At 33.1% G+C, this 144,179-nt stretch overlaps 1 protein-coding gene across 1 annotated transcript; it reads right to left on the reverse strand.

The window, feature by feature from the left end:
* Window positions 1–4,443: 4,443 nt before the first annotated feature.
* On the reverse strand, window positions 4,444–78,203 carry LOC149786542 (uncharacterized). The gene is made up of 9 exons (XM_089975946.1): window positions 78,101–78,203; window positions 47,439–47,837; window positions 45,955–46,061; window positions 31,428–31,676; window positions 22,076–22,197; window positions 18,518–18,681; window positions 16,760–16,872; window positions 8,479–9,051; window positions 4,444–4,506 (listed from the first exon to the last, which is right to left on the reverse strand). The coding sequence occupies exons 1-9, from the start codon at window positions 78,201–78,203 to the stop codon at window positions 4,444–4,446; spliced, it is 1,893 nt and encodes a 630-aa protein (XP_089832072.1).
* Window positions 78,204–144,179: the final 65,976 nt, after the last annotated feature.

The raw sequence follows: 144,179 nt of genomic DNA on the forward strand, positions 1-144,179 counted from the left end.
GGTCAAAGCCTTCTACCCTCTGATGACTTTGTCCATAAAATCACACATGCACACATGCGATCCCGTAAATGAACCCGCAACAGCAATGTAACCATGAGGTGCCCATAGCAGACAATAGTCATGTAAGGTAGAAATTCATCATTCTAGATAGTAACCAAGCAAAGCCTCTATTTTGGTACCAGTAGTGTCAATCACTCTATTACAAAACCATACGAGCGATGATTATATTTTTAAATGCTAGATGGAACCATATGAGTGAAGGTCACATGACACTGGTGAACAGTTAGTAAATTTTCACTCACTGTAAATCAATTAATTGTTAAGAGTAACCAATGCCTCACTTATGAATCTCTGCTCTAACTTGTCGAACTCTGTCATGAACAATATGTCATCCTCGATAGCTATCAAGTAGAGTTTATTAACTGTATTAACTGTATTGAGAGTGATTTGTGACAACGCGAGAAGTTCTAAACAGACACTTATTCATGACTGCAGTATTAACAATATTTTAACAGTGTCACCGGTCACACTGGTTAATAAAGAAATGGCTCCAACAACAACTCCAACTTGTGTGCCTATAAACAATGCAGTGGTTGCGACTTGTGCCATATCCAGACCAATGTCTGAACTTTGTGGGTCTATCATAATTCTTCTATTAATATTTGTCATCAATAATGAAAACACGCTGTTAATATCATTAAGTCAAAAGAAGATTCCTTGGGAATTGTTCTGTACATTCCTTATTCATAGAAACTATCGACGTTTGGGTATAGTGAAAAGCACTCTAGCACGTACCACCAGAAAAACCTTACAGCGGTATACCGGTATTTTGGTAATAACACGCACATCTGAGAAATATACTATTTTCTTGATTTATTACATCTTTATGCAAGATTTGGGATTCTCACTATCACAAAACACAGAGCTATAATGGGTCTTTACCAATATTTGGAAAGAATTTTAGAAGTATATCTAATGCGGGAATCATATTACCCATACAATGGAGTGTTTTTAACATTACAGAAAAGCAGCATAGTCTGGTATGTACTAATATGTTGGTAAAAGGGGAACATGTCGAGTGAGGAAATAACTCCCTAGGAATGACTACCTGGCTCCTTACTGACAGGGAAGAGACCATAAGCTTCCTCTTCTGATTCTTCAGACCACGCCTTTTAGTGAATGAAGGGGTCGACAGAGTATAGAACATACTATGCTGGTTGTGCTAGAATTCCATCTTAAAATGATTAGGCAGGTGATGCATGGGCCTCTCAAACTGCAAACAGTTAACAGCTGGCTATGACATTCCTTGAACCATGGTCAATGATAGATTAAAGCAATACCTTAGAACATGGTAAACTACGGTATCATTAAACTGCTGAATTATGACTCTGAATCCTGCAGAAATATACACAACAGGCCCTTCCTCGGACCCTGCAGGGCCCTTTAAGTATCCAAGCTGACATTTGTACATAAATGAAGAATCTCAACGACAATGCCACTGACAGTAAGGATAAGTAGCTATCTTAGCAACAGCTTACAGACGTCTCTGCAATTACATAGAGGAAAACAGTGGTGTGCAAAGATAAGGTAACTAATACTCGCGCTTTAAGTTACAAAGTTTGGAGTGACTTGGGATCTATGATTAACTCGTATTATCGTACGAAAAATAGTGTATATTTTCAATGAAGCTAAAAATAGATACCATTCCATAGCGTGATGGGCAATGACTACTTAACTTTCGACCTTATCACAAGGCCTTAATCAAAGGAATGAGTTCGGAACTGGAATCATGTGATCTGCTAAATGTTGACCATGTGACGAAACCCTTCTGTACAACGGCAGAGGTTCGAATCCACAATCACGGTTCAAAACTGGCTTCCCCTCCATGATTTCAATGGCCTCTCTTATTTTCTTCCTCAGGGTCTTGTCATAAAGTTGAAAGCTAAGGAATCATAACCTATTATGATACAGAAAGTTATATAGTCTAAACTGTAAGCATACATCGCAATTATCTAGACCAAATGAAATCATTTTCATTAAACGTTCAAAAGTACAACCTTTCATCTCCAACAGCAGCACATTATATTGATAATCTGGAGTCACAAATGCAGAAATTTCCTTTGCCCTTTCTGTCCGTGCAATTTACAAAATCTTTCAAAAGGTTTAATTTGATGACATATATTGCATTTCCAATTTTGTCAATGTCGTTACTGATTCTTGGCAATGGAAATGAATCAGTTTAGTCACATGCGGAAAGTATTATCGGGTTTCGGCACAAGAATACACTGTCAAATACAGTCACTTTTACTCGGTTCTATGAAATCAATCTCCAGCATATACTGATTTCTTTTTTATTCAAACATTTCTGTATGAGAGTGTTCATCCTGTGCAGATGCCTTCACAGGTGTGGTTTCTAAAATTTCGACATCAAGTTAGATTTAATAATTTCGTGTACGAACATCTGGAAACAAATGCTCATATTCAAGAAATAGTAATACACGAATATCCTCAATGGCTAATGCCAACACTGCTCGGACTGTCACGGGTCCACATACTGTCTGATAACAACTTTACACAACGAAGAGGAAAATTAACAAAGCCACTTAATAATAACACCCTCATCAGAAGACTTCTAAAAAAATTTAATGTACCTGTTAATAAAAGACTCTGAGAAGCTCCCATGTCCCTTAAAGTTTTAATAGGGATAGGATTGGCAGAATCCTTAATGAGGGATATAGAACCTTGCAACAGGAATGGTTCATAATTCTCCATACAAAAATCTGTATTGTTGTCAATACATGGCTGAGACCTTGATCTCTTAGAAATATGAGCATATAGAATAGGTCTATGTTGATTGGCTCCTTATGTTTCAATTTGTAACAGTCAGAAATAACGTGCCATTTCTTCTTACAATAGGTACACATAGGAAGAGATAAGGATTTCTGAACAATCTTGTCAGACACTTTTGATTTCTAAAAGTTGTGTCAGATTTAGATTTGCAAGTGCTCGTATTAGACGAAGAAAATTTTATTTACCAGAAAACTGCCGAGTGAAAGACTTCTTGACAAAAGAAACTTTATGTGATAAGGAATACTCGTCAGCTATATAAGCAGCAGATTCTAAAGAGTCAACCTTTTGCTCATCAAGGTAAATGTTAATGTCACTATGGACACAACTCTTGAATTATTCAACTAAAATGAGTTTTCTGAGAATTTCATAATCTTTACCAACTTCTTGGCTAAGCACCACCTATCAAATAAAAACTCATTCACTCCTACAAATTTGACATGGATTAGCCCAGTATATTATAGTTCCAATACTTTTGTCGATACGCCTCATGTACCAACTCATAACCCTTCAAGATACATACCTTAACCAGACCATAATCAGAACTTTGATGTAGTGACAGGGAAGTGTAGATGTCACGAGCTTTGCCGAAAAAGTACACTTTGTAATAACAGTTCATTGTTCCCTTGGCCATTTAACATTTTCAGCAATTGTTTTCTTTAAAAATATTGAAAATATTTATTTACTTCTTTTTCCTTAAAAGGGGTGCTAACCTAATATTGTTTGCAACATAAAAACCTGAATTTGTTGTAAAGTTCGGAAGTATGTTCCATTGCCAACTCTATTAATTTTAATCTCAAATGAAATTCACTTTCTGTTGTTTTTTTCTCTCTAGATTTCGCTTTATTTTTTTTATATTGCATTTGCATTAGCCTATCTTCTCTTTCTGTCTCTCTCTTTTCCTCTTTCTGTAACTACAGTTGTATTTGTCTGTCTCTTCCCTCGTTCTGTAATTGTCTTGTTTTAAGCTTGAGCTTTCTTAACTCTATTTCATTATTATATTGTAGTTTCTATTCAGTAACTTATAAAGCTAGAGCCAGATGGAAACTAACTAATGAATTCCAAAGCACCTTAATTAAAAATATATTTTTCCTCCAAATGTTGGACCAAATTATGTTTTATTTCGTGCTTCGTTAAGATGCCTTTGCCTCAGAAAAAATCGTATTTTATGGCAAGCTAGAGTAATCTATCCTTTTTTCAAGGAGTTTAATTGTTACTGACTATGATTTGAAATAAAGTTATCTGCTTCAGTTGACATTGTAAAATATTGTTGGTTGCAATGAAGATTTCTAAAATGTGAAACAATATCTGGGACAAGGTTAATATAAATTTCAAAAACATTTTTTTTTCTGAATTATTTTACAGAATTCCTACCCAATGGACGAGCACTGAATATTCTGCTACGAATCTATAGACTTGAAATAAGTAATAGAAAAGAGAGAGAAGCAACAAGCTTTGTAAAATTCAACAAATAATTTATTTCCTTGGAATGCAAAATGAAAATGTAAAAAAGGAACTTACGGAATCGCGAATTACATCCCTTATAATCATAGAATTACAGACACAAGTCCTAATAATTAAAGTTTTGAATAAACTTTACTGGAAAACCAATGCTGGAAGTGATGATGTGCCTGTGATGGCCATGTAGTGGTTATGTATCTTAAATTACAATAATATAATCCAGTAATGCATCTTATTTGAAAGTTTACTATCAATTCCAGTCTCTGTTGTCAAAAATGTTACTTTTGATGAGTCTTCCATCTATATAACGACTACGTAATTGACAAATCATTTTCATATCATTAGGTTTTTATGATGATTAAAAGTTTGTTCTTATATTCTTAGTTACAAGAAAGAATAAATAATATGACACACATAGACACAGCTAAGAAGAATGCCTTGAAATTTTAAAATAACTAAAATTAGAGAATTTATCATGTTATTATTCATTTGAACAATACAGTGAGGTTATACTAATAATAGGAATAATCACCAAACTTATGTTACTGCGCGCACAAGTTCTCATTAACATACTGTACAATATGTGGCGACATCCACACAGAGTACCATACATTTATTGGAAATTAAAATCTCTAAACATCTACGATTTGACAATTTTCCACATTATTATTCATTTCTACTATACACTGAGGTCAAATTAATATGGAACAACTACCAGAAGTTCCGTTGTTAATGATGAAACCATAATTTCAACTGTTAAGTACAACATGAGAAGTCAGAGGGCTTTGTGTTATAAATACACATTTCCCAAGCGGAAATTGACATCCTTTGATGCTAACATTTTATGACAGTGTTTCACAATGACCAATGCCTTTATTCCTGCAGAACATCTGCTAAAGTTAAGTCCTTACTAGAGACAGGTCATTTATGATTCTAACTGGGTGGGGTGGTCGGTATATGCCTGAAAACAATTGTCTTGTTCTGATTTGCCATTCCTCATTTTATTTGAAACAAAGTCATGTGATGAATGAAAGAATAACAAATATACAACAATCGTAAAGAACAATACTGTCACATCAGTTAAATGACCTGTCCCTTACAGAATAAATGCAGTCAGAATCATAGCTGTGTACATGTATATTCAAACTCGTGACTGTGATTACCTTGTAATGACTAAACACATGGTTTGCAGTACAGTGTAAATTCATTCAGTTTTATCTTTTGTTCCTTTTTTTAAGCAGCTTTCATCAGGAATTTAATTGTGGATAGCTCAAATAATTACCTTTTTATGTTTACACAGTAGGATAAATTTACACTGTTCAAGACAAGCTTAAAAAGATCTTGTCAAGTCCGTGCCTAAGTTTGTTCAGATTTATTTGAATAAAGAAAAGCTAAAACTTACTGCAAAAGGTGTTGATCAGCATTTTCTAAATGAGAAAATGAACTGTAGTATTAGTACAGTTTTGAAGCACTGCGACTATGTTAATATTATCTAAAATTTGATTTGTCATTTTATATCTTACATTATCTAAATTAGAAGTAGGAAATGTGTAGAATCATATGATAATGTAGATAAATCGGCGCCTCTCTCTCCCTGAACCTCTAAGGAGCATGCTATACGAACCATATTTATCGATATGTTGGAACACCGTATTTGCTGGGACACCATAAATTAATTCTGAGACACATCATTTTTTTCTAATCGTAAATTGTGAGACACCTTTTAAGTCATTCTAAAATTACATTTGGAAAAATGTACTCAAACTTAAATTTTATTTTATTTGCAAGATACTGTCATGCAATAGACCTGGATATAATTCCGTCTTGGTTATTTTGCATCTAACACCGTGTCATGCGTAATTGGCAGATGTCTTTAATATATCGGTTGATTATTTAACTCTTGTTTGCAAAATTATTTGATTCTCTTCTAGCCTTCACAAATTCATCACATGGTTTTATTTTCTCTAAATATTCTGGGCGACGCTGGGTCATTGAAGTTCGTGCACAAGACACTATAATGTGTCACTTTTAAATTTGTTCAATTGTTTCAATTTATTTTCAAAATTTCCATGAATACCGGTGAAAAGGAACCAAAGTTTGCTTCCATATCTCAGCCAACTTTGTATATTCAATAAACAAATTGACTCACTTAAAAGAATCCATAGTCGGCTTCTGATGTCAAACAAAAAGCAATTATAAAAGGTATCTGAGGTCGGCTTGCTTTGTAATAAAAATAACTTTTGTCTTTGATGTCCTTTCGGTAGGATCAAATATGGAGTTTGCTGCTCGCTGCCAGTTGTGCTTATTCACCACTCGGGCTTATATGTGCTTTGCGTCTATAGTTACAATTAATACAAAGGAGAATTGATGTCTGCGGGTAAATAGTAATGATACTTTTGTAACCTGTGTGGGAAAAATGATTGTCACGTACAAATAAGTAATGTGTTTTCAAATAATGATTTTAATTTGTGAGATACTGTTAGACAGTAGACATGGAAATAATTCAATCTTGACTAGTTTGCACCTAACATTGTGTCATGCATGAATAACAATTGTTTTCAAGATATCTGTTGATTATTTCCCTCTTTTTGGTGATTTTGTTTGATCCAGTTTTCAGTTGGATAACATTCAAACCTTTGAGACAGCCACACACAATTTTATGGCTCAATGTTCATGGAAATTAACAATGCGGTGTGTGTTATCGGACATAAGTGAAACACTACAGTATCGAAGCCTATGCTCCAAATATAGATTTTGTGGATATATTTTATTATTTAATGCTCATGTTGAAAAAAAAAAGGAATAAATGATAAAAATAAAGGTTAGTTTCTTTCTTTATTATAAAATAAGCATTTTATTTATCTATTGTATTGTAATGTGCAGTGGAGGTGGAGCACAAATGCAATACAAATTTATTTCATTTCTTAAGTCTTAGGATATATAACCTAGGTGGAAAATAATTCACCATAAGTTCTGTGACAGGAATAGAAATTATTATTTTACCGTGCACCACCATATATATATATATATATATATATATATATATATATATATATATATATATATATATATATATATATATATATATATATATATATATATATATATATATATATATATATATATATATATATATATATATATATATACATATATATATATACATATATATATATATATATATATATATATATATATATATATATATATATATATATATATATATATATATATATATATATATATATATATATATATATATATATATATATATATATATATATATATATATATATATATATACACACACACATACATATACATGTACACATCACTCCCTCATTAACTGGTGTCCTGATAATACATTAACCTGCTTATAATGCAGGGTCAGATCCCATTTTTTTACAATAGAAAATAGACAAAAGTTGACACCTATTTGTTGAACATCAGGAACATCGGGAACCAAATTTGTAACTGAAACATTGACATATCGCTTGTTATATCATCAACGGCGGTTGATATGACATGGAAATTTCAATCAGCATTATAAAATTATCAACTTCAAATAAGTCATGTATTTTGTTAAAATATTTCCAAACAACATTCCTGGCATACTGTAAATAACAGTATGTAATGAAATTTAGATCAATAAAATTCTCACTAATGCGTACTTATGCAACACTTTGATAAGTAAATCCCAATTAAATGAGTTTTATTTTATCAAATGCAAATTAGGTAGCACATGGACCAGGGAACCAGACTACTTAACAACAAGATAAAGAAGTGATGCAATACATGATGTTTATGCATGCAGGGGATAGTTGTTGAAACCAGTTGGAATAATGTTAACAATCTATCTGCAGTTGGATATCTTGAAAACAAAGGTCATTTTACATAAAAATGAATAACTTCATTAGAAAAGTGTTTTATTAACAATTATTCCCAATCATAGAACGAGTATTCAGCCATTTTACAAACCAGTTCGCTCCCGCCCCCCGCAGTTTTCTCCATGTCCAGCGAGGATGGTATCATTTCATATTCTTATGAAGGTTCCTCGATAACTCAAATCCTCACTTATAGTGCAGTACATACTTTAAGACCCCATCATACATGAGTTATCAAGAGAGAGGTATATATATACATGTATGCAAGTATACATTATTTTTTTACCTTATTTTGAAACCAGTATTTCAGAAGGGATTGGGACTCGACACTGTGCTCATCATGATAACGGCAAGTCAAGTTGGCAACGTTACGTAGCTCTTCTACAGAAAAGAGACTGTCCAAACTGTCAGCAACAGATTGAGGGCATTGACACTGTATGAAGAATTCAAACTTCAAGTTCTGGCTCAGGTTTCCAAGAATTTTGGAAAGACTGTCATTTATGAATTTTCTGACAGGAATGCAAACTTTTTGATCCAATGTCTGGCGCTTTGCTGCCACTAGTGTGATCCTTGCGAAAATAACATAGCTCTTGATATGAAGAGTCAGTCTGTAATGATGGTCGATTTCAAATATGCCACAGCTACAGAAAATCTGATTCGTTCCCCTCCTCTTCAGTATTGGCCATTCTGCAACACAGACAGCAAGGAGCCTGTGGAAAATTGGGGAAGGTAAAACTTTCCTCGTGAAGACAAAGCAAAGTACTGATGAGCTTTCCATCCCAGGTTTAATCACAGGGGAAATAACTTCTGGTGGAACTGTTTGACGAAGCATAAATGGGGCAAGAAAGAATTCATCTGCCTGAAAATACAAATTAAATCATTTCTTTAAATATAAAAGCAGGGATATCGAATCATTGCTATGTAACTTGATTTGAATTGTTATTAATATAATGAACAGATTAGTGCGGTTCAGATACCAGATACCAAAAAATTACACCTGTTAGCAAACTGGAAAACTACCATAATAAAGCTTACAAATGGTGTGAAGAATACTCTTACAAACTCCAATCTGATCTCAGATTCTCCAAATAATGATAAGACATAGGAGCAGAAACTGATGTATTTACATGCATATTTCAATATACAACAATTTATGCACATTAAAAGCAAAGATACAACTTACATGTATATGACTCACTCAGACAATATAGAAAAGGAAACTAAGAATCATAAACGTGAATAATGTCAAAGAGAGAAATAAAATAGAGAGAACCTACCCAAACAAAATATGATCAAGGCACAGGAAAGGTAGTGTGCTACATTTTATAATCTGATTAAAATATGAAAAGCAAGTATATTTTGTGCACCTGCCTACATGGATACAACATTTCATGTTCTTGGCACGTGCTAGCAAGTTATTTTACATCTATTGAGCCTCATAATAAAGTAGTTACATACCTGTTTATTAATTACTGGTACATGATATGTTTATTTGCTTTGTTGTACAACCACTAAAACAATTCATGCACTACAGGTTGATCTGTCTATATTTCAGGTAACAGTTTTTAATTATGCATAGTATGTATGTACCAGGAGCCATGGTACCTCAATGAATAGCATGTTGGAATCATGACCAGAAGGGTGCAGGTTCAAATCCTACCAATGAATTACATCTGAGTCAGCTACTGCACTGTTTCCTAGGGCAAGGCAGTTTACTCTAAGTGCGTTGTTACTAAATAACCTTCTGTCTTTCTGTGCCATAAAACACCGAACCAGACCAATCATGAATATGATAGTGTTCATAACTACTTTCTTTAGAAATGACACTTGTTGCTGGACTAATAATAGGTGGATGAATTTTGGTTGAGATTTACTTGGATTTGAAATTAAATCCTTAGATACAGTATCTAATCATGAGATTGTGTAACTAATTACATTTATACGTGTTCATAATTTTTAATTTTATGCATAATACATACTGCTGTCTGAAATTATCATTCCTTTTGTGAACACAACAAACTATAATTAGTTTAAAATGTAGAGCACTTTGTTGAAAAATTTAATAAAAATATCTTTTTTTATATTTCATATTATGAAAACAATTTAAAGCTGATTTTGGAGGACTTGATTCATTTAAGTCTTCACTAAAGTCTGGAACATTAATTCTGTACATTGTTTTACAAAGTCCTCATTGTCCATTGCAATATTTCATATTTGTAGTGAATTATCCTTTATTATGATACTGAGTTTATGAAGAGGTAATTCATGATCTGAGTTCACAAAATTCCTTTAAATTTTACTTCCTTAAATACATTAAGTTTATGTTTATTTTTTTTTTGAAGCTTTTGTGGAAAGATCTTAAGGAAACTATAAGTTACTTAAGATGAAATATGATGTTCAGCTGAAAAAGAATCTTTAAATCGAAACTGTGATGAATGAATTTTATTGTATTTTTCAATTCTGAACTTCATCATTGTCCACTGGGAAGACAAAAAAGTCCTATTGATTTCAATGAACGAACTCTAAAAGGATCAGGTATCATAGTTTATATTGATTATATAATCTATGTAATGCAGACATTAGTTCCATATAATTAGTTGTTGAGTTTAAATTTATCATGGTACTTTGTGCTAGGAAACTCTATATACCTGCCAAACTTATTCAAGGACAATATCTTAATCAAAATATGGATAGTTTCTAATTTAATAATTTTATCTAATCAGAAGAAACACGAGTAAAGAATTTCAATACCGCAGCCAAGATTACGTTAACTGTATTTCCCTATCACTTCTTCACTATCTCAATCATCAATTTTAAGTAGATGAAGTAATATTTATATTTCAGAATTGTGGAAATGTAAAAAAAGAAGAATTATTTTATAAATTTTATCTGTATCTTAATATCCTTCTTTATTCACTTGTTCATTTTTTTGGATAACAAAACAGCTCATTATATTGAGTCATGTTTTGTTTTTGTATTTTTCACATGTCATCATCCATCAGATTCTTTTAGTTACTTCAAAGCTTCATTATATATGGTTCTGTATAATTTTGCAAAAATATTGACCATCTGAACTCAAACATATACAAATCTATTTTGTATATAAGCATCTTTATTCAACATCATGCTAACTAATTTTTTCAAGAAGATACACTTCTGTTATATTCATGCTAAAACATCACAGTTGGAAACTTTCTGTAGTAAATTTCTGCAGAATAAATAAGTCACAAAACTCCCCACTAATACCAATACATGTAAATGGGGAAACAGAGTTAAATAAAGCTCTTGTTGTAAAATTTGTTGTATGGAAAACAAACAAAACTAGAGAGATAAAAGTATGGACTATTTTTATAAACTGATCTATAGACAACAGGAATCACAAATGATTAGAGAACCCAAACTATATTAACTTTAGGATAGCTATTTTAACAGTCGCATTAATCATGCTTCACTTGATTTATCCAAACATAAACAGTGAAAAAGGTGTCCTCACCAGTTGATCATCAGATGCATGAAGGCTTAGATAATACGTTTAATGGTGGTAAAATGCCATGTATAAAGAAGATACACAACGAAATGGAAATATTGATACTTTCAAATCTTTTCATTTTATCACTGAGTAGATTTTGTTTAACATTTTTAGGTCTCCATTTTCGCTTACCTCAATGAATATCTGTGTAATATACAGGCATTCAAGTAATAACAACTGTTGTTACAACCATGGTCAAAGGAAATATTCCACTGATTACAAAGTGTCCCTTACACATTCATTTGGCATTAATTTCAGCATTGACTTTAACTTGCTTGCTTTACTCTGAGTTTTCAGCACCATTGTTATTTTGTCTCTAAGTTGAATCTTTTAAATTAATTTTCAAATGTTATTGACAAGAATCTAATATATACAGATGTAACTCCAAAGCTAACTGAGATACTTGTCACCAGCAAAGCATATGTCATTAATGCCACATTCATGTAATCTTTGAAATCTGTAATTCATTTACATCATCAATGGGTAGATTTACACCAAACATAGATGTTACTGCTATAATAACCACATCTGACAAGGATTTGCATATTTTGCCCGGTTTCACATTTACAAAGCTCTCAAGGGGTTAAATCATTTACTTTTGATACAGTGTTCCAACTCTTTTATTGTTAGTGTTTCCAATTATATTTCATGTCTAATTTACTATACTAATTTGTAACCAAAGTTTACGTTCTTCCGCTATTTGCACTTTGTTTTGTCTTCTTTGAAGCCATCATCTTTATTAACTTCTTTTATTTAAATAGTGAAAAACATGGCATAAGTTAGTGGAGAATTTAATTATTTTGATAATCCTGCTTATGATGCATAGTACACTGAACATGAATTCAGCAGAAAATTAAACTGATGAAGATTCTATCATATATAATTTACTCATAAGAAGATGCCAGAATCGTTGTGTAAATTAAATTGGTAAATTTTCTCAGAACAGACTGTCATTCGTTAAGAACATAATTTTGAAAATATATGTACATGAGAATCAGGTAATATAAAACACTACATAATTGAACTGTTTGTTTTTTTAAAAAGAAAGGTTATATACAGGTAGAATGTTAAACTGCATACAAATTAACACAAAGAGCATGGAAAAGCAGATATATTTAACTGACCTAAAAGTTCAAGACTGACTGGTGTCTTCGAGTGGTATAGAAAATCCAAGTAGACAAGAAGCAAAAGGTTTTCAGTCACTGTGCATCAAAATAAAGGAAGTATAAAAAGGGCACAAACACTGCGAACAGATGAAACAGCCTAAACTTTAACTAAAGACACCATTTTCTAATTCCTTCAATATTGTTTTTACATTAGTGATGATGACTGACATATAATGATATGTACTTTTCTGGCGGTATTACAAATACAGAAACTCTCTGTATGAGGTACTAACCATTGCAGCTTTAGCAAACCAATGGTTCCTTGATACTATACACCCCGTCTGACATTGCTTTGAATAAAACAATCAAGTGATAGTAAACAATACACAGTAAAAGTACTTTGCGCACCCTCATGCTTGAGCTATGTGTAAACATGGATGAATCATGTAGTCTGCAGTCTATCATGTCTCTATTTTGTTAATAAAAAAGAAAGTAGGGAAATGAAAATATAGATTATTCATCAATAAGATATTTAAATGATTTCAGCATAAATCATTTCTTCCCCAATTTCTATAATTTTTTGTCCTCGTCCTTCAAAACAAGCTCAACTACATCAATATCAAATGGAGCTATGACAAAGATTTGAAAGAATGAATTTATGTACACATGCTCCGCTGATGTTCCTAAAGATTAGTCAGATAATTAAAATGCTATTACTTATTCAACAAGTTATACAGCTGAATGCTCATCCTTATGTAATAAAAAGATCATTACAACTTTTCACAAGGGACTTTGATTCTTTTAATTTATTTTTGAAACATTATTATGTATGCCCCACACCAGTTCTAAGTGAAATTATTATTATTGTTATAATTGGCAAAAAAAGCATAATTTGGGCATAAAAAGTGTAATCTATATTATACGTGTTAGAATTATAAAACATGATTTATTTTTGCCATTAACATGGTTCTGCTGCTAGTCAAAATTCTTGTCACAAAGGGCAAAATCCATTCGGATTAGAACCAAAATACAAAACACAAAATATAATGAAAAATTATTTATATTCAGCGCTCACTTTTATCAGTCTAGATGTGAAACTTTTGCTGAATGATCAGGAACTGGAATTCTGCAGTGGGCATAAAGGCTGTATTATATTACTCTCATATTTTTCTTTCTAAATTTGAAAAAAGCATTGCTGATTAGTCCTTTTTTTCTGATCTGATATGTTTTTAAGTTGAAAACATCCATCTGCTCTAATATTTTTCTGCCCAATGACACCCACAACTCACACCATAAAGCATCTTGCTAAACACCTGGTACCATTTTATTTGAAAGTATCAACTGGTCTCGTAACTAAATTGCTTATCAATCTAATGAATTTGTGAGGTAAAGTTCGTATTTGAAGAACCCATATGTTTTCTTGGAAATGGGTAATATACAGTTGCTTCAAAAAGCAAAATAAGGAAAGTACTCTTAGATTATTCTTATGCAGCGGTCATCTTTTTTAGAATATTCTCAAACTTACATTAAAGAGATGATATTAAAAATGACAAAAGCAACTTTTTATTAACTTCTGGTTTTATTTTTTAATTAACCAAAACAGCATAATCCTTATGCAGTCATGCGTACAACATAATTTGGTGAAAAAAGAATAATGATTATGCCAAAAGTGTAATGGTTGGCATGTATGCTTTATAACCCCAAAACACATTACATCAAAATTCATCATTTAGTTTTCAAAATGTTTATGTACTTAAGCATGCTGATGATAGGATGACGCTGTGCATAAATGTAGTAAACAGTTTATATTGGCATGATTATTATCAGAACTCTGCAATTAGTCCTTCAGTTATATGTATGGAAATAAATTGTCAATAGTCATGTGCTTTTTTATTACAACGTGACTTCTTTTTTCTTGCTGTTTTAATGACATGCAGTTGCTTCTTTAGCATATACAGTGTTTCCCACTGAACTTGTTGGTGTAGTGTAATGTCCATTATTTTATCAAGAACTTTGATGACCCAAGGTAAAACTGTTGGTACGGAATCACTGTCATAGATGTGTCATGAAGAACTGTTGGTACTAAATCATTGTTATAGGTGTGCTAAGTAAAACTGTTCATACAAAATCACTGTCATAGGTGTGTCATGTAGAACTGTTGGTACTGAATCACTGTCATAGATGTGTCATGTAGAACTGTTGGTACTAAATCATTATTATAGGTGTGTCAGGTACAACTGTTCATACAACTGCTGGTACTGAAGCATTGTCAAAAGTGTGTCAGGTGTAATTCTTGGTCCTGAATCATTGTCATACATGTATTAAGTTAATTGTTGGTACAGAATCATTGTCATCGGTGTGTCAGGTACAACGGTCAGTACTGAATAAGTGTCATGGGTGTGTAAGGTGTAACTCTTGGTACTGAATGATTGTCACAGATGTGTCAAGCGTTACGGCTGTGTCAGGTACAACTGTTGGTACTGAATGATTGTCACAGGTGTGTCAGGTGTAACTCTTGGTACTGAATCATTGTCACAGATGTGTCAAGTGTAAATGTTGGCACAGAATCATTGTCACAGGTGTGTCAGGTACAAATATTGGTAGTGAATCAGTGTCATAGGTGTGTGATGTGTAACTATTAGTACTGAAACATTGTCACAGATGTGCCAAATGTAACTGTTGGTACATAATCATTGTAACAGGAGTGTCAGGTACAACTGTTGGTACTGAATCAGTGTCATAGGTGTGTCAGGTGTAACTCTTGGTACTGAATCACTGTCATTGATGTGTCAAGTGTCACAGGTGTGTCAGGTACAACTGTTAGTACTGAATCATTGTCAAAGGTGTCAGGTGTAACCCTTGTTACTGAATCATTGTCACAGATGTTTCATGTGTAACTGTTGCTACAGAATTATTGTCACAGATTTGTCAGGTACAAGTGTTGGTACAATGGCTGATACTAAATAATTGTCATACTTGTCACTTCCAGCAATCGAAACGTCGGTTGCTTCTTGGCAATCACTAATTTCACAAATAATATCCTCAATTGTTGGAATTACAAATATGGCAGTGTCAAAATGAGACGTAACGTGATCCAAAAACTCAATATCCTTTATACCAGACCCAAATAAGCAGAATGCATCATGCACCATAGCAAGGGGAACATCAGCAGCATCATCACTATCACTGGTAATGACATCTGTTTGCACACCAAACCCTGCCTTAATAAAACAGTTCGCAACAGTATTTGGAAATGTCATTCAAATTTTCATGAATGCCTGAATTTATTCCTCATATTAATTGTAAAACTGTGTCAAATAGAGACATATTTTATTCTTTCTTACTGGCAATTTATTTTCAACTATCTTCACAACAATTAGAATTCAAAATAAACAAGAGAGGATTACTTCAAGCTGTACTTAATAAGTCAGCATAAAGATATAGAACAATAGGTAAAAGATATTTCAAACAGTATGTAATAAAAACGTTTCTTTTAATTATTTAATTGTGTATTGAACCTACGACCCATGATTTTAGAATATCAATTATGAATTAGGTGTGATTATCACACCTTTGTTACTTTGTACCTTTATTGTTATGTGTTATGATTTTGTATTTACACAGCTGCCATTTAAAAAGCTTGAGCATATCAGCTGATCAAATTTTCTTCAGCAGATCACACAAATCAAAACATACACTCACTTTATGTTATAACAAAGGAAGATTATTAAAAAAGCCTTTTAGAATACAGGAAGGAATTTGGCATGGGAAATTAGACTCAAATATTCTAACACAGTAAATGGTCACTGATGAATTTCCCATAACTTTGCACAGAATAAAACATTTGCATGAAGTGTTTTGTTTATAGCAATGTTGCATTGTAATATGAAGCTTCAATAAAGAACAAAAATCGCTGAGAAATTAATGCTAACCTTGTCTCCATCCTCCATGGGTCTGGCAATGTTGTTTAATTGCTCCAACAGCAACAGAATGAGCTCCTTGTGGTCATGTAGGTCTGGCTCATGCTCCTTGCTCCGAATGATATCTGCAAAAACAAATTTCCATTTACTGTCAGAAATAGTTGATCAAATATTGTATTGATCTAAAATGTCAATGAAAACAGCTAATGCCATCAAGAAACAAATATATTCTACGAAGAGAAATACGTTCAGAAAAATTGTTCAGAAAGGCTGGAAAGGAGATGTCCTATTTCTATATTTAAGAGCAATATCATTCTGAAATAGATTGTTAAAACTAGTTGTACAATTCATATACTAGACAATTTATGTTAATGTCTATAAAAAATGTCTATAAAAAATGTTAAAGGGAAATTCCATTACAATTTTAACTTTTATTTGATATATATAAAAGTCATAAATACAAACAATATAAATGAAGTTGAATGAACGCTTGCTTATGAAACTAGTTTAGTTTATACTGTATCTACCATGAGTCTGTCATCACCATCTTGCTTATGTATGCATGTATGATATAAAAAAATCAGAAACACTCCAACTGATTGAATGCATACAATGCTAATTTTCGGTTCACTATCATGCAATAGATACACTACAGATATATATAATATATGAAGCGAATATTTTCTTCCAAAGAAATATTCAGACACATTGAACTTCAACTTGTGTTTGCTTTGATTTAAGTCTCATTATTTGCCTAAAAAGGTTTAAATTTGTGGGAATTTACAAACAGATTAAAAGTTAAAGGATAATTCTGCAATCATTGAACCATATCAGTTGAAAGCGAAAATTAAAATCGTGCATTATATGGGCAGAACTTTAAAAACGCTTCTTCCAATTTCAGTGGCATCCTGAGGAATGACTATGTAAGTAAATTGTTTGCTAAATTCAGCATTGCAGTATTGTTATCACATGTTTCCAATGAGTAGGACTGGTGGCCATTATAAACATAAACCCATTTCGGTACATCACAAATGGTCTCTAAAAGCAAGCTGCAGTTACCATAATATGGTACTTTCATGCAAATTATTTGTGTAAATGTAAAATGTTTTCCATTCTCGTGTTGAGAATATATATATATATATATATATATATATATATATATATATATATATATATATATATATATATATATATATATATATATATATATATATATATATATATATATATATATGTATATATATAGCAAATCTTCAGCATACAATATGTAAAACATAAAATCCAACTTTACATTGTCATATGTATACATGATACTCGTACTACACCCTATCGATGACATACTTTAAACTGTTGACAAATGAATCTATTTGGTATGCAGCTATGAAATGGCATAACAATAATATATCAATAACATATAATCAGGACCATCATATCAATACTATATATATTCAGCCGTTTGTATGGATACATATAAAACTAAAAACCACTATTGCACATTTAAAAAACATGGAATTACTACTATTACCAATGGTAATACAAACACTAGTTCTTTCAAAATAACCAGAAATATCATTTTTCTTTGAGATTTACAACAGCTTTTCTTGAAGGAATATATTTAATTTTAAATATACTTTGCTCAACACTACTAGACATTTTAATAATATTTATTACCCAAAAGTAAAACAATGAGCTTGTAATGAAGAAAACTCTTGAATTAGAATTGCAACTACGATGAGAGAAACTGTCAAGTTGTTTTAGAAATTAACAAACCTAATAGTTCCCGTGTGAGTTTTCCCTCTTCTTTAAACTGGTGCCACTCTTTTTCAGCTTCGGGATGCTTTCTCAGAACGATTATCTCAGCAGTGATGAGGGACTTCATGGCATTGATCAACCATTGCGTTTGAAGCACAATACATTCCTTCAGTTTTTCTGTACTAGAATTAATAATAGCATACACATAGTACATTCTCTGCATTTCAGAAGAAATTATCCTTTTTTCTCCTAACATATATAAATTAAAATTCAGTACCAATTATTCAAAAGTTTTAAACAGTTTACAGCACACAATATACCTTCAAAATGACCTTATTCTAATTATTTTCTTGTACTTTCAAAGTGTATTATATGCTATGGCATTAGTTTGATTAAAGTGTGGGAGTGAAGCTTACCCACCCAGTCTGGTTGTTAATATATTATATTTGTCTTATTAATTTCCACAAAATATTTTTCCTCTTTTGATATACAACACATAGAAAACAAATCATGACCCTCTACCAGGCAATTTATAATAAATTGATCACTAGCGAAAATCAACATTTTCTACATGACTTATATTAACGTATACAATATCTAAAGCAGGGCTCCAGCTGGCCAAGTGGTCTACAATGCTGCCTTTACCAATCAGTGACATCTCACCTCTGGCTGCATGGGTTAAAATTTTGGGCACGGCCAATGTGGTGTTATGCATATTCAAGTTTTATTATGTGACTATGTGACTGACCTTTGTCCAAAACTGAGTGTCGGAGTTTGGTGGGCCTAATTGACTAATGTCATTTTTTAAAAGTATGTTTACTTGGATTTAAGTACAGGACAATGGTTTTCCACTTGGAAATTCCTGGTGTATCTGATCTCTGTCATGTTATTAATTAGACGTTTAGTAGAAGACCTCACCGCATTTACAACTTAGAATCTTCCTGAAATGAACTTTTGACACGCATCCTGGTCCTTTAATTTTGTTTTAGGCATTAGATTACGGTTGTTTTCATCAGAAGTGTTGATTCCTATCTTAACATCAGGAAAAGAATCAGTATTTTACATTCATTTATAATTTGGGAGTATTTGAATTCATTTCAAGACATTCAGGATTTTATCATTGTGATACATCAAGGCTGCTATCATCATCACATTCCTGGTTAATAATATATGAGCACATCCAAGACTGGATTTTATTCGGAACACCACTATTATTCATTTGGAACACAATACATCTGAACTTGTGATAGAACATTTAGGACTATTTGGGATTTTATTCACATTACTGTAGTTCTTTTCAAATTTTCGCATTGTATTTTAGAGAAATAAATTATCTCTTGAAATTTATAAGACTTGTTGGTTTTTTCTCTTTCTGTTACTTAGATTAAGACCATAGAGTTGTAACAGTGGGTACATGAGAAAGCTTGCCAGCAGCTTCCCATGGGGCAGTGATTCTTATCAGGTTTTCCCAGGTACTTCCTCTGCCATTTATAACCTATTGTGTGCTGAAACATGGTGTTAAATCCATAACAACAACAATATCTAGGCATCTATTTTATGATCTGGGGATGCATGTACTGTATGCAAATATCTGCTGAAACAATATAAACATGATAAAACAGATACTTCATATTTAGATTAATTCAACAATGGAGCTTCAGAAATCAAAAATGACAAAACAATACAATGTTACAGACGTTCATGTCTGGAACAAATGCACCTCTAGCACATTATTAACACCGGCACAGCTATATTCAAAACAACTGTAAGGATCGACAGTTGTTATTCAAACCTTGCTAAACAGGTAACTACTGTACCCTGAGAGGTTGTAAAAAAATACTAGAATGAAAAACATATATTTTCTCCCTATTTTATTTATAATGTTATCACCTACAAATCTTTACTCCTTGCAATAGTTAAAATAGTACAAATCAAACATTCAGCTTTGTATCTGAGTAGTTTTCAATCAAACAACAAGAAGCAATTTGTAATCATTAGTTTTAATAGCAAAGTGAAAACAAACATGATAAGATTTTGAAACTGTGCATGAAGTGCACTGTTCACATTGATAATCATTACCATAGATAATGTGTTCCTTTGAAACATCATCACACCATCTATAAAGGAGCATTGTCTGTAATTTTATGCATTTCAGTGTGTTATGTATGAATAGTTGTGGCAATGTTTAATCCGCAACAAAAAATTAGGATGAACACTATGATCTGAAGACACGTGTGCCTTTGCACTCATGTACAAGGTACAGCGGTTATTTCAAACCTGTTTAGAAATCTTTCAAGTGCCATTATTGTGAACTTTTAGAAAGTAAAAAAAATCTTGGCTAAGGGTTGTAGATAATGCATTATTACAATAATGTAATATGGTTAATCAGTTAAAATTCGTTACAATGTAGTTTGTATTATTTTCTTTAAAGTTTTATGACCAAAATAACTCAAAAAATTTAGTATTGCTCAAATCCAATGTTAAGTGCAAACATGAATACTGGGAAATAGAGGGCACAATTCAAATAAGAGAGCACACACGAACGATAGATAGATAGATAGATAGATAGATAGATAGATAGATAAAGACATACATAAATACATACATATATATATATATATATATATATATATATATATATATATATATATATATATATATATATATATATATATATATATATATATATATATATATACATATTATGTTGTTTTTTTGCTTCCACTTCTCCCTGTTGAGCTCTCACTGCTCCCTGTTCTGCCTATAAAAGAAGTCACTTATCCCTAAAATATAAGTCTAGCTTGACCCCTGCTCTTATACATGTCAGATGGTCACATGCCATTTGAACACGAGGCTTACAGAGATTGATTTGATTTCATGAAGCATACATGGTCTTTTAAATGATGTTATCCATCAGAATGATATCCCACAGCCAGCACACTCTTTACATTAATAATACCTATTAAAATTACTCTAAGAAGTTCTTATGAGTCTAACTTAGCCTGCAGTAGTGTTATTTTAGTTATAGCCATATTTTCTGTCTGTTACCATAAGATAAGAATCCTTCATCATGGTCTGCTGTCAAAGATGGTCTCTTTATTTTCTAGAAAGAAATTACATCAATAAGCCTTCTTGTACCTGGCACAATAGAGACTAAACATAATTAAAACTAAATTATATACATTGCAATGATTATGAAATAGTTATCTTATCCTTCTGTTACTATTGGGGCCCAGGGTGGCAAAGTGGTCTAAAGCACTTGCCTTTACCGATCACTGCCATCTTGACCTGTCTGGGTGGGTTAGAATCTTGGGCATGGACACAGTGATACATAAGAAAGCTGCCAGTAGCTTGCAGTGGGTTGTTTGTTCTTACCAGGGTTTTCATAGGTTCTTCATCCACCAGTTATACTGACCACCATGCATAGCCTATCAAATAATGAGAAATAGTGCAAAACATAGAATAAAACAACAACTTAAAATACTGTATATGTTCTTCACTATCATCTAAAGGTAGCTTCTGGTTCAATGCCTGTTTATCTTGAGAAATTTACAATCAGTATTAACCTAATCTTACCTAAAGAAGAGGATGTTTCTAATATCATGCTGATATTTCAGAAACAGATCCAATTCCTCCTTTGACTCAATTTTTACATCCCCCTCTTGGTTCATCTTTTCTATCAAATGGTAACGAATCACCTATAAGAGACCAGAAAAACAAACATACTTTACAAACAAGAATTTCATATGGTCTGGACAACATCGGATAAAAGACTGTACAGTTTGAAAATTATTATTAGATATGAAAAACATGATGCATGGATTACTTTGTATTAATAGTGACTTCAGTAATTTTAATTTATTTTATTTAAAAAATTTAGACCCTGAACATTCTGTTTGTGTATTTTTTGTGGAAGAATGCTTGTTAGTATTAGCTTGTTCAATCTGACAATGCTTCTGTTGCCTTTTCGTCAACCCATTTCACAGGCATGAAAGTGATATAGATATCTATATCTATATAGATATCTATATCACTTTCATGCCTGTGAAATGGGTTGACGAAAAGGCAACAGAAGCATTGTCAGATTGATATATAATGGATATATTTCATCAAGTGGATAAAAAAAACTCAGTTTTTCACGAGTGGCGAAGCCACGAGTTAAAATGTTAGAGTTTTTCACCCACGAGATGAAATGTATCCGTTATTCACTCGTTTCAAGCAAATATTCTTTTCATTTTATGCTCACATACGTTGGCTATCTAAAGTTTGTGACACACTGAATTAGCAGATTTCTTACGGTAATGTCAGCAGTTTACCGTACATGTTCTGCTGTGCTATGTGTACCTGCGCACAAAATTAGTTCCACATCAGATTGATAAAAATTAACTGATATTTCCAGAATAACAAGCTACAAGTTTCAAGGATACCCGATAGGGATTATTAATCTGCTAATAATTAATTATTAATTGTTAATTTGCTCAGGTACAAAATCAAAGGGAGGTAAGTATGTTCTGACCCAAAATGTAGTTCCTGTAGTGAATAAATATTGATATTGTGTCACTACAATGAAATATCAATATTAGTTTAATTAGAAAATCAAATAATTCACCGCTTAGCATAATATATATATATATATATATATATATATATATATATATATATATATATATATATATATATATATATATATATATATATATATATATATATATATATATATATATATATATATATATATATATATACATATATATATATACATATATATATATACATATATATATATACATATATATATATACATATATATATATATATATATATATATATATATATATATATATATATATATATATATATATATATATATACATATATATATACAAATATACATCTATATATCTATATCTATATATATATATATATATATGCATATATATATATATATGCATATATATATATATATATATATATATATATATATATATATATATATATATATATATATATATATATATATATATATATATATATATATATATATAGATGTATATTTGTATATATATATGTATATATATATATGTATATATATATATATATATATATATATATATATATATATATATATATATATATATATATATATATATATATATATATATATATGTATATATATATATGTATTTATGTATATATATATATATATATATATATATATATATATATATATATATATATATATATATATATATATATATATATATATATATATATATATATATATATATATGTATATATATATATATATGTCTGTGGTTTTTTTGTGCGTGCCCAAATGAATTACTGAACACAAAAAGAACAACTGATTCTGCCTCAAGACCAAGATAGCACAACTAATTAATTTCTAGAAAACCAAGATTATATAGTCCTCTACATGACCTCAGGTCACAATTAGCATTTTCTAAAATAAACTATTAACTAATGAAAAGTTTCCTTCTGGAAGGTTCATAATGTTTACAAAATAAAATCTTAGTTATAATAATAATAATAATAATAATAATAATAATAATAATAATAATAATAATAATAATAATAATAATAATAATTATAATAATAATAATAACAATAATAATAATAATAATAGTAATAATAATAATTACCTTATTTAAAGAGGGTAACACAATTATCTAAAACCTAATCTACATTGACGCCCTCATAGAAAGGAATTCATTTACTTAAGCTGCATATCTGAAGCCACTGGATATATTGTGCTTGGAAGAAGGAAATAGAGTGGGCATTTCTAACCTCACCTGGAATACTATTCCAGGGCAGAGTTCCAGTGTATTGGAACCTTTTTTTAAATAACTCCTTATTTGGTTTTGGGAATTTTATACTGTTTGGTAGACATGGATCGCAGGTGGGGAGTATTACCAGGTAGCCATAACTGGAATAGTGATTGTAAATATTCAGGAGCACTATTATGTGATATCATGTACATTAATTTGGCTTTTCTCAAACAGATTCGGTCTTTAATAGGTAATATTTTTAATCTACCAGCTAAACCTTTCTTGCTTTCTTTCTGGATTGATATTAGCCCAAATGCTCTTTTTTGAAGATGTGCCAGCTTTGCTATTTTTTTATCATTTGAATTACCCCATACTGCACTACGGTAGTCCAAATATGGTTGCATGTAACTGTTATAAAACAGTTTTCTGTGCCTTTCAGGGAGAAAATGTCTTATCCTACTGAGAAGCAATAAACTTGAATTGACTTTTTTACTGATATGTTTGGTATGTTCAGTCCATGATAGGTTATTATCTACCACAACACCAAGTAGTCTATCATGACAGACCATTTGCAGATTTGTATCCTTCCATGTCAGACATAGTTCATCACCATCAAGATTTGTCCTTCTTTTACCGTGTTGAGATAAGTAATATTTTAGTTTTACCAGTATTTACCACCATGCCGTTACATGTGCACCAGTTTTCCAGTTTGTTTAGTGCATTCTGTAAAGAAATTTCGAGCTCATGCTTTGTGTTTTGGATGTCTGACAATGTTGTGTCATCTGCATAGAGATCTGTAGATGATATTGAGTCTCTTAGTAAAAGTGGTAGGTCATTAATAAATAAAATGAATAGTAATGGACATAGAATTGAGCCTTTTGGTATTCCATATCTAATTGTTCTAGGTTCAGACACAACATTATTTATGTAAACATGTTGTGTTCTCTCATTTAAGTACGAAGTAAACCATCTAATTGTTCTTTCATCGCACTGGTAGATTTTCAGTTTCTTCAAAAGGATTTCATGATCCACCATTTCAAAAGCTTTCCTGAAATCTACAAATACAGTTCCTATTATTCTACCTTGGTCAAGTGCTTGAAGCCATTTATCAGTTAGGGAGATCAAGGCAGTCTCACAGGAATGGTTCTGTCTAAAGCCAGATTAATTAGGGTGTAACAGCAAGTATTTGGTTAAATATGATATGAATGAGTCATGGACATGTTTTTCAATCAATTTTGACAAGTTTGGTAGTATTGAGATTGATCGGTAGTTATCAGCATCATCCTTAAAACCAGATTTGTGAATAGGAGTTACTTTTGCAGTTTTCCATATTTTGGGGACAGATGAGGTTGCAATACTTAAATTAATTATGAATGTTATGCTATCTACGATAGCAAAGGCAGAAGATTTAATCAGTCGTGGACCAATCTGATCAAGTCATGTAGCTTTCTTGGTATCAAGTTCACTGAGACATTTTTAACAAAGTTTTTTGACACTGGTGGGGTAGAGAAACATACCCCCTTAGAGATTTTGCTGCTGCAGAACTTTTTCAGTTCATTAAAGTTGTTTTCTATCACTGGTTCTTTTAACTTTGTGGTAATGTTGATGAAAAAATCATTGAAAACATTTGCAATGTCAGTTCCATCAGTGACTATGGTGTCATTTACCAGAAGTGAGTGAATTTTATTTGTCTGTTTTTTGTGCATTCCTCCAGTGGGTTCATTGAAGACTTTCCAAATGGAGTTTGTGTTGCTCTTTTTGTTTTCAAGCAATGATTGATAGCTTTTTTAATATTACTTGTTATTTTATTTCTCCATACTTTATATTGTGCATGGTTTTCCATAGCCTTGAATTTGTCTCGTGTTTTCATAGCATCTAGGATTTCAGTAGTAAGCCAATTAGATTGAATTTCAGTCTTTACTCAATGTACTTTCAGTGGTGCATGCTTAGATACTACATCCATGAATAAGTCAGTCCACACTCTCATGGCTTCATCTATGTCATCCAAATTTTGGATCATATTCCATGGAATTTTATATAGGTCATTGAGAAATTGTTCTTCATTAAAATGTTTGAACGATCTGTAAGTGATCGTTTTATGTGAAATTTTCTTATTTTTCTTGCATTTATCCTTTCTTGTCAAAAAAGTAGGATAGTGGTCACGAAGACCAACATTCGGTACATTAACACAAGCCACATTGTCTGGTAGGTTGGTATAAATGTGATCAATAATAAGAGTGCTCGATTTTTCTGTTACCCTTGTAGGATCATTTACCAGCTGGTCTAGGCCTAATGATTTAATAAATTCCATCCAGTTGTTCTTTATTTGAGTATTGAGAAAGTCCTTATTTCTATCTCCGAGTATATATGTTTTTTTCTCCTGTGCTAGAACATTTTCCATTTGTTTCAAAAATTTATCATTCCAAAATGCTTTGGAGGGAGGTGGCCTATGAATGAAAAGCTAGGAAAGATTTTGCATTATTTTGAAAAATTTCTTCCCTAATGTATACAACAAGACCCCCCTGCTGTCTGTCTGTCCCTTCGTAATCTTTTATTGTAGCCTTGACAGTGAAACAGATCATCATTGTGGTTAGCATTTAATTTGGTTTCAGTGAGTCCTATAACACGTATGTTATTTTCCTTGGAAGACAACATTAACTTAATCTTGTCTATCTTTCCCACTATACCTTGTACTAAGAAGTATATTAACAAAATTATAAAATAAAATGTAGAAAACAAGTGGTAGATCTTTCCTTTCCCGGGGAATTTCGAAAGTTCAAAACTCAGATTGACATAAACATGTGTTTACAAAACTAAAATCAATGATATAAGTCAGGAAGAAAATGAACTTGATTTTGACAAGGTCAAGTCCAACATACAATATTACCTTATCAATAGCATACAATGAAAAATAATTTAAAAAACAACGCAAATTAAATATACATAACGATGTGAATAATCATATCTTAATCAGGCACAAAGCCTATTTGAATTTTTTAATGCATTCAAAGAATGAAAAGGTTCTCTGAATATTCATCTGTTTTACTGAGTTTCATTTACAGAATGTATATGCTCATAAAAAAGATTTTAATTTAGAGGAAAACTTTAACTGGAAATATAGATATTTAACCTTATAATGCTCTTTAAATGATACTAATTTAAAATGGCTAAATTTTAGAATCCTCCATAGAATTCATAAATGGATGTGTGTGTGTGTGATTAGGAATTTTAATGTAGCGTTAAAAAATTTTCAGTCATATTTCTATGATGTGACTGCCGGCATAAAAAAGAAAGAAGAATAGAATTCCAGTTATCTCCTTTATTTCGGCTCAACAATTTAAAAAAAAAATTGACTGTTAATTTAGGTAACTTAATTCAAATCCCTATCAATTCGCCAACCTTTGTGTCAACTATCCAAGAAATACCTCTGCGCATTGCATTGTTCGATGCCCAGTCAATAAGACCACCGGAAAAGCGCACATAAATAGTTAATTGTATCAATGACCAGAATATTGACGTATTTTTCCTGACAGAAACATGGCTAAAAACATCAAGCGGTGAGCCCAATTGTGCGGATCTAACACCCACTGGTTACTCCATCAAGTCGTTCCCCCATAATTCTTGCAGAGGTGAAATTGCTGTCACCACAAAGAAGTCCATGAAAAAAAAGTCTTAACTACACCACAACATTCAATTTGGACCACACATCTTTTGAACTAGTCCAAACCACACTCACACTGGAGCAAAGGTCAGTCCATTTGTTTTGCCTATACCGCCTTCCTCCTAGTAGAAAATCAAGCTGGCTGACTCTCTCTTTTTGGAGCAGTTTCCTAATCCCCTGTACTATGGAAATTCGATAGGTGGCAACCTGATTATTCTTGGAGATTTCAACTTTCATTGTTGACTGTCCCGGAAACTCAAATACATCAAAACTCATAGATTCCATTAATGTTTTCAACCTCAAACAGTCAGTTAACCAACCCACCCATAAACATGGTCACATTTTAGACTGGATTCTTCATAAACCTGATTACAACATTCTACAGTCCTCCCTGGTATCCCATGACCTTGCATCAGATCACCTCTCCATTATATGCCATCTTGACATATCAGTCCCTAATCTTCCAACTTTATCTGCTACTAAGAGAAACCTCCGTATGATAAATACAACCAAACTAATGCAGGACATCCAAGCTAACCTTACAACTTGCTTACCTCCTACCGCAGAACAACTCGATAACTGCCTGCATTCATTGCTTGACAAACATGCCCGAGCTACCAAGTGCAGAGTATCAATTAAAAAGTGTTCTCCATGGTATAGCAGTGTTAGGGACCAGCTTCACGCTGCTAAAAGAGACCGCCGTAAAGCTGAGAGGTTTTGGCTTTCCACCAGACTCACTATTCATAAGCAAATCTATGAAGCCTCTAACAAGAATATCACAAATATAGTCCATGCAGCGAAATCAGCCAACTACACTACTAAGATCATGGAATGTTTCAGCTGCAAAGAGCTCTTCGAGATTATTAACACGCTAATGTCAAGGAACAAATCTACACCACTTCCAACTACCTTCTCTCCAGTCGACCTAACGAACATGTTTGCACATTTCTACCGTGACAGAGTACAAACCAATAGAGATAAGCTTGACACAATAATTTCATTTGACTCGTCGTCACCATACAGTTGGGATACAGAATTTGAGCGACAACTATTATCAGCATTTGAACCTGTCTCTATGGATTTCGTACGTACAATCCTGAGGAAGAGTGCACCAAAGTCATGTAAACTTGATCCAATTCCAACATTATTGCTGCTTGAGTGCTTCGATCCAGTATTGCCTTCACTAACTGATGTTATTAATACCTCTCTCTCATCCGGGGAATTCCCATTATTTTCCAAAACTGCCATTGTAAAGCCTCTGCTGAAGAAACAAACACTAGACCATAACGATTTAAAGCACTACTGCCCAGTTTCTAATCTCCCATTCATTTAAAAAATCTTAGAAAAGGTTGTTCTATCCCAGTTTGTTTCTCATCTAAATTCAAACAGTCTTTTTAACAATGTACAATTTGCATATCGCCCTTGCCACAGCACTGAAACTACTCTTTGAAAAGTAGTTAAGGATATTCTCTCTGCGTTGGATAGCGGAAAGATTACAGTCCTCACCCTCCTTGATTTGTCTCCAGCATTTGACACAATAGACCATGATATATTATTTCACCATCTCCAGCATGTATTTGGCATTCATGATACAGCCTTACTGTGGTTCAAGTCCTACTTGGTCAACAAGACACAAATTATATCTACAAATGGAATACACTCCAGCCCAGTTGATCTATGTTGTGGTGTTCTACAAGGGTCTGTTCTATGACCTGTTCTCTTCATTCTGTACACTCAGCCGCTCTCAAGTGTCATAGATCATCATCCAGTGTCTCACCAACTGTACGCTGATGACACCCAAATATACAAATCTAGCCACCCAACTGAAGTTGATGCTACCATCCAAGCTGTAGAGAGGTGCATTTCTGATGTGAAATCATGGATGACATGTAACAAGCTGCAGATGAATGATGATAAAACTGAGGTCATTCTGATCATAACACAAAGACTTTCTCATTCACATCCTTTACCTCAAACAATATATATCAGCAACACCAACATTAAATTCACACAATCAGTACAAAATCTTGGTGTTACTCAGGACAGTACTCTCACATTGCACCAACATGTCATGAACATATGCAAGGCTGCATATCTTGAGCTGAAACTCATCAGCTCAGTTCGCAAATATCTTTCACTGTTGATGCCTCTAAAACACTTGTGTGTTCATTAATAACTTCAAGATTGGACTATTGTAACTATATCTGGTTCATCTCAATATCTGCTCCAGAAACTTCAAAAAGTTCAAAACACAGCTGTTTGGATCATACTTAGAGTACCACGATCAGAGCACACCTCCCCGCTGTTCTGTACCCTACATTGGCTATCCATTCGATCCAGAATGAAACACAAAATTTGTTCTCTGTGCTACGTTTCACTGTCTGACTATAGTCCAACATACCTATCCGACCTCACCCATGTGTACACACCAGCAAGATTCTTACACTCTTTTTCTGACAATCGTATAGTCATTATTCCCACTATGAAAACAAAGTCATATGGATAGCGTTATTTTGCATACCAGGGCCCAGCAACGTGGAATGAATTGCCAACTGAAATTAGACACAAAGACACAGTGATCCCATTCAAGAGGGCTCACAAAACTCACTTATTTCAACTGCAAGAACAAACTTAAAGACCTAATAATGTATCCTAGCTTAAATATTCTCAGCATGTTTTTTTAAATGTTTTCTAATTTCATTGTGTTTTTATTTTTTAATCATATCATTATATGCTTTTTTATCTTATAGGTGCTATCTAATGTTGTAAAGTGCTTAGAGCTTCTAAAGATTAAGCGCTATACAAAGTCCTCATTATTATATCAATATTATGTCTAAAGTGTGGCACTTTAAAGTAATGCCTAGCACTGGGGCATCATGCTGTAGACATGTAGCATGAGGTTCCCCCAAGTCACTTTATCTTGACACCAGGCCAACCAGTCCTAACACTAACCTCTTAATGCTGAGCGCCAAGTGAGGCAGCTGTCAATATCATTTTTATAAGTCTTTGGTATGACTTGGCCGAGGTTCGAAACCGCGACATCCCACATCCAAGGCGGATGCTCCAATTACTAGGCCACCAGAACGGTCCATAAATGAATGATTGAATATATAGGTATTTGTTCTGAATGGAATCTTTCAATTTTGGTCATTCACCTTAGTTCCACTGCAATCATGCCTGTGGTTGTTAAACTTGCATGTGCATTCACATGATAAAAACAATGGTTTGAATAACATAATCAAAACTACATATATTAGTATTATATTTTATTTCAAACATTTCAGCTCTGAAAATAGTATCTTTCATCAAATAAGTAAAGAACCATTTTCTAAGACATAATTGTAAACCTTGTACTAAACTGCCCATGATGTCAATAGGACAATATGGATTGCAAATTTGCATTCCAGGACTTTCGTCATGAATTTCATTGACTTTCAAAAAGAGACACAAAGGTTGTGAACAGCTGCAATATATATAATACACCTTTCGCCTTTAGACTCATTAGCTGTTCTTCCAAAGGAAGCCATCTTCCTGGAATACTTTCTCCCCAGTGCTGCTGCTGAGATGTAAGCTCCACAATCTTCTTTTGTAAATCCTTTATCTTGGGGTCCTCGATAGTGTTGTCCATGGAGAAATCCATATCAGCTAGGTGAAGTCTTGCCGGCCTTCCTCTAAGATATTTGGATCTAATCTGCTGGAAAATATTTTCACTCCTCACCTGCTGAATGTCCTTTAAAATTAAAACAAATACCCAGACTTACACAATCATTTATAAAATGTTGACTGATTTAGGGGCTTAGAATAAAACTATAAATTCAATGATTACCATGTATTATGTATAAAGATCTCAATTTCAATTGAAGTTTTTCTCCAACTTTAGCAAATATGGACTGTTCATACAGCAACATTATTTAATTTCATAAAAGTAAATGACCAATTTGGAACACAATAATTGTGTGTTTTAGTAACAAACAATTGTGAAGTAGGTTATCAGTCATAGACGTTGACAACCATGAATAGATGTATGTCAGTTTACTTTTCGTCCTAGTACATTGATTTTTGTAAGAAACATGTTACATGATGTAAATAGGTCAGAATAAGGGCCTGCTAATCTCTCTCTCTCTTTCTCAGATCAGAAATCCATGATTGTGATTTCAGTAGAAACTTAATATTTTGTTTATTACTGGATCAGTTTATCCGGTATGGAAAATATACTGCTTTAAATCAGACAATTTAAAATATTACATGATTTAAATGCTGTGGTGTCTCTGGATCTCCAATGCAACTCACATACAGTATGTACTACCTTATAACGGAATTAACAAACATAACTTTCTTTTAACCATTTGATTGTGCAAGAATAATGGAATCATGCATTGGTGTAGGAAAAGAAAAATTCCAAAGGAAGGCCAGAATTTTGCAACAGATTATGTATAATGAAGGGTTATTTCGCATGCATTTCTGATCCATATGATGAGGGTTGAAGTCAAATTGGTCCACTCTGATGCTACTTTGAAACTGCAAATTATTTACTGAAACTTTTCCCACCTTCTGAGAGTGTTTAACAAGTCTGGTTTACTGAGATCTTTCAAGTATGTTTAAACATATTTCAGCATTCAAATAATGTGGCCAAGACTAATGTGCAATGTCCAAAATGTGTACTCAAAATAGCTGATATGCAATGACACAAATGTGAATAGGTCAAAAGTAAATTCCACTTTTGACCCTAAAGATTATAAGAGACAAACAATAAATAGTTATATAATTAGCTTTGACCCAGAATTGATTTCCTTGATAAATCATGAAAAACTTAATTTAAAAAAATTCCAATTCCAATGACTTTTTCAGCTGAAAAATGGGGATCATAATCTGTAAATGCAGCTTAGTCAATCATATCAAAACATTCATTTCCAAGACATTAACATAAACCACTACACAGGTAGGATGAGAATATGTTACAGTTAATGTTTATCTTTATTATTGTGAAAGAATATTCAGATGATTATGTAAGATAGAGTTTTTGTCACTTTCTGTGATCTATAATCATTAGATCAGGTGAAGAAAGAGAAGGATATTCCCCATCTTTGCTTGACACTGGAAAATGTGACCATACACACTTAAGAATGTGAGAAGATCACATTATGTAAGAGCAACAATCAATTAGATGCCGCTATATTAACATATATACCAATCAAAGTGCTTCTGAAACTTAAACTTTCTGGATACCGAGCTAAAGCTATGGAAGTAAGAGTTAAATAAACAAACATTTCTTCATCTGTATGTTATTTTATTTTCTAATAAAGGTCAAGTTTATCGTTTTGTGGTTTAAAGTATATTTCAGCACATGATAGGCTATTCATGGTGACCAGTATCTGGTACAGGAAGAAAATGATGGGAAAAATAATTGACCCTTAGGAAGCTACTTGCAAGCTTTCTCTCTCTCTCTCTCTTTCTCACACACACACACACACACACACACACACACACACACACACACACACACACACACACATACACACACACACACACACACACACACACACAACGGCCAAGGTGAGACTCCGATCCACACAGACAAAGGTCAGATATGAGTGACCTGTAAAGGTGATAGCTTTAGACCACATGGCCAGCCAAAGCCCCTACAGAAGGATGAAATAGAGGAATACCATTCTATGGTTTTCATTATGTTCTTTAATGTAGTTGCAAGTGAGTACTCTGTATGATTTTAAATGTATTAGAAAAGTACTATCAAAACAAAGATTTAAACCAAATCAAAGACCTTCAAGATATTACGAAAACAAGGGGTATATTTCATCTATGTTAAGTACACAGTCTGTCATCATTTAGCAAAATTGCTCCTCCTGCAAATCTGATTTGTGGGTTTGCTACTGAACCTACAGCACCCAAAGATGGAAATATAAAGCTGGAAAAGGCAAACAAATTCTTTTTTCTCATGTATTTATGTAACTATGACATGAAATCAGCATCAATTTCTGAATGTTAGAAGTGAAATTTCTGTTCAAGCATGCCATATAAAAAAATAAAAATCACATGACATGGGCAGATATCACTTAAAACTACCCTCATACTGACCTTCTCTGCAAATAGTTCTTAAGTTCAACTACAGCACATATAAATCATTAAAATAAAATAAATATGAGGATAACAGCAGCCATCTCACCTTCTTCTCAATTGCAAAAACTATATATTCTGTTCAATGTACTGGGAACAAATAATATACCTAACATAATACACAGCCACAAAAGTCACATTTAGCTTCCCATAATTCCAGTCGTTATGATGCTACATGCCATAGACTGTCTTTGAGTACACATGTTAAATATAGTGTATTCCAGTTAAAACCAAATCTGATAGTGACATATAAATGTAAAAATGTTAGCCTCCTCTGCAAATAGTTCTCAAGTTCAACAACATATTAAGCATGAATATAAAAATATAAAGCAGAGCAGTCTTCTCACCACCTCTCTTGTAAGGGACTAAAAGTATGGACTTAATAAAATAGCCACAAGAATCACATTTACCTTCTGATACATTCCAGTCCTTACGATACTACACGGCAGGGACTCGTCTTTGTCTACATATGCTGGTAAACATAGCGAGTTCTACAGTTAAAACTGCATGATGAACAACAGAATGTAGTAGTCCATCAATACCAAGAAACTGACACAGACACCAAATAATATTATTCTGTCAAATACTAATTTCCATTTGCACAGATCATGAAGTGTCTCAGCTTAATATAGGAATACTAATTAGAAAAGACTCAAATTGACAAGTTCTTCATCTTTTATTGATACATCTTAATGAATAAAAAGTTACTTATTTGATCAGCATCCGTTCCTATACACTTGGTCAAAGGTCAGGAAAATTACACAGAATCATCATACCACAGAATAACTACAATTTTATTACATACTACATTACCTTTTATAAATACAAGTAATCTCGTTATACTTCTGCTGCCCTTGATTTTCAATAATGGTTCTAACTGAATTTTGTTAGTGCTGTATCTACCTGGTTGATAATGTTCTAAATTTACAGATGTCTTTTTTTTTATAAAAATAAAATACAGTAATAACATATTTAGTGTCCATCAATTCATTTGGGTGTGCTTTCATTATATTTCTGTAAACATGCTTTTTTTTCATTGTCCACATTAAAAATTTCACAGTTAGTAAGTGACTACCTCATAGGGTGTACTTTTGCAAAAGGGTTTCTGAATCACAACTCTAGTGGTCACAATATGTAAGGGACAGATGAAAAGGTCAGAAATCCATTACTGTTCTTTATTCTCTTTTGATTAAGTCATCACCTACCATATCTGAAAGAAGTCTTTCAGTGTTGATGTAGGGGAAACCGGGGAACAGGTCAAAGTGGACAGAGGAGTAAAGGAAATAGCACATTGCAGAAGCATCTCATTATGAATGTTAATTAACATATTGCCTAATATCAAAGTAAAAAAATAGTGTGCTTGAAAAGAATACTAAGCATTACGTTACAAAAGTCTCAATGGAAAGCTGGAAAATTTGAGTCTAATATCTGACACAAATAAAGTTTGACACAGAAGTGATTAGATTGTCTTTTGGACCTAGATCATGCAAGTAATACATTATTCTGTAATTCAATATTGTATCAAGGTCCTTTTACAAATCGATGAAAACATCTAAATGTTTAAGTCTATCTAAATAATAATTAGTACTAGAACGATATTGTAAGTCACTTTGGAAAGGAGATGTTAAACTGACAGTCTCCAAATACCAAACAAGCCTTTCATTGACTTCCCCACAGCAAGAAAGGGGATTCTATAACAGAGTGGTGAAGAGTCCATTCTGTGAGGATTGCTCTGCCAATTTTGGAGAGACTGTCCATCAGAATATTCTTGTTGCCCGGAATATCTTTGACTGTTATGTTTTTTGAGGTGGCGAACGGGCAGGAAGTTCCAGACTTCCACAAAAAGAGAAAGGGCATGTGTGCCTCCTTGAGGTCGGATATGAACTATGATGGGTGTGTTGTGGGAGGAAACCATGACACCTTTACCCTTTACTGTCAATGCACCCTTGCAATGCTAGGTATACAGCCTTCATTTCGAGGTTGTTTATGTGAAGGGATGCTTCGGACGGGGTCCAAAGACCCTGTAGAATTATGTTCTCCAATACTAAATAAGCCCCCAACTAGAACTGGACGTGACCGCTACTGTATCCTAGTGGTCAGAGCGTCCGCCTCGGATGCGGAAGGTCGTGGGTTCGATCCGCGGCCGAGTCATACCAAAGACTTACAAAAACGGTACTAACAGCTGCTTCGCTTGACGCTCAGCATTAAGAGGTTAGTGTTAGGACTGGTCGGGCCGGTGTCAGGATAATGTGACTGGGTGGGACATCATGCTACATGACTGCGGCATGATGCCCCAGTGCTAGACATCACTATAAACTGCCACATTGCAGACATCGTAGCGATATGACCGAAAAATTGTTAAAGCTACGTTAAAATAGATCCAAATCCAAATCACAGAATTGGACGCATCATTAAACAGATAGGAGTGGGGTTAGGGGACCTGCATGGGGACTCCTCTAATGAATCTGTCCCGATTCATCCACCACTGCAAATGGTGATGAAATGTTGGTCCTAGAAAGATCAGTGTTGATAGAGCTTTTTTGTGAGGTTTCCACATTGCGAGAAGGAAGAACTGTAGAGGTCACATATGAAGACATCCTAATAGAATCAAATCAGTAATGGCATTCAAGATTCCCAGAAGGGACATGTAGAGGGCCAAGATTCAATCTATCAAATCATGTGGAACTGGTTCTGGTTTTGTGAGGAGATTCATCCCTACATAAACAAAGTCTTGTGATGGAGTAAGTTCTGATTTATCAGGGTTGGATAACAAGCTCAATTCACTTACCAAGGACCAACAGTGTTACAGATCCTGATGAAGAGACTCAGTTTGAACATCATGGATCAGCCAGTCCTCGAAATACTGGAGAATTGGTATTTGCAGTAACCGGAGGTATCCCATCACTACCCCCTTACCTCGGGTGAAAGTTGTAGGTGTGTAAGAAATTCCAACCAGTAAGACCCAGAACTGAAATTCTTCCTGATCAAAAGAAAACTGGAGATATTTGAGGTGAGGAAGAAATATGGGAATGTGTAGATATACATCATGAAGGTCGATGGAGATTGCCCAATAGGATGGCCAAAGTTCATTCCAGATTGAAGAGGTGGCCTCCCACTTGAAAGGTTCTTCCAGAAGAAACCAGGCTAAAGGAAAGAGGTCATAATGTGACACTTTCCACTTTTCTTGCTGACCAGGATGATATGGAAATAGAAGACTGATGACTGATCAATCAGGACCCTCTTACCTACCCTTTTCTGTAAAAGATGTTCCCTAATCCCCCATCAGTTTCGCTAGATTGGATTGGCGAAGAAAGATGGGGGCCCTGGATAGAGGATGTAGTTCCAAAACTGGAGACAGTACCCCTCATTCACTATAGAGATTATCTAACCATTGTCCATGATGCCTGAACATGGGTCTGTGAAATCTGTCTCCTTCCTGTCCAGGTTCTTCAGGTACAGAGAAGGCTAATTTTGAGGTCGCATATTGGACTGACGCTGTGTATGCATGGAGAACTTGACAGAAAGCCCTTGAGGGTGATTCACTTTGACACGCGTCTTTGCCGTTTGCGTTAGGCCAGTAGTGGATATGGAGGATCAATGTTGATGATCAAAGATGTCTTCAAATGTCCTGGAGAATTTCTGCCAACAAAGCCGTAGAAACACAAAGTACATGCCGATATGTCATGATCACAGCTTCCAGCCTGTACCACAGTGCGGCTGGGTTAAAGGATGCTTCTTTCAGCATACTAAAAGTAGCAGCTGAAAAGAGGTCAGCATGTGAAGCTATGGTGTCAAACAGTTGGACTTTCTGTTCCATAATTTCAATGCCTTTAACGGAAAGGCGTGCCCAGGCTCCACTTGAAATACCTAGCTTGGCCACACTGGCAATAAATGGGGGATCTTTCATGGGCCACTTTGTGTAATGTACCCGATAGCTGGCAGAACAGATCAAGAGTAACAACGTTGAGGAGTGATGGCCCACCCTCGACATTGTCGATTAATAGTTTGGCCTGTCAAAAGCCTTTCAAGCCATTTCATCGATCGTATAAGAACGAGGAAGGAGGAAATCTGGATGTGGTTGAGCCGCTGAGATCATTTTCCAGACTGGGAAGGATCTTTTCGGACTGTACAACAGCTTTTGGGCATAAGTTGGGGGTGGGGGTAATAGGGGATAGACTTCATTATTGTTTTGTTATAAACCATCCCTCCTCTTCCACATCTAACGAACATGCAGAAGTGGGCATAACAGCAGGCGTCACTTGCACTTCCTTCATGTCAAATAATTTAAAATCTATCACAATGGAGATAGCATCATCGAGGACACTGAGCTGGAGAGTGTGTAGGAATCACTAAGTTCCTAGGAGGTGAAGATGGTATAATAACACTCTGCACTAAGTCCTCTTACTGCAAAACAGTGTGTAGAGGCTAAAGGAGTGGCAAGAGTGGAGAAAGATGAGAATGTCTCTTAGTTATGGAAGAAGTGAGTCCTCTAGCCTTCTAATGGTTTCCACCGGGTGATTAGATGATGGTAGGACATGAGCATTCCTTCTGCTATGAGGGCAATATCCAAAAGCCCATGACCATGGTCCCTGATGTTGAGGGCCCCATATCCTATAGGGATTCATTGGGATAATAGGAAAAGTGGAGGATTACCGATCTGATCCCCTAACCCATTCTTAGCTCCTGGTTGGACTCCCAACGTTCATAATGAGGTGGTAGAAGGTAGAGGGGGGGGGGGGGGCACTTGGCCCGACCCCTGGTGTGAGAATCAGAGATACATGATCGTCAACTGATGCATCACTAAGTAAGGTGTCGTGCTGATCCCTTCCAGTGGAGGGTGTGAAACACAACCTCTAACAGGCTGGTGGTGGTGCATCTTGTCATTCATGGGAGGCAGCAACACACTATGGTGCAGGCAGTGCATCTCCTCAATGGGAGGCAGCAAAACACTTAGAGGTGAGCGGTACTTCTCCCCAATGGAAGGCAGCAACACATAAGATGTTTGGTGCATATCCTCCCCAATGGGAGGCAGCAGCATTCTGTGGGATGAGTGGTGCATCTCCTCCTTAGGAGGCAGCGACACGCTGCTACATGGTGTCTGTACCTCCTTAACAATGGGAGTTTGCGAAATGTTGAGAGGGGTATTCCAACAAGACCCCGTTTTTCAGCAACAGAGAAGCCAGAAAATACCGATGAAGGAGAATGCAGTCTCCTCTTTCTCTGATAAGTGCACTTGAAGTCTGCAAGATTCCAGCTTTCTGAAGACCATGATTTGCAAAATGTAAAAAATTCTTTTACATTTGGAACGTTTGATACAGTCTGGAAGAGTGTCCCAAGAAGACTTCTTGTGGCCACACGTATCCACAGACTGTGTTGATATTATTCCTTAATACAGTAAATAAATTAAAATATTTATGATGTCACGTAGAACTCACCTTGTTTGTATTTACAACATGTGGAGTACACCCCTCTGATGTCTACAGATATAGTAAATGGTAACATAAATATACCAGTCTTTTTCAAGGTCAGAAAGAATGCTCTCAGTGTTTTATGCAACGTTTATTGAATAAAAGAAGTATACATACATACAATAACAACGTGAAGAAAATTCAACAGATTGAACCAGATATATAAGATAGATGCCGTATACGATGTGGTTCCTGTGGTGTCAATTTAGACTGAAGAACATGCAGCGTCTAGTAAGCAAACTGTCATTATTCCTCGCATAAATGGCTTTCTGGTATCCTGCTACATGTATAAAATGATTTTTGAGACAAGGTCCCGCGCTACTGATTGTTTTAATTGGTTTTCCCATACTGCATACATGCCAACCCTGGGGCCCCGAGTGGCCGAGTGGTCTAAAGCGCTCTCCGTTACGGATCACTGCCATCTCACCTCTATCTGCGATGCGTGGGTTCGAATCTCGGATTTAGCTAATGTGGGTATGTGACAAAGCTTGCCATTAGCTTCTCGTGGGTCGGTGGTTATCTCTGGGGTTTTCCAAGGGTTCTTCCTCCATCATTAATACTGGCCACTATCGTGTGCTGAAAAATGGCGTTAAACCCTACAACAACAACAACTGAAAGAGGTTAAAAAGTAATGTTACATCATATCTAAAATGTACATGTACCTTTTTACTACTAAAGTTGATCTGCGGGCAAAATACTTGATAGAAATTAGCAAAAGCCATGTGGATTAGAACCAGAATACCAAAAGAATATCGAAAAGTTAATTATAATAAAACAGTCACTTTAACTAGCCTACATGTCTAAGTTTTGCCAAACACATTTAGCACAACAAAGTGCTAAACCCAAGTGCATTATTGCATCAGTCTCATATTCTTTTCCACCAGTTTGTAAAGTGATCATGATGTGTCCTTTTCCAAGTCATATGTGTATTGAAGTTTAGAAAAGACCCATTTGCTCTAAAAGATTTCATCTAAACGTCAAACCGTAAAATCCCGTTTAGCTTCATATCTGGTGCCATTTTTGTTAAGATTACAGACTGGTCTGTTAAATAACTTGTTTATCAGTATAATGAATCTGACAGGCTAAGTTTCAAATTAAAGAAACATGTCTGTTTTCTTAGACATGTAGGTCTATGATATACAAATTAGCTCTTAGGCAGTGTTTTTTCTTTTCAAAATATTCTCAAATTGTATGATGAGTGGAATCATAAAGATGATACTATAAATAACAAGCAACTTTTTATTGCTTTATTTTTATTTAATTTTCAATGTACTGGAAAAGCGTAATCTACTTACAGGCAAGCAGAAGATGTAATTCCATGAAAAAGCATAATAATCACGCCGAAAGCTTAGTGATTGCCATGAAATTCAATAACATTCAATTGGCATAATGTACAAAATGATTTATTTACCCCTTCTGGTCTGTTAACATCAATGACTGCTTCAAATTTTCATATAGATCACTTTTTGAGCTTTAAAAAGCAACAGTCTCTCATATTGAATTTCAAAACACTTTGTACCAGATTATGAATGTTTTGCACACCAGCAGAGAAACAAGTAATGGGTTACTGATCCTGGATCTGAATTCAGTTTTATTTTTGTGAACAATCTCTCACAGTCAGAATTATAATGGAAAGAACCAATATTCCTTTCATAACCTGACAAAGAAGAGGAAATATATCTCTTCCAGTTATTGGATCTTTCGGCTGGGAAATAAGGTGCCATTGTACATCAACACTGTCCGCATGAAGTACATTGTTAGGTAGAATGCCAACTTGATACTTCAAAGGTTCTGCTTCTAATTTATCAGCAGCCTTTCCTGCAGCAAGGTGCATCATATGACAGGGACAACCTGATATGTACACTGATGGTGATATTATTCAAAATATAGAATGCAACTCCTCTATGAATTCCAGTGATCATTGAAGCTGAAAATCCCTTACAGTTTTGCCAGCTTATGTTTATTCAAAGCGTTATCGAGCAAATAAAAAATGTTATCAAAATCTCTTACACAGACTGGGTAAAATGTTATGTCATCATAATCGCTGCTCATGTCTGTTGCATTATTAAACAGTCCAATTTTCATGGCTTCTGCAATTTTAGGCAAATTATCTCCTGCTAAACAACTAACAATATTAGATGATTTTGTTCTTGCAGATGCATACTGGAGTTTGTAAAATGAGCTAATTCAAGGTTTCGTTGTTTTACCATCATGACCAATATAAAAATCCTTTCCACACAGCCTGCAGTGGGCGTGATGCTGCCCTAGAATGGAACGCTGTATTGTGTAATGCAAGTATTCATCTTTGAATCAGTTTTTCGTCTCTTTCTAATCCATCTGTGAAATTATTTGAAAAACATTTTTGCTCTAACACACGCATCTACTTGAATAAATCTGACTTGACTTTTAGCGCCAAATACCTACAGACTGGTTCTGTATCAGATATGAATTAGAACAAAGAATCTGCAAGCAAAGATTAAAAATTGGAAAACCAGTCTGTTCTCTCCTAACAAAGCCATACAGCTGCTATAAATAGGAACCAAGGTCAAAAGTTTGAAAGAACAACAAGCATATTTCTTGGAAACAGGACAACTGCTATAAACAGAACATAACACTGTTAGGAAAGTGCATGCAGGGCTACAAACAAGCGTACGCTTATGTCGTAGTTACACAGAAGCCATCTTTTTTAGGATACAGTTTGAAAGATTAATGGGATGTTAATAAAAAAAGAAAACAAATTATTAATTTTTTGGGAGGGGAGCATACCGAAAACATGTAATTCAAATACATTTACGCGTAAGGCCTAATTTAGTGTAAAAAGTAAACGTAATGATTATGCCAAAAGCGTAATGGTTGGCATGTATGCCGATGTATGGGGAAAGCAGTCAATAGGTTTGGGAGAAAGCTGGACTAATTTCATATGGGTGAGGAACTCCATAACCAAATGAATGCAATGTTGTGAAGAAACAAGCTCCATCATGTCCATATGTATCACCTGCCAAAGAATTAGAGAAGGTTGTGCGTATTATGAAGGAAACCCAAACTTGCAAAATATTTCTGTAGAATGTCATCTTGGTGCATGGACATCAAAGATGAGGAATTCGATGTCATCTGGAAAAGCTTGATAATGGAGTCCAATGTTTGGGTAAATGCCCAAGGACTGAGGTTGTAGCTAAAAGGTAGAGCACAAAACTGATACACATCTCCCTTGTAGGTGAAATGCAGGTACTTTCTTGATATTACATGAATGGGAGTGTGGAAGTATGTGTCAGACACAGGTACACACATATTGTTTATTTTGTTGAGTCATATGAACAAATGGATGGTCATCAAATCGAGGCTCCTCTTCCTCCGATGGGAATGTCCAAGGATATATCATATCATATGAAAAAGATGATACCATCTCATAGCATGCATTGCTGAAAACTTTCTGCACCTTAACGTTATGAAAGATGGTGGGGACATTTTGGACCACTTGTACAATAATATGATGGTCTGGAATACCTCCCTGGGACTGAACGGATGGCTGGGTCGATATGGTTGGCTGGTTATCCTGCTGTGCTTTGTTCACATTGAACCAGCATTACCGGTGCTGTTGGGTAGGTTGAACAGCCAAAAGGGTGGTTGGATGGACAGAAGACTGGCTGGACATTCCAGGCAGCAAACGCATTATAAGACATCAACACTGATTTTATGGATGAATAATATTTGACAACTTAACCCATACTATATTGAAAATGACCGAATGGTTGAATGGTTCTGCAACAGCCAGGCAGCAGTTATATTACTGTGATCAGTTTGCATGCCAGAAGGCTTGAAGGGTCGATCAACAGCAGGAGTGGTGATTAATTCACCATAACAGTGATGCTAGCCAGATCGGTCAGCAAGATCATAAAAACTCCCATATGACTGGCTTCATTGCCTATATCATTTCCAGGCAGGGAGCTGGGCTTAAACCCCTGGATTGCCTAGATATGTACAAAATAACTTCGTCACATTCTTGTTGACGAAGCTTTATGGGCCATATTGATGACCTCTGATTAAAAATCTCTGTATAAAAATATATGCAATATATCATCCATACCAAGCAATTTAACAGGTGGAAGGGGGAGGCATTCCCATATTCCTGACTCAACATGATAATGAGTCAGAAGGAGGGTGTAAACTTAAAATATTTGTATCACTAGATTTAGACTGAGCCCTTTTCCTTGCCCTTGAACTGTTAAGAACATTGAACCGTAAATCTCCTGTCAACACACCTTACATGTTTTGGATAATGAGCATTAAGTACATGCGAGGCAGGATTCATGACTGTCTTCAGCCATCTTATAACCCTTACATTTTATATTTAATAGCCATGCTGTCGCAGACTATCTGAAAATCAAAAGAACCAAACACATCAGGTGTACTTACAATGTGAGATAATTACTACTGAATATCAAAAATTGAATGTATAAATCATCAGATATCTTAAATCACCAATAGTCTGTGAATGGAAAAGAAAAACAGTTACTGATCAACTTGAAAGGATTGAATGAAATTGTAAATATATACTGATAATCTTATAAATATATCCGAATAAAGTGATATGTGTCAGAAGGAGAACCTATGAACAAGAACAACTGTACTGCAGTACTATATTGCTGTAATATCTCAATGCAAATAAATGTCATAAGAACTAACACATTCTCACAAAATATTTGATACACAAAAATGTAGTATACACTACAAAATATGACTGGCTGACTTACTGTATACCAAAACAGACTGTTTTATGGATAACAGAAAAGGTTAAAAATCCATGGATTCTCATAAGCCTGTTGTCAGTTTGCAGTGAAAGTTAAAACAAACAATGTCCAGTTATGAATCACCACCTAGAGGGGTAATGGGAGGTAAACTTTAAGAGTTTCTTCACTTTGTCTATACAAATTATAGACAGATAAACATTTCAAAGTCAATGGGAGAGCTAGATTCAGGAGGTAGTAGAAGTAATTCACAATGTTAATGTGATTGTGTAATATATTTGATGGAAAAACACCATTCCACCCTGCGAATCAGTGCTGTTACATTCAGGTAGAAAATGTAACAAAAATAGCAAGGTGATTAAAGTGGTGACAAAAAGAATAAACTGCCTCAATGGTCGTTTTTTCTATGTCAAGAAATTGCTAACTCTGCATGTAGAACAAATATAACTCTTCAAACAGACATTGGCAATGAAAAATTATAGCCACCTTTTAGGCTCTATTAAAATGTAAACTTCATTCTCACATGGAAGTAAACAATGTTATAACTGATCCAGATAATAGTAGTTACTGGGTGACTGTAAAGCTTTTTGATGCTTTTTTGCTTAATTATTTGTGTTATTATTTATGTCTGCTCTAAATTACTCCAAAAATGATCCACTGTATTTTAATTTCTTATAAGTCAACTAACGACGTTGAAAGGAATACAGTTATGCACATAGCTTCATGGCTACACACACTACACCACCAGTAAATGCATCTAAAGATTGAAGGAAACACTAGAAACAAGTAAACAAATCCACACCTAGAAAGACATTTTCCCGTACACTAAAGTCAGCACATAGCTATTCCAAGAAGGGATTATGGCACATCTGGACTCATAGAATTTGCCAACGTCCAAGTGCAAGTCCACTTGGAGAATGGGAAATGCAGTCTTTATAGCTCACCCCATGATAGGCTCATACTCCTCTAAATGAGCACTGTCACTTGACTAATACCGGTCATGATGCACCAGGTACCAGGCACAAGGCTGATCCATCTTGTCAGTGAACATGGGACATTAGGTACTCAGACACCAGGTGCAAACCACCCAACACCAGTGATAAGTGACAGGTGCTCAGCACTGGGCACTGGGTCTAGGTATTTATTACAATATGAAAAATGGGGCCCCGAGTGGCCAAGTGGTCTAAAGCGCGCTCCATCACGGATCACTGCCATCTCACCTCTGTCTGAGTCGCTGTCTCGGCCAATGTGGTTATGTAAGAAAGCTTGCCGGTAGCTTCTCATGGGTCGGTGGTTCTTTCCGAACTTTTCCCGGACCGCCATGTATAGCCTATCTTGTGCTGAAAAATGGTGTTAAACCCTATAAGAACAACAACAATAACAATATGAAAAATACATTTCCAAAAAGAGCATATCTGGTATGCCATCAACAGGCCACTCCTATATATATTTTACGTTTTCCTATAGCATTGCCTACTGGATCACCCCCCCTACTTTTATCAATTAAAATATGTTTCAGACAGCATGGTTCATACTTTACACTATTTTCAATCTGTGCATTTTGTTCCCGTCAACTTTTCAGAACGCTTTTATGCTTTAATATGCCAGATACATCCACTCTTTAACAACCAATCAGTGTGATGAATCACATTTAGACTTATACCTGCTCAATTTTATCCTTGTGTGTTCCTACTAGAATCACAGGAGGACTGTGTGATTCAGGAGATGGTGTACAGGAATGTATGGGGGTCAACCAAATCTCCACTACATCTGAAAGGAAAAGAAAGCTTCAGGTAACACCATGGTTTGAAACATGCATGTGCAAAGTCACCATATAACATGGGGGGGGGGTCTGTACACAGACCTAAGTAAACAGATTTTGGCCCATTTACAACCACATTTCAAAGAAAACCACCATAGTGCTGGTTTTTCACCATAAGTATTTGAAAGACCACTCTGCCACCCAATAGAAAATAAATTGTAATAAACAAAGGTTAATCTTTCTCACATTTCATCTCTCTGAATTTGTACATATCTATGCCTCAAACTATTTTTCAGTAATTTGTCATTATCTTAATGTTTTTATGCCAGCAACATAGTATTTTAAGTCATGTCAGTATGTCCAAGTTTTTGTGCATCTGTCAATTTTCATTCCTACCTTCGCCGGAACCATCCACTGAGCTACTTTAATCATACCTTTTCTTCACCCTTTCCTAGCTACTCTGTGCATAATCTTTCATTTAAGTTATTCATTATTTTCTAGTTGCTATGTGATATTCTTGTGTTTAATGGAAGGGAATTTGCAAGGTCATGTGAAGTTGTTTTCTAGCCTTTTACAAACATATTACATGTATGCAAGTAAAATATGTTTAAATTATTGGACCAACATAGAACTGTGACTGAAATTTCTGACACTGATATGTAATAAATAAAGTGTACATAAATTTATACATTTAACAGATCTGTCACTGCCAATTAAATACAGTTGTTCACTCATTATTATTATTATTATTATTATTATTATTATTATTATTATTATTATTATTATTGTTAGTATTAAATTTATGACCCTAGAAGCTACCAATTCAGTTTAATAAGGGTTCTCTGTTATACTGTGTACTTCAATGGTATAGTAAAAGTTGCTTATACTTCTCCTAAGCAAATTCATTTAAAACTGGGACATGATAAATGTGTTTGTGTGTATGTGTGCAACTGCATATGTGTGCGCATATAGTTGAGTGTAAGCTTCCACTTGGCTAGTGAGATGGTTTCCATGTCTTTCAAGTACACTGCCTAGACCTTGTTCCATCCCTTTTGTTATGGATATGTGCAACAAAGCAATGTAGATTAGAGTTAATCTTACCATGAACCTGGCACACTTTTTTCCCTCAATATCAAAGAAACAGTCATGATCCTTCACATGATCTGTGACCTGTTGAGTAAGATCTATAACCAACAGGTAAATCGCCCGATCTGTCAGAAACGTTTGGTGTGTAGTGTAGGAAATGTACTGACCAGCAAAGTCCCACATTGCCAATGGTCAATATTCCTTTCTACTTTTAACTAGTTTGTCAGCATTTTCATTTAGCAATTGAAGTATAGTCTTGATAGTATCTTCGCTGTGACTGATTTCAGCATTTGTCATACTTTCTTCCAGCCCTTGATTGAGATCCTCCTTTGAAATATTACGGAAGCTTTTCTCTATATACCCTGGCATGACTTTGCTGCTTGCCGTTAAATCTTTGTCATCCTCATATCTATCCTGATCCTCATAAGATAAATCTGATCCCTTGGATGAAGAAGATGTGACTCTCTTTTGATCCTCATAAGATAAATCTGATCCCTTGGATGAAGAAGATTTGACTCTCTTTTGATCGTTTCCAAAACATGTTGATTCCACTTGCTGAATATCGTTTTTGTCAAGATTTGTTTCTGTATGATACATGGATTTGCTGTATCCTGCCTGCTCATCACCAATGTCATGTCCTTGGCCTTGTTCATTTAGAAGCTTGCAATAACGTTGTAATTTATCAGCTTGTTCTGCATCTGGGAAAGCAAATGGGACAGTGGATTATGATCATTATGGCATTTAGGAAACATTGACTTTAATCTGATCATATAAAGTGTTTTCTTATAAGGAACCAAAACAAACTTTCAGAAAGTCATTAAAAAATCTTCTACTATAACAATTTGCAAATAATTTATGCTGGGGTCAGTCTACTTTGAGGCAATCTGGGCAAGTAATTCACTGAATAAATATATACGTTGCCTCCTTATATTAGAAAATCAGAAACGACTTTGCCCTGTCCTTTTCATATAGATGTAAACCAATTTGCAGCAGTTTATGGCTTTTGAGATGGTCCCTCGCAAAACCAAGTACTTACTGTTATAGCCCCAGGCAAACTGTATGGGATATATGGCATTAATAGGTGATCATATCAATTGTACCACAAAAGAACCACTTGCATATTATCACAGGCATGTGATTTAATAGGTGATTAACCATTAATTCTTTAACCTCCATGCAATCACTTTCTTTGTTCTGCAAGTTATTATTTGAAGATGAACAGTTACTAACTTGTGCTTTGAAACTAAAACTATACATCTACATGTAGGTATTAATTTTTTTTTAAAGAATATAAATGTATATTTATTTATATTTTGAAGAGTTTAATATCCATGTTTGCATTATTTTCTTCATAAAATCATTTTGAAAATTTAAGTGAACCTGCCATGGTATAATAATGGTGTACATTGCTGTGCCTTGAAGTACATCTTTAACAGACTGTTTTCATAATTCACTGAGCATATAAAATAAAGAAAATATACAATTCATAAAAAACAGTCTAAATATTATGTGATAAAAGATTTTGTCCAAAATAATTTTTTTACATCACTTGTTGTTGTTATGGGTTTAATGCCATTTTTCAGCAAATGATAGACTATAAATGGTGGCTAGATTATTATTTGGTGTAGGAAAATGCTGGGGGTAACCCGGGGAAGAACCACTGACCCACAGGAAGCACTGGCAAGCTTTCCCAAATACCCATGCTGACAGAACCTAAAACCACTTGGCCACCCAGGACTCTATTATATATATATTGAAGGAAGCTGCTGAGAAAAGGTTGGCATGTGAATCTATGATAATACATGTCTCTACCATCAGTTAAAATGCTTTGATATGGGTAGAAGTCCAAGTTGAAATCCTTATTTGGGAGGCATCTGAATCAAAAATGAGGGAAGTGAGATTTATATGACCAAGCAAGACAACTTCCTGCTTTACACTGCCATCTTCTTGCTTTACAAGACCAACTCTCTGATTAATCTTGGCAGCCTCTGCTTTACAAAGCCAACTTTCAGCATCACATCACCTAATTGCTGCTTTACATTGCCAAAGTCATGCTTCATACTGCCAAATTCTTGCTTGATAACATCAAAGTGTTGACTAAGTGTTTTCTTTCTTTTTCGCAAGAATTTGTTCCGGTACCAGTACCTTCGCCACCTTCTCCTTCTTTACCACACGTCGAGGATTTGAAACATAAACAGAAAGAAGAATTGGAGAAATTTTTACAAAAGCAGAAAGAAGAAGCAGAACATGCTTTTCTCCTTCAACAGCAACAGAAACAGCGAGAAGAAGAAGGAAACAAGAAGAAGAAGAAGCAGAATCAGCAGAGAAGAAACAAAGTGAAAGTCAAACGGTGACGGTACTCAGACATTTTAGCAGAGTTAAGGAGTCTGAAACAAATTTATCAGACTTATTTAATACGACCCAAGAGAAAAAGACCTTCCCAAGCCAAACAATTCAGCTCTGTTACTACGTCTGCGATAGCACCCCATGTGATTTCTGCCAAAATCATTGGCAAGACCAAGTCCAGAAGTAGGCCTTGGCCGTGGCAAAGGCTTAAGGCAGTTAAAGCTGATTAAGTCACGTTCCTGATTTTTTAAAAACAAACAAATACCCATCGGTCCTTTTCAGGGAAACCCACTTCTCTCTCAAAGAGATATCATTCATTTTGCCAAAATCAATTCAAATTCAAAATCTCTTTTTTTCTACCCATGATGTACGTGTGTGAGTGGGTGCGTAAGTGTAAATCCATATTCTAAAAAATCAAAACCAAGAGACACTTGCGTTTTCTATCTGGTCTATTCTAGTACAAATTTTATAATCCAATTCACAACACAACACAACACTTTAAAAGGTTAATACTTCTTCTGTGCATTTCCTCACTCTCTCTGTCTTTTGAATTTCTTCACTTTCATAGGTTTTTCCTCCTCTTCTTCCTCACTTTCTCCTCGTCTTCTTTTTTTAAATCTTTTTTCTCTTTCTTTACGTGTTTGAATTCTTCCGTTGGGGAGTGTACCTCTTCTTCCTGTTCGGAACCGCTCTCTTCCTCTTGCTCCTGTTGTTTCTTATGGAATTCTGAAGACAATGTTTTTTCTCTTGACAATGATAACAGGTATCTTGACTTTTGTCTCTTCTGTTAAATGTCTTGCTTATTTGACAGTCTGAACACGCTGTGGCCAATGCCATTTCTTCTTACAGATATAGCAAGTATCTTCATTTTGATCTCGAAAGGAGGGGGAGTAGTCCGTCGGCATGTCTGAAGAAAACAAGACGTCTTGGCTCGACGCTACACGTTGAAAGTGCATCATCAAGAAGTGCGCGGACCTCTGTTGTTTCGAGGCAAAGATTTCAAAAACGCAGAATACATTCACGTGTATTGTCACGATGAACATTTCGATACCATTGCCAGTATCACCGGATTCCTAGGATACTGTGAGAAATGCGACTATGACTATAACAACAACACAAGAAAGAGCAGCACAAGCATTGTGGATAGAAATGTTCAGCATGTTTGGCTTCTCAACCATGTCTGGACGAAGGACAAGAAAGAGTGCATTGCCCTACATGTCAGCGCCCTTTTGTCAGTCCAACCTGGTACCAACAACATCGAGAAACGCCAGGTTATAGCAGAAAAGTGCTTGACAACTCATACGATTTTGCATTACTTGAGGGCAAGTCATACGCAGCAATAATGCCAAGGCGCACGTATGTTCAGGAAAGAAACGATGTCACATTTGTCACCAAATCGTGGACTAGGAACACGAATGCTACATTCAAATATGCCAGCCCCAACAAGAAGAAGATGACCCGAAGAAAGGCAATTTCATCTTTTCGATTTCGAATGCATTCAAGAGACTGTCATTCACGTTCCTAATTTCTGTGTGGCTCATCGAGCGTGCGTAAAGTGCATTCAAGAACCTATCTTTAGTCATTGCCCTTACCGTAGCAAGATTCCTGGAAGACATAACAAATTATTTCGGGTACCAAACACGCTAGCCGACTTCGTCCAATGGATCTGAACCCCATCGACGAGATTTGGAGCCAAGAGGACATCGAACGCTACGGAGATTGTAATCACCATGCCACGGTGATAGCTCACAATTTCCCGAACGTCCGAAAGTAATTTTAAACGGAGCTAAAATCATTTTAATGCAAGTGGGATGAGTGCAGCTTAAAGATTCGATGCGTTACATGGCTATGCCATTGAGCCAAATGCTTAAAATGTTTGGAATGGCAGAAATGGCTAAAGGTTATTTTCCACACTCTTTCAATACCTAAGCCAATTAAAATGCTGTTCTACCCCATTTGTCCGAGGCTCACTAATATGACCTCGAAAACATGTGTACCGAACTACGACCATTTCGACTTTCAGAAAGAAATGTTAAAGTATTGTGGCTCCGACTTGGACATTTTACGTCGTTGCTGTGAAAAAGTTCGAGAATTATTCATGGCACACGGAGGGATCGATCCTTTCAAAGAAGCCTGCCCCATCGCCAAAGCGTGTTCCTTAGTGTATAGCCAACGATCCATGCCCGAAATCACCTGGCTTTCCTTAGGCCTCAAGCGACTAACTTTGTCAAACGTCAATACTCGGTCAAAGCCCTGCGCTGGCTACATTACTTGTGCGACAAGGGAGACAAATGGATCTAGCATGCCCGTAACGGGGGAGGCGAAAAGACCATCGGAACGTATTCGGTGGATGGCTGTGACTTAAAAAGAACCAAGATCGTGTATGAGTTTAATTAATGAATAATTCACGGATGTTTCATTTGGTACCCTCAACGTGACACTAAAAATTAGTTTTACAACGGACCATGGAAGACTGAAATTAGAACAGCAGGGATACCAAGTGGTGGAAATTGGGAACACGAGTACGATCACCGTTTTGAAAACCGATCTCGAGTTTAAATGCATCGTGGAAAGTTGCAAGTTGGTTGACTCGCTGTACCCACGGGATAGTTTGTACGAAGGACGGATAAATGCCACCTGTTTGCCGTACCACGCTGACGAAGAGAAAGGAGAACAAATGAAATACCGCTTTATCCATACGTGTGCAAATGTTGTCGTATTCTCACAGAGCACCTGCAAATGCTGACGGAACACATCGACCTGGACAACATTCAACAATACGAAGGATTGATCAAGTGCAAAGTCTTGCCTCCCACGTACTTGTACCACCCCGTTTTACCTCACCGTTGCCAAGGAAAACTGATGTTCCCCTTGTGCCGTACTTGTGCCGAAAGTTCATAACTGTCAGCACACCCAGGAAGAACGCACATTGAACGTGGTTTAGCGTGGAATTGTTCAAACCACTGGACCTGGGATACTATCTGTTAGAAGTGTACGAAATCTAACACTTTCCCAAGACATAACAGTACCACAAGGGCGACAAAACTCAGAAAGGTATTTTCGCAAACTACGTGGATGCCTTTTTGAAACTGAAACAAGCAGCCAGCAGCTATCCTTCCTGGTGCCATACTCCTGAAGACCAAAATAAATTCAAAGCGAAATACTGATAGCAGGAAAGCATCACTTAAGACCACGTGGAGATAAATGATGGAAGGCGATCGAATGCCAAAGTGATGCTCAATTGCTTGTGGGGTAAAATGGTACAACGACCGTGTTTACCCAAGACGGAGTATTTGACAGAACGTTCCCGTTACTTTCAGATGAGTCACGACAAAACCAAATACACGAAACACGTGGACGTCCTTCCTGAGGACTTGATCTTAGTCAATTATGAAGCAGGACTGGACTTTGTACAAGCCGACGAATTAGGAAATGTCATCATTACGTGACAGCCCATGCTTACTTAAAATTGTACGAAGCTTTAGAACTGTTAGGAGATCGCGTCCTGTACTTTGACATGGACAGTTGCATCTACATCGATCGCTTGGGTCAACGTCACCCTGACATCGAAGGAGACCGTTTAAGAGCCTAGTCAAACGAGCACCCCGACGATAAGATTCTAAGTTTTGCTAGTCGTGGCCCTAATAATTACGGCTACGAATACCATGATAAACATGGAGAATTACACACCGAGTGTAAAGTGAAAGAATTTATTCTCAATTAACCCACCAGTCGAGTGGTGAAATTTGGGGTATTGAAAGAAACTTTGAGTCTGGAGAGGATCTAAATTTTAGAGTGACCACCTACGAGCCGGACAAGATTGTACGTTTACCCACATACCAAATTGTTAGTCGACCTTTGGAAAAAGTGTACCACATTGTGTACCAGAAGCGAGGGTGACTTCTCAACCAATTCACTTTACCGTACGATCACGTCGATATTGGTAAGCATATAAAAAGGGACAACGTCCAATACCCATAGTTCATTGTAACTATAGAGACCAAGCGAGAAAGACAAGCCCTTTTAAACAGACATAATTTAAGTTTGGGGATTCTGAAGTGGAGTGTAATGCTGTGCCTTGCAATGGGATGCCGTACGTTGTGACCTCAGCGATGCAGTACCACATCATGGGCCATTTGCTATATCTACTACTACAATACCTATCATGGAAAGTGATGATGTACGTGTCAAACCTGACGGATGCGAAAGCGATGCCACTCGTTATTGTGGACTCCTTACTGGTTTTCATGGTGGATGTCATTCTCCACGTGACACCATGCAGCTACCACCCTAAGGATGTCATCCACAAATGAGCAAACTCCTGAGGAGTTCACTCTACCCTCATCGAAATGAACCTGTGAAAGACGAATATTCGTTACCTGTGCGTTTGCCTGAATACTGCGACTTTAATGAATTAGCCTCAGCTGTATTTTTCTACTTGGGCGAAAGGAATAAAGTCAAGTGCTTCAGTTGTGTTGTGTCACTACACCAGTGGGAGCAGAAAGATTAGGCTTACCTGGAACATGCTCGATGGTCTCCGGATTGTCACTACCTACCTTTAGTGGGACCCAGTCATTGATGTAGCATAACATCTCATTTAAGAAACCAGCTTGGCTTGGAGTCAAACGTTGAACAACACATAGACATAAACCCCATTTAAAAAATAATATTCAAGGATTACCGAACGAATTACAAGCTAAGATCTACAAGGATGTTTGGCAGGGAATTGACAGAGAAAAATATAAATTGGTGACTGAAGAACTTTAGTGTCGAGAAATTCACAAGAGGAAAGTGAAAAAAAGTCAACAAACGTGTCAGATTTCTCTGGATGAAGTCTGCGTTCTTCCGATTATTCCGCTTTAGACAGTTTGCATCAGAAGATGTTATTACCATTCTTGACCGTTACTCTGAGTGACTGTGGTCAGAAATTACTCACTATGTCCATTATTTACGCTCTATGAGCAAATTTTAAATAAAATGATACTGACTGAGATGATTATGTATACTTTACAAGAGAACATTCGTGGTTTGCCTGTGGAGTTAAGAGAACGTATTTACCGATATATGGTCAAAATACAAGTCCAGCGGAAATAACAATTGCATCCGTTACGTCACCGGTGTTTAAACCACTGGTACCTGAATGGTATAAGCGGACTGATTCAGATGAAAATTTTCTAGCGGCAAAATATTGACCAACTACTTTGAGAGGAAGGATTGATTTCTTATTGATGATTATATTTGCTACAAGGTAGACTTTCTGCAACGAATTCCAGAAGAAGAGTTAGAGGGTTACCAAAATCCTTCACGCAACGTAAATTTAGTTCAAGAGGAAACTTCTGAACGAAATGTGACGTGCAAGTTAGTGATTAAACCATTTAGATTCGCTACTGGATCATCTCTGATCACATGATCATCTCTGCCCAGAAAGAACATGTATTACCTCTTACAAAAGAGGGCATAAAATAGACTGCAATGTCACAATCTTTATCACTCGTGATACAACAAATTCCGTGGAAGGAATCAATGAGAGTATTCAGACGGTGGAGGATTATCAACACTTATTACATGAACTGTGTCCATTGAATTGGGGTCACCGTATGATGTGTGTCTTAGTGACTTCCTTTCTGTGATTTCGTTTACCAGCCGATTCCTTGTGGGCTTTTTACGAACAGTACTTGCCACCAAATAAAATATGAAAGTGATCCCTTTAAAGTCCACGAGAAACTCTTTTTTAAAAGCATCGCGTTTTCATCTGGATATTTCTCGGCCTCTACGGGAATAAAAGATTCGTCAACTTGTTGGTACTGGATTGTGTATGACGATGTGTGTGTAGCTTGTGACGTACACCCTCACTAAACAGCTGTACGTGACCGGGAAAATTGGAGTTTTGAGGATTAGACCAAAGAAATTGCCAATTATGTCCAAGAGTTGAGATCCTCAGTTCCAACAACCAGTGATAAAAGTAACTTTTAAACCTGTGTTATTGAGAGTGCTAGAAGAACCCATCAACGAGGACAACCACTCCCTTCAGGACAGGACTGTCATGGACATTCCCGAAAGACCATTCCGGAAGGACACCTGTGTGACTGTACCCGATGCAGAGACTCTAATAACATTACACACTGTCCCTGAGACACCTTGTTTACCAAAAACATGTTGTACAGTCACTTGTTTATATTCCAATTTTATCGTTTCGATGTGATTTGTATTGGTGTACTTAACCATTTGGCTTTTGTGTATTTTTGTATTTCGTGTTTTTCGCTTATAAAATAAATAAATGTGTCCTGAAAACAGTATAAAAACTCTTGTCTTGTTTGTTTTTGTGTCAAAGTGACATTCCTTGCACTATGGCTACCTCTGCCGTCTCTGCTTCCACTTCCTCCACGTTCAAAATCATTGACGAAAACTTAGATCGTGCCAGCTGAGAGGACTTGCATCTTCGCCATCCCTTTAACAAGGTAATTGCCGGACCTGTCGGTTCAGGCAAAACCGAATGTATCAAACGTTTGATCGAAATAAACATCATTTGATCGATTGTTCACCTCAACGAATCGTGTGGTGTTACAAAGAGTGGCAATCGGAGTGCAGCCTCTTGCGAGAAAGTCAAGGCGATTCCATCGTATCTGTGGAAGGCATTCCTAGCGCAGACAACGGAATCATGTTTGACCCCAGTAAACCCATCTGGTGATTTTCGACATGTTACGAGAAGACGAAGAAGAAATTAAACTGTGGTTTACGCACAAAGGGCATCATCGTAATGCCAGTTTCATTTACATTACCCAAAATTTGTTTCAACAAATTAAGCCCATTGGGCCATCAGTCTCAATGCACATTACGTATTCTTTAAAAGCCCTAGAGATAAATCGCAAGTGCAAGTCTTAACCAGACAGCTGGGAACGCCTTGGCTGACTCATGCGTACTACGATGCCACACAAACCCCACACGCCTATTTACTAGTGGATTTAAAACCCACCACCTCCGATAATTGGCGATTTCTTGCCCATCTCTTTCACCACTGGTGCCAAGCCGGAGGACCTGTAGCGTGCACGTCCGCGTCGTCGACTTAACAAAAACAAACAAAAATATATAAAAACTTCGGACACTTTGTATCAGTCTTACACAGCGTCATTATGATGTACCTTGAGTCTCATCTTCCCGTCATATTGATTCTAGCCTTTTACGGCGCATCACTCGTGAAAAGGAAATCCACAGATACGTGCTCGTGTCTTATATGCCAGTCTCAAAGAACTCTTAAGATGGTTTACGGTGACATCACGTCAATTACTGCAAGATATCATTCACAATCCTCATCAAACCAAGCGGTTTTTTTAAAAAATAAATAAAGTAGTCCAAAGATCTCAGACGTGATCATTGAAATCGAATGGAAGGACGAAGACTGGCTTTAATGTCTTACAAACGATGGATAGAATAACATCGATGGCAAGAACAACGGACCCCACATTGGACTCCCAATCCTCATTTGACCGAGGCGTCCAAGTTACAACACCAATTGCAATCGTTGATGGATCCCAACGATTTATCTGAAACAGAACAATCGCAAAAATACGGTCAACTTTTGCAACGACTACTACTCTTTCACCAGAAAGCTTTAGACGAAACAGATCTGCCCACTCTGAAAGATATTAAGGCCTTGATGAAGAGTCTATCACTATCACCTTAATAACCTCCTCTCCATGCGGTCAAGAGAGACGCAGTTTCACAAATACCTGAGGAAGAAAATGTACGAGAAGTCTTTTAAACACCGTCATCAGATCCCTTTCCTAGCAAGTTTGCAGCGTCCTTGTTGACCTCTTCGCCCACACCCTAACGAGAAGAACTGAAAGCTTGGGTTAAAAAGTTGATGTCCACTCCTCCTTCGACATAAGTGAAAATGGAAAGAAGACCAAGGTCATCCCATTACCACCACACTAAACTTGACTAATAGTCCTGTGGCACGTCGGAACGTTAAGCCGTTTCCAATAAACCATCTCTCCCCATCCAAATTAGCATCAGCGAAGAGTGGGTGACGTATTAAAAAATGGAAACGGTGTTAGGTAGCATTTACTACGATCCGTCCTATCCTGCTGGTTACGGAGGAGGAAATTGTATCGTGCTGCCAAAACTTGACTGAAAAGTCTCCGTTTACCTCAAGTGCAACGATGGTTACAAGAACAAGGCACATACACTTTACACAAACCTATTCGACGAAAATTTTCCAGAAGTCGCACCCCAGTGGAGGGTATCGATCATCAATGGCAAGCCTATTTAGCCGATGTCTTTCATTTGGCCACCTACAATCGCGACAAAAATATTTGTTTTGTGTCATCGATGTCTTTTCCAAATTTGCTTGGGTCGTGCCATTGACTTCTAAATCAAGCAGTGAGGATAGAGAAGGAGGTCAGGATAGAGAAGGAAGAGACGGATGAGAATAAAAAGAAGGAAGAAATCATAGAAAGGATCTTGCCTTACCTTATGCTGAGGTGAAACCGATGGTCAGTACACCTCAACAGACAGCACCAGCACCACAACCACGTCAACTACAGACACAACATCTCCCATCAGTACAAATGACGGTGATCCCACAGACGGAAAACTGGAAGGAGTTGCGAGAGCAACATCGAGAACCACTGCATCCACGGGGCTGGCACAGTAGAAGACAGAGGGAAGTCTTCAGGGTCCCGCAAACCGGAGCCGCCACTGTGTCTGTGGTGCCCGGCCTGGAAGGTATCACCATTAATCAGGTGCATCTGAAGTTTAAAAAACAAAAACAACAGCCTTCTCATGGCTACCCAAATCTTTAGAAAAGAGACTATTCTGGTTGTCAATTTGAGTGAGTTTGGAGCAGTATAATTATAAACAATCATTCATGTACTGATGTGATTGTGTGTGTGTGTGTGTGTGTGTGTGTGTTTTTGTATGAGCTCGCGTACCTTTGTGTGGATAGCAGAGTGTGTTTCTCTCCTCTTCCCGTGTGTGGATAGTATATTTGTGGTTTGTTTTTTCTCCTTCCCGTGTGAGGATAGTATATGTGTGATTTGTTTATTATCCTTATCTCTGTGTTGATAGTATATTTGTGGTTTGTTTTTACTCCTCACCTCTGTGTTGAAAGTATATTTGTGGCTTTTTTATCCTTACCTCTGTGTTGATAGTATATTTGTGGTTTGCTTTTACTCCTCACCTCTGTGTTGAAAGACTATTTGTGATTTGGTTTTTCTTTCTACCTCTTTATTGATAGTATATTTGTTGTTTGTTTTTTTTCTCCTTACCTCGGTGTTGATAGTATATTTGTGGTTTGTTTTTTCTTCATTACATGTGTGGACAGTACATTTTTGGTTAGGTTTTTCTCCTTCCCGTGTGTAGAAAGAAGATCTTTTTTGTTGATAATATACACTAGCTTTTACAATTCCTTATGTATGGATAGCAGATAATATGTGAAGTGTGTGTAAGGGATGTTTTCCTTCACGTCCGTGCTTCACAAATATAAAATCAAAGCGTTCGTCGTTGACGCCGTAGGACGACACTTTAGACCAGATATCCTAAAGTCTAGAAGCACCGACCTGTAACCTTCGAACCGCCTTTCCACCCTCGCCTCCCCTGTCACGGCTATACGTAAAAATAACAGCGTGCAGTGCACGTCCTTAATACTGAAATTCCAGTACCAAACATATGAGCGTGTGATGGGTCCATCCATACCTAAATGCAGCTTAAGTTGTGACAACTGAATAGGTTGAGTGTGTGCTGGGTCTATTCCCACTCGCCTTCAAGCCCTCCATTCAGAAAGTTAGGACCTCTTGTAAGGTCCACTGCCTGACGAGTTTAATTAAAAAGTGCTCTCTGAGCACATCCATGCTTAGTGGAAGTGGCTCCAATTCCTTCCCCTAGGAATAGTTAAATAGCCTACTGTGCAGGCATAATGCAGAGGTATATGCTCAAAAGACCTCAAACCTCTTTAATATATCATGGATAGATAGATCGTTCGCGCCATTCAACATTGAATAAACAAATGTGACATTATAATTGTTTAAACAATTGTAGCACAGTTGGTAATGGATCATGGCTGTAGCAAATGTGGTTGAAAGGCTTGAGAAAGAATTGAAGTATCCAGGTAGCCTAGATTTGTGACCTGTTTGAAATTAGCGAAATATCTGGTAGAAGGTATGATAGAGGAGGAAGTGAAGAAATTAAGAAGATAAATTACACCAAAATATGGGAGAGTGGGTAGCTTGAAGGAGGCACTTCATAATGTCATCAAAGTTAGGTGCTTCTAGAAGACTCATTGTATTGGACAGAGTGGTCATTTGTGAAATGGGGACTAGACCAGCTAAAGTAAGCAGTAGAAATGACGAGAAAGGTATTGGAAGTAGAGGTAAAAAAGATTAAAGATACCTGGGCAATGGAGAGAAACGAAAAAGAAAACACAAAGAACAAATAATAGAAAGAAAAAAGAGGAGTTTGACAGAATGAATAAGAACTGGATGACGGTGCAGGAGGAATTTATATTTATGGGACATCCTGACTAGATGCCAGAGAAGGAAATTAAGAAGAAGAAGGAAGGATTCATTGAGAAAGTAAGGAAATGTTGGAAGAGCTGGAGAAAATAGAAGAAGAAGAACCCAAAGGCCCTTTTCAGGGACACTCATATGCTTCGAAAAGATTTGCTTTCTTGCCTAAAATGTTTTAGCCAGTTGTGTAGTGATTTGTGTTTGTATGATGTATGTTGTATGAGTTATATATCTAGAAACGTTTTCCTTTCTTGCCTACAAATTATTTTTCGTTGGTTGTATAGTTCTTTATGTATGTATGTTGTATGTGTTATCAATGTATGTGTACCGCCAGTCCCGTTTCCGCCAAGCGTTCTAGGTTTTTTCTTTCTTTCCGTGACGTCACCTCACCTGTTCCTATAATTGTTGCAACATTGTTACCAATCTTCAGTACCGTGACGTCACCTCACCTGTTCCATTCATATTGTCCTTATACAACGACCCCACTTTCCTTTGATGCTATACAGACCCGCTATTCCACCTGTTCAATTCCCTTTAGGCTAGAGTGTCCCATGGTGTGCTTTAAAAATACTTGAGGCCAGAGTGTCCCAGGGGCGTCTGTAATGTATTTTCCCCACTGAGGCTAGGGTATCCTACTTCACTACTTCTTTCATCTACTCCCACGTTGTTCATTGTCGTGCTCTAAATACTTTACACTTTGGCAAGTAAATAATCTAAATTTCATTTCATTTTTAACGAACTTTCAAAGACTAATGAGGACAATGATAAATATATTCCACAAAATTTTGCTTTCTTGCCTATTTTTATATTAGGTTGTATAGTTGTATATGTTTGTATGTTGTATGTGTTATAAACGTCTATGTCCCGCCAGTTCAGTTCCTGCTAAACATTCTAAAAATTTTTCTCCCCGTGACGTCACCTCACCTGTTCCTGCAATTGTTGCATCATTGTTTCCAATCTTCAGTACCGGGACGTCACCTCACCTGTTCCCTTCGTATTTTCCTTAAACAATAACCTCACTTTCCTTTAACGTTATACAGACCCACTATTCCCCTTGTTCAACTCCCTTGAGGCTAGAGTGTCACAGGGTGTACTAAAAACAACCTTGAAGCTAAAGTTTCGGGGGGTGGGTGGGGTGGCTCTGTCGTCTATATCTCCATTGAGGCTAGGGTATCCCACTTCACTACTGAAAGACGATGGACAAAGATAGAGTAGATGAAAGACGAGAAACAACGAGAGAGTAGATGAAAGGCGAGGAACAACGAGGGAATAGGTGAAAGACGAGGATTAAAAAATAGATGCTAAATGCAGAAACTGTCAATTACGCTGTAGAGCATTGTGTAGAATGTTGAGAAAACAGGGCAGGAAAAAGGGGAGCAACAAAGAAGAAGAAAGCTAGAATAAAAGTGAACAGTACTTAATTTTAAAGTGAGTCGTTTAAGAAATGACGGCGAATTAATCATATAAAAATGGGGAAATTGCTGTTCATGACCCGATGAAGTGCATTCGTGTTTGTAATAGATGTGTTTAAGTCAATCCTTTTGACGTTTCACTAACTTATGAATGGAATCGAAAATGCGAATGATTACTTCACATAAAAAAGTTGTATCACCATACAAGAAATTATTTAAAGTTAAATTACCATACGGTTTTGGGGTTTGTAGCAATTTAATGAATTATTCTTAGTAATAAAGGCAAGATAAAATTAAGGTTAATGTATTTAATACAGATCCCCATTTACAAGAGGTGATCCAATTATATTCTTTGCAAATAAATGATGATTAAGTAAAATGCTAAGCGTTGGAAGTTGAGTCTACACAATACATTAATTCTTGACCATGCCTTTTCTTTCATATATTCTCTGTGTTTGTGTCATTAGTAGTCATTCGAGAAAAATACACCAAGATGCTTGTGCGCGTGAACTTGCTTTTATTATACAGTTGAGCGGGCTTCCGGTTAGCCGATTGGTCTACAGCGCTCATCTTCATGGAACACTCAGATACTTTCTCTGTCATAATGAGTTCGAATTTCTCGGATTGTCCAGAAATTGTCCGGATTCTCGGATTGATTATTCGTGAAATAAGCTTAACCCTGTTATGGATTCACGGCAAGATAAAATCATTATAAAGTAGGTATTGTCACCGGAATTAAGAAATAATACTACAATAAGGCATATCCAGTTTCCGCAGTTGTTTATGTGCTTTATCGTTCGAATGAAACAGACATAGCAGCTCTTGCTCCGATGAAACATGTTCGCCATATTGGGTGGCTCATCGTGTCAGAGAACATTTTGCAAACTCGAGACGAGGAAACGGACTTACAGAATGAAGAATAAAAAAGCTATACAAAAACTGGGAAACGCCCTTATTAATGGAGCTAAAATAAAGTGATGTGGTTATTTTAGAAGAAAAATGCCACTGATGATTCCAATAACTATAAAACAATAACTAATGAGAAAAAATTCTGGTAAATATTGAAATAAGGGTACTCCAGTACTTTATATGATCATAATTCACATGCGTGGACCGAGTCGGTGACAAAATTTCCAAGAGAGAGAATAATACGATTTTATGACTGAGATATCTACGAAGAAATCTAAAGGAAGAGTAAGCGTGACCCTGTATCGGTCTGGTTATTTCGCGGAGATGACTGTTACTCGGATGAATCAACATTTGATTAGATTCTTCTGCCATCTGATGTTCTTTATCGGAAGGAATCACTCCAACTTGTGATGAAACAGAATGCGGTAAACTATATCGACAACTCCGGTTTACTTATTAAATGTTTTACATTATCATCTGTTTTGGCTCATATAGCACAACAACAACAAAAATGGCGTCTACCTCCATTGTTGAGTTTGGCTATAGTGGTCTTTAGAACATATAACATGACACATTCGACATGATTTCTGTTGACAGTATCGCTGCTTTTCCCGCTGCTTTTCATGGACTTGGCGAGTGTCCTGGCTATTTCGAGTGATTATGTTATTCAAAACACGAGATGACTAGAGTTACAATAAACTGGCCACTACCAAATATCGATCTTACTGGATTTGCGAAAATGAATCATTCGAGTTTTCAGCGAGTATTCATGCTGTGATACCAATTTGGTTTGGTAGACACTATACTAAACCGCGTCAATCTCAATGACTGTTGCGCAAAAAATTAGTGTGGTTGGGCTTTTACTATATATGCTTGATGCTAAGATCCTCGCATTGTTGACTGTAACATCTGTGATAATTTAGTACAAAGAACAAAAACAACAAGTTTGGTTACCACAAGACGACAAAAATATCTGCAGAAAAATTATCGGTACGTTCACTCATGGTTCTCATCTGATAACGCACAAAATTAATCATGGATCCAGCCGAATTAGATTTTGTTGTCAAGGACCCAGCGGCTCGAGGTGTACAGGTGTCATGGATAAATGCAATAATGCAAAATTGGAAAAAACGTGGGTACAAGTTTTCTAATACGAGTGCAATTCTCCTCTGTTTGAGATCATCTATATTGTCATACTCATCAATAAATTTATTATCGATGATCTACAGATTTCCCAATGACTCTGTTAGAGTCGCTACAGATTCTTTTGATGTTAGACGTTGTTAAATGGATATTGTGAAACCATTTATCAAAGAAGGCACCAGCTGTGTCAACTAGGGTTCATGGCGATTAAAACACAAAAAATAATAAAATATTCAGAGTCGGCTAACGTTAAAACACCAGATATTTATTATCGCAACGTTAATGTATCGCATATTTCATCATCACCATAAGTAAACGATCCAATCACGAAATATATCAAAAGCTATCTAAATGATCCAGGAAGTTCTGGTAAAACAAAACGCGCGAGAGAATTATTTTAAAATTCTGGCATGATTGTGTTAACGCCAACAAACCGGCTTTCCAGAGAGATGAGACGACGTTGTGTCAGCGCATCACGTAACACAGTTTCTTTAGATCACGAGGAATTGCATGGACGCCCGTACAAATGTATGAGAAATATATCCGGGAATAATTACCTGGGAAGAAATTTGTACAGTATCCAACACAAACATTATATATATTTATTGATTGGTTATCTACTGCAATTATCTTGTGAGGCAATGATGGACAGCCTCCGCCGTTTACAGGTTAATCACCACACGAATGATTGATCAACTATGTTGGACACTATGAAGACGTTTTGTACGATCATTGATTGCAGTATGAACAACTACGCCAACTGAAAACTTTAATCATATTGTCTTGGAATTGTATAAATCCTTTTGTTTATTAAATACGTGTAGGGTGATTTATGTATAATGTAGAAACATTTCGAAATATTGAGTTTGGTTCATCCTATGCCGCACGTCGAATCCGTCGAGTCTTTAATCTAACCGGTCTTAGTAAATACCAATAAGTTATATTCGGTTGCACCTGGAACTCGCAGATTAATATCTGTCAACAAGATATTGCTCGTCTTTAACCGTTCTTGCTGATTGTGAAAAACAACAACTTCATTTAAGGTCAACATCGGCGGAACGCATTACATCGGCAAGTTCATCTCGTGTCGCATAGTTTGATACATCAATGTCACTGGGACCATTGCGAGTAGTAGAATCTTCTGTAAATATCTACCATTATAAACCATTAATTTGTTTAAAATGACTCTTATGTGTAGCTTAGTTTTGACCGGTCAATAACATTTTCTCAACAAAAACAATAAATTGAATAATCTCAGATCTCTTCACTGATTCTGGTAATGTTCTGTACATTACGCTGATCTCTCTCGGATTATTTATCTTTTGGTGATAAAATAACCAACACATGATTACCATCACTAAAATTTTCTTCAATGCAGTTTATATCTGCTCTATTAACATCATAACCATTCTTTTCTTTGCGAGCAATACGTGCGACCGATATTCTGAAATATCCTGCTGATAACTTAAACTCACTGTCTGGGTTTCTCAATCAATTAAGGCTGTCCCTTGGGAAACGGATTTCAGTTAAATCGAGTATAAATGGTCTCTTCGTGATATCCTGTACATCAACCATTTTGGGTATTTTAAATATCAATATCGACATTTGCATCTGTATCTCAGTATTTATGTTTGTGATCTTTTCTCGCAATTCTTCAAGTGATTTTGATATTTGAGAGAGTGGTATGAAAATCGAAAAGCACTGAGCTGTGTGAGAATGTCAAGGAGCTTAGTACTGACGACTATTGGGTTTGCCAAAACCTTTCTGGCATCCTGTAGAAGAATTTGATACTCAGATCGTAATGCGGTTAATCTATCACTTGCTGTTAATAACGAAGTCCTTATCGCGACATTATCGTGGTCCACCTGCTTCGTCGTTACAGCGCCATCAGCTAATTTCGTTTTTCCCAATTCAGCAATTTTATTTCCAGTCATGACGACTGAACCAGTCATTGAGCCACATGATATATTAATATATCTATGAAAATCTGCAAGTGATATATTCGAGCTTTTTATCCGCCGCCAATTAATACCACGATGGTATCGTTGGCTGCACCTAAAACTTGCAGGGTAATATCGGGCTACTTAATATTACTCGTCTTTAACCCTTTTTGCTGATCCTGAAAAATAACGATCTCAGCCAGATCAACCCCGGTGAGGCGACTAAGACCAGCAAAGTTCATCTCGCGTCACACACGCAGATATATCAAATTCACTTGAGCAATTACGTGTAGCAGATTTTCCGTAAATATCTACCATTATAAACAATTAAACTGTTTTAAATGACCACTTGTGTATTCGTTAACGACTTTATTTGGCGGCGCTGATGACATTGACATGGCATTAAGTACCGCATATTTATGGATCCGTTGTTGTCTGTGTTGGTAATGTAGAGTACCTGATTGTTATGTCACCGGCTAAACCACAATATCGCAAAAATTATCTCGGTGGTACCAATCCAATCGAATCAAAATAATCAACTCCACTTGGATGAACCATGTACGCAACCCAATGAGTACCTGGACCAGAACGTCCATCAAGATTAATGATACCATTTTCAAATGATCACGCATGAAAACACTTCTGAAGTTTGTTATGTTTAGTCGCCTAGTAGCATCAAGTAAATCAAAACTGGACAAGCAAAACATACCAGGCTATCTAAAACCATGACCATATCGCAGTAAGGGTAATCTTAGACCGCGACCCTTTTTTTCAAGTGTCACACCAGTTCTTGATTTCTTGGCGTCATTGTATGTTTGAATTGACGTTTAGTTTATAATTTATTTATAACCAAGTGATATATGTATACTAGGAATTACAATTTAGTATTAGTAAAGGTTACAGTTACGTAAAGATAGTATTTGTCCATCACGAAGTTCTATACGGGTGTTGAACTAGTGACAGCTACTGTAATTTATAACACAAATTTGTATGCATTACTTTCTAACAGTGATATGAGAAAATAACAATCAACATATAATCGGCAGAAAGAAACTACCAAGCATAAAACAATAATATAAAGGATGAATGATTATGTATTTTTTATTTGAGAAAAAATAACTAAATATCACTCAGGTGTAAGGGCGCTTGGGCACTCGTTATAATATTAGAAAACACAAAATCAGCAAACTAAAGTAAAGAAGGGTTCATGCAGCATGTAGTAAATGGATCAAAGCACACTTATGTTATGACTAACTGTGACTGTCTTAGGTAAGTGAACAAAGGCAGAAGATGCACATTTTTTTTTAATGAGGAATGAGAAACTATGATCTGTAAGATGTCTTGTGACTGTAATGTGATCAAAGTATGAATATATTAAATGGTAACAGAAATTTACATTGTAATATAAAATATGTTTCATTACTATCACATTGTGAGTTTCAAAGTGTCTTGTTGTAAGATTTTACAAGCTGAATCCATATATATATATATATATATATATATATATATATATATATATATATATATATATATATATATATATACATACATACATACATACATACATACATACATACATACATACATATATATATATATATATATATATATATATATATATATATATATATATATATATATATATATATATATATATATATATATATATATATATATATATATATATATATATATATATATATATATATATATATATATATATATATAATGATGATGTTGTTTGTGATTCTTTTTATAGAAAGTTTGATTCGATTATTTCTGGAAGCTCGTACGTTTTACATGTACTCCGTTAGAGGGAAAGTGAGACAACAATTTGCTTGAGTTTGTTTTATTTCATTAATTTATTTTTTTATAATAAAGAGTTTTGCTCCTTCAGTGGAAACATAAAATGGAGAAAAAACCCTGTTCTATCAGTAGTTACGTACCAGGAACTCTAAAATACATTCGCTAACTTCGAGGTCAATCCTAAGCATCGTATCTTTGTTTCACTGAAATAGCCGATGTATTCCGAATGATAAACTAGTATTGATATTATATAAGAAAACTATAAAAATAATAGCAAATATTAAACCACAAGCTAAATGAAAATAAAAAAGCAGTAGAATTAATACAAATTGCAATTGTAAGAGTATATATATATATATATATATATATATATATATATATATATATATATATATATATATATATATATATATATATATATATATATATATTAATAATAATAATAATAATAATAAAGCATAATCCATTCAGCGTAGAACTGAATACAGTGCTAAAAGCACGCTTGCTATGTTCACCTGATTTATTGGTAACCTGCAGATAGTAAATATTAATTGGCTCAATAGATCATGTATGTACAAAAGAAAAAGAAAAGTGGACATGACACGCCCTTTGTCAACTCCCCTTGCTAACGGAAATGTGTTCAATATACGTCCTCTACACTATACACAAGCACTTTACTGATTGTGAGAATGGTGTGTGTGTGCGTGTGTGTGTGATTTGGATTTTTAACGTTGCTTTAAAACAAATTCAGTCATATCGCTATTTTTCAGTCATATCGCTACGATGTCTGCAGTGTGACAACTTATAGTGATGTCTAGCACTGAGGCATCATGCCGCAGACATGTAGCATGGTGTTCCACACAGTCACATTATCCTGACACCAGGCCGACCAGTCCTAAAACTAACATCTTAATGCGCCAAGCGAGGCAGCTGTTAATACCATTTTTGGAAGTCTTTCGTTTGACTCGGCCAGGGATCGAACCCACGGCCTCCCACATCCGAGGCGGACGTCCTAACCACTAGGCCACTGGAGCGGTCCCGTGTGTAGGAATAGGCTATTAGTCTACGTTTGTTTTTTGTTTTTTTTGGGGGGTTGTTGTTGTTTTCTTCATTCATTCCCGAATATTACGATATGTTCAATAGTCAACAATGCCACAGTGTAACGAAAAAACAGCATTTTTATTAGATATATGATTTATATAGTGCATCATACATTCTTGATGGGTAAATGCAGCAGAGATAACTCCAGCTTCCTGACAAAACTAAGGATGTGGAAAGTTTATTTTGTCTAAATATTGTTTAATTCTGGTAATCAATGTATTTTCAAACACTATTCGCAGACATGATGTCAGTGTTATACAACGTTAATTCACCGGATCCAGTTTATCTTTACCATTTTGTTTGTATCGGTATAATCATCCCACATCTTTATGCATTGGGGAAAATACTCAAACTGGATAATATAATTAAAAATGGCAGCTAACTGCCTGATTATATGCTTTCCATCATGCTTTAAATGCTGTTGGACACGAAATTGATTCTTTTTATTTCTAGAGACTTGATATGCCGCAATATCTCCTCCTCGTTAATAGTATCACATTTTATTCGCCTTTAATTTGCTTTGTTCGTACATAGCATTCATCTTGACGCAATCATTATATTCATTACCTGAGTTCTCTTCGTGCATCTTTATATTTTCTGTTGCTGTTACAGTCTGTGCCTCTAACGTTTCTTGTTCGTATCCATTGTCAGCGCGCTTTTCTCATTTCTTGATGTAACTTCCAACGAATGAAGCCTGGGCAGGGTGGTATGGAGAATCAGCTGTTGCCCATGCAGCATATTCCCCCTCTCCACGCAACTGGTGGACCCAAGGGAACAAAGAATGTCGATACAGCTTGGCACCAACAGCGGGATTTGCCGGAATGAAGTTGATGTCAATGTCAGACCGCCTTAGCGACTCCGTCTTTGGATTTTCTGTCGGGGTTTACTCCCTTAGCCTTTTCCATGAGTGGGTATAGCCGCAAGGCAGCAGAGGATTTAAAATTGGAGTTTTCCTTCTCCTAGATGAGCTACCATCCAATGTTTACGAGTCCCATCTGCCCGAAGCGACTGGTTTTAAGGAACCAGTGGCCCGCCTTCACCCCTTCTCCTGTTAGTGGAAAACATGGTCCTCCGGACTCCGAAGCTAAGGGAATCGCGAAGGCCAGGAGCTGGAATGTTACCGTCACACCCTCTTCCTTGCAATGGCTTGTAATAGCTGCCCTTACATAACCTATATTCTTTCTTGACTTGACATTGGACAACAAAATACGTCTTATTTTGCTTCTTATGGCTTTTTCAAAATCAACTGATTTGATGTTCTTTTGATTGTGTCTCGTAATTATGGTCTTAATATGTCTTTATTGTTTCCACTCATCATTCCGTAGCATTCTTTGATCTTCTATTGATTTGAGGAGCACATTTTGTGCTTTATCTGTGCTATTTTTATTTATATGTATGTTAATTCGTTTTGTACATGTTAATCTCGTTTGCTGGTTTTAAGTTGCTTTACTCTCTCTTGCGTTTTAATTTGTGCCTTCTTTTTGCTGTTCATTCTCACATTTGCTGCTTATTTCACACATTTGCTGTTTATTTCTCACATTTGCTATCACGTTAGTCAGATCTTTGCGTGAAAATGGAGGGAAATCCTTCCGTGTATATATATAGCTGGGCCATTCCCAGAGGAATTTGCTGCAAGAGTTGTAGAAGGCTCTTTGGGTATTTCTTTCTTACAAGATACTATATTTTCATGATGAATTGTAGGGGAGGTACCACATCTACTCTCCTTGCATGCTGATAAATCATGGTTTTATTTCAGTTGTAAGTTTACATTTCTTCCACTTTCTCCGTTGTTCTGATTGTATCAAAGGTCGAGTCTTATATAAATTCTGCCTCACTTTCCCTCATTACAGTTTATCATTTTCAAGATCTCATCTACATGTTGGCGTACCTATGAAGTGATTCCTTTTATCTTGTGTTTCCAGGGTTGCCATTGTTGATATCTGAACATAATGATTCCTGTTATCTCGTTTTCCCGGTTTGCCATTGCTGGCATCTAAATATACATTCATTTGATATCATCGATTAATTTTCCTCTTTTGCTTTAAGTTGTTCTATATGAGTGTTGGCTTCTTGACAATTCTACGTTTTTCCCCCATTCAGTATGTCTTTAGTCTCTGAATATCATTTTCTCTCCATGTGGTGATATCACCTAGCTGTTTTTCCAACTGAAAAAAATTTCGTCGAAATTCTCATTCGTTATTGCTAGCTGCATAATTATTGTGCACATTCTATCGGCATCTTCATCTGTGCTGCGAAGAGAATTCAGACACTGAGATGAGCTAAGAGTCATAATTACGCTTCAGTGCACATTTAGATATGCAGGCTTTCATGTCCGTGTAATTGTTCTCTACTTCAATGACATGGTATGTATTATACATTTCTTCCCACAACTTATCTGCCACAGGAGCAGTACGTGTTCGAGGTAAACGTTCCGCCAATCGACAATCAGTACAGTCATATCTTTTATATTTTGGTTGATCAAACAGAGCCTACCGAGCATCTTTGAGACCTTTGACATAATGTGATGATTTTTCCTTTGAAGGCAAGTTTTTAAGAGTTCCACACTTGAATCTGATTTGCGCATAAATGCCTTCATTTATTTTTTCTACAATTTAATCTTGTTCCGCCTACGACTTCTGCGAAATGAATAGCGCATCATCATCGGCATCATCGGTTTCAATAACAGCATCAGGGACAGTTTCAATATTCTTCTCCTTTCTCTTTTGGATTCTCCACATGATTCACATTTCTGAAGATTTTAAGATAAATTTAAGAAACGCAATGCAATAAATTAAAGCAGGAAGGTAGGGAATTCGTTACTTATTAAGCCCTAAGAATGTATTCTAAATCAAGAGTTTTTATGTCAGTGTTTCAACTTCTGAAGATAGAATTACACAATAAAAATACTATCCTACTCGCCTTTCAGTTCAATACATTTATTTCTTGCATACTATTATGTGCAAGTTATCTAATCAATCGAATATGTACTTTACTTTCTCTTAATTAAATACTTGGTAGATGGTCTTCTCACATAAATCCACGACAGGAGTTCTATTCATTCTGAAATATCATATAACCCACCAAGTAGCATAATCAGTATATTATCATCTCACTGATCACATAAATTACGGTAAATCTTCAGCGGCATAAATGACAGATTTTCCATCGATGGTTTCTCTCATGCAAGGTCAAGGGACAACAGTTTTAGAGAGTGTGAGTGTGTGTGTATCTGTGTGTGTGTGTGTGTGTGTGAGAGAGAGAGAGAGAGAGAGCATATAACAGATCGGGAGTGTACGAGAGTAAGAGTGTATGAGAGTGTGTGAGAGAGGGAGAATGTGAGTTAGAGATAGGGAGGGAGAGAGAGTGACTGTGACTGACTTAGAGTTAGAGAGTGTGAGAGTGCGTGAGAGTATGTATGAGAGATAGTGAGAGAGAGGCAGAGATTGAGTGAGTTCGTGTATGAGAGAGTGAGTGTATATGACACATCGTGTGTGTGTGAGAAAGAGATAGTATGTTTGTGAGAGAGTGTATTTGTATAAGTGGGATACAAATATATCTTACGCTTGATGTTGAAAATGGTATTAATATATGAACTCAAGCTGTTTAAGCACCCGAAGTTTCTCTGCCAATACTATCTGAGTCTCACATACTACGTATGACTAGTCACACACGTGTGACGATTGTCTATAAATTGTATAACAGCGGTTTTCTTCCAACTTTATTTAATCTGTTCGCTCTTTACACTCGGGTCGCATACGTTTCCTTTAGTATGCGCCTCTTTCCTGTCATCCCGGTTGATTTTTTTTTATATCTCGATTAAATGTTGCATCATCTATGATGATATATGCAGCCGCTCATTTCGACCGCTGACGTAGTTATATTAGCATCGTTTCCAAATTTATCAACGCATTATGACAGTAATGTGGTGCTATTTGTACAAAGCCATTCTATATAACTTTGTTGTACGTTTGGACCATTCTGAAGACAGGACAGGAGATGAAAATATATATACTTGAAAAATTTTGATAATTGAATTTACTTAACAAATATTTAGACAGATCCTCGTACAAATATGACTGCTTCTTGAGTTTTACTCTGTTGAACAAAAACAGTCATGAGTTCATCTGTTGAACAAAAACAGACATGAGTTCATCTGCTGAAGAAAAATTGATTTCACAGTGCGAATCATTATTGAAGTCCAACCTAAATTTACCTAGAATATTACATTCTTATTTGATCTGTAACATATTCATAGTGTGTTATTTGCGGAATTGATATATGTACACTATTATAATAATATGTACAACTGAAAATACGGATGAGTTTAATATAATATAATTCTTGATTTTATTGTTCATTTACAAGATGGCAAAATAAATGTAATAAGTTTTCAATGTCCATCGTTTCATTTTAATCGGCGAATCTCTCCCTCTCTCTCAATTAGTTGCTTAAAGATCGAAATAAAACGTCAAAATATTGTGGAAAATAGTATTAGATAACACTAATATTTATTCCGATGAATTTGCAGAAATCATTCAATTTCTCTGAGGGCTGTTGATTCATTGTACCAGAAGAAGAAATTTAGAAATATTTAACTATACACTTGAAGATAGCGAGCTTTAATTTGATGAACCTAATATATCTATAAAAAAGAGTCGACATTTCTAAAGCTATTAATCAATTAAAACTTGACAAAAACTTTGGTCAGAATAAAATATTGAACGAGTTTGTAACATATGATTGAACAGAGATGCTGCCTTATTTGCAGGCCTTAATTAGTGTTAATTTTGATACTGGTATTTTTCCACAGTAATGGTCAGAACGTTATATCATACCCTTTCCTACACGGAACCCGGTTAGTGACCTTGTAAATTATATATACATCGTAACTTTGTCTGGACTCAGATATGCCTACTACTGATAATATATTACAGTCCACATGCTAATTACGTATCTAATTAATTCAATTAGGAAATTATTTATTACATTTATTGAGTTTTATAAGGTATTCGGTTATTTTGTAAGAAATTTAATGTGGTTGAAGTTGTTAAAATTGGTATTAAAAGTATGATATTCAATATAATGAAATCCATGTGCAGTACTGTAGGTAACAAAGTTAATTACAGTAATGATCTTTCATATGAATTTTTTCAAAACTGGCGTAAGAGAAGGGAAATGTTTAACACCATTTCATTTTTAGTGCTTATTCGATGCGTAGAGAAACGTTTATCTTTATTGAAAATTGTATTGATGGTATACACATTAGTGCGATAAGGTGTTCTTATTATTGTATGTTGACGATGTTGTACACATTAGATAAGATGCACTAAAGTAACATAATCGAAATTAATATAAAATACATTAACCAATGACTATGTTTATAATTTTTCGGAATGATGATTAGTACTCTGTGAACTAAGGAACATAAAGAAACAAAACCAATAAGTTTTCTAAAGGTAAAACGAATTTAATTATCAAAGTTATAGAATTAAAATTTAAGAGGGACTTACTGTATTGTGAATCGAATCCAAAACAGTCGTAAAAAGTTCTTTTCAAGTCCAAAAGAATCGAATGTTTCGAATGAATTTCAGATCCTCCAATGTACTTGTCTGTCAACAGTCCTAATATATCACAATGCCATTATCCACAACTCATTTGAATAATTTCGCCAGTCCCAGAACACTATTTCTGTCCAATGAGCAATTTGTAATTCGAATGAATAATATAAACAAATACTTCTTTTTAAATAATATCTAATCACAACAATACAAGAAATCTGCAGATTGATGCTAAAGCAAGAACGGAAAAAATAAAATTGAAAAATTTGTCCAGCCCTACACATTTATAGGCAAGCATAACGGATGAAAACGCAAACTCGTTACGTAACATTTCGCAATTATCCCACATTCTTAAAGCATTATTATTAATTAATCACCAATACATATTTATAGATCCTATGCAATCAACACTCTTAATATCGTAAACTAGAATATGATAGCCGTGTAAAAAATTTGCTACCTAATATATTTATTTTGTTTGATCATTACTATTTACAGTGAAGAACACAATTACGCATAATGTTGATACAGTCATGTACGACGACCTACAAAATATATAGATATTCATAATCAGTCGTGAGTAAGGAAAAATTGTATTATGACAGTTAAGTTGTTACTAAATTTAAATATTTTGGAATTATATAAGGGAGGTTTTGGTTTTTAACGTAATCTGAAAAATCTTTAGCAGAAAAAACAATGAAATCATTGTTTACACTAAGTAATTGTATGCATGTTCTGATATAGCGCGAAACGTTTTATACAATTTATTTGATACTCTAATTACACCAGAACAATGATACAGAATAGAAGATCGGGTAATGTTTTTGTAAGAGTTAATTTGTGGGCTTATTTTCTTCAGTTAATGTAGACAACACAGAATACGATGTATATAGTGATCTGAGGAGTGTTTCTACTAGAAAACGTTTTAGGATTATTAAATACAGGTTAAAAATTATAAATTATAGCAGGAGAAGATATATGTAAATTGAGTATTGCGTTTAGAAACGCATGGTTGTAACAAGATGTTGGCAATGTGAACTACTACATAAGATGATAGATTATATTTTTACCTGTGAGACTTTACATGTTTATGCGTACCCACTTTCGCCATTTCTTTTAAATGTGGTTATATTTTTCCTTTTTCATTCTTTCCTTTACTTTGTCTTCTTCGGATTGTTAGTTATTTTCTTAGTAGTTATTCGACACAGATTCAAGAATGATAAGGATTCATATTTTGTCACAAACATCGAATGTGTTGTTTTTGATTGATTCTATTTCATTTTCAATCACATATCAATATTGCTCTAGTTTTTAAAATATGTCTGATATTACTTAGTTTTGGTTTACGTTCATGTGCATATTTTATGTTTGCAAAAGGCTAATATGTGATAAATATAAATTATTATCCCAATAATGAGATCTTGATTGCTAGATCACCCTGACTTATCAGCAACAGAAAATCCGGAGTGTATAACAACTCATTTCAAGCTAGTTATAATAATCCTTTTAGTCTGCCTTTATTAATAGATATTCTGGAAAATATAATTTTATGATGCCTGTTTCAAATGACCCACGACGTCCCAAAATTTTTCCCTGCTTCCTCTCGACTCTGGTCATTTTACCGCTATTGACCTTGCATTAATATTGCACTCTTATTTGGCATAACCATTAACTAAGCGAATTCTAATTAAAATTCCATTCATGCCCAAAATAGAACAGATTTCGTCCTCGCAGTCAACAACTTATGGCGAGTCTATTCCATACGTCAAATTTAACTGACCACGACAGAATACACTGTGAAACTATTCTACAGAACGTATTCTACAAAAACTGGCACATGTGAATTCCCGAGCACTCTCTATTTTGACAACAATGACTTTCACTTACAAGCATTCGTCATTCACATCAATGTAATAATCGGTTTGTCTCTTGATTTCGACACGAAGATATCAGAGTACACAAATATTAATTCAGTCCATCGTTCAATTTGATAGGAAAAATAAACTGCTATAGAAATAGCCGTTGTTATGGATGTGTTGAGTAGGAATGCAATTTTCCACATAGAATAACACCTAGAATAAAAAACAAACTTGGAGAAAATTGTTAATCAGCATATTTGGAGTCTGTAAAATCTTTTTTGAGACGATGAACATGTACATAATATTCTATCTGTTCACTTAGACGAGTTTTATCTAATATTTTGTGAGAGGGATCGTTAAACATTGTTGAAATTGACTAGCATCAAAATAATATCCTCAAGAGATTCATATGCCATATTTTTTTAGTTGGAGATTCATTATTGCTGATGTTTTAAATTCATAATAGCCAGGATCATTTTGATATTTATATTGTTGAAATCGTTCGCTGGGGATTCCTGCTAAAAATGGTTTAGTCTTTAACACTATTCCAGACTTGAGTGTGATAAACATAACGTAATTTAGTCATAAGTGACTGATTCAATAATCAATACAGAAAACAAACCATTTTGAGACCTGCGAGAAGTAGCGGTGTAATTATTAGTTCACTTTTAAAATGGAATCCCAATGCCAATGTTAAAATAAGAAGCTAAAAACCGACCAGACGAAGAGAGTGATATTTCGAGGGATATTTCACATTCAAAGAAGATAACTAAAATGAAACGACCCCTTCAAGAAAAAAAGAGTACTGACTCAAGAACGCACACGACCTCCTACAATTCTAGCTCTGTAACCCTCTCTCCTTCTCAGATCACAGTTGTCACATCTGATGAAAAAAGTGGAAACCTATTTATGAAAAACATTGACATTTGAAAAGAAGCAATTCATAGTGTAATGAATATATATGTCCACACAATAGCATGTTGTTCATGGAAGAATATAGACGTACATTTAAAACAATACAATTGAAAGCACAAAACATACTTACATGTTTTAAAAACACCACGACTTCACATCACTTGCCGAGAATATTTACAATTTACCAGCGTTTACAGTTTACCAGCTGATCAGTTCCTGTATAGGTTAAAATATTTAAATACTATTTATTCTACGTTTTGTGTGAATTATTTTTGTATTATTGGTGTTGGAAAAGATAAGGATTAGAAATACGGTCTAAAGATTGATCATGAGTAGACCAGATACTTTGTTTATAGTTTCTAAATAACTCCGTGTAACCTTATAAACTTAACCTTTATCACATCAACTCGTATGTGTAATCAAAGATTCAAATATCTGATTACAATTGTTATCATAACATAGAATACCTCAACATGAGTTCATGCATAACAACTGTACAAATGCAACAACAACCTCGAGTCAAGTCTCAGTGCCGATATGTCCTCAATGGTGCAGCAGCATAAGCTTTATGATGCATGCCGCCGAGAAGGAATGTCCTAAGGCCGATATACAATGGCTGTCATATGGTCCAACAGTGCATAAACAGATCTATGAAGCTACCCAAAGGAACGTTACACATCTTATTCATGCAGCAAAATAAAGTAATTCTAATACAAACACCACCGAGTGTACCATCTGAGAACACCATTTGTGCATCACAGACAAATTATTAGCGAGGAACAAATCTAAAGTCTAGCCACAGCCTCACCAGACAGTCTAATTTCTTCCACGACAAAGTGAAAACTGTAAGAGATCAACTCGACATCATCAGACAACCTGAACCATCTTCATCTTACATCTATGATAAAGCATTTCAACTACTATCATGCACAACATTTCAGCCTATATCAACAGATTTTCTATGGACAATCCAAAAGAAGTGTGCCCGCAAGTCATGTGAACCTGATCCAGTTCTTACTCCACTACTATTTGAGTGTTTGGATGCTATCCTACCTGCTCTGACTGACGTCATACATAGGTCTCTTTCTACATGTGTTTTCCCATCACATTTTAAAACTGCTATTATAAATCTCTCATACACGTCAAAAGTCTTAGAAAAAGATGTTCTGTCTCAAATTGAATCTCACTTTAATTTACGTTATCTCTTCTGTAATTTCCAGTCGGCATATTGCACCTGCCACAGAACTGAAAATGCCCACCTAAACGTTGCTAATGACTTCTGCTTTTGGATAATGGTAAGGGTTTAGTTCTCAAACTCCTTGAATTATCCACACCCGTTGATACAATTGACCATGATATCTTACTTCACCATCTGCATTATGCTTTTGGCATCCACAGTACTGCTTTATTATTGTTCAAGTCATATCTAACTGAAATAAACCAGATTGTTTCTTTAAATTGTAAACATACCAGCCCAAATAATCTTTTGGTATGGTGTCACACAGGGTTCTGTTCTAGGACCAATTCTCTTTATTCTGTACACAATGCCCTTTGAAGTGATATAAACCGTCATGCTGTGTCCCACCTGCTGCTAGCTGCTGACAATTAACTGTACAAATCTAGATGTCCAAATATCAATTCCACTATCTAATGCATAGAGACGTATGTCTCTGATGTTAAGTAATGAATGAGGCGTAATAAGCTATAAATGAACAATCATAAAACTGAAGCTATGCTCGTTGCCTCACAAATCATTTCTCAAGCTCAACAACTACTACAATCAATTAATAACGGTGACACTCCAATTAAATTTAGACTAAGTTTTACCTTTGATAACTCTCTCTCACACACACACACTTATACATACACACACATACACACCTCACCAGCATGTCCTGAACACGATCACGTACACAGTAGCATATCTAAAGATGTGACGCATCAGCTCTATTTGCAATCTTCTTACAGCTGATGTCACATAAACCGTTTTGTGTTCATTAGTACATTCTAGACTTGACTATTGTAACACTCTTCTTCCTGTCCAGCCGCTGTCTTCTATAGAGCCTTCAAAAGGTCCAAATCACACCACTTCTAGGATTATTTTTAGAGCACCAAAAGCTGGTCATATCACCCCACATCTTCTACAAACTCCAGAGGTTACCTGTTTGCAGTAGAATCAACCACAAAATCTATACTCTCGTTTACATTTGTTTGACTGCCTTTGGTCCGAAATACCTCTTAATTTCACCCATGTGTACACTCCTGCTGGAAGCCGACCCTTCTATTCTTAACATTCCCACCGCTCCAGTGGCCTAAGTGATTAGAGCGTCCTCCTCGAATGCGGGAGGTCGCGGGTTCGAACTCCGGCTGAGTAATACCAAAGACTTATAAAAGAAATGGTACTAGCTGCTGCCTCGGTAGGCACTCAGCATTAAAAGTTTAGTGTTAGGACTGGTCGGCCTGCTTTCATGATTATGTGACTGGGTGGGATATGATGCCAAATGTCTGCGGCATGACATATATATATATATATATATATATATATATATATATATATATATATATATATATATATATATATATATATATATATATATATATATATATATATATATATATATATATATATATATATATATATATATATATATATATATATATATATATATATATGTGTGTGTGTGTGTGTGTGTGTGTGTGTGTGTGTGTGTGTGTGTGTGTAATGTGTGTAGCGTTTGTAAGTCTCTGCCATTTCCGTTTATAGGTTACCTTGCAGTATTTAAGACCATGGGCAGTTCGTATAGGTAGCCAGTAAGCCGGTGCAAACGTGACAAGGCTACAGAGCGTCTGAAACTCAGATTCCTTGGGTTTACATAGCAGCATGTAAAAGACAGGTTTAAGAACCAATAAAGCAAGACACGGGTTTCTATTTTAATTTTAGGTTTCGTGTTTACTTCTGACATGTATCTAGTATTTATTATGGAATTGCCGTTATTAAGAATTTCGGTAGTAAAAGAATTTTAAGATACATATTACTTAAATATTTTAATACCTAAATGTATAAGTTCAATTTCTCGTATTACTCTAACAGTAATATCTTTACTTCCTTATTTCATCTATGAACCATTTTCAGGATTTGAAATGTTTACTATTCAACATTTAGTAACTGTCTGACATTTGTTTACGGCTCCCAGTTGTATAATTTTCAAGGAGTTGCCCTCGGGATACATTTCAGTTGTACAGCTTAGTTTGGGTAGTCATTGGTGACGTTTCCTTACCAATATTGCCTCTTTCTTATTAATTTCTGCTCGGCAATTTAACCTTAAGCTAAACATCATGTGGAAACAAATTTCCGGGGGAAAAATCTATTGAGTATCAAAAATGCATCTGTAATACTGATAAATTGTGCTTGGGAAATCTGGGTTTACAGCGTCTGCAATGCGCGGTTATACAACGAAAGAAATGTTATTATGTTATTTGGCAAAATATATCATTTGACGAACAGATGTGTGATAGTCCCTCTTCCTTGCTTGGCTTCAACACATAATCTTTACTTGCTTTTATTGTGTATAGTTTTGTAGTCGAGAAGAAATGAAGGGAATGTAATGAATATTTCATTTATATTGTTTGTTGGCTTTTCTCCACCATTACATATGATGCAAATATTTGTCCAAAATCAAGTTAATTGTCTACATGACTCGCAGCATTTATTTTGTAAACAACATAATATAGGTGTTATTTATCTATGATTGATTAAACATTCAGATCTTCATCAATGGAGGTAGCCATGCTTATTTGAATCAAGGACATTCGTTTTCACTTGGAAATTCCTAATCTTGTTGACAATTTTGTATGTTTTAAAATGGAAATTGACCTACATCCTGGCTCCGTTATTGTGTCAAAGGCGTTTATATTAATATTGTTTACTTCAAAATTATCAATTCATACCTAAACATCTGAAGCAGAATCAGTCATCAGTTTTTAATTTGATTGAAATTGTTTATTTAAATTATTCACTGGAATTACAAAATGCTCATGAATAGTCTTTGGTCTCAATCATTAGTTTAGAATTGTACTGAATTCTGTTTAGGATATGGTGGATTATATTATTGTGATAATCAAAAGACTTAACATATCTCCACATTCCAGGTCATTAGCATATTGGGGACTACAGACACATAAGCACATTTAAATATTGGATTTTTTTTTAACACTACTGGCTATGAAATGAAACTTCTTACAGTTAGACTTGTGATACACTGTTTGGTATGTTTGGGGATTTAATTAACAATGCTTTAATTTCTTTTTAAATTTTCACTTTGTATCACAGGGAAATAAATTATTTGTTGCATTTAAACAAAACTATCTGGTTTTCATGTTACTTCATATAGCAACACAGAGTTGTAGCAGGATGAAGTAAATTACAGAAATTAAAGATTGAAATCCCTCAATGGATAAAGTAGGTTGCTTCAATTATTTCGAGTCTGAATTTTAAAAAAATTGAATTTATTTTTCAAATATAAGCGAATGATTGTAATCATGAAATAACATTCGTGAGTGTATTGAAGCATTCGTGTTGAGGAAATGTTCAAATATGATTATTAATAGCTTGTTATTCAGACTGCATCTTGGACTGGTGACTTTTTTGTTGTAAACGACTTGGTTCTTGTCCTCTTTCATAGTTTAAACAAATGTTATTCAAAAAACATCTTCACATATAATTGAAATGATGCAAATATCTGATTTCAGTACAAAACTGGAAGCTTATTAAAAGCTGTCTCCATTATAACAAATAAATTCCAACATTTTTTGTCTACTGATTGAAATTATATAGATCATAAGGAAATAAATATATGTACGAGATGAATTTGAGTATTATGTCATTATTGCAGAAATACAATGAATAAAAGATGGGGTAAACAGGTTTTGAGTCGTTGTTTAGTCTTAAAATGTTTTAATAAGTTAGCATGAAATTGCCGAATAAAAATTTCTTAAATTTTAAGTTGAGCCGGTAGTGTAAAAATAATTATATTGGAGCTGCATCTTTTTGACAACCTAACATAAAGTATTCATCTAGTGCGATATGTTTGCATGTACAGTATCTATTGTTGGAAACATGATTTACAAAATAAATCATTATTTAAACAACTGCATTTAGTTCCGACATGGACTTGAATTGCCTGATCACCAACCTAATAATACCAAGGAGTTAAATATTTATCCTTATCTGGTTAAGCTTTGAGATGTTGACTTATTTTGTCTTCCTCTTTTGAGCTGTAAAAGATATAAATCAGGTTTGATACAAGACAGTTCTACGGAAAGGGGGCCGAATATTGTTTGACGACGGAGTGGCGTAGGTCTCATTGATAACAAACTTGATCTTGTAAGCTGTGTGGAGCAAAGCACTGTACAGTTTTAAACAATTAAGTTAATTTATTCCTGTAACATCGATAATTGAAGTTCTCCCGCCAGGAATACCTATATAGTTATATAGTAGTATGCATTCTTGGCACACCTGTTACTATTTTCATTGCTTCAAAATTTGTTTTCAAATGATTCTTGTTTTGGCACAGTATAATTATCACAGACACAAACATAATTGTCAAACAAGGGAAGTGTATAAAATGTACAGATTCCTACCGAGGACAAGCGATCCAATCTACTGTTGAATTTCTTCAAAGTATTAACTTTCTACCAAGTCTTTTCAGACAAATGCTTGACATGTACGTGACAAACGGCATCACCTAGCAATGGAATACACACGTTTATATTGGGACACGTTTTTGAACACCTTTACTATCCATTTGCATTATGGGATTGTCATTTTGGATTACGCTTTTGCATTATAACATGGATCCTTTTAATCTAGGTTAAAAGTTTGTAGCCACTAACTGTACCCGTCATGTACTTCTTGAATATCCAATTTTAGATTTCGTCCAGCTTTTCTTGGATTTCAATTATTATATACAGTGTAGCATCGTCAGTGGATAGTCTAACTGATGACTGCACATCATTTACTATATATATATATATATATATATATATATATATATATATATATATATATATATATATATATATATATATATATATATATATATATATATATATATGTGTGTGTGTGTGTGTGTGTATTAACACAAAACGTTTCAAGCATCCTTGAGGGCCAGGAAATCGGGACAATCCTTGGATTTTCTAGTGGTCATAATTTTTAACCATAACAGTAAACTAAGTCTTGAATGCCAATCATGGCAAAACGATTAAAGACTAAAGACGTCAATCAATCCATTTACATTAATTTTGTGATGGCAACTATTTTAACTTCTTAAATGTTTGGTACCTGGCGTGAAATTCTGTTCTTTGCTTTTTTCCACAACTTCCTCGTGTCATCTATTTTTGGTACTAAAATACAGATGCAAATTTATCTAAAACATGCGTTTTATCTCCTTGGAGTAGAATAATATCTCAAGTCCCTGCTAAAACTCCTATATTGGATTCGCGCAAACTGTCGATGTCAGATACAGTCAGATCTACAATATTTACAGTTTGTTTTTAGTTCGTTTTTAAGAAACACGCCAGTTATATTTTGTTATCTTTGCTTACAGGTAATGAATGATCTACCCAAAATACTTTTATCCCTAATTTGTTTTGTTTTTAAAGAGCATCTCACACTAAGTGCCCATTATATTTCTTAAGCTACATAATATTGGAAGTAGGCTGTCCAATTATGTCTGACCTGCCGAATAGTTTAATAGTTTCTACTAATTTTCAATAGTATCTAAAACACACAAGTGCCTGCTTAATTCTGCATATATTTTCCGGTGGATCTTATTGGATTATGTGTACTGGTGCAGCTCCATAGTTTCAAACGACGGCATTATTTTATTAATATGTAGTGACTAGTGCGTGCAACTTTTCTTAGGCTGGACAACTGTGTGATCTTCTTAATCGTAGTTAAGTACCTTCTATGATTTCTTTTTCTACATGATCATTGTTGTATTTCAAGTTCTTTATCTCATTTATTTAATATATGCAGTTAATAAAAACTATGGATTTTCCACTTGCCCTGTGACAGTATATTTCAACCATTTATGACAAAAGTATATCGTCTGATTATATATACCGTTAAGTTGGACACCCGTTCCTTATGGCCAGCTTAGGGTGCTGAGGTAAAACTATATTTTGCCCTATTTTTATTTGCCCCTGCTGGATGGGAGCAGACAGTTCCTTATGGCATTTTCCATCATGTACATTATTTGCTTCTATATTTAACATTCAATGCAAGTTTGTTTTCGGACCTAATTATTTGTTGTTTTGAGAAAGCTGGACCTGTTTAATTCAACAACTGCATGTTTATTTTCCTGACATTTTTTGTACCAGCTAGGCTTGATCAACTCAATATTGATTCAGTGGATCTGTCTGAAAATCGATGAATTGTGAGCTCCAATACTCAGCTATAAATAGTATATCACTGGACTGAGCACTTTAGTTGGCTGCTAAACATGCCATCCTCTGTCAACCACACATCTCTCGAACAGATCCCCCAACAGTCTGGGTGGAACTTGATCTGCCACCTTCGGCTTACAAAATCAAGAAAGCCATACGCCAGTTGACATAGGACAGGGTTCCATGAAAGTATGCCATTCCAGTGGAAGTTTACAAAGCAGCAAGACCCACTGCAATCAAAGATTAACGTGATATATACTACAGCATCCTGAAACATGCAATAATGTCAGAAGACTTCAATTATGCCTTGATCTTTCCCTCTTTAAGAGCATAGGCAGCAAAGCTGAATACAGCAAGTACAAGGGATATATCCCTCCTCTCCAACGCTGGCAAGATATTTACCTGAATAATCTTGCACCGACTAATTACTGTGTTAGAGGCTAACCTACTTGAGGCCCAGTGCAGTTTTTGTCCAGGACACAGTAGGGTGGATATGATCTTCAATGTCAGGCATGTCTAGGAGAAATGTATTGAGCAAAACTTGGACCTATACAGTCAACAGAGAGGCCCTCTGGTCTTTACTAGCAAGGTATGGCTGCCCGCGTCAATTCATCCAGATTATCTGGCTCTTCCATGATGGCATGAAAGGACCGATTCTTGCAAATGGCAACCCATCTGAACCATTCAGGAACTTGAAAAGGCTAAAACAGCTTGCATCCTGGTACCGGTCCTCTTCAACCTCTTCTTAACCTGCATCCTCAACCGTGCCATTCAGGATTTCCAAGTCGGAGTGTATATCAGATACCAGCTTTGATGGTTTACTCTTTGACCTGTGATGAATCGCTGCAAAATGAAGATGCTGTAATTTCTCACCTAAGAAGCTCTATTTGTTGATGACTGTGCCCTCATTGTACACAACACAAGTGATCTGGAGACAATGTTCAACAAGTTTTCCGAAGCCTCACAATTAGTCTTGGCATGAGTGAAGTTCCTTTCTAGCAAGATTCAAACACCAGTGTACCACAATCCCATCGACATCACTCAACTGAAAATTCAAGGCAGTTTCAAATACCTAGTGTCATCTCTACTGATCGTTCGCTTGACAATCTCTGCAAGAATCAGTAAAGAAGGTCAATCATCAGAAGATGTTGCAACAGACTATTCACCCATCAAAAGTTACCTTACCCACCAAATTGAATGTGTATAATGCTTGCTCTACAGCTGCAGGACCTGTGCTGTATATCACCAACAGATTAAGCAGCTGGATGCATTTCGTGTGCAGGTTCTCTGGTCCATCCTTGGGATCTGATGGCATGATAAGGCTACTAACCTCAAGATCATGGATAAAGCCAAGACAATAACTATCAAGGCAATGGTGCTGAAGGCCCAGTTAAGCTGGTCAGGCTATGTCGAAAGAATGGATGACGCTTGCAGAAACAGATCTTCGGAGAACTGAAGAAACCTGCCATCAACTGTCTTCCATGTCCAACCAATCCATTCTTTTTTGGACTCCAAGGACTACCATCATTCATATATATATATATATATATATATATATATATATATATATATATATATATATATATATATATATATATATATATATATATATATATATATATATATATATATATATACACACACACATACACATATGTGAGTGTGTTTGTGTGTGTTGTGTTTTATTAATACTTGTGTTTCAAGCAATAGTTTTTGCGATTTATTTATTAGGATAAAGCACGCATGGATAAGTCAGACAGGCTTTCATGGAATTAAATATTTCTACAACATTTTCACTTCAATGAAAACTCGATTGTAGCATGTATGAAATGTAATCTTCATATACTAGCATGATTTATTGTTTTTATTTAATTTTCAGTTTTACTTATCTGAGAACATATTGATTTAAGGTAATGAGTTGAAATTACAGCTACCAGATACCGTATAGATCTGTGTGCACTGAAATAATATAAAATGCTTATTAATTCTTTCTTTTAAAGAGTTGAAATAAAACAAACACATGTAAAAGTTATTATTTTATTACCATATTACAGAAATATTGATTTATCGACTAGGATTATTTCATCTTTTGGAATGAAACATAATACGAAAATGGGCGTGTCATCAATTTGTAGTTGGGGGGTCAAAGCACATTCCATTAAACTTGGTACCCCATAAAAAATAGTGAAATTACAGTAATAGGCTCTGTATTATGGTGGAGATATAAAATCAATACATTCATGTACCTTATGTCTTCTAAACATTTTATGCACTTTGTCCAAATAAACAATATCAAAGCAGTAAGCTATAATATATAAAACAAGGTTGCATTTAACAATAATCCACCTTTTCTACTGTAATGCAGTCTTCTTTAAAAATGACAAATATTGTTGAACAAAGCCCTGTTATCATAATTACACAAAATCATGAATGTGTAAATAAAATCCTGAATGTCCCATGTTTACATTAAACCATAAATGTCCCAGGTGTACATAAAATCATGAATGTTCTATGCTTACGCCAAATCATGAATATCCCAGGTGTACATAAAATCATTAATGTTCCATGTTTACACCAAATCACATATGTCCCTGGTGTACATAAAATCATGAATACACCAAATCATAAATGTGCCATGTTTACACCAAATCTCAAATGTCCCATGTTTACACCAAATCACAAATGTCCCAGGTGTACATAAAATAATGAAAAAATGCCATGTATGCAATAGATGGGATCCACGGAAAATGTGGCACTGCAATATTTCTGAACATAGTGATACACACCGCAGTATACTGCAACTATCTTAGGGACCAAACAATTTAATAGTTTTGGCACTGGGACCAGACTTTTAAAAAAATTAAGGCTTTTAAACAGGTGGAAAAAATATCTTGTCTTCTTTTATAGCAAAATAACACAAATATAACATTCAGTTAATGAAACTTAAGCATCATTTCTCTAATGACGGCAATGCGATAGGGTTGAAAGCTAAAGAGACATAATCTATTTTGCTAAAGAAAGGTATATGTTCTTAGTTTTATTAACTGTAATTGGCTGTAGCAGGTAACAATTCATTCTAGATTATTATATCCATTATCTAACTTGAAAAAATAATGAGATTTAGAGAAGAGAAAATAAAATATTTCGTCAAACGAAAATTGTAGCCACCCCCAATCTCTGAAAATTAAATAGTATATGAATTTGCTTTGTGTATGTTAATTGTCCTATAAGCTGTCACCTAAAACCTGTAACTAAAATGGGATGATTAAGCTAACATCATACTGACATTAGAGAGCTTGTTGATAAAGAATAGGAAGTACTGACACTGAACCCTATTTAATAGCTACACAACTGTTATAATTGGCAGGGAAACTCTGAGTGGGATGCCAACTCTTGTGCAAGATATTTAATAGAGAGGGCCAGTAAACATTAAACATAATGCATGAACATGCGAGAAAAGATTTCTATGGAATAAAAAAATCATGGCAAATTTCAACAGAAAACTGTTTTCCTGAAAATATTAGGATCATTCTCAGTCTCACAAAGGAATACTTGTACAGAACACACATACACATTCCTCTTTTTTTCCAAAAGTTTGAGATGACCCAAATATATCTGACAAGGTCCAATACATCATTAATTTTTGGAATTATTTTGTCATAACAATAAGAACATGCCTTAAATCTCATTAAATTTGTAACAAGATTACTCAGGAGTTCCTGTAAGTTCCATTCTGATGGAAACTATTGAAGTACCAGTACAGTGACAAAGTACACACCAATAAATGAGCAATTCCATGAAATTCTTATGTATACACAAAATCATGAAAAAGTCTCATATATACACAAAATCATTAATGTCGAATGCTTGCACAAAACTATGAATATCCCATATATAACAAAATTATGGAAACGTTTCATGCACACACAAAATGATCCAACATGTGCATATCATTTGTCTGTCATGCCTTTAGGCACTTTAGGAATCAATAATATTTATAGGAATCAATGCAAATAATGACTGAGTCAATATACTATGGATTGTTTGATATGTACAGCAAAGATTAGATTTTCATGAAACATGACCTCAAGCATTTTATTCTCTTCTAGTATCTTAGACTATATTAGACTTAAACATATTGCTGATAAATAATACATATACAAAGTTAGAATTCTTTTAATGAATAATGAAGAATCAGGAGCATGGACAGAATGCATTTAAATAGTTCCTGGATAAAAGAATGTGTCATTTTGAAATATTCAATAAATAAGCATCTACATGAATGTTCTTGGAGAACAAAATAAATGTTGCACAATTACAGATATCGGACTACTCATTATTTTAAAGCCAGAGAACCAGTCTACTGAATGGGGAGTACAAAGGACAATACTAAATACTGAGATGCACCCACTTACTTGTAAATGTTTTTTCATTTTTCCATTATATCTATGGACTACAATTGACAACAACACATTTATTTTTAATTTTGATATTCAGTATCTAATTTCCCCACTGAAAAATAACATGGACTCTTGGTGCAAGACTATGTTATCAGATGCAGTTCAGAGAGTTTCAGATTCAGCAGCACAAAGCAAAAGGAAATGCTGTAAAAAAAACCATTTTTTAAGGCTAAAAAAATTCTTTAAATCTAATGAATGAAAGCATGTGTGGTTTGCATAATAACCTAACGAAGAAATTATTTTTAATTTTTTTAAAAATATTATTAACAGCAATTTCTGTGGGAAATGAATTAGTAGTATGATCCCTACAGTGCAATCTTAACCCATCAGAATTATTCAAAATACCAGAAAGAGACGATCAACTGTATTTTTGTCATGTTACAGTGAAATTTCAAACTGTTTGCAATAATAGCAATGTCCAGTGTCAGATCTTTAGTGAGAAAGGTTCAGCGTACTCTTTTTCAGAATATTGGGATTGATACAAACACTTGTCTAGAGTGCCAAGTGGAAGTAAGACACTCAGTCCTATGTAAAGAGGTCATCAAAACTTATATGAATCTGTAATTAATATAAAAACAATTTAAGTTAATTTTACTGACATCATTCAATATCTTCTGATATATTCACAAACACAGTTTTGTAATGTAATAGTAAGATCCTCTACCAGATTTCTTGTCAGAAAGGAATAGTTTATACTCTGCTTCAGAATATCAGGATTGATACCAACACATTTTAATGCCTGCTCCAGATTCCTGAATGTAGCCTGCCTAGCTTGCTTTTGTCTTATCTCTTTCAAAACTTCCAAACATCCTTTGCATGTTCCATAAGAATCTGTTCAATTCTGGATAAGGGGACTTCCACTTCAATGCTCAGTTGCACATGTTCTGTCCCTATTATGCTACAGATCCATTTCAGATGACTGATCTTCTAGTTGCTTGTCTAGCATTCTAGGTTGAAAGGAAGGCACTCTGTCCTCTATAAGAAGGCCATCAAAATGAGTGTTATGCTTCATATAGAAAAGTGCCCCTCCAAAAAATATTCCAAAAGGGTATATATTGCTAAATTAACTTTACTTAACATTTATTCATTAATATGCACTTTAATTTCTGCAATTTATCGAATGATTTCAGTTTTATTCTAAACCACTGCTTGCAATATCTGTATCTCAAAAAATTAAACAAAACACAGTAATAGTGTAACAGAAAGAAAACATTCAACATAATATTACTATCAAATTAATGTCGACTATCTTTGTCAGTTGACTCTAATCTATGATTTCAACTTATGATCTTTATGATCTCTAAAGTAAAATAAGAACCATTTTTCCTTTCTTTAAAATTTGTGCAGTTTATATGTTCATGTTTCTCGCTGCGACTGTTGGCACAAACAAGCTTGTTTAATGGAAGGAGAAAAATGACTTTGTATCCATTTGTACTGTTGCTGGGATCACTGTTTCGATCACATTTTTTGTATAGTACTTACCGTCTTTCTGTGAAGGATATGATGTAAAAGAATACAAAACAATCACTAATATGATACTACTGATCAAAATCAGTACAGATAGGAACATGACAAACTGTGTTGTAATGGAGAACTTGCATCAACATTACTTCACAGGTGTATCCTCTATCGGAATATAACTGAGTTCCTAACATTGAACAGGTATGTACGGCTATATTTCTTTCATTCTACCTGTTTGCAAGTATAATTAGATTATAGCAAACATCTACTAATAGAGTAGGATATCCTGATATTTAAATGCATTTATAAATGTATATATCCATGTTAATGCGTAGTCTTGCATGTTTCTAACCATGCAAATATGTATTTTAGTATGAATTCTTGGTTGTCGCTGAGTATAAATTAATTTATGATAACAATCCATGTTATGTTGCACAAATGAATGAATCGATTTCCATAAAGTCTTAATATACTGCTGCATAGCGCTAAAGTTTTGCAAATTATTTTTTAAAAAATAGACAAATAAAATCAGAAATAGAATTATACAATAAATCATTTCGTGTGTACAAAGGCTTCACATTCTCCTGGATACCACATAACTTTGGAATGTATTCAAACAGAATCTGAGCAATTCAAAAATCTAATATCCATCCTGATGACATCTCAATTCCATCGGGATCATGTTGACTTCATCACAAACTGACCTTAAATTCAATCAGTCGGACAGAAATTAAAATGCTCTAAAATAACGGAAAACAAACAAAACATAATATAGAAACGAAATTAAACATAACATTACATTACTATTAAATTCATCTAGAATTTCCTTGTTATCTGACTCAGACCAACTTATGTTCTCTTCAGTAAAACATAAGTATATAGAGGAACATGATGATATCATGTGTCATAATGGAGAATGTCAATCTACATTACTTCACAGTTGTATCATCTATGATAACATAACCAAATTCCAAACACTGCACAGGCTATGTATAGCTACTTTTGTGTACTGTTGCAATGATGTCTTTTCAGGGAAAGTAGTAGAAATGTATTCATATAATCATTTTGTGTGCACAAAGGCTTCACACTGTCCTGGATACCACATAAATCTGGAATGTATTCATACAGAATCCGAGCAATTCAAAAATATAATATCCATCCTGATGAGATCTCGATTCCATCAGGACCATGTTGAGTTCATCACAAACTGACCTCAAATTCAATAAATGATACGAAAATTAAAATGATCTTTAATAAAGAAAAACAAACAAAACATAACATTGTTATAGAAACGAAATTCAACATAACATTGCTATTATATTCATCTGGAATAACCTTGTTATTTGACTCCATAAAACCGACTTATGTTCTCTTCACTAAAGCAAAATTCATTCTTCCTCCCATCAAATTTTCTTCAGTTTACTTTAAACATTTTCTATTAGGACAATTTTAAAAAGAAAAGAATAGCCAATAGAAGAGAAAAATTGATTTTCTAATCTTTTGCACTGTTGAGATGACGACCTTTTAGAGAAAGTAGTAGAAATGTATTCATATAATACTTACAGTCTGTTTTATCAAGGATATGTTGAAAAAGAAGAAATACAAAATAACATTATACTACTGAGTAACATAAGGGTATAAATAATATGATAGAAACTGTTGTAATGGAGAACTTGCACCAAATGTACTCCACAGCTGAATCCTCTCTAATAATATAACCAAATTCCTAACACTGAACAGGCTATGTTTGCCTATATTTCTTACACTCTATTTGTTTCCATGCAGAATGGCAAATATGTTCCCAGAATATGCTGTGATTAGCATGATTGTATGTTTCTATGGATGTTTATGTGTATCAATGCATGCATGTATACATGAAGATGTGCAATATGGAATGAATTCCTGCTCATTAATTAATCTGAAACAATTCATGATCAAAATACACGTTATGTTGCACAAAGGAATTAATCTATTTCCAATAAGTGCTTGAAACGTGCTTCATGCCACTTAATTTTTTGGAAATTCAAAAAAAATTAGACAAAGTCAGAAAATGAATTAAACAATAAATCATAGAGTGTGCACCAAGGCTTCACAGTTCAAAAGATACCACATAAATCTGGAACTGTATTCAAACAGAATCTGAGCAATTGAAAAATCTAATATTCATCCTGATGAAATATCAATTCCGTCAGGATCATGTTGACTTCATCATAAACTGACCTCAAATACAATAAATGATATGGAAATTAAAATGATCTTTTATAATAAAACAAAAAACAAAACATAATATTGTTTTAGAAACGAAATTCAACATAACATTACTATAAAATTCATCAGGAATTTCTTTGACATCTGACTCAATCATGCCAACTTATGTTCTCTTCACAAAAACAAAATTCATTCTTCCTTCTATCAAATTTTATTCAGTTTACTTCAAGCATTTTTTCATAGAGACCATTTTACAAAGAAAAGAATGGCCAATGGAAGGGAAAAATTGATTTCTCCTCTTTTGCATTGTTGAGATCATGACATTTTTGGAGGAAGTTCTAGAAATGTATTCATATGATACTTACCATCTGTTTTGTTAAGGATATGATGAAAAAGAAGAATACAAATCAAAATGATAGTACTGAGTAACATAAGTATATTTAGGAATATGATGATTCAAATTGTTGTAATGGAGAACTTCCACCAAATTTACTTCACAGCTGAATCCTCTCTAATAATACACCCTAATTCCTAACACTGAACAGGCTATGTATGGCTATAGTTCTTACACTACCTTTGTTTTCATGTACAATAGCCAACTTGTTCCTAAGATTTGCTGAGATTAGCATGATTGTACATTTCTGTGGATGTTGATGGGTATCAGTGCATGGATCTGTATATGAAGATAGGTAATTTGGAATGAATTACTGGTTATTAATCAATCTCAACCAATTTATAATGAAAAATGCATGTTATGTTGCACAAAGGAATTACTCTATTTCCATAAAGTCCATATATCCTGATCATATCACCCAATTGTTGGGAAACCAAAGAAAATTAGTAAAACAAAATTGGAAATTGAATTATACAATAAATCGTTGTCTGTACACAAAGGCTTCAGATTCAACTGGTTACCACATAATGCTGAAAATTATTTCAAAGAGAATCTGAGCAATTAAAAAACTCCAATATTCAAAAAAATCCAATATTCATCCTAATCTGATCTGAATTCCATCGCATCATGTTAACCTGATTACAAACATGAAACTCAATGAATGATATCGACATTACAATGTTCTGCAATGAAGAAAAATAATCAAAACATAATGATGTTACACAAAGAAAAATCAAGAGAACAATATAACTATTAAAGTCATCTAGAATTTCTCTGTCATCTGAGTCTAATGTATCATACCTACTTGTCTTTTCTACAGTAGAACAAAATCCATCCTTCCTTTATCAAATTTTGTCCTGTAAGCTTAATATCTTTTTCTCCCAGGGACTAATTTGAATACAATATAATGTTCAATGGAAGGAAAATATTGATTTTCTAATTTTGTGTACTGCTGCTATAGTGACATTTTGGATATGATGAAAAAGAAGAAATACAAAATAACATGATGCTACTGAAAAACATCAGAATATAGAGGGATATGATGATACAAAATGTTGCAATGAAGAACTTGCACCAAATTTTACTTTTAGCTGAATCCACCCTAATAATATAACCAAATTCCTAACATTGAACAGGCTATGTATGGCAATAGTTCTTACACTATATTTTTTTCATGTACAGTAGCCAACTTGTTCCTGACATTAGCACGATTGTATGTTTCTTTGGATGTTTATGTGTATCAGTGCATGCATTTATACATGAAGATAGATAATTTGGAATGAATTACTGGTTATTATTCAATCTCAACCAATTTATAAGGAAAATGTATGTTATGTTGCACAAAGGATTTACTCTTTTTTCGATAGTCTTTATATCCTGATCATAGCACTCAATTGTTGGGAAAATCAAAGAAAATTAGACAAATAAAATCAGAAATTAAATTATACAATAAATCGTTATGTGTCTACAAAGCCTTCACTTTCATCCGGATACCACATAATTTTGAAAACTTATTCAAAGAGAATCGGAGCAATTAAAAAAATCCAATATTCATTCTAATTAGACCTGAATTCCATCACATCATGATGACTTGAGTACAAACACAAAATTCGATGAATGATATCGAAATTACAATGTTCTATAATAAAGAAAAATAAACAAAACATAATAATGTTACACAAAGCAAAATCAAGATAACAATATAACTATTAAATTCATCTAGAATTTCACTGTCATCTGAGTCTAATATATCATACCAACTTATCCTTTACACGGTAGAACAAAATCCATCCTTCCTTGTATTCATGTTTGTCTTGTATGCTATAACTTTTTCTCTGAGGGATAAATTTGTAGAAAACATAATGCTCTACGGAAAGGAAAAATTGATTTTCTACTTTCATGTACTGTTGCCATAGTGACATTTTAGATACAGTAGTAGAGATGTATTCATATAAAACTTACAGGCTGTTTTATCAAGGATATGATGAAAAAGAAGAAATACAACACATTATGATACTACTGAGTAATATAAGTATATACAGGAATATGAGGATACAAAATTGTTGCAATGGAGAACTTGCACCAAATTTACTTCATAGCTGTATCCATTCTAATATATTATAACCAAATTCCTAACACTGAACAGGCTATGTATGGCTATATTTCTTACACTATATTTTCTTCCATGTAGAAATAGCCAATATGTTCCCAGAATATGCTGTGATTAGCATGACTGTATGTTTCTATGGATGTTTATTTGTATCAATAGCATACATCTATACATGAAGATGTGAATATGTAAAGAATTCCTGCTTATTAATTAATCTCAACCAATTCATGGTCAAAATACATGTTATGTTGCATAAAGGAATTAATCTATTTCCATTAAGTGCTTAAATACTGCTTCATGCCTCTTAATATTTTGGAAATTCAAAGAAAATTAGATAAAAGCCGAAAATGAATTATACAATAAATCATTGAGTGTGCAGAAGGCTTCACAGTTACGAAGATGCCACACAAATTTGGAACTGTATTCAACTGAATCTGAGTAATTCAAAAATCTAATATTCATTCATTCCATCTGGATCATGTTGACTTCATCACAAGCTGACCTCAAATTCAATAAATGATACGGAAATTAAAATGATCTTTTATAAAGAAAAACAAACAAAACATAGCACTGTTTTAGAAACGAAATTCAACATAACATTACGTATAAATTCATCTCGAATTTCTTTGCTATTTGACTCTATAATACCAACTTATATTCTCTTCACAAAAACAAACCTCATTCTTCCTTCTATCAAATTTTCTTAAGTGTACTTCAAACATTCTCTTAGGGACGATTTTACAAAGAAAAGAATGGCAAATGGAAGGGAAAAATTTATTTTCTACTCTATTGTACTGTGGCAATGATGACTTTTTAGAGAAAGTAGTAGAGATCTATGCATATAATACTTACGGTCTGTTTTATCAATGATATGATGAAAAAGAATAAATACAAAACAACATGATACTACTGAGTAACATAAGTATATATAGGTATATGATGATCCAAATTGTTGTAATGGAGAACTTGCACCAAATTTACTTCACAGGTGAATCCTCACTAATAATATAACCGAATTCCTAACACTGAACAGCCTATGTATGGCTATAGCTCTTACACTAAATATGTTTTCATGTGCAATAGCCAACTTGTTCCTAAAATATGCTGACATTAGCATGATTGTATGTTTCTTTGGTTGATTATGGGTATCAATGCATGGATCTATACATGAAGATATGTAACTTGGAATGAATTACTCGTTATTAATCAATCTCAAGCAATTTATAAGTAAAATGCATGTTATGTTGCACAAAGAAATTACTCTGTTTCCATAAAGTCCATTTATCCTGATCATAGCTTTCCTTTGTTGGGAAAATCAAAGAAAATTAGACAAATAAAATCAGAAATTGAATTATACAATAAAGCGTTATGTGTGGATAAAGGCTTCAGATTCACCTGGATAACACATAATTTTTAAAATTTATTCAAATAAAATCTGAGCAATTAAAAAAATTTAATATTCATCTTAATTTGATCTAAATTCCATCACATCATGTTGTCTTGAGTGCAAACAGGAAATTCAATGAATGATATCAAAATGACAATGTTCTATAATAAAGAAAAATAAATAAAACATGATAATGTTACACAAACAAAAATCAAGATAACAATATAACTATTAAAGTCATCTAGAATTTCTCTGTCCTCTGAGTCTAATATATCATACCAACTTGTATTTTCTACGTTAGAACAAAGTCCATCCTTCCTTGTATGAAATTTTGTCCAGTATGCTTCTATCTTTTTCTCTTAAAGATTAATTTGAATACAAAATAATGTTCAATGGAAGGGAAAAATTGATTTTCTAATTTTGTGTTCTGCTGCTATAGTGACATTTTGGAGAAGGTAGTAGACATGTATTCATATAATACTTACCGACTGTTTTGTCAAGGATATTATGGAAAATAAGAAATACAAAATAACATGATACTGCTGAATAACATCAGCATATAGAGGAATATGATGAACCAATTGTTTTAATGGAGAACATGCACCAAATTTACTTCATAGCTGAATCCTCTCTAATAATATAACCAAATTCCTAACATTAAACAGGCTATGTATGGCTATAGGTCTAACGCTATATTTGTTTTCATGTACAATAGCCACCTTGTCCATAGAATATGCTGACATTAGCATGATTGCATGTTTCTTTGGATGTTTATGTGTATCAATGCATGCATCTATACATGAAGATATGTAACTTGGAATGAATTACTGGTTATTAATCAATCTCAACCAATTTATAATGAAAATGCATGTTATGTTGCACAAAGGAATTAGTCTGATTCCATAAAGTCTATATATCCTGATCATAGCACTCAATTGTTGGGAAAATCAAAGAAAATTAGACAAATAAAATCAGAAATTGAATTATACAATAAATCGTTGTCTGTGCACAAAGGATTCATATTCACCTGGATACCACATCATTTTGAAAATTTATTCAAAGAGAATCTGAGCAATTGAAAAATCCAATATTCATTCTAATTAGGTCTCAGTTCCATCAAATCATGATGACGTGAGTACAAACACGAAATTCAATGAATGATATCGAAATTACAATGTTCCATAATAAAGAAAAATAAAACATAATAATGTCTTTTCTCTCATGGATCAATTTGTACAAAACATAATGCTCTATGGCAGGAAAAAAAGATTTTCTACTTTTGTGTACTGTTGCCATAGTGACATTTTAGAGACAGTAGTGGAAATGTGTTCATATAATACTTACATCCTGTTTCGTCAAGGATATGATGAAAAAGAAGAAATACAAAACAATATGATACTAATGAGTAACATTAGTATATATAGGAAAACATGCATGATGATACAAGTTTTTGTAATGGAAAACGTGCACCAAATTTACTTCATAGCTGAATCCTCTCTAATAATATAACCAATTTCCTAACACAGAACAGACTATGTGTGGCTATATTTCTTACACTATATTTGTTTTCATGTACATCAGATAACTTGTTCCTAGGATATGCTGACATTAACATGATTGTTTGTTCTATGGATGCATATGTATATCAATGCATGCATCTATACATGAACATGTGCAATGTGGAATGAATTATTGCTTATAAATTAATCTCAATCAATTTATGATCAAAATACGTTATATTGCACAAAGGTTTTTATTTCCGGTAAGTGCTCAAATGCTGCATCATGCCACTTAATATTTTGGAAATTCAAAGAAAATTAGATAAAACCAGAAAATGAATTATACAAGAAATCATTGTGTGTGCACAAAGCCTTCAGAGTTCACAGGATACCACAAAATTTGGAACTCTGTTAAAAAAGAATCTCAGCAATTCAAAATTCTAATATTCATCCTGATAAGATCTCAAATCCATCAGGATCATGTTGACTTCATCACAAACTGACCTCAAATTCAATAAATGATACGGAAATTATAATGATCTTTTATAAAGAAAACCAAACAAAGCATAATATTTTATAGAAATGAAATCAAACATAACATTACTATTAAATTCATCTGAAATTTCTTTGCTATCTGACTCTATAATACCAAGTTATGTTCTCTTCACTAAAACAAAATTCATTCTTCCTTCTATGAAATTTTCTTCAGTTTCTTTCAAACATTTTTTCTTAGGGATTTTACAAAGAAAAGAATGACCATTGGAAGGGAAAAATTGATTTTCTACTCTTCTGTACTGTTGCAATAATGACTTTTCAGAGAAAGCCGTTGAAATGTAATGTTATAATACTTACGTGCTGTTTTGTGAAGGATATGATGAAAAAGAAGAAATACAAAACAACATGATACCACTGATTAACATCAGTATATAGAAAGGAATATGATACGAATTGTTGTAATGTCGAACTTGCACCAAATTGAGTTCATAGAGGAATCCTCTCTAATAATATAACCAGATTCCTAACATTGAACAGGCTATGTATGGCTATAGCTCTTGCACTATATTTATTTCCAGATACAATAGTCAACTTGTTGCTAGGATATGCTTACAGCGGCATGATTGTATGTTTCTGTGGATGTTTATGTGTGCCATTGAATGCATCTATACATGAAGATATGTAAATTTTGGAATGAATTACAGGTTATTAATCAATCTCAACCAATTTATAAGGAAATTGCATGTTATGTTGCACAAAGGAATTACTCTGTTTCCATAAAGTGTTCATATCCTGCTCTTAGCTTTCCGTTGTTGGGAAAATCAAAGAAAATTTGATAAATCAAATCTGAAATTCAATTATATCATAAATCATTGTGTGGGCATTAAGGCTTCAGATTCTACTGGATAAAATTTAGAAATGTATTAAAACAGAATCTGAGTAATTAAAAAATCTAATATTCTTCCTGAGAAGATCTAAATTCCATCAGGACCATGTAGACTTCATGATAAAAGGGACTCAAAGTCAATCAATTAAATGGAAGTAAAATTTCTCTATAACAAAGAAAAACAAACAAAACATAATATTGTTATAGAAACGAAATTCAACGTAACATTACTATTTAATTCATCTGGAATTTGTTTGTTATCTGACTGCATCATACTAACTTATGTTCTCTTCAGTAAAACAAAATTCATTCTTTCTTCCATCAACTTTTCTTCAGTTCACATCGAACATTTTCTCTTATGGACTATTTTACACAGAAAAGAATGCCAATGAAGACAAAATTGATTTTCTACTCTTTTGTACTGTTTTGATCATGACTTTTTAGAGAAAGTTGCAGAAATGGATTCATATAATACTAAGTCTGTTTTACCAAGGATATGATGAAAAGGAAGAAATACAAAACAAGATGATACTACTGAGTGACATAATTATATCTAGGAATGTGATGATATAAATTGTAATGGAGAACTTGCACCAAATGTACTTCATAGCTGAATCCTCTCTAATAATATAACCAAATTCCGAACATTGAACAGGCTATGCATGGCTATAGTTCTTACACTACATTAGATTTCATGCACAATAGCCAGCTTGTTCCTAGGATGTGCTGACATTAGCATGATTGTATCTTTCTTTGGATGTTTATGTGTATCAATGCATGCATCTATACGTGATGATATTTAATTTGGAACGAATTCCTGGTTATTAATCAATCTCAATTAATTTATGATGAAAGTGCATGCTATTTTTCAAAAATTAAGAAAACTATTTCCATAAAGTCTTCATATTCTGCTCATAGCAATCAATTGTTGGGAAAATCAAAGGAAATTAGCCAAATAAAAGCAAAAATTGAATTATGCATCGTGTGTGCACAAAGGGTTCATATTCTACTGGATACCACACAAATTTGGAACTGTATTCAAACAGAATCTGAGCAATTCATAAATCTAATATTCGTCCTCATGACATATCAATTCCATCAGGATCATATTGACTTCATCATAAAGTGATCTCAAATTCAACAAATGATATGGAAATTAAAATGAGGTATTCTAAAGGAAAACAAACAAAACAATGTTGTTACAGAAACGAAATTCAACATGACATTACTATTAAATTCATCTGGAATTTCTTTGATATCTGACACCATAATACCAACTTACGTTCTCGTCACTAAAACGAAATTCATTCTTCCTTCTATCAAAAGTTGTACAAATGTATTCATATAATACTTACGTGCTGTTTCGTGAAGGATATGATGAAAAAGAAGGAATACAAAACAACATGATACTACTGAGCAACATAAGTATATACAGGAATATGATGATACAAATTGTTGTAATGGACAACTTGCACCAAATTTACTTCATAGCTGAATCCTCTCTAGCAAAATAACCAAATCCCTAACAATGAACAGGGTATATATGGCTATCGTTCTAATACTATATTTGTTTCCATGTACAATAACCAACTTGTACCTAGGATATGCTGACATTAGCATGATTGTATGTTTCTTTGGATGTTTATGTGTATCAATGCATACACCCATACATGAAGATATATAATTTGGAATGATTTCCCAGTTACTAATCAATCTCAACCAATTTATGATGAAAGTGCATGCTGTGTTGCAAAAATGAATAAATCTATTTCCATAATCTCTTCATATTCCACCCATAGCACTCAAATGTTGGCAAAATCAAAGAAAATTAGCCAAAAAAAAATCAGAAACTGATTGTATGTTACTATGGATGTTTATGGATATCAATGCATGCATCTATACATGAAGAGATGTAATTTGGAATGAATTACTGGTTATTAATCAATCTTAACCAATTTATAATGAAAATATATGTTATGTTGCACAAAGGAATTACTCTATTTCCTTAAAGTCTTCATATCCTGATCATAGAACTCAATTGTTGGGAAAATCAAAGAAAATTAGACAAATAAAATTGGAAATTGAATTATACAATAAATCGTTGTGTGTACACAAAGGCTTCAGATTCACCTGGATACCACAAAATTTTGAAAATTTATTCAAAGACAATTCAATATTTATCCTAATTTGACCTCAGTTACACACACCATGTTGACCTGATTACAAACATGAAATTCAATAAATGATATCAACATTACAATGTTCTGTAATAAAAAAAATAAAACAAGATAATGTTACACAAAAAAAAATCAAGATAACAATATAACTATTAAAGTCATCTAGAATATCTCTGTCATCTGATTCTAATATATCATATCAACTTGTCTTTTCTACAGTAGAACAAAATCCATACTTCCTTGCATCAAATTGTTTCCAGTATGCTTCTATCTTTTTCTCTCTGGGATTAATTGGCATAAAAATGAAGTTCAATGGAAACGAAAAATTGATTTTCTACTTTTGTGTACTGTTGCTATAGTGACATTTTAGAGAAGGTAGTAGACATGAATTCATATAATACTTACTGACTGTTTTATGAAGGATATCATGAAGAAAAAAAGAAACACAAGATAAGATGATACTACTGAGTAACATCAGTATATATAGGAATATGATGATGCAAATTGTTGTAATGGAGAATTTGCACCAAATTTACTTCATAGCTGAATCGTCTCTAATAATATAACCAAATTCCTAACATTGAACAGGCTATGTATGGCTATAGTTCTTACACTATATTTCTTTTCATGTACAATAGCCAACTTGTTCCTGACATTAGTATGATTGTATGTTTCCTTGGATGTTTATGTGCATCAGTGCATGCATCTATACATGAAGATATATAATTTGGAATGAATTACTGGCTATTAATCAATCTCAACCAATTTATAATGAAAATGCATGTTATGTTACACAAAGGAATTAATCTATTTCCTTAAAGTCTTCATATCCTGATCATAGCACTCAATTGTTGGGAAAATCAAGAAAATTAGACAAATAAAATCAGAAATTGAATTATATAATAAGTCGATGTGCGTGCACAAAGGCTTCAGATTCACCTGGATACCACATCATTTTGAAAATTTATTCAAAGAGAATCTGAGCAATTAAAAAATCCAATATTCAATAAAAATCCAATATTTATTCTAATTTGATCACAATACCATCAAATCATGATGACTTGAGTACAAACATGAAATGCAATGAATGATATCGAAATTACAATGTTCCATAATAAAGAAAAATAAACAAAACATGATAATGTTACACAAAGAAAAATCAAGATAACAATACGGCTATTAAATGCAGCTTGAATTGGTCTGTCATCTGAGTCTAATATATCTACTAAGTTATCCTTTTTACGGTAGAACAAAATTGATCCTTCCTTGTATTAAAGATTGTCTAGAATGCTTCCAACTTTTTCTCACAGGGATACATTTGTAGAATACATAATGCTCAATGGCAGGGAAAAAGTGATTTTCTACTTTTGTGTACTGTTGCCATAGTGACATTTCAGAAATAGTAGTGGAAATGTATTCATATAATACTTACAGTCTGATTCGCAAAGGATATGATGCAAAAGAAGAAATACAAAACAATATGATACTACTGAGTAACCTAAATATATACAGGAATATGATGATACAAATTGTTTTAATGGAGAACTTGCACCAAATTTACTTCATAGCTGAATCCTCTCTCAGAATATAACCAAATTCCTAACAATGAACAGACTATGTATGGCTATATTTTTTACACTATATTTGTTTCCATGTAGAACAGCCAATTTGTTCCCAGAATATGCCGAGATTAGCATGATTGTATGTTTGTGTGGATGTTCATGTGTATCAATGCATGCATCTATACATGAAGACGTGCAATTTGGAATGAATTCCTGCTTATTAATTAATCTGAACCAATTTATGATCAAAATACATGTTATGGTGCACAAAGGAATTAATCTACTTCCATTAAGTGCTTAAATACTGCTTCATGACACTCGATTTTTTGAAAATTTAAAGAAAATTATATAAAACCAGAAAATGAATTATACAATAAATCATTTTGTGTGCACAAGCGCTTCACAGTTCCCAAGATACCACAAAAATTTCGAACTGTATTCAAACAGAATCTGAGCAATTCAAAAATCTAATATTCATCCTGATAAGATCTCAGATCCATCAAGATCATGTTGACTTCATCACAAACTGATCTCAATTCAATAAATGATACGGAAATTAAAATGATCTTTCATAAAGAAAAATAAACAGAACATCATAATGTTATAGAAATGAAATTTACCATAACATTACTATTAAATTAATCTGTAATTTCTTTGCTATCTGACTCTATAATACCAGCTTATGTTCTCTTCACTGAAACAAAATTCATTCTTCTTTCTGTACAATTTTCTTCAGTTTACTTCAAACATTTTATCTTAGGGACCGTTTTACAAAGAAAAGAATGGCCAATGTAAAGGAAAAATTGATTTGCAACTCTTTTGTACTGTTGGGTTGATGACGTTTTAGAGAAGGTAGAAGAAATGTATTAATATAATACTTACCATCTGTTTTATCAAGGATATGATGAAAAGAAATACAAAACAAGATGAGAGTACTGAGTGGCTTAAGTATATATATAGGAATATGATGATAAAAATTGTTGTAATGGAGAACTTGGACCAAATTTACTTCATAGCTAAATCCTCTCTAATAATATAACCAAATTCCTAATATTGAACAGGCTATGTATGGCTATAGTTCTTACACTATATGTTTTCGTGTATAATAGCCAACTTGTTAATAGGATATGCAGACATGTACATGATTTTATGTTTTTATAGATCTTTATGTGCATCAATGCACGCATTTATACATGAAGATATCTAATTTGCAATGAATTATTGGTAATTAATAAATCTCGACCAATTTATAAGTAAAATAAGTGAAATGTTGCAAAAATGAATAAATCTATTTCCATAAAGTATTAATATTGTACACATAGCACTCAAATGTTGGGAAAATCTAAGAAAATTAGCCAAATAAAATCTGAAACTGAATTTTACAATAAATCATTGTGTGTGCAAAAAGGGTTCACGGTCTCCTTGATACCACATTATTTTGAAAATATATTCAAAGAAAATCTGAGGAATTAAAAAAATTCAATATTCATCCTAATCGGGTCTCAATTCCATCACATCATGTTGAATTGAGTACAAACAGGAAATTCAATGAATGATATCGAGATTACAATGTTCTGTAATGAAGAAAAATAACCAAGACATAATAATGTTGCACAAATAAAAATCAATATAACAATATAACTATCAACGTCATCTAGAATTTCTCTATCATCCGAGTCTAGTATATCATACCAACTTGCCTTTTCTACAGTGGAACAAAATCCGTCCTTCCTGTTATCAAACTTTGTCCCGTATGCATCTATCTTTTTCTCTCAGGGATTAATTTGAATAGAAAACAAAGTTCAATGGAAGGGAAACATTCATTTTCCAATTTTGTGTACTGTTGCTATAGTGACATTTTAGAGAAGGTAGTAGACATGTATTCATATAAAACTTACCGACTGTTTTATGAAGGATATGATGAAAAAAAAAAGAAATACAAAATAACATGATACTACTGAGTAATATCAGTATATATAGGAATAAGATGAACCAATTGTTGTAATGGAGAACTTGCATCAAATTTAATTCATAGCTGAATCCTCTCTAATAATATAATCAAATTCCTAATAATGAACAGGCTATGTATAGCTGTAGTTCTTACACTATATTTGTTTCCATGTACAATAGACAACTTGTTCCTAGGATATGCTGACATTAGCATGATTGTATGTTTCTATAGATGTTTATGTGTATCAATGCATGCATCTATACATGAAGATATGTAATTTGGAATGAATTACTGGTTATTAATCAATCTCAACCAATTTATAATAAAATACATGTTATGTTGCACAAAGGATTTATTCTTTTTCCATAAAGTCTTCATATTATGATGATAGTACTCAATCCTTGGGAAAATAAAAGAAAATTAGACAAATAAAATCAGAAATTGAATTATACAGTAAATCGTTGTGTGTGCACAAAGGCTTCAGATTCATCTGGATACGACATCATTTTGAAAATTTATTCAAAGAGAATCTGGGCAATTAAAAAAATCCAATATTCATTCTAATTAGATCTCAATTCCATCACATCATGATGACTTGAGTACAAACATGAAATGCAATGAATAATATCAAAATTACAATGTTCTATAATAAAGAAAAATAAACAAAACATAATAATGTTACACAAGTAAAAATCAATATAACAATATAACTATTAAATTCATCTAGAATTCCTCTGTCATATGAGTTTAATATATCATACCAAATTATCCTTTCTACGGTAGAACAAAATAATTCCTTGCTTGTATTAAAGTTTGCCTGCTATGCTTCTAACCTTTTCGCTCAGGGATAAATTTGTAGAATACATAATGTTCAATTGAAAGAAAAAATTGATTTTCTACTTTTGTATACTGTTGCCATAGAGACATTTTAGAGACAGTAGTGGAAATGTATTTATATAATACTTACAGTCTGTTTTATCAAGGATATGATGAAAAAGAAGAAACACAAAACAAGATGATACTACTGAGTAAAATAAGTATATAATGGAATATGACATGAATTGTTGTAATGGAGAACTTGCACCAAATTTACTTCATGGCTGAATCCTCTCTAAGAATATAACCAAATTCCTAACAATGAACAGACTATGTATGGCTATATTTTTTACACTATATTTGTTTCCATGTAGAACTGCCAATTTGTTCCCAGAATATCACGAGATTAGCATGATTATATGGTTGTGTGGACGTTCATGTGTATCAATGCATGCATCTATACATGAAGATGTGCAATTTGGAATGAATTCCTGCTTATTAAGTAATCTGAACCAATTTATGATCAAAATACATGTTATGGTGCACAAAGGAATTCATCTATCTCCATTAAGTGCTTAAATACTGATTCATGCCACTCAGTTCTTTGGAAATTCAAAGAAAATTAGATAAAACCAGAAACTGAATTATACAATTAATCATTGTGTGTGCACAAAGGCTTCAGAGTTCCCAGGATACCACAAACATTTGCAACTATTAAAACAGAATCTGAGCAATTCAAAAATCTAATATTCATCCAGATAGGATCTCAATTCCATCAGGACCATGTAGACTTCATCACAAACTGACCTTAAATTCACCAACTGATACGGAAATGAAAATGATATTTTATAAAGAAAAACAAACAAAACATAACATTGTTAGAGAAACAAAATTCAACATAACATCACTATTAAATTGATCTGGAATTTCTTTGCTATCTGACTCTATAATATCAACTTAAGATCTCCTCACTAAAACAAAATTTATTCTTCCTTCTATCAAATTGTCCTGAGTTTGCGTCAAACTTTTTCTCTTAGGGACCATTTTACAAAGTAAAGAATGGCCAATGGAAGAGAAAAATTGTTTTTCTGTTCTTCTGCACTGTTGTGATGATGACTTTTTAGAGAAGGTAGTACAAATGTATTCATATAATACTTACCATCTGTTTTATCAAGAATATGATGAAAAAGAAGAAATACAGATCAAAATGATAGTACTGAGTAACACAAGTATATATAGGAATATGATGATACAAATAGTTGTAATGGAGACCTTGCACCAAATTTACTTCACAGGTGAATCCTCTCTAATACTATAACCAAATTCCGAACATTGAACAGGCAATGTATGGCTATAGTTCTTACACTATATTTCTTTTCATGTACAATAGCTAACTTGTTATTAGCATATGCTGACATGTGCATGATTGTATGTTTCTTTTGACGTTTATGTGTATCAATGGACGTATGTTTACACGATGGTATTTAATTTGGAATGAATTCCCATTTATTAAACAATCTCAACCGATTTATGATGAAAGTGCATGCTATGTTGCAAAAGTGAATAAATATATTTCCATAAAGTCTTCATATTCTACTCATAGAACACAATTGTTGGGAATATGAATGAAAATTAGCCAAATAAAATCTGAAATTGGATTTATACATCACTGTGTGTGCACAAACGCTTCACAGTCTCCTGGATACCATACAAATTTGGAACTGTATTCAAACAGAATCTGAGCAATTCAAAAATCTAATATTCATCCTGATAAGATCTCAATTCCATCAAGATCATGTTGACTTCATTACAAACTGACCTCAACTTCAATAAAAGATATGGAAATTAAAATGAACATAAAGAAAATCAAAGAAAACAATGATGTTACAGAAACGAAATTCAACATAACATTACTATTAAATTCATATGGAATACCTTTGTATGCATCTATACATGAAGATGTGCAATATGGAACGAATTGCTGCTTATTAATTAATCTCAACCAATTTATGATCAAAATACAAGTTATGTTGCACAAGGGAATTAATCTATTTCCATTAAGTGCTTAAATACTGCTTCATGCCACTCAATTGTTTGGAAATTCAACGAAAATTAGATAAAACCAGGAAATGAATTATACAATAAATCATTGTGTGTGCACCAAGGCTTCACAATTCCCAAGATACCACATGAATTTGGAACTGTGTTAAAACAGAATCTGAGCAATTCAAAAATCTAATATTCATCCTGATAAGATCTCAAATCCATCAGGATCATGTTGACTTAATCACAAACTGACCTCAACTTCCATAAATGATACGGAAATTAAAATGATCTTTTATAAAGAAAACAATAAAAACATCATAATAATGTCTTAGAAATGAAATTCAACATAACATTACTATTAAATTCATCTGGAATTTCTTTGCTATCTGACTCTATAATACCAACTTATGTTCTCTTCATTAAAACACAATTATTTCTTCCTTCTAAACAACGTTATTCATTTTACTTCAAACATTTTGTTTAAGTGACCATTTTACAAAGAATAGAATGGCCAATGGAAAGGAAAAAATTATTTGCTCCACTTTTGTACAGTTCAGATGATGACATTTTAGAGAAGGTAGTAGAAATGTATTCATATAATTCTTACCATCTGTTTTGTTAAGGATATGATGAAAAAGAAGAATACAAATCAAAATGATAGTACTGAGTAAAATAAGTATATATAGGAATATGATGATACAAACTGTTGTAATGGAGAACTTGCATCAAATTTAATTCATAGCTGAATCCTCTCTAATAATATAACCAAATTCCTAATATTTAACAGGCTATGTATGGCTATAGTTCTTACACTATATGTTTTCATGTATAATAGCCAACTTGTTAATAGGATATGCTGACATGTGCATGATTTTATGTTTCTATAAATCTTTATGTGAATCAATGCATGCATCTATACATGAAGAGATATAATTTGGAATGAATTATTGGTTATTAATAAATCTCAACCAATTTATAATGAACATGCATGAAATGTTGCAAAAATGAAACAAAATTATACAATAAATCATTGTGTGTGCACAAAGGGTTCACATTCTCCTGGATACCACATAATTTTTGTAAATGTATTCAAAGAAAATCTGAGCAAGTAAAAAAAATTCAATATTCATTCTAATCTGATCTGAATTCCATCACATCATGTTGACTTTCGTACAAACAGGAAATTCAATGAATGATATCAACATTACAATGTTCTGTAATGAAGAAAAATAAACAAAACATAATAATGTTACACAAACAAAGATCATGATAACAATATAACTATTGAAGGCATCTGGAATTTCTCTATCATCTGAGTCTAATATATCATACCAACTTGTCTTTTCTACAGTAGAACAAAATCCATCCTACATTGTATCAAACTTTGACCCGTATGCTTCTATCTTTTTCTCTCAGGGATTAAATTGAATAGAAAATAAGGTTCAATGGAAGGGAAAAATTGATTTTCTTCTTTTGTGTTCTGTTGCTACAGTGACATTTTAGAGACGGTAGTAGACATGTATTCATATAATACTTACCGACTGTTTTGTCAAGGATATGATGAAAAAGAAGAAATACAAAATAACATGATACTACTGAGTAATATCAGAATATAAAGGAATATGACATAAATTATTGTAATGGAGAACTGGCACCAAATTTACTTCATTGCTGAATCCTCTCTCATAATGTAACCAAAATTCCTAACACTCAATAGGCTATACATGGCTATAGATCTTACGCTATATTTGTTTTCATGTACAATAGCCAACTTGTTCGTAGGATATGGTGACATTAGTATGATTGTATGTTTCTTTGGATGTTTATGTGTATCAATGCATGCCTCTATACATGATGATATTTAATTTAGAATGAATTCCTGGTTATTAATCAATCTCGACCAATTTATAATGAAAATGAATGTTATGTTGCACAAAGGATTTATTTTTTTCCATAAAGTCTTCATATCCTGATCATAGCACTCAATTGTTGGGAAAATCAATGAAAATTAGACAAATAAAATCAGGAATTGAATTACACAAATAAATCGTTGTGTGTGTACAAAGGCTTTAGATTCACCTGGATACCACATCATTTTAAAAATGTATTCAAAGAGAATCTGAGCAATTAAAAAATCCAATATTCATTCTAATTAGGTCTCAATTCCATCACATCATGATGACTTGAGAACAAGCATGAAATTCAATGAATGATATCGAAATTACAATGTTCAATAACAAAGAAAAATAAACAAAAAATAATAATGTTACACAAAGAAAAATCAAGATAACAGTATAACTATTATATTCGTCTAGAATTTCTCTGTCATCTGAGTCTAATATATCATACCAACTTATCCATTCTACGGTAGGACAAAATCCATCCTTCCTTGTATTAAAGTTTATATGCTATGCTTCTAACTTTTTCTCTCAGGGATAAATTTGTAGAATACATAATGTTCAATTGAAGGAAAATTTGATTTTCTACTTTTGTGTACTGTTGCCATAGTGACAATTTAGAGACAGTAATGAAAATTTATTCATATAATACTTACAGTCTGTTTTATCAAGGATATGATGAAAAAGAAGAAATATAAAACAACATGATAGTACTGAGTAACATAAGGGTATAAATAATATGATAGAAACTGTTGTAATGGAGAACTTGCACCAAATTTACTTCATAGCTGAATCCTCTCTAATAATATAACCAAATTCCTAACACTAAAAAGACTATGTATGGCTATATTTCTTACACTATATTTGTTTCCATGTAGAATAGCCAACGTGTTACCAGAATATGCTGAGATTTGCAAGATTGTATGTTTCTTTGGATGTTTATGTGTATCAATGCATGCATCTATCTATACATGATGATATTTAATTTGGAATGCATTCCCATTTATTAAACAATCTCAACCGACTTATGATGAAAGTGCATGCTATGTTGCAAAAATGACTAAATCTACACCCATAAAGTCTCCATATTCTACTCATAGCACTCAATTGTTGGGAAAATCAAAGGAAATTAGCCAAATACAATCAGAAATTGAATTATACATCGTTGTGTGTGCACAAAGGCTTCACAGTCTTCTGGATACCATTCAAATTTGGAACTGTATTCAAACAGAATCTGAGCAATTCAAAAATCTTATATTCATCCTGATGAGATCTCAATTCCATCAGGATCATGTTGACTTAATCACAAACTGACCTCAACTTCAATAAATGATATGGAAATTAAAATGAGCATAAAGAAAATCAAAGAAAACATAATATTGTTACAGAAATGAAATTCAACATAACATTACTATTATATTCATCTGGAATGCCTTTGCATGCATCTATACATGAAGATGTGCAACTTGGAATGAATTCCTGCTTATTAATTAATCTCAACCAATTTATGATCAAAATACGTGTTATGTTGCACAAGGGAATTAATCTATTTCCATTAAGTTCTTAAATACTGCTTCATGCCACTCAATTGTTTGGAAATTCAAAGAAAATTAGATAAAACCAGGAAATGAATTATACAATAAATCATTGTGTGTACACAAAGGCTTCACAATTCCCAAGATACCACATACATTTGGAACTGTATTAAAACAGAATCTGAGCAATTCAAAAATCTAATATTCATCCTGATAAGATCTCAAATCCATCAGGATCATGTTGACTTCATCACAAACTGACATCAAATTCAATAAATGATACGGAAATTAAAATGATCTTTTATAAAGAAAAACAATTAAAACATCATAATAATGTCAAAGAAATGAAATTCAACATAACATTACTATTAAATTCATCTGGAATTTCTTTCCTATCTGACTCTATAATACCAACTTATGTTCTCTTCACTAAAACACAATTCTTTCTTCCTTCTATACAACGTTCTTCAGTTTGTTTCAAACATTTTGTTTTAGTAACCATTTTACAAAGAAAAGAATGGCCAGTGGAAAGGAAAAATTTATTTGCTCCACTTTTGTACAGTTCTGATGATGACTTTTTAGAGAAGATAGTAGAAATGTATTCATATAATATTTACCATCTGTTTTATTAAGGATATGATGAAAAGGAAGAAATACTAAACAACATGATACTATTGGGTAACATAAGTATATAATGGAATATGATACAAATTGTTGCAATGGAGAACTTGCACCAAATTTACTTCATAGCTGAATCCTCTCTAAGAATATAACCAAATTCCTAACACTGAACAGACTATGTATGGCTAATTTCAGACACTATATTTGTTTCCATATAGATTAGCCAATTTGTTCCCAGAATATGCTAAGATTAGCATGATTGTATGTTTCTATGGCTGTTTATGTAATGCATGCATCTATACATGAAGATGTGCAAATTGGAATGAATTCCTGCTTATTAATTAATCTCAACTAATTTATGATCAAAATACATGTTATGATGCACAAAGGAATTAATCTATTTCCATTAAGTGCTTAAATGCTGCTTCATGTCACTTAGTTTCTTGGAAATTCAAAGAAAATTATATAAAACCAGAAACTTAATTATATAATAAATCATTGTGTGTGCACAATGCTTCACAGTTCCAAGGATGGCACATAAATTTGGAACTGTTTTAAAACAGAATCTGAGCAATTCAAAAATCTAATATTCATCCTGATGAGATATCAATTCCATCAGGATCAGGTTAACTTCATCACAAACTGACCTCAAATTCAATAACTGATACGGACATTAAAATGATCTTTTAGAAAGAAACAAAACAAACAAAACATAACATTGTTATAGATAGAAAATTCAACATAACATTACTATTAAATACTTCTGGAATTTCTTTGCTATCTGACTATAATACCAACTTAAGTTCTCTTTACTAAAACAAAATCCACTCTTCCTTCTACCAAATTTACTTCAGTTTACTTCAAACATTCTCTCTTAGGGACCATTTTACCAAGAAAAGAATGGTAAATGGAAGGGAAAAATTGATTTTCTAATCTTTTGTACTGTTGCAATGATGACTTTTTAGAGAAAGTAATAGAAATGTATTCATATAATACTTACCGTCTGCTTTAACAAGGATATGATGAAAAAGAAGAAATACAAAAGAAAAAAATAGTACTGACCAAGATGAGTATATATAGGAATATGATGATGCAAATTGTTGTAATGGAGAACTTGCACCAAATTTATTTCACAGCTGAATCCTCTCTAATAATATAATCCAATTCCTAACATTGAACAGGCTATGTATGGCTATAGTTCATACACTATATTTGTTTTCATGTACAATAGCCAACTTGTTAATAGCATATGCTGACATTTGCATGATTGTATGTTTCTTTGGATGTTTATGTGTATCAATGCATGCATCTATCTATACATGATGATATTTAATTTGGAATGCATTCTCATTTATTAAACAATCTCAACCGAATTATGATGAAAGTGCATGCTATGTTGCAAAAATGACTAAATCTACACCCATAAAGTCTTCATATTCTACTCATAGCACTCAATTGTTGGGAAAATCAAAGGAAATTAGCCAAATAAAATCAGAAATTGAATTACACATCATAGTGGGTGCACAAAGGCTTTACAGTCTCCTGGGTAACATACAAATTTAGAACTGTATTCAAACGGAATCTGAGCAATTCAAAAATCTAATATTCATCCTGATGAGATCTCAGTTCCATCAGGATCATGTTGACTTCATCACAAACTGACCTCAAATTCAATAAATGATACGGAGATTAAAATGAGCATAAAGCAAATCATAGAAAACATAATATTGTAACAGAAATGAAATTCAACTTAACATTGCTATTATATTCATCTGGAATAACTTTGCTATCTGACTCTATAATACCAACTAATCTTCTCTTTAGCAAAAAAAAAAGTTCTTCCTTCTATCAAATTTATTTCAGTTTACTTCATTTTCTCTTAGGGACCATTTTACAAACAAAAGAATGGCCAATATAAGTGAAAAATTGATTTTCGATTCCTTTGTACTGTTTCGATGACGACTTTATAGAAAAAGTTGTAGACATATATTCATATAATACTTAATCTGCTTTATCAAGGATATGATGTAAAAGAAGAAATACAAAACAACATGATACTACTGAGAAACATAAGTATATAATGAAATATGATACAAATTGTTGTAATGGAGAACTTGCAAAAAATTTACTTCATAGCTGAATGCTCTCTAAGAATATAACCAAATTCCTAACACTGAACAGACTATGTATGGCTATATATCTTACACTACATGTGTTTCCATGTAGAACTGCCAATTTGTTCCCAGAATATGCCGAGATTAGCATGATTGTATGTTTGTGTGGATGTTCATGTGTATCAATGCATGCATCTGTACATGAAGATGTGCAATTTGGAATGAATTCCTGCTTATTAAGTAATCTGAACCAATTTATGATCAAAATACATGTTATGGTGCACAAAGGAATTCATCTATTTCCATTAAGTGCTTAAATACTGCTTCATGCCACTCAATTCTTTGGAAATTTAAAGAAAATTAGATAAAACCAGAAACTGAATTACACAATTAATCATTGTGTGTGCACAAGGGCTTCACAGTTCCCAGGATACCACAAAAATCTGCAACTATTAAAACAGAATCTGAGCAATTCAAAAATCTAATATTCATCCAGATAAGATCTCAATTCCATCAGGACCATGTAGACTTCATCACAAACTGACCTTAAATTCACTAACTGATACGGAAATGAAAATGATATTTTATAAAGAAAAACAATCAAAACATAACATTGTTAGAGAAACAAAATTCAACGTAACATCACTGTTGAATTGATCTGGAATTTCTTTGCTATCTGACTCTATAATATCAACTTAAGTTCTCTTCACTAAAACAAAATGTATTCTTCCTTCTATCAAATTGTCCTGAGTTTGCTTCAAACAGTTTCTCTTAGGGACCATTTTACAAAGGAAAGAATGGCCAATGGAAGAGAAAAATTGATTTTCTATTCTTCTGCACTGTTGTGATGATGACTTTTTAGAGAAGTTAGTACAAATGTATTCATATAATACTTACCATCTGTTTTATCAAGGATATGATGAAAAAGAAGAAATACAGAACAACATGATAGTACTGACCATGATGAGTATATATAGGAATATGATGATGCAAATTGTTGTAATGGAGAACTTGCACCAAATTTACTTCATGGCTGAATCCTCTCTAAGAATATAACCAAATTCCTAACAATGAACAGACTATGTATGGCTATATTTTTTACACTATATTTGTTTCCATGTAGAACTGCCAATTTGTTCCCAGAATATCACGAGATTAGCATGATTATATGGTTGTGTGGACGTTCATGTGTATCAATGCATGCATCTATACATGAAGATGTGCAATTTGGAATGAATTCCTGCTTATTAAGTAATCTGAACCAATTTATGATCAAAATACATGTTATGGTGCACAAAGGAATTCATCTATCTCCATTAAGTGCTTAAATACTGATTCATGCCACTCAGTTCTTTGGAAATTCAAAGAAAATTAGATAAAACCAGAAACTGAATTATACAATTAATCATTGTGTGTGCACAAAGGCTTCAGAGTTCCCAGGATACCACAAACATTTGCAACTATTAAAACAGAATCTGAGCAATTCAAAAATCTAATATTCATCCAGATAGGATCTCAATTCCATCAGGACCATGTAGACTTCATCACAAACTGACCTTAAATTCACCAACTGATACGGAAATGAAAATGATATTTTATAAAGAAAAACAAACAAAACATAACATTGTTAGAGAAACAAAATTCAACATAACATCACTATTAACATCACTATTAAATTGATCTGGAATTTCTTTGCTATCTGACTCTATAATATCAACTTAAGATCTCCTCACTAAAACAAAATTTATTCTTCCTTCTATCAAATTGTCCTGAGTTTGCGTCAAACATTTTCTCTTAGGAACCATTTTACAAAGTAAAGAATGGCCAATGGAAGAGAAAAATTGTTTTTCTGTTCTTCTGCACTGTTGTGATGATGACTTTTTAGAGAAGGTAGTACAAATGTATTCATATAATACTTACCATCTGTTTTATCAAGAATATGATGAAAAAGAAGAAATACAGATCAAAATGATAGTACTGAGTAACATAAGTATATATAGGAATATGATGATACAAATAGTTGTAATGGAGACCTTGCACCAAATTTACTTCACAGGTGAATCCTCTCTAATACTATAACCAAATTCCTAACATTGAACAGGCAATGTATGGCTATAGTTCTTACATTATATTTCTTTTCATGTACAATAGCTAACTTGTTATTAGCATATGCTGACATGTGCATGATTGTATGTTTCTTTTGACGTTTATGTGTATCAATGGACGTATGTTTACACGATGGTATTTAATTTGGAATGAATTCCCATTTATTAAACAATCTCAACCGATTTATGATGAAAGTGCATACTATGTTGCAAAAGTGAATAAATATATTTCCATAAAGTCTTCATATTCTACTCATAGAACACAATTGTTGGGAATATGAATGAAAATTAGCCAAATAAAATCTGAAATTGGATTTATACATCACTGTGTGTGCACAAACGCTTCACAGTCTCCTGGATACCATACAAATTTGGAACTGTATTCAAACAGAATCTGAGCAATTCAAAAATCTAATATTCATCCAGATAGGATCTCAATTCCATCAGGACCATGTAGACTTCATCACAAACTGACCTTAAATTCACCAACTGATACGGAAATGAAAATGATATTTTATAAAGAAAAACAAACAAAACATAACATTGTTAGAGAAACAGAATTCAACATAACATCACTATTAAATTGATCTGGAATTTCTTTGCTATCTGACTCTATAATATCAACTTAAGATCTCCTCACTAAAACAAAATTTATTCTTCCTTCTATCAAATTGTCCTGAGTTTGCGTCAAACTTTTTCTCTTAGGGACCATTTTACAAAGTAAAGAATGGCCAATGGAAGAGAAAAATTGTTTTTCTGTTCTTCTGCACTGTTGTGATGATGACTTTTTAGAGAAGGTAGTACAAATGTATTCATATAATACTTACCATCTGTTTTATCAAGAATATGATGAAAAAGAAGAAATACAGATCAAAATGATAGTACTGAGTAACATAAGTATATATAGGAATATGATGATACAAATAGTTGTAATGGAGACCTTGCACCAAATTTACTTCACAGGTGAATCCTCTCTAATACTATAACCAAATTCCTAACATTGAACAGGCAATGTATGGCTATAGTTCTTACATTATATTTCTTTTCATGTACAATAGCTAACTTGTTATTAGCATATGCTGACATGTGCATGATTGTATGTTTCTTTTGACGTTTATGTGTATCAATGGACGTATGTTTACACGATGGTATTTAATTTGGAATGAATTCCCATTTATTAAACAATCTCAACCGATTTATGATGAAAGTGCATGCTATGTTGCAAAAGTGAATAAATATATTTCCATAAAGTCTTCATGTTCTACTCATAGAACACAATTGTTGGGAATATGAATGAAAATTAGCCAAATAAAATCTGAAATTGGATTTATACATCACTGTGTGTGCACAAACGCTTCACAGTCTCCTGGATACCATACAAATTTGGAACTGTATTCAAACAGAATCTGAGCAATTCAAAAATCTAATATTCATCCTGATGAGATCTCAGTTCCATCAAGATCATGTTGACTTCATTACAAACTGACCTCAACTTCAATAAAAGATATGGAAATTAAAATGAACATAAAGAAAATCAAAGAAAACAATGATGTTACAGAAACGAAATTCAACATAACATTACTATTAAATTCATATGGAATACCTTTGTATGCATCTATACATGAAGATGTGCAATATGGAATGAATTCCTGCTTATTAATTAATCTCAACCAATTTATGATCAAAATACAAGTTATGCTGCACAAGGGAATTAATCTATTTCCATTAAGTGCTTAAATACTGCTTCATGCCACTCAATTGTTTGGAAATTCAACGAAAATTAGATAAAACCAGGAAATGAATTATACAATAAATCATTGTGTGTGCACCAAGGCTTCACAATTCCCAAGATACCACATGAATTTGGAACTGTGTTAAAACAGAATCTGAGCAATTCAAAAATCTAATATTCATCCTGATAAGATCTCAAATCCATCAGGATCATGTTGACTTCATCACAAACTGACCTCAAATTCAATAAATGATACGGAAATTAAAATGATCTTTTATAAAGAAAACAATAAAAACATCATAATAATGTCTTAGAAATGAAATTCAACATAACATTACTATTAAATTCATCTGGAATTTCTTTGCTATCTGACTCTATAATACCAACTTATGTTCTCTTCATTAAAACACAATTATTTCTTCCTTCTAAACAACGTTATTCATTTTACTTCAAACATTTTGTTTAAGTGACCATTTTACAAAGAATAGAATGGCCAATGGAAAGGAAAAAATTATTTGCTCCACTTTTGTACAGTTCAGATGATGACATTTTAGAGAAGGTAGTAGAAATGTATTCATATAATTCTTACCATCTGTTTTGTTAAGGATATGATGAAAAAGAAGAATACAAATCAAAATGATAGTACTGAGTAAAATAAGTATATATAGGAATATGATGATACAAACTGTTGTAATGGAGAACTTGCATCAAATTTAATTCATAGCTGAATCCTCTCTAATAATATAACCAAATTCCTAATATTTAACAGGCTATGTATGGCTATAGTTCTTACACTATATGTTTTCATGTATAATAGCCAACTTGTTAATAGGATATGCTGACATGTGCATGATTTTATGTTTCTATAAATCTTTATGTGAATCAATGCATGCATCTATACATGAAGAGATATAATTTGGAATGAATTATTGGTTATTAATAAATCTCAACCAATTTATAATGAACATGCATGAAATGTTGCAAAAATGAAACAAAATTATACAATAAATCATTGTGTGTGCACAAAGGGTTCACATTCTCCTGGATACCACATAATTTTTGTAAATGTATTCAAAGAAAATCTGAGCAAGTAAAAAAATTCAATATTCATTCTAATCTGATCTGAATTCCATCACATCATGTTGACTTTCGTACAAACAGGAAATTCAATGAATGATATCAACATTACAATGTTCTGTAATGAAGAAAAATAAACAAAACATAATAATGTTACACAAACAAAGATCATGATAACAATATAACTATTGAAGGCATCTGGAATTTCTCTATCATCTGAGTCTAATATATCATACCAACTTGTCTTTTCTACAGTAGAACAAAATCCATCCTACATTGTATCAAACTTTGACCCGTATGCTTCTATCTTTTTCTCTCAGGGATTAAATTGAATAGAAAATAAGGTTCAATGGAAGGGAAAAATTGATTTTCTTCTTTTGTGTTCTGTTGCTACAGTGACATTTTAGAGACGGTAGTAGACATGTATTCATATAATACTTACCGACTGTTTTGTCAAGGATATGATGAAAAAGAAGAAATACAAAATAACATGATACTACTGAGTAATATCAGAATATAAAGGAATATGACATAAATTATTGTAATGGAGAACTGGCACCAAATTTACTTCATTGCTGAATCCTCTCTAATAATGTAACCAAAATTCCTAACACTCAATAGGCTATACATGGCTATAGATCTTACGCTATATTTGTTTTCATGTACAATAGCCAACTTGTTCATAGGATATGGTGACATTAGTATGATTGTATGTTTCTTTGGATGTTTATGTGTATCAATGCATGCCTCTATACATGATGATATTTAATTTAGAATGAATTACTGGTTATTAATCAATCTCGACCAATTTATAATGAAAATGAATGTTATGTTGCACAAAGGATTTATTTTTTTTCCATAAAGTCTTCATATCCTGATCATAGCACTCAATTGTTGGGAAAATCAATGAAAATTAGACAAATAAAATCAGGAATTGAATTACACAAATAAATCGTTGTGTGTGCACAAAGGCTTTAGATTCACCTGGATACCACATCATTTTAAAAATGTATTCAAAGAGAATCTGAGCAATTAAAAAATCCAATATTCATTCTAATTAGGTCTCAATTCCATCACATCATGATGACTTGAGAACAAGCATGAAATTCAATGAATGATATCGAAATTACAGTGTTCAATAACAAAGAAAAATAAACAAAAAATAATAATGTTACACAAAGAAAAATCAAGATAACAGTATAACTATTATATTCGTCTAGAATTTCTGTCATCTGAGTCTAATATATCATACCAACTTATCCATTCTACGGTAGGACAAAATCCATCCTTCCTTGTATTAAAGTTTATATGCTATGCTTCTAACTTTTTCTCTCAGGGATAAATTTGTAGAAAACATAATGTTCAATTGAAGGAAAATTTGATTTTCTACTTTTGTGTACTGTTGACATAGTGACAACTTAGAGACAGTAATGAAAATTTATTCATATAATACTTACAGTCTGTTTTATCAAGGATATGATGAAAAAGAAGAAATATAAAACAACATGATAGTACTGAGTAACATAAGGGTATAAATAATATGATAGAAACTGTTGTAATGGAGAACTTGCACCAAATTTACTTCATAGCTGAATCCTCTCTAATAATATAACCAAATTCCTAACACTAAAAAGACTATGTATGGCTATATTTCTTACACTATATTTGTTTCCATGTAGAATAGCCAACGTGTTACCAGAATATGCTGAGATTTGCAAGATTGTATGTTTCTTTGGATGTTTATGTGTATCAATGCATGCATCTATCTATACATGATGATATTTAATTTGGAATGCATTCCCATTTATTAAACAATCTCAACCGACTTATGATGAAAGTGCATGCTATGTTGCAAAAATGACTAAATCTACACCCATAAAGTCTCCATATTCTACTCATAGCACTCAATTGTTGGGAAAATCAAAGGAAATTAGCCAAATACAATCAGAAATTGAATTATACATCGTTGTGTGTGCACAAAGGCTTCACAGTCTTCTGGATACCATTCAAATTTGGAACTGTATTCAAACAGAATCTGAGCAATTCAAAAATCTTATATTCATCCTGATGAGATCTCAATTCCATCAGGATCATGTTGACTTCATCACAAACTGACCTCAACTTCAATAAATGATATGGAAATTAAAATGAGCATAAAGAAAATCAAAGAAAACATAATATTGTTACAGAAATGAAATTCAACATAACATTACTATTATATTCATCTGGAATACCTTTGCATTCCTCTATACATGAAGATGTGCAACTTGGAATGAATTCCTGCTTATTAATTAATCTCAACTAATTTATGATCAAAATACGTGTTATGTTGCACAAGGGAATTAATCTATTTCCATTAAGTGCTTAAATACTGCTTCATGCCACTCAATTGTTTGGAAATTCAAAGAAAATTAGATAAAGCCAGGAAATGAATTATACAATAAATCATTGTGTGTACACCAAGGCTTCACAATTCCCAAGATACCACATAAATTTGGAACTGTGTTAAAACAGAATCTGAGCAATTCAAAAATCTAATATTCATCCTGATAAGATCTCAAATCCATCAGGATCATGTTGACTTCATCACAAACTGACATCAAATTCAATAAATGATACGGAAATTAAAATGATCTTTTATAAAGAAAAACAATTAAAACATCATAATAATGTCATAGAAATGAAATTCAACATAACATTACTATTAAATTCATCTGGAATTTCTTTCCTATCTGACTCTATAATACCAACTTATGTTCTCTTCACTAAAACACAATTCTTTCTTCCTTCTATACAACGTTCTTCAGTTTGTTTCAAACATTTTGTTTTAGTAACCATTTTACAAAGAAAAGAATGGCCAGTGGAAAGGAAAAATTTATTTGCTCCACTTTTGTACAGTTCTGATGATGACTTTTTAGAGAAGATAGTAGAAATGTATTCATATAATATTTACCATCTGTTTTATTAAGGATATGATGAAAAAGAAGAAATACTAAACAACATGATACTATTGGGTAACATAAGTATATAATGGAATATGATACAAATTGTTGCAATGGAGAACTTGCACCAAATTTACTTCATAGCTGAATCCTCTCTAAGAATATAACCAAATTCCTAACACTGAACAGACTATGTATGGCTAATTTCAGACACTATATTTGTTTCCATATAGATTAGCCAATTTGTTCCCAGAATATGCTAAGATTAGCATGATTGTATGTTTCTATGGCTGTTTATGTAATGCATGCATCTATACATGAAGATGTGCAAATTGGAATGAATTCCTGCTTATTAATTAATCTCAACTAATTTATGATCAAAATACATGTTATGATGCACAAAGGAATTAATCTATTTCCATTAAGTGCTTAAATGCTGCTTCATGTCACTTAGTTTCTTGGAAATTCAAAGAAAATTATATAAAACCAGAAACTTAATTATATAATAAATCATTGTGTGTGCACAATGCTTCACAGTTCCAAGGATGGCACATAAATTTGGAACTGTTTTAAAACAGAATCTGAGCAATTCAAAAATCTAATATTCATCCTGATGAGATATCAATTCCATCAGGATCAGGTTAACTTCATCACAAACTGACCTCAAATTCAATAACTGATACGGACATTAAAATGATCTTTTAGAAAGAAAAAAAACAAACAAAACATAACATTGTTATAGATAGAAAATTCAACATAACATTACTATTAAATACTTCTGGAATTTCTTTGCTATCTGACTATAATACCAACTTAAGTTCTCTTTACTAAAACAAAATCCACTCTTCCTTCTACCAAATTTACTTCAGTTTACTTCAAACATTCTCTCTTAGGGACCATTTTACCAAGAAAAGAATGGTAAATGGAAGGGAAAAATTGATTTTCTAATCTTTTGTACTGTTGCAATGATGACTTTTTAGAGAAAGTAATAGAAATGTATTCATATAATACTTACCGTCTGTTTTAACAAGGATATGATGAAAAAGAAGAAATACAAAAGAAAAAAATAGTACTGACCAAGATGAGTATATATAGGAATATGATGATGCAAATTGTTGTAATGGAGAACTTGCACCAAATTTATTTCACAGCTGAATCCTCTCTAATAATATAATCCAATTCCTAACATTGAACAGGCTATGTATGGCTATAGTTCATACACTATATTTGTTTTCATGTACAATAGCCAACTTGTTAATAGCATATGCTGACATTTGCATGATTGTATGTTTCTTTGGATGTTTATGTGTATCAATGCATGCATCTATCTATACATGATGATATTTAATTTGGAATGCATTCTCATTTATTAAACAATCTCAACCGAATTATGATGAAAGTGCATGCTATGTTGCAAAAATGACTAAATCTACACCCATAAAGTCTTCATATTCTACTCATAGCACTCAATTGTTGGGAAAATCAAAGGAAATTAGCCAAATAAAATCAGAAATTGAATTACACATCATAGTGGGTGCACAAAGGCTTTACAGTCTCCTGGGTAACATACAAATTTAGAACTGTATTCAAACGGAATCTGAGCAATTCAAAAATCTAATATTCATCCTGATGAGATCTCAGTTCCATCAGGATCATGTTGACTTCATCACAAACTGACCTCAAATTCAATAAATGATACGGAGATTAAAATGAGCATAAAGCAAATCATAGAAAACATAATATTGTAACAGAAATGAAATTCAACTTAACATTGCTATTATATTCATCTGGAATAACTTTGCTATCTGACTCTATAATACCAACTAATCTTCTCTTTAGCAAAAAAAAAAGTTCTTCCTTCTATCAAATTTATTTCAGTTTACTTCATTTTCTCTTAGGGACCATTTTACAAACAAAAGAATGGCCAATATAAGTGAAAAATTGATTTTCGATTCCTTTGTACTGTTTCGATGACGACTTTATAGAAAAAGTTGTAGACATATATTCATATAATACTTAATCTGCTTTATCAAGGATATGATGTAAAAGAAGAAATACAAAACAACATGATACTACTGAGAAACATAAGTATATAATGAAATATGATACAAATTGTTGTAATGGAGAACTTGCAAAAAATTTACTTCATAGCTGAATGCTCTCTAAGAATATAACCAAATTCCTAACACTGAACAGACTATGTATGGCTATATATCTTACACTACATGTGTTTCCATGTAGAACTGCCAATTTGTTCCCAGAATATGCCGAGATTAGCATGATTGTATGTTTGTGTGGATGTTCATGTGTATCAATGCATGCATCTGTACATGAAGATGTGCAATTTGGAATGAATTCCTGCTTATTAAGTAATCTGAACCAATTTATGATCAAAATACATGTTATGGTGCACAAAGGAATTCATCTATTTCCATTAAGTGCTTAAATACTGCTTCATGCCACTCAATTCTTTGGAAATTTAAAGAAAATTAGATAAAACCAGAAACTGAATTACACAATTAATCATTGTGTGTGCACAAGGGCTTCACAGTTCCCAGGATACCACAAAAATCTGCAACTATTAAAACAGAATCTGAGCAATTCAAAAATCTAATATTCATCCAGATAAGATCTCAATTCCATCAGGACCATGTAGACTTCATCACAAACTGACCTTAAATTCACTAACTGATACGGAAATGAAAATGATATTTTATAAAGAAAAACAATCAAAACATAACATTGTTAGAGAAACAAAATTCAACGTAACATCACTGTTGAATTGATCTGGAATTTCTTTGCTATCTGACTCTATAATATCAACTTAAGTTCTCTTCACTAAAACAAAATGTATTCTTCCTTCTATCAAATTGTCCTGAGTTTGCTTCAAACAGTTTCTCTTAGGGACCATTTTACAAAGGAAAGAATGGCCAATGGAAGAGAAAAATTGATTTTCTATTCTTCTGCACTGTTGTGATGATGACTTTTTAGAGAAGTTAGTACAAATGTATTCATATAATACTTACCATCTGTTTTATCAAGGATATGATGAAAAAGAAGAAATACAGAACAACATGATAGTACTGAAAATGATGAGTATATATAGGAAAATGATGATGCAAATTGTTGTAATGGAGAACTTGCACCAAATTTACTTCATGGCTGAATCCTCTCTAAGAATATAACCAAATTCCTAACAATGAACAGACTATGTATGGCTATATTTTTTACACTATATTTGTTTCCATGTAGAACTGCCAATTTGTTCCCAGAATATCACGAGATTAGCATGATTATATGGTTGTGTGGACGTTCATGTGTATCAATGCATGCATCTATACATGAAGATGTGCAATTTGGAATGAATTCCTGCTTATTAAGTAATCTGAACCAATTTATGATCAAAATACATGTTATGGTGCACAAGGGAATTCATCTATCTCCATTAAGTGCTTAAATACTGATTCATGCCACTCAGTTCTTTGGAAATTCAAAGAAAATTAGATAAAACCAGAAACTGAATTATACAATTAATCATTGTGTGTGCACAAAGGCTTCAGAGTTCCCAGGATACCACAAACATTTGCAACTATTAAAACAGAATCTGAGCAATTCAAAAATCTAATATTCATCCAGATAGGATCTCAATTCCATCAGGACCATGTAGACTTCATCACAAACTGACCTTAAATTCACCAACTGATACGGAAATGAAAATGATATTTTATAAAGAAAAACAAACAAAACATAACATTGTTAGAGAAACAAAATTCAACATAACATCACTATTAAATTGATCTGGAATTTCTTTGCTATCTGACTCTATAATATCAACTTAAGATCTCCTCACTAAAACAAAATTTATTCTTCCTTCTATCAAATTGTCCTGAGTTTGCGTCAAACTTTTTCTCTTAGGGACCATTTTACAAAGTAAAGAATGGCCAATGGAAGAGAAAAATTGTTTTTCTGTTCTTCTGCACTGTTGTGATGATGACTTTTTAGAGAAGGTAGTACAAATGTATTCATATAATACTTACCATCTGTTTTATCAAGAATATGATGAAAAAGAAGAAATACAGATCAAAATGATAGTACTGAGTAACACAAGTATATATAGGAATATGATGATACAAATAGTTGTAATGGAGACCTTGCACCAAATTTACTTCACAGGTGAATCCTCTCTAATACTATAACCAAATTCCGAACATTGAACAGGCAATGTATGGCTATAGTTCTTACACTATATTTCTTTTCATGTACAATAGCTAACTTGTTATTAGCATATGCTGACATGTGCATGATTGTATGTTTCTTTTGACGTTTATGTGTATCAATGGACGTATGTTTACACGATGGTATTTAATTTGGAATGAATTCCCATTTATTAAACAATCTCAACCGATTTATGATGAAAGTGCATGCTATGTTGCAAAAGTGAATAAATATATTTCCATAAAGTCTTCATATTCTACTCATAGAAAACAATTGTTGGGAATATGAATGAATATTAGCCAAATAAAATCTGAAATTGGATTTATACATCACTGTGTGTGCACAAACGCTTCACAGTCTCCTGGATACCATACAAATTTGGAACTGTATTCAAACAGAATCTGAGCAATTCAAAAATCTAATATTCATCCTGATAAGATCTCAATTCCATCAAGATCATGTTGACTTCATTACAAACTGACCTCAACTTCAATAAAAGATATGGAAATTAAAATGAACATAAAGAAAATCAAAGAAAACAATGATGTTACAGAAATGAAATTCAACATAACATTACTATTACATTCATATGGAATACCTTTGTATGCATCTATACATGAAGATGTGCAATATGGAATGAATTCCTGCTTATTAATTAATCTCAACCAATTTATGATCAAAATACAAGTTATGTTGCACAAGGGAATTAATCTATTTCCATTAAGTGCTTAAATACTGCTTCATGCCACTCAATTGTTTGGAAATTCAACGAAAATTAGATAAAACCAGGAAATGAATTATACAATAAATCATTGTGTGTGCACCAAGGCTTCACAATTCCCAAGATACCACATGAATTTGGAACTGTGTTAAAACAGAATCTGAGCAATTCAAAAATCTAATATTCATCCTGATAAGATCTCAAATCCATCAGGATCATGTTGACTTAATCACAAACTGACCTCAAATTCCATAAATGATACGGAAATTAAAATGATCTTTTATAAAGAAAACAATAAAAACATCATAATAATGTCTTAGAAATGAAATTCAACATAACATTACTATTAAATTCATCTGGAATTTCTTTGCTATCTGACTCTATAATACCAACTTATGTTCTCTTCATTAAAACACAATTCTTTCTTCCTTCTAAACAACGTTATTCATTTTACTTCAAACATTTTGTTTTAGTGACCATTTTACAAAGAATAGAATGGCCAATGGAAAGGAAAAAATTATTTGCTCCACTTTTGTACAGTTCAGATGATGACATTTTAGAGAAGGTAGTAGAAATGTATTCATATAATTCTTACCATCTGTTTTGTTAAGGATATGATGAAAAAGAAGAATACAAATCAAAATGATAGTACTGAGTAAAATAAGTATATATAGGAATATGATGATACAAACTGTTGTAATGGAGAACTTGCATCAAATTTAATTCATAGCTGAATCCTCTCTAATAATATAACCAAATTCCTAATATTTAACAGGCTATGTATGGCTATAGTTCTTACACTATATGTTTTCATGTATAATAGCCAACTTGTTAATAGGATATGCTGACATGTGCATGATTTTATGTTTCTATAAATCTTTATGTGAATCAATGCATGCATCTATACATGAAGAGATATAATTTGGAATGAATTATTGGTTATTAATAAATCTCAACCAATTTATAATGAACATGCATGAAATGTTGCAAAAATGAAACAAAATTATACAATAAATCATTGTGTGTGCACAAAGGGTTCACATTCTCCTGGATACCACATAATTTTTGTAAATGTATTCAAAGAAAATCTGAGCAAGTAAAAAAATTCAATATTCATTCTAATCTGATCTGAATTCCATCACATCATGTTGACTTTCGTACAAACAGGAAATTCAATGAATGATATCAACATTACAATGTTCTGTAATGAAGAAAAATAAACAAAACATAATAATGTTACACAAACAAAGATCATGATAACAATATAACTATTGAAGGCATCTGGAATTTCTCTATCATCTGAGTCTAATATATCATACCAACTTGTCTTTTCTACAGTAGAACAAAATCCATCCTACATTGTATCAAACTTTGACCCGTATGCTTCTTTTTTTTTTCTCAGGGATTAAATTGAATAGAAAATAAGGTTCAATGGAAGGGAAAAATTGATTTTCTTCTTTTGTGTCCTGTTGCTACAGTGACATTTTAGAGACGGTAGTAGACATGTATTCATATAATACTTACCGACTGTTTTGTCAAGGATATGATGAAAAAGAAGAAATACAAAATAACATGATACTACTGAGTAATATCAGAATATAAAGGAATATGACATAAATTATTGTAATGGAGAACTGGCACCAAATTTACTTCATTGCTGAATCCTCTCTAATAATGTAACCAAAATTCCTAACACTCAATAGGCTATACATGGCTATAGATCTTACGCTATATTTGTGTTCATGTACAATAGCCAACTTGTTCGTAGGATATGGTGACATTAGTATGATTGCATGTTTCTTTGGATGTTTATGTGTATCAATGCATGCCTCTATACATGATGATATTTAATTTAGAATGAATTACTGGTTATTAATCAATCTCGACCAATTTATAATGAAAATGAATGTTATGTTGCACAAAGGATTTATTTTTTTCCATAAAGTCTTCATATCCTGATCATAGCACTCAATTGTTGGGAAAATCAATGAAAATTAGACAAATAAAATCAGGAATTGAATTACACAAATAAATCGTTGTGTGTGCACAAAGGCTTTAGATTCACCTGGATACCACATCATTTTAAAAATGTATTCAAAGAGAATCTGAGCAATTAAAAAATCCAATATTCATTCTAATTAGGTCTCAATTCCATCACATCATGATGACTTGAGAACAAGCATGAAATTCAATGAATGATATCGAAATTACAATGTTCAATAACAAAGAAAAATAAACAAAAAATAATAATGTTACACAAAGAAAAATCAAGATAACAGTATAACTATTATATTCGTCTAGAATTTCTCTGTCATCTGAGTCTAATATATCATACCAACTTATCCATTCTACGGTAGGACAAAATCCATCCTTCCTTGTATTAAAGTTTATATGCTATGCTTCTAACTTTTTCTCTCAGGGATAAATTTGTAGAATACATAATGTTCAATTGAAGGAAAATTTGATTTTCAACTTTTGTGTACTGTTGCCATAGTGACAATTTAGAGACAGTAATGAAAATTTATTCATATAATACTTACAGTCTGTTTTATCAAGGATATAATGAAAAAGAAGAAATATAAAACAACATGATAGTACTGAGTAACATAAGGGTATAAATAATATGATGATAGAAATTGTTGTAATGGAGAACTTGCACCAAATTTACTTCATAGCTGAATCCTCTCTAATAATATAACCAAATTCCTAACACTAAAAAGACTATGTATGGCTATATTTCTTACACTATATTTGTTTCCATGTAGAATAGCCAACGTGTTACCAGAATATGCTGAGATTTGCAAGATTGTATGTTTCTTTGGATGTTTATCAATGCATGTGTATCAATGCAATGTGTATCAATGCATGCATCTATCTATACATGATGATATTTAATTTGGAATGCATTCCCATTTATTAAACAATCTCAACCGACTTATGATGAAAGTGCATGCTATGTTGCAAAAATGACTAAATCTACACCCATAAAGTCTCCATATTCTACTCATAGCACTCAATTGTTGGGAAAATCAAAGGAAATTAGCCAAATACAATCAGAAATTGAATTATACATCGTTGTGTGTGCACAAAGGCTTCACAGTCTTCTGGATACCATTCAAATTTGGAACTGTATTCAAACAGAATCTGAGCAATTCAAAAATCTTATATTCATCCTGATGAGATCTCAATTCCATCAGGATCATGTTGACTTAATCACAAACTGACCTCAACTTCAATAAATGATATGGAAATTAAAATGAGCATAAAGAAAATCAAAGAAAACATAATATTGTTACAGAAATGAAATTCAACATAACATTACTATTATATTCATCTGGAATGCCTTTGCATGCATCTATACATGAAGATGTGCAACTTGGAATGAATTCCTGCTTATTAATTAATCTCAACTAATTTATGATCAAAATACGTGTTATGTTGCACAAGGGAATTAATCTATTTCCATTAAGTTCTTAAATACTGCTTCATGCCACTCAATTGTTTGGAAATTCAAAGAAAATTAGATAAAACCAGGAAATGAATTATACAATAAATCATTGTGTGTACACAAAGGCTTCACAATTCCCAAGATACCACATACATTTGGAACTGTATTAAAACAGAATCTGAGCAATTCAAAAATCTAATATTCATCCTGATAAGATCTCAAATCCATCAGGATCATGTTGACTTCATCACAAACTGACATCAAATTCAATAAATGATACGGAAATTAAAATGATCTTTTATAAAGAAAAACAATTAAAACATCATAATAATGTCAAAGAAATGAAATTCAACATAACATTACTATTAAATTCATCTGGAATTTCTTTCCTATCTGACTCTATAATACCAACTTATGTTCTCTTCACTAAAACACAATTCTTTCTTCCTTCTATACAACGTTCTTCAGTTTGTTTCAAACATTTTGTTTTAGTAACCATTTTACAAAGAAAAGAATGGCCAGTGGAAAGGAAAAATTTATTTGCTCCACTTTTGTACAGTTCTGATGATGACTTTTTAGAGAAGATAGTAGAAATGTATTCATATAATATTTACCATCTGTTTTATTAAGGATATGATGAAAAGGAAGAAATACTAAACAACATGATACTATTGGGTAACATAAGTATATAATGGAATATGATACAAATTGTTGCAATGGAGAACTTGCACCAAATTTACTTCATAGCTGAATCCTCTCTAAGAATATAACCAAATTCCTAACACTGAACAGACTATGTATGGCTAATTTCAGACACTATATTTGTTTCCATATAGATTAGCCAATTTGTTCCCAGAATATGCTAAGATTAGCATGATTGTATGTTTCTATGGCTGTTTATGTAATGCATGCATCTATACATGAAGATGTGCAAATTGGAATGAATTCCTGCTTATTAATTAATCTCAACTAATTTATGATCAAAATACATGTTATGATGCACAAAGGAATTAATCTATTTCCATTAAGTGCTTAAATGCTGCTTCATGTCACTTAGTTTCTTGGAAATTCAAAGAAAATTATATAAAACCAGAAACTTAATTATATAATAAATCATTGTGTGTGCACAATGCTTCACAGTTCCAAGGATACCACATAAATTTGGAACTGTTTTAAAACAGAATCTGAGCAATTCAAAAATCTAATATTCATCCTGATGAGATATCAATTCCATCAGGATCAGGTTAACTTCATCACAAACTGACCTCAAATTCAATAACTGATACGGACATTAAAATGATCTTTTAGAAAGAAAAAAAACAAACAAAACATAACATTGTTATAGATAGAAAATTCAACATAACATTACTATTAAATACTTCTGGAATTTCTTTGCTATCTGACTATAATACCAACTTAAGTTCTCTTTACTAAAACAGAATCCACTCTTCCTTCTACCAAATTTACTTCAGTTTACTTCAAACATTCTCTCTTAGGGACCATTTTACCAAGAAAAGAATGGTAAATGGAAGGGAAAAATTGATTTTCTAATCTTTTGTACTGTTGCAATGATGACTTTTTAGAGAAAGTAATAGAAATGTATTCATATAATACTTACCGTCTGTTTTAACAAGGATATGATGAAAAAGAAGAAATACAAAAGAAAAAAATAGTACTGACCAAGATGAGTATATATAGGAATATGATGATGCAAATTGTTGTAATGGAGAACTTGCACTAAATTTATTTCACAGCTGAATCCTCTCTAATAATATAATCCAATTCCTAACATTGAACAGGCTATGTATGGCTATAGTTCATACACTATATTTGTTTTCATGTACAATAGCCAACTTGTTAATAGCATATGCTGACATTTGCATGATTGTATGTTTCTTTGGATGTTTATGTGTATCAATGCATGCATCTATCTATACATGATGATATTTAATTTGGAATGCATTCCCATTTATTAAACAATCTCAACCGAATTATGATGAAAGTGCATACTATGTTGCAAAAATGACTAAATCTACACCCATAAAGTCTTCATATTCTACTCATAGCACTCAATTGTTGGGAAAATCAAAGGAAATTAGCCAAATAAAATCAGAAATTGAATTACACATCATAGTGGGTGCACAAAGGCTTTACAGTCTCCTGGGTAACATACAAATTTAGAACTCTATTCAAACAGAATCTGAGCAATTCAAAAATCTAATATTCATCCTGATGAGATCTCAGTTCCATCAGGATCATGTTGACTTCATCACAAACTGACCTCAAATTCAATAAATGATACGGAGATTAAAATGAGCATAAAGCAAATCATAGAAAACATAATATTGTAACAGAAATGAAATTCAACTTAACATTGCTATTATATTCATCTGGAATAACTTTGCTATCTGACTCTATAATACCAACTAATCTTCTCTTTAGCAAAAAAAAAAGTTCTTCCTTCTATCAAATTTATTTCAGTTTACTTCATTTTCTCTTAGGGACCATTTTACAAACAAAAGAATGGCCAATATAAGTGAAAAATTGATTTTCGATTCCTTTGTACTGTTTCGATGACGACTTTATAGAAAAAGTTGTAGACATATATTCATATAATACTTAATCTGCTTTATCAAGGATATGATGTAAAAGAAGAAATACAAAACAACATGATACTACTGAGAAACATAAGTATATAATGAAATATGATACAAATTGTTGTAATGGAGAACTTGCAAAAAATTTACTTCATAGCTGAATGCTCTCTAAGAATATAACCAAATTCCTAACACTGAACAGACTATGTATGGCTATATATCTTACACTACATGTGTTTCCATGTAGAACTGCCAATTTGTTCCCAGAATATGCCGAGATTAGCATGATTGTATGTTTGTGTGGATGTTCATGTGTATCAATGCATGCATCTGTACATGAAGATGTGCAATTTGGAATGAATTCCTGCTTATTAAGTAATCTGAACCAATTTATGATCAAAATACATGTTATGGTGCACAAAGGAATTCATTTATTTCCATTAAGTGCTTAAATACTGCTTCATGCCACTCAATTCTTTGGAAATTTAAAGAAAATTAGATAAAACCAGAAACTGAATTACACAATTAATCATTGTGTGTGCACAAGGGCTTCACAGTTCCCAGGATACCACAAAAATCTGCAACTATTAAAACAGAATCTGAGCAATTCAAAAATCTAATATTCATCCAGATAAGATCTCAATTCCATCAGGACCATGTAGACTTCATCACAAACTGACCTTAAATTCACTAACTGATACGGAAATGAAAATGATATTTTATAAAGAAAAACAATCAAAACATAACATTGTTAGAGAAACAAAATTCAACGTAACATCACTGTTGAATTGATCTGGAATTTCTTTGTTATCTGACTCTATAATATCAACTTAAGTTCTCTTCACTAAAACAAAATGTATTCTTCCTTCTATCAAATTGTCCTGAGTTTGCTTCAAACAGTTTCTCTTAGGGACCATTTTACAAAGGAAAGAATGGCCAATGGAAGAGAAAAATTGATTTTCTATTCTTCTGCACTGTTGTGATGATGACTTTTTAGAGAAGGTAGTACAAATGTATTTATATAATACTTACCATCTGTTTTATCAAGGATATGATGAAAAAGAAGAAATACAGAACAACATGATAGTACTGACCATGATGAGTATATATAGGAATATGATGATGCAAATTGTTGTAATGGAGAACTTACACCAAATTTATTTCACAGCTGAATTCTCTCTAATAATATAATCCAATTCCTAACATAGAACAGGCTATGTATGGCTTTAGTTCATACACTATATTTGTTTTCATGGACAATAGCCAACTTGTTAATAGCATATGCTGACATTTGCATGATTGTATGTTTCTTTGGATGTTTATGTGTATCAATGCATGGTTCTATCTATACATGATGATATTTAATTTGGAATGCATTCCCATTTATTAAACAATCTCAACCGACTTATGATGAAAGTGCATGCTATGTTGCAAAAATGAATAAATCTACACCAATAAAGTCTTCATATTCTACTCATAGCACTCAATTGTTGGGAAAATCAAAGGAAATTAGCCAAATAAAATCAGAAATTGAATTACACATCATAGTGTGTGCACAAAGGCATTGCAGTCTCCTGGATACCATATACATTTAGAACGGTATTCAGACAGAATCTGAGCAATTCAAAAATCTAATATTCATCCTGATGAGATCTCAGTTCCATCAGGATCATGTTGACTTCATCACAAACTGACCTCAAATTCAATAAATGATACGGAGATTAAAATGAGCATAAAGAAAATCAAAGAAAACATGATATTGTAACAAATGAAATTAACATAACATTACTATTATATTCATCTGGAATAAGTTTGCTATCTGACTCTATAATACCAACTAATCTTCTCTTTAGCAAAAAAAAAAAATCATTCTTCATTCTATCAAATTTATTTCAGTTTACTTCATTTTCTCTTAGGGACCATTTTACAAACAAAAGAATGGCCAATAGAAATGAAAAATTGATTTTCGATTCCTTTGTACTGTTTCGATGACGACTTTATAGAAAAAGTAGTAGACATATATTCACGTAATACTTAATATGTTTTATCAAGGATATGATGAAAAAGAAGAAATACAAAACAACATGATACTATTGAGTAACATAAGTATATAATGGAATATGGTACAAATTGTTGCAATGGAGAACTTGCACCAAATTTACTTCATAGCTGAATGCTCTCTAAGAATATAACCAAATTCCTAACACTGAACAGACTATGTATGGCTATATTTCTTACACTATATGTGTTTCCATGTAGAACTGCCAATTTGTTCCCAGAATATGCCGAGATTAGCATGATTGTATGTTTGTGTGGATGTTCATGTGTATCAATGCATGCATCTATACATGAAGATGTGCAATTTGGAATGAATTCCTGCTTATTAAGTAATCTGAACCAATTTATGATCAAAATACATGTTATGGTGCACAAAGGAATTCATCTATTTCCATTAAGTGCTTAAATACTGCTTCATGCCACTCAATTCTTTGGAAATTCAAAGAAAATTAGATAAAACCAGAAACTGAATTATACAATTAATCATTGTGTGTACACAAGGGCTTCTCAGTTCCCAGGATACCACAAAAATTGGCAACTATTAAAACAGAATCTGAGCAATTCAAAAATCTAATATTCATCCAGATAAGATCTTAATTCCATCAGGACCATGTAGACTTCATCACAAACTGACCTTAAATTCACCAACTGATACGGAAAAGAAAATGATATTCTATAAAGAAAAACAAACAAAACATAACATTGTTAGAGAAACAAAATTCAACATAACATCACTATTAAATTGATCTGGAATTTCTTTGCTATCTGACTCTATAATATCAACTTAAGTTCTCCTCACTAAAACAAAATTTATTCTTCCTTCTATCAAATTGTCCTGAGTTTACTTCAAACATTTTCTCTTAGGGACCATTTTACAAAGAAAAGAATGGCCAATGGAAGAGAAAAATTGATTTTCTATTCGTCTGCACTGTTGTGATGATGACATTTTAGAGAAGGTAGTACAAATGTATTCATATAATACTTACCATCTGTTTTATCAAGAATATGATGAAAAAGAAGAAATACAGATCAAAATGATAGTACTGAGTAACATAAGTATATATAGGAATATGATGATACAAATAGTTGTAATGAAGACCTTGCACCAAATTTACTTCACAGGTGAATCCTCTCTAATACTATAACCAAATTCTTAACATTGAACTGGCAATGTATGGCTATAGTTCTTACACTATATTTGTTTTCATGTACAATAGCTAACTTGTTATTAGCATATGCTGACATGTGCATGATTGTATGTTTCTTTGGATGTTTATGTGCATCAATGGATGTATCTTTAGACGATGATATTTAATTTGGAATGAATTCCCATTTATTAAACAATCTCAATCGATTTATGATGAAAGTGCGTGCTATGTTGCAGAAATGAATAAATCGACTGCCATACTGTTCATATTCTACTCATAGCACTAAATTGTTGGGGAAAAAAATTAGCCAAATAAATTCAGAAATTGAATTATACATCGTTCTGTGTGCACAAGGGCTTCACAGTCTTCTGGATACCATTCAAATTTGGAACTGTATTCAAACAGAACCTGAGCAATGCAAAAATCTTATATTCATCCTGATGAGATCTCAATTCTATCAGGATCATGTTGACTTCATCACAAACTGACCTCAACTTCAATAAATGATATGTAAATTAAAATGAGCATAAAGAAAATCAAAGAAAACATAATATTGTTACAGAAATGAAATTCAACATAATATTACAATTATATTCATCTGGAATACCTTTGCATGCATCTATACATGAAGATGTGCAATATGGAACGAATTCCTGCTTATTAATTAATCTCAACCAATGTATGATCAAAATACAAGTGATGTTGCACAAGGGAATTAATATATTTCCATTAAGTGCTTAAATACTACTTCATGCCACTCAACTGTTTGGAAATTCAAAGAACATTAGACAAAACCAGGAAATGAATTATACAATAAATCATTGTGTGTGCACCAAGGCATCACAATTCCAAAGATACGACATAAATTTGGAACTGTATTAAAACAGAATCTGAGCAATTCAAAAATCTAATATTCATCCTGATAAGATCTCAAATCCATCAGGATCATGTTGACTTAATCACAAACTGACCTCAAATTCCATAAATGATACGGAAATTAAAATGATCTTTTATAAAGAAAAACAATTGAAACATCATGACAATGTCATAGAAATGAAATTCAACATAACATTACTATTAAATTCATCTGGAATTTCTTTCCTATCTGACTCTGTAATACCAACTTATGTTCTCTTCACTAAAACACAATTCTTTCTTCTTTCTATACGTTCTTCAGTTTATTTCAAACATTTTGTTTTAGTGACCATTTTACAAAGAAAAGAATGGCCAATGGGAAGGAAAAATTTATTTGCTCCACTTTTGTACAGTTCTGATGATGACTTTTTAGAGAAGGTAGTAGAAATTATTCATATAATACTTACCATCTGTTTTATTTAGGATATGACGAAAAAGAAGAATACAAATCAAAATGATAGTACTGAGTAAAATAAGTATATATTGGAATATGATGATGCAAACTGTTGTAATGGAGAACTTGCAGCAAATTTAATTCATAGCTGAATCCTCTCTAATAATATAACCAAATTCCTAACACTGAAAAGATAATGTATGGCTATATTTCATACCCTATATTTGTTTCCATGTAGAATAGCCAATGTGTTACCAGAATATTGCTGAGATTATCATGAATGTATGCTTCTGTGCATGTTTATGTGTATCAATGCATGCATCTATACATGAAGATGTGCAATATGGAATGAATTCCTGGTTATTAATTAATCTCAATGAATTAATGATCAAAATACATGTTATGTTGCACAAGGGAATTAATATATTTCCATTAAGTGCTTAAATACTGCTTCATGCCACTTAATGTTTGGGAAATTCAAAGAAGATTAGATAAAAGCAGAAATTGAGTTAGACATTAAGTCATTGTGTGTGCACAAAGGCTTCACAGTTCCCACGATACCACAAAAATTTGGAACTATAAAAACAGAATCTGAGCAATTCAAAAAACTAATATTCATCCAGATAAGATCTCAATTCCTACAGGATCATGTTGACTTCATCACAAACTGACCTCAAATTCAATAAATGATACGGAAATTAAAATGATCTTTTATAAAGAAAAACAAACAAAACTTAACATTGTTAGAGAAACGAAATTCAACATAATATTACTATTAAATTGATCTGGAATATCTTTTCTATCTGACTCTATAATACCAACTTATGTTCTCTTCACTAAAACAAAATTCACACTTCCGTCCATCAAGTTTTCTTCAGATGACTTGAAACATGTTTTCTTAGCGACGATTTTACAAAGAAAGGATTGGCCAATGGAAGGGAAAAATAGATTTTCTACTCTTTTGCACTGTACTGATGATGACTTTTTAGAGAAGGTAGTACAAAGGTATTCATATAATACTTATCATCTGTTTTATCAAGTATATGACGAAAATTCATATAATACTTATCATCTGTTTTATCAAGGATATGACGAAAAAGAAGAAATACATAACAACAAGATAGTACAGAGTAAAATAAGTATATATAGGAATATGATGATGCAAAATGTTGTAATGGAGAATTTGTACCAAATTTACTTCACAGGTGAATCCTCTCTAATACTATAACCAAATTCCTAACATGGAACAGGCTATGTATTGCTATAGTTCTTACACTATATATTTTCATGTTCAATTGCCAACTTGTTAATAGGATATGCTGACATGTGCATGATTGTATGTTTCTTTGAACCTTTATGTGTATCAATGCATGCATCTATACATCATGATATTTAATTTGGAATGAATTCCCATTTATTAAACTATCTCAACTGATTGATGATGACAGTGCATGCTATGGTGCAAACATGATTATATCTACTGCCTTAAAGTCTTCACATTCTACTCATGGCATTAAATTGTTGTGAAAATAAAAGAAAATTGGCCAAATAAAATTAGAGATTGAATTATACATCATTGTGTGTGCACAAAGGCTACGCAGTCTGCTGGGTAAAACACAAATTTAGAACTGTATTGGAACTGAATCTGAGCAATTCAAAAATCTAATATTCATCCTGACGAGATCTCAATTCCATCAGGATCATGTTGATGTCATCACAAACTGACCTCAGATTTAATAAATGATATGGAAGTTAAAATGACCATAAATAAAATCAAAGAAAACATAATACTGTTACGGAAATGAAATTCAACATAACATTACTATTATACTCATCTGGAATAACTTTGCTATCTGACTCTATAATACCAACACATCTTCTCTTTAGTAAAACAAAATTCATTCTTCCTTCTATCAAATTTTCTTCAGTTTACTTCATTTTTTTTTCTCTTAGGGACCATTTTACAATGAAAACAAAGACCAGTTGGAGGGATGACTTGATTTTCTACTCTTTTGTACTGTTGCGATGACAACTTTTTACTGAAAGTATTAGAAATGTATTCATATAATACTTAGTCTATTTTATCAAAGAAATGATGAAAAAGAAGAAATGCAAAACAACATGATACTATTGAGTAACAGAATTATATATAGGAATATGATGATACAAATTGTTGTAATGAAGAACTTGCAACAAATTTACTTCATAGCTGAATCCTCTCTAATAATATAACCAAATTCCTAACACTGAACAGACTATGTATGGCTATATTTCATACACTATATTTGTTTCCATATAGATTAGCAAATTTCTTCCCAGAATATGCTCAGATTAGCATGATTGTATGTTTCTATGGATGTTTATGTGTATCAGTGTATGCATCTATACATGAAGATGTGCAACTTGGAATGAATTCCTGCTTATTAATTAATCTCAACTAATTTATGATCAAAATACGTGTTATGTTGCACAAGGGAATTAATCTATTTCCATTAAGTGCTTAAATACTGCTTCATGCCACTCAATTGTTTGGAAATTCAAAGAAAATTAGATAAAACCATGAAATGAATTATACAATAAATCATTGTGTGTGCACAAAGGCTTCACAATTCCCAAGATACCACATAAATTTGGAACTGTATTAAAACAGAATCTGAGCAATTCAAAAATCTAATATTCATCCTGATAAGATCTCAAATCCATCAGGATCATGTTGACTTAATCACAAACTGACCTCAGATTCAATAAATGATACGGAAATTAAAATGATCTTTTATAAAGAAAAACAATTAAAACATCATAATAATGTCATAGAAATGAAATTCTACATAACATTACTATTAAATTCATCTGGAATTTCTTTCCTATCTGACTCAATAATACCAACTTTTGTTCTCTTCACTAAAACACAATTCTTTCTTCCTTCTATACAATGTTCTTCAGTTTGTTTCAAATATTTTGTTTTAGTAACCATTTTACAAAGAAAAGAATGGCCAGTGGAAAGGAAAAATTTATTTGCTCCACTTTTGTACAGTTCTGATGATGACTTTTTAGAGAATGTAGTAGAAATGTATTCATATAATATTTACCATCTGTTTTGTTAAGGATATGATGAAAAAGAAGAATACAAATCAAAATGATAGTACTGAGTAATATAAGTATATATAGGAATACGATGACACAAACTGTTGCAATGGAGAACTTACATCAAATTTAATTCGTAGCTGCATCCTCTCTAAGAATATAACCAAATTCCTAACACTGAACAGACTATATATGGCTATATTTCAGACACTATATTTGTTTCCATATAGATTAGCCAATTTGTTCCCAGAATATGCTAAGATTAGCATGATTGTATGTTTCTATGGCTGTGTTTGTGTATTAATGCATGCATCTATACATGAAGATGTGCAAATTGGAATGAATTCCTGCTTATTAATTAATCTCAACTAATTTATGATCAAAATACATGTTATGATGCACAAAGGAATTAATCTATTTCCATTAAGTGCTTAAATACTCCTTCATGTCACTTAGTTTCTTGGAAATTCAAAGAAAATTATATAAAACCAGAAACTTAAATATATAATAAATCATTGTGTGTGCACAATGCTTCACAGTTCCAAGGATACCACATAAATTTGGAACTGTTTCAAAACTGAATCTGAGCAATTCAAAAATCTAATATTCATCCTGATGAGATATCAATTCCATCAGGATCAGGTTAACTTCATCACAAACTGACCTCAAATTCAATAACTGATACGGACATTAAAATGATCGTTTAGAAAGAAAAAACAAACAAAACATAACATTGTTATAGACAGAAAATACAACATAACATTACTATTAAATACATCTGGAATTTCTTTGCTATCTGACTCTATAATACCAACTTAAGTTCTCTTCACTAAAACAAAATTCACTCTTCCGTCTACCAAATTTACTTCAGTTTACTTCAAACATTTTCTCTTAGGGACCATTTTACCAAGAAAAGAATGGCCAATGGAAGGGAAAAATTGATTTTCTACTCTTTTGTACTGTTGCAATGATGACTTTTTAGAGAAAGTAATATAAATGTATTCATATAATACTTACCGTCTGTTTTAACAAGGATATGATGAAAAAGAAGAAATACAAAAGAAAAAAATAGTACTGAGCAAGATGAGTATATGTAGGAATATGATGATGCAAATTGTTGTAATGGAGAACTTGCACTAAATTTATTTCACAGCTGAATCCTCTCTAATAATATAATCTAATTCCTAACATTAAACAGGCTATGTATGGCTATAGTTCTTACACTATATTTGTTTTCATGTACAATAGCCAACTTGTTAATAGCATATGCTGACATTTGCATGATTGTATGTTTCTTTGGATGTTTATGTGTATCAATGCATGCATCTATCTATACATGATGATATTTAATTTGGAATGCATTCCCATTTATTAAACAATCTCAACCGACTTATGACGAAAGTGCATGCTATGTTGCAAAAATGACTAAATCTACACCCATAAAGTCTTCATATTCTACTCATAGCACTCAATTGTTGGGAAAATCAAAGGAAATTAGCCAAATAAAATCAGAAATTGAATTACACATCATAGTGGGTGCACAAAGGCTTTACAGTCTCCTGGGTACCATACAAATTTAGAACTGTATTCAAACAGAATCTAAGCAATTCAAAAATCTAATATTCATCCTGATGAGATCTCAGTTCCATCAGGATCATGTTGACTTCATCACAAACTGACCTCAGATTCAATAAATGATACGGAGATTAAAATGAGCATAAAGCAAATCATAGAAAACATAATATTGTAACAGAAATGAAATTCAACTTAACATTGCTATTATATTCATCTGGAATAACTTTGCTATCTGACTCTATAATACCAACTAATCTTCTCTTTAGCAAAAAAAAAAAAATTCTTCCTTCTATCAAATTTATTTCAGTTTACTTCATTTTCTCTTAGGGACCATTTTACAAACAAAAGAATGGCCAATATAAGTGAAAAATTGATTTTCGATTCCTTTGTACTGTTTCGATGACGACTTTATAGAAAAAGTTGTAGACATATATTCATATAATACTTAATCTGTTTTATCAAGGATATGATGTAAAAGAAGAAATACAAAACAACATGATACTACTGAGAAACATAAGTATATAATGAAATATGATACAAATTGTTGTAATGGAGAACTTGCAAAAAATTTACTTCATAGCTGAATGCTCTCTAAGAATATAACCAAATTCCTAACACTGAACAGACTATGTATGGCTATATTTCTTACACTATATTTGTTTCCATTAGCCAATTTGTTCCCAGAATATGCTGAGATTAGCATGATTGTATGTTTCTATGGATGTTTATGTGTATCAATGCGTGCATGTATACATGAAGATGTCCAATTTGGAATGAATTCCTGGTGATTAATATCAACCAATTTATGATCCAAATACATGTTATGTGGCAGAATGGAATTAATCTATTTCCATTAAGTGCTTAAATACTCCTTGATGCCACTCAATTGTTTGGAAATTGAAAGAAAACATTCAACAGGCTATGCATGGTTATAGTTCGTACAATATCTATGTTTTCATGTACAATAGCCAATTTGTTCCAAGAATATGCCATGATTAGCATGATTGTATGTTTCTATGAATGTTTGTGTGTAACAATGAATGCATCTGTGCATGAAGATGTGCAATTTGGAATGTATTCCTGCTTATTAATCTCCACCAATTTATGATCAAAATGTATGTTATCTTGAACAAAGGAATCAATCTATTTCCATTAAGTCCTCAAATACTGCTTTATTGCACTCAATATTTTGGAAATTCAAAGAAAATTAGATATAATCAGAAACTGAATTATACAATAAATCATTGTGTGTGTACAAAGGCTTCACAAGTCCCAGGATAGCAGATAAATTTGGAACTGTATTCAAAAAGAGTCTATGCAATTCAAAAATCTAATATTCATCCTGATTAGATCTCAATTCCATCAGGTTCATGTTGACTTCATCACAAACTGACCTCAAATTAATTATATGATACGAAAATTAAAATGATCACTTATAAAGAAAAACACACGAAACATCATATCACTATAGAAACGAAATTCAACATAACATTACTATTATATTCATCTGTAACGACTTTGCTATCTGACTCTGTAAAATCAACGTATGTTTTGTTCACTAAAACAAAATTCATTCTTCCTTCTATAAATTTTCTTCAGTTCACTTCATTTTCTCTTAGGGACCATTTTACAAAGAGAAGAATGGCCAATAGAAGGGAAAAATTGATTTTCTACTCTTTTGTACTGTTGCGATGATGACTTTTTGAGAAAGTGGCATAAATTTTTTCGTATAATATTTACCAACTGTTTTGTGAATTATATGATGAAAAAGAAGAAGGAAAAAATGACATGATACTACTGTGTAACATTAGTATATATATAGGAATATGATGATACCAATTGTTGTAATGGAGAACCTGCATCAAATTTACTTCATAGCTGAATCCTCTCTAATAATAGGACCAAATTCCTAACACTGAACAGGCTTTGTGTGGCTATAGTTGTTACACTATTGTCTTTTCATATACAATAGCCAACATGTTCCTAGGATATGCTGATATTAGCATCATTTTATATTTCTATGAATCTATATGAGTATCAATGCAAGCATCTGTACATCAAGATATGTAATTTGGAATGAATGACTGGTTATTAATCAATCTCAACAAATTTATAATGGAAATGCATGTTATGTTGCACAAAGGATTAACTCTATTTCCATAAAGTGCTTATATGCTGATAATAGCACTCAATGGTTGGGAAAATAAATAAAAATTAGACAGAAAAAGTGGAAATTTAATTATACAATAAACCTTTGTGTGTGCACAACCGCTTCACATTCACCTTTAGGTAACGTAACTTTCCAAATGTATTCAAACAGAATCTAAGGAATTGAAATATCTAATATCCATCCTGATGAGATCTCAATTCCATCAGGATCATGTTGACTTCATCCCAAACTGACCTCAAATTCAATCAATTATATAGAAATTAAAATGCTCTATAATACAAAAAAACAACACAAAAAACAAA

The sequence above is a fragment of the Sinohyriopsis cumingii genome, chromosome 12 (assembly GCF_028554795.1).
Source record: "Sinohyriopsis cumingii isolate HCF-2022 chromosome 12, ASM2855479v2, whole genome shotgun sequence".
NCBI classification, from domain to species: domain Eukaryota; kingdom Metazoa; phylum Mollusca; class Bivalvia; order Unionida; family Unionidae; genus Sinohyriopsis; species Sinohyriopsis cumingii.

Coding starts and splice junctions, on each gene's coding strand:
- LOC149786542 (XM_089975946.1), bottom strand. CDS start 78,203: ATGACGGTTTATATCACTTCAAAGGGCATTGTGTACAGAATAAAGAGA. Junction 22,198..31,427: donor TGAGTCTAAAGGCGAAAGGT/GTATTATATATA, acceptor GGTCTCTTATAG/GTGATTCGTTACCATTTGAT. Junction 9,052..16,759: donor CCATGGAGGATGGAGACAAG/GTTAGCATTAAT, acceptor TTGTATTTTCAG/GCAGATGAATTCTTTCTTGC.